General features: G+C 40.2%; 2 protein-coding genes across 5 annotated transcripts; one reads left to right on the top strand and one right to left on the bottom strand.

Annotated features, from left to right (window-relative positions):
- The first annotated feature begins 45,548 nt into the window (after positions 1–45,548).
- VRK2 (VRK serine/threonine kinase 2) lies at positions 45,549–82,978 on the top strand. 4 transcript variants are annotated; one of them, XM_042049264.1, is made up of 15 exons: positions 45,549–45,736; positions 45,872–46,012; positions 55,035–55,132; positions 55,620–55,689; positions 56,055–56,142; positions 56,282–56,390; positions 57,607–57,699; positions 64,286–64,418; positions 73,712–73,832; positions 75,646–75,704; positions 76,884–77,068; positions 80,007–80,180; positions 80,485–80,661; positions 81,344–81,435; positions 82,479–82,537. In XM_042049264.1, exons 2-14 carry the CDS (start codon positions 45,877–45,879, stop codon positions 81,413–81,415), a joined length of 1,515 nt encoding a protein of 504 aa, XP_041905198.1. In that variant the 5' UTR covers positions 45,549–45,736; positions 45,872–45,876; the 3' UTR covers positions 81,416–81,435; positions 82,479–82,537. The 4 variants fall into 4 exon arrangements, with proteins under 4 accessions (XP_041905198.1, XP_041905197.1, XP_041905195.1 ...); XM_042049263.1 differs by having other exon boundaries at positions 81,341–81,435; XM_042049261.1 differs by lacking the exon at positions 81,344–81,435 and having other exon boundaries at positions 45,551–45,736; positions 82,479–82,978.
- On the bottom strand, positions 82,151–103,914 carry FANCL (FA complementation group L). Its single transcript, XM_042049265.1, has 14 exons — positions 103,780–103,914; positions 101,988–102,046; positions 100,933–100,993; positions 100,117–100,173; positions 98,420–98,517; positions 94,854–94,950; positions 92,169–92,237; positions 86,585–86,735; positions 84,777–84,860; positions 84,615–84,660; positions 84,444–84,525; positions 83,551–83,667; positions 83,202–83,273; positions 82,151–82,814 (listed from the first exon to the last, which is right to left on the bottom strand). Exons 1-14 carry the CDS (start codon positions 103,870–103,872, stop codon positions 82,779–82,781), a joined length of 1,122 nt encoding a protein of 373 aa, XP_041905199.1. The 5' UTR covers positions 103,873–103,914; the 3' UTR covers positions 82,151–82,778.
- Between the last annotated feature and the right edge of the window lie 40,265 nt (positions 103,915–144,179).

The following is a 144,179-nucleotide window of genomic DNA, read 5'->3' as shown; positions in this document are numbered from 1 at the left end:
GAAAACTGGCAGCCTACACCGACTGAAAATTGGCTGAAGGGCAAGAAACAAACAGTGGAAGTAAATGGGATTATTTCAAGGTGGAAAGAGGTTACCAGTAGGGTACAGCCCAGCTTTCTAATTATTCACAGTAATGACTTGGATGATAGTACGGAAAGGATCATTTCCAAGATTCTAGTAACTGGGAAGCACAGCGGTAATAAATACCAATGTAATCCAATAGCCATTTCATTAATAGTTAATTTGAGAACCAGAGAAGTTGCTTAGGGAAGTGTTTGCATGTATCATGAGGCAGGATTGGGACACACAACAGCACAAAAACTGAATGACCTTCCCTTGTAAATGGTCATTCTAGAAGAGGCTTAAGCAACAGCCGTTGAGCAGCTCCTTGTGCTCTATTGATTGATGTCAATCTGTCCAGTTCCAGAGCGTTAACTCCACTTTAAAATGTGCCCTTTTCTGTCATTCTTTTCCTGTAACCCCCTAAACATGCCTCATTTCCTACACCAAAAAAATTACGTGGTCACGTATTGATTTGTGACTCCCCGGCTGACATCTGAATAGTGAGAAAATGAATTGACTTAAAGACATGGGTGGGTAAATAAGTAAAGCAAGTAAAGGAAAGTAAAGGAAATAAGTAAAGAAAGCAAAAAACCCCACCCTGAAATTTCTGCTAAACTGAATTGACACAACCTAGTGACTAGGAGACCGGTAGGATCATTCTCTTCCATCATACTATGGAAAAATGTTCTAAAATAAGAAGACTGTTCCCAAATTTCCCAAAAGAGGAGGAAGGCTCATATTCCATAAGAGACTGTGGACAAACCCTTGGTCCTGAACAAAATGACATCATCATGATTTTTTCTGACTCATGAAAGAATTCATGTCTAGGTGATTTCACCTCCCAGACCCTGTAAGGAACACACAGCCAATCAAAGGAAGGGGAAAACCCCAAAACTACAGTGCTTCCTCTGTTCAGAATTCACTGGGCAACCCTCACAACCAAACGCACACACAAAAATGACCTTGTTTGCCAGCACTGGGATAAGGAAAAAGGCAATCCATGGCCAAGTACAGAAGTCCCACACAAGTCTCCCTGTCCTGGAAATTTAGGGTTGCAAACAGGCACCTTGCCTTCTTTCTGCTCTTCACTTCTGAGAGGCGTACCAAAGACTGACTCTGCATGTTTGCTCAAGTTGGTGAACTAAGAAATAAGCAAATCTGAGTATTTTTAATTTTCTCTCAAAATGTACTTGGGAACTGGTGACCTAGCTTTAACCTCTCACTAAAATGAAATATTTCAGCTATTACCACTCAAAGCCACTCAAAGAATTTTAAACTTGGCAGTTCAAAAGAGTGCCAAGATTTTAAGCTACAGTATCACATCATGCCAGGGAAGGAGCAAGAGAAGAGAAGGATATAGAAGGGGCAAGAAAAAAGAATGTGCAAAACTAGGAGTGATAAGAAGCAGAAATAAAGATATAAGGGCAGAAAATACGACAGTTTTTTCTCCTATATCCCTTTCATGAACCCTGCAGTCCTTATCTTACTTCTGCTTTCTACATTTTTACATGCTTTTTTTTTTTAACTCTGGCTGCTTCTTTATTTCTAGGCATGATCACAGTACTCCTCAGTTTAGAAGAGTAGACTCTTATCCTCAAACTGCCTACCTGAGGACACCTTCTAGGAGTCTGCATCCCATAGACTTGATGGAGGCAGGTTCAATGCTTTTTGTGCAACAGACGCACTGGTCCCTGCTGCTCTCAGCACTGCAGGCATAGGGTATGGAGGGGCCACTGCTCTGTCTCAGTAAGGAATTTCTTAGGAACTTATTAGTAATTCCAAAGCCCTGTCCCTGCAGCAGGTGACAGTAAAAGTGCTGTTAGCACAGGTAAGGATTCCCAGCACCAAAGGATCTGAGTGCCAGGGAGAAGCAAGGGCGGGCTGCTCCTCAAAGGCACAGCGTCTCAGCACCCAAAAAAGGGCCTGCGACAGTGACCAGCTCAGTGATTGAGACAAACGCCTAGAGAAACACTCAGGTGCATCCAGAAGTGAAGCCAGCAGGTCAGGGAGCCAGACCAGGATCAGCCACACACAGGCTCACCTGCAAGGCCTGAGCTTAAAGCAGCTCCTGAGCCCAGAGCAGGCAGCCCCCACAGCGCTTTTCACGTGGCTCCTTTCAGAGCAGTCATGTCTAAGGTTACGCAGCTGTGCCGTGGCACAGCCAGCAGTGCTCAGCACAGGCAGCTGAAGTTTGACAAGGTTCCTGACACTAGGAGGGAAAATGTTAGCTTAATCAAAAGGATTGCTGCAAATCTCACTTTAATGTCATCCTTAAATAGTCAAACACAATTTTTTGTCCTCCATTCAAGTATCTCATATAATCCAAAGTCACAGGCCAGTTCTGGCAATAGCAAATGGCAGAATGCCTGGCTGTGTGGTCCTTCTGCCCTCAATTTTCTTCACCCTCTTTCTCTCTTTGCAATTCAGAAGGTTCTACATTTTTTTCTATGAGTTATCTTTCAAATTCTGATCAGCTTTTTGGAGCAAAGAATAGTATGCTCACGTAAAAGTATTTGATCACGTAAGTATGGAACTCTTACTTACTTTGAATAAATTCTTTACCATAAACTTATGTTCTGCAAATATTTACAGACCATATCCCAAAGCATCAGAGCGGATAAAAAAGCAAATTAAGAAAAAAGATTTCTCTCAAACTTCTTGTGATACTCTAAATAGTGAGGAGGGAGCAGAGATGGCCTCTTTTTGTCACATGCAGCTTTTAGACTGTTTGAAAGAGGTATTTTGGCCAATGCTACTCCCCTGCACTGGCAGAGAAGCCGGGCAGATATCAACTAATGGGTATGTCCTGCCTACTGTACGGAGAATCCTTATCATGAGCCACCTGAGAGCCACTCCAGACATCTCCTTTTCTCTGGAATCTGGGCTTTGTGGGCTGTGGAGCTTTCAGCCTCACAGAGCTTTAAGTGCTCCGTTTGCGGAGTGGCATTGCTTGGCCACTCCCAGAATAAAGTCACCAGCTCAGCTGTAGGATTCCATAAACCCCCTGCAGACCTGCTGGGGGACCCAGATTTTAGAGGCTCCCTGCTTGTTTTCTTTGCAAATATAGCCTTCCCCCCGTCTGACTGCAGACACCACTGCCTGTTTCGGCACAGCCTTGTCTCACAGAGACCAACATTTAATGTCTTGACCTCACTGCTTAGAAAGGCTGAGACCAACACCTTAGCAGGACCAACCACCTACCTTCTGGGCCAGATTCACCACCATTAAATTCAGAGCAAAGCTGTAAAACCAGAAGTTCTGTCAGTTGATCCTAATTTATCACTAATCAGTTACAGTCCTTTGAATTAAAGCACTCAGATTCTACTCCTATTAGCAGGGAAAAAAACAACCAAAATGAAACCAATCAAACTCTTGCTGAACTGCACCAGCCAGAGCTCAAGTTGTTAAACCTGGAGACCATTTAGAGCTGTAAATACATTTATCTGTACCACCCATCCACTCCCAATTCCAGAAACATGACTGCCCATTCCCAGGGCCAGCAGAGCTCAGCTGTGCCCTATGTCACACATGCAATGTCCCCACAGCTCCCTGCATGGGAGGGACATCACTCCACCGCAGGCCAGACTAAGGACAAGATGCATGTCACTAATGGCCAGAATGAATTAATTCTTCTGAAGTCCAGAGGTGCATCAGGTAACAACATCAGGCCTATGTGTGAAACTGGTTTAGCTAATGAGCAGGAGGAAAGTCCAGCAGATTTATGCAGGATCTGTCCTAGGGTGATTTGATCTGACAAGTTGGTCTTTTCTGACACGCAGGTTTTTCATTGTTTTGCACCTCATTTAGTCATCAGTAACAGCAGAAAAGGTGTGGAAAATGACTGTCAGTTTTCCTTCACGTTTTACATCCACTCTGTGGAAGTGTGAATGACTGTACAGGGTAGACAGGAATGGGAAGCCGAATGCCAAAGTCCAGAATGTCGACTTTTGCAAAACAGGGTGCTAAGGAGACTGGCTCCTATGTGTGGTCTTGCTTTATTTCCAGGGGGAATCTGACTGGGATCTCCACTGCACTAGGGATAACAAAGCTTTTGCTACAGCTTCTGTGGCCAAATGCTGCATTCAGGCACTAAGCTAGCCCCCTCTTGAAATCAGAGGGGGTTTTGTTCCTTTAGTGGCCTGCAGAGTTTCTTCCTAGGCAGATATTTAAAAGAAAATCTGCTGAATTAAATACAGGTAAATAGCATGATCCTTCTGAGCTGGAGGAGAGGCAGCCAGTCCCATTCACACCAGGCAAATGCCCTCTCTGTTCATCTGCTTATCCCGGGGGTTTGGAGGCACTGACAAAGTGAACCCACCAAGAAATGAAAATAAGTGGAGGTAAATGAAATTCAATGGAACTAAGGAATAAGATGTTTAGTCTCAGCTCCCCACCTCACATCTCACATCCCAGAAAGGGACAGCTACACCAATATAGTCAGGAAAACACCAAATTGTAAAAAAAAAGAGAAAGACTATGTTAAAGATAACTGCTCCATGATGAAACAAAAGGGAGGAAGTGCCACTACCTGCTTTTTAATTTGAGTTTCTCTAAGTGCTGCCACATTAATTATTCACTAGCTGAGATCTCTTTTTTTAACCTAGTTAACAGGCAGTCGCGTTAGATAATGGAGGTAGTTACCACTTAGAGTGGGATTTTATAAAGCCCTAAGGGAGCTGTTCAAGGGTTCCAGGTTACCGGGCTGTGGCTGGAGCTCAGGTCTGAGGGGTCCCAGCCCCACAGCCACTCTCTAAGGGCGCCCTGGTTACAATCTTTCCTCCTGCCACTAGTCTATGCTGTTGTATAAAGTTCGAGCAGGCTGGGGAAACTCGCTCCAAATGCTAGGATGATCACTTTTGTCCCAGACTCTTCTGAATTCAATTGCAGAACGGTTTGCTCTATTGTTCTGTTCTGTAAAGTATATTTAGCTTGCTTAATTAACCTATATTTCAGACAAGTCATGCAGGCATTCACCTAACTCTGTATATGCCTTTGTGATTAAACTTTAATGAAAGGGAGTCTAAAGTAAATTCCTCCATGCTGTGGTTCTGAAACAGACACACAAAAAAATCAAAACATAATACTTCTGTCAGATGAAATATTATTATTATTATTATTCTGAATTTTATCTGCAAAAAATAAAAGAATATGGATCAGAATGAACACAGGGCTGAGAGGAAAAGGTGTTCCTGATTATGCTTAATAAAGGCTACTTCAACTGAAGATAGGGACAGAGACATAAAACTGTTCAATGTGAAATCTGGATGGGGTACAGAGCACAAGGGCTGCTACATAGCTGTCAGAAGGAAGTTTATATTTCTCTGTGATAAGTGTGAAAACCCACATAATTCTATATATGTGCATTTTCTCCTAAACAAATACACAGTAGTGCTATTTCTAAACAAAAAAAAAAATCAATGCCAGGCAGACAAGCGCTCATAAGCAGCCTTACAATGGCAAAGCAATATATGTCCATGAAGGAAGAAAAAGGGAATAGATAAAAAAAAATAGATTTCACTTTCAAGCCTCTAGTGGATTCTTAAAAACAACTGAAGGAAAAGATCATTTTATCCACTGTTGGGAGAAAAATGCTTTGCCCTTTAAACTTTCAATTAGAGCAACTTGAGGGTCACAAAATAGACATTTGTATGCTCCTCTGTTTTATGTTAAAAGATATTTTTAAAAGACATTTATTACTAGAATGTGATGAAGGTTGGTCTGATGAAACACTGGCATTATTATGATCTTAGTACATATTAATGAACTTTTAAAATGCAAATCATTGACCCACTAGGTGGTCTCATGGTCTCATAAATAGCAATCTTTTGCATTCCAGCATCCAAATACCTAGTTAGGAGCTTTCCAGAATGCACATTATAGGTGATACAGACCATAACAAGTACTTTGGCAAGGGAAAAAAAGCCATTCCAGCCTATTGTGTCAATTAAAATGAAGGGATTTTTATGTTATGAACCATATGTTCAAAGAACATTACATGTAAAATTACATACAATCCTTCTGACTCTGAAGAACACAATAATCCTGGGACATTAGTGGATGGCTTCTGGTGAAATTTGATACTGGTGTTTTTTCCACTTATCTTGTGTCAAACAATCCTTTGGATGGCAGCCATTCCTTCCCCTGTGCTGTGATGCCACCAAAACTCCAAAGCAAGATTAGGGTAATTAGATGGGAAGGCAGGGCAGGGGTGAGATCCTTCTGGAAGGGATGGAAGTGATGGTGTGACCACTCCCTTTTAGCCATGAATAAACAATTCCATTGGTGCTTCAGAGATGGAGTTTAATGACAGGAGAGGGACCCAGGTGGGCACACACAGCCTGGGCCTGACACTGAGCAGAGGTGTTCAACTCCAGGGTAGCTGCTGCAGTGGGAGCAGCCACAGTTTTAAGGAAACATTTCAACACAATTAATATTAAACTCCAGAAAATGTTTACTAGTTTGTAAAATTATTAATTCAGTTTTTACTGATCTACTTACGAAATTAAGCCAATATATCAAAACTAATGTCTTCCCTCTCTAATTATTATTAATAAAGACTGCTTATTTCCCCTTAACAAGAATTCATTTTCTCTCTTCAAATTAATAACGTCTGAGGTAACTCAGGCACCACGGGGCCTGATTTCGGGCTTATTTTCAGCCAAGTTAACCTGGAGTAGCTCCAGAGCTTTCATGTAGCAAGAATTACAACTCAGAGGGGAGCAGGATCCCTTCACCTATAGGCTCTTTCTTGAAAGTTCTTCTGGTCTAAACTCCAAGTCAAAGTCTCCCACAGTACTGAGCAAATTAAAACCATCAGGAGCACTATCTTAGCTTGTGCTTCTGAAGCCCATGGAGCTACATATGCTGATTTTCACCACGTAAGCATCTGCTTTGACCACAACCATTAGAAAATTATTCCATGCACTTAAGTAGACGAAGAATTATCTAGAAAGGGCAGAAACAAAGCCCTGGGAACTCCATCTAGATTTCATTGGATCTCAGGATGTTCCTCCTGGAGGTTTGTGTGAATGCCCTGGATCCCACTTCCCTTGCCATGGGGCTGGCCTGGGATCACTGCAGCCCTGGTGGGCACTGGCACAGCACAGCTTGTAGAGCACAGCAAGGAGAAATCACAACCTCTAGGGAAGGGGAGCTGCCATCAGCACCTCTGCCTGAAACCACAGGTTCCACGGGCACAGAGCAGGGGAGACTGAAGGCTCCCAGCCTGGACCCTTCCTTCACTGCTGTCACCAGCACAGGGTGCCTGGGGAACTGGGCACTGCTGGTGGGGGCCCAGAGGAGTCTTGATTCCCACCAGTCTTTTCACAACTTTTTGCCCCAGTTTCACACAATTGTTTGGCTTCTGTTTGGCCCATGCCTTTGAGTGGAAGAGAGCCTAAGATAAACTGCAAAGGAACGGGTGCTTGCCATTTTGTTTGGTTGTTTTTCCCTTCACAAAGCCCTGGCTGTTGCTTTATAAATGCCCCTCTGACACACACTTGTGCTCAAGGAGGTCAAAGAACTTTTGCCTCTCAAAAATGATGTCCTCAGTTTATCCACAACCTCTGTATAGCAAAAGCAACTGCAAATACCCTCCTGTTACCCAGCATTTAGCATAGCCCTGACCTGACAGTGCCATCCTCTCTAGGGAGGAGAGGTAATTTAGACTCCCTGATAGCTTTCTTCTGTCCAACTCCATAGTACTGGATGTTGCCTAATTATACGTGGGCTGTGCTTTGCTTTGTGCCTTTTACCAAATTAAACCTCCCCTCATCATTTTAGCACAGCTTTTGTACTCCTGCTTTAGCATCCCAAAGCTGCATCTGTACAGCATCTTCACCCGAGCATCATAAAAAATGCTAAATGACTTATGTAGGTCTTCTCACTTAAGGTCATTTCAATTATGGCAACATCAACAGATGTATATGTTCATTAATAAAAGTGTGATATGTGTTTGTGTCCCTCTGAAAGTTCAGTCAGAAAATTATAGATTATACTGAGACACTCCAGGAATTGCTACTCTGTAAGTCAAATGCTCTATTATTAAAAATGTCATCCCATATGAATTTCATAAATAGCAAAGCCAAGAACAGAGTAACCATTTTAAAAAGTCTAGAGGGGATTCCATAACAACATTTAAATGCATTACTACTCAAACAATTTGATTGGATTATAAAATATTTAAAACTGCAGCTGTACTTGTGGTGTTTAATGTTGACTATTTTGATTTCTGGAATATCTTACCTAAGAAGTACAAGTTTACAAAACTAGTTATATAATTAGACTATAAATATATAAGAAAATCTATAACCCATGAAAATACAGAGTTTCAAGAGTACTGTGTATAGCTGGATTATTCTACATACACAAATAGAAGAAAACTGAAAAAACATCAAGCATTAAAGTTCATTTAAGACTTGCCCCTGGAATAAAGCAGGAGCTTATTTTGCCAGAGGTATCCTAATGACTAAAAATAAATATCACAAGAGATGTAGGACAGTGTGTGCTAAATAGATACTATTGGCCAGATTCTCAGGTGGTGTAAGCTGGCACTGATCCATTGTAGTTAATGATTACACTGACAAGTTTTGGCTTTAATTTCTTTCTGTGTCCTCTAACATTTTTTTCCCAGGATCTCTCTTACATATGTATTAGGTATGTTTGGGTTTATAATTAAATCTTCATTGACATTTTAAGCAGAAAGGACAATTTTAAAACCTATTTTTCAGGAGAATAGCTATATATTAATCCACAAATATATACTGATGCCCATATGTTATAGATATCCTTTCATATGCTAACTGTACCCCTTCTGCCAAACTATCTGTCATCTGCGCTGCTTTACCTGGACCAGTGTCAAGACATAATTCATCCACCAAAGTCATGTTATTGGTCACTGCAGTTCCACAAAAAGCAGCCTTATTTCAGGAGCACGGTGACTATCCTGCCTCCCTTTAGTAATGGCTGCTCTTTTAACTGCGACTTCCTGGATTAGGCTGGGGCTGAAAGCCCAAAGCTTTGCAGCTCCAGCTCTGGGATCCGTTCTGTAAGCAAGTGTTAAAACACACCCACATTCTTTGTGCATGTACAGGACATAGCGGGGGGTACGTTGGTTTGCCACAGCTGTCCAAGGAATGCTCTCACGTGGAAGTTGCCACAGGGACCTTGTTGCTGGTATCCACTTGCCTCCTGCAGGATAGACCAGCTAAGGACCTCCAGCAGTGTCCACTCCTGTCTGTCCTTGCAGCAGGGGACAGCGGACGGGGTCTTCCCTGCTTGACATTGCTGCAGAGGGAACAGCTGGAGGGGCACATGTGCCTGCAGGGGATGTGCTACAGGGAATGTCAAAGCTGTAGGTGCATCTGAGGGACCACTCAGTAGGCTCATCCCAAAACACACTCCTACACGTGTATGGTTTAAACAGCAGCCTGTTTTTGGCCATAAGAGCACAGCTATGATATTTCACTTCAGCCTGAGGAGGCACAAGGACATCATCCCACACTCTCCATTCCTTTATATGACTCTCATTTCTCAAGACATTTTGGTTTAGGGTATCTGATCTGCACAGATACAAATTCCAAATGCCCTTCTGAAACTTCTCTAATTGTGCCCACCATTTAGGCTTGGCACAAAAACATCCACACGGCTCAGCAAGCCAAATGACCTTGCAGACCCTGTTTTCCTGAGGGAGAGTCACCTGTATTTATTTCTATTAAACAGAAATTAACTTGGGCCTCCATATGCAACCTCATTTGGCACAGTTAATTCCAGATTCCAGAGTTATCATTAAAACAAAAAGCACTTCTTACTCCTTGAAATCAGCGGGAATTAGGCTTCAGTAACGTGCACAAGGCTATAACAAAGATAATCAAATGGCATAAGGATAATCCACTAATTGTTGAAATGAGGCGGAACATCTCCATGGCTTCTCAACAGCTTGCCCTGGGCTGAGTCGTGTTTGGAGTTCAGGAAGTTTTTATCATTTTAAAGTATGTCAAGACTGTGCACTTGAGGGCGCAGAGGGGAGCGGAGGGAGGGCTTTGCCTGCCCTGAGGAAGGCAGTTCTACTCAAGGAAATGAAGATCACCCAGTTCCAGGCGAGCAAGGGACTGCTCCTCGTTCCAGATGAGGGCATGCAAATCCACCAGGCCTTCAAAACCAGGCCAGTGCCTAACTGGTACAGATTCTGCCTCCTCACATGGCCTCTAAAAAACCATCCAGTCTTTAAAAGGACCACAAACATGAAGCTTCTGTAATTTCCTGGGTTTCTGTGTGATTCAGAGGCCAAAGGCTGCTGAACCAAATTAGGATCATGCTCTTGGTATATCTTTAAAATTATTTTGTTTTCAGCCTGAAAGCAGAATTTGACATTCAGTAACCTCTGTAAGTCCAAAGAAATGCTATTGACTTCACTGCAACTGCTATAAATTTACACTCAATATAAGTGACAGTGGAGCTGTGCCACAGTTTGGTCACTACTCTGTGAATTCATATGATACAGAACAAGCCCAGCAATTATTGGTGGTGTTTTTATTTTAAATGCCTGCTTCTTGGCACATGCTTATTTTCATGAGTGGTCCCTGCCCTTGATCATTTGGAATGGTGTTTGAAGCATTTGGATCTTAAAATTTTCACTGACTTCTAGGAATATCACCTTTCCTCTGGCTCATTCTGAAGTTAGAGCTGTGCCATTCAAAAGAGAAGTTCAGAAAAAGGTGTGCTGGAAATTTGTGCATGGAACTATGTACATAGGCAAAAACATCACAAAATTCAAGAAAATGTAATGCCAACAGAGGTCTTAACTTTTGGCTGCCTTTATTCTTCTCATTCTACCTATGTGTGGTCTTCCTGGAAAAAATAACTAGATATTTGAAAAATATATGAGCAAATATTTACTTTCAGGTGCAGCATGAAGGAACCTGCAATACCCTTCTCCCTTACTACAACTTGTTAGGATGATTTGCCAGCTTGCGACCACAGGGTAGGCAGTTACACCTGGAATAAGGTCAGTGCCTTCCTGCATTCATGTAATAACTTGGATATAATGGACAGACAGCTCTCAACATTATGTACTTAAAAGTCTACTATACTTTTGCAGGTGATCCTGTAAGTCTAAATTAGTCCAAAGACTATTTGAGAGACAAAGTGCTTGTGGAAAGGATCAGCTATAAACAGGCACCCAGCTTCACTCCTCACCATTAAAGCAGGGTTTAGGACTCAAGTGTTAGAGTGGAAGGGCTCTATAACTCAGTGGAGTTATTCTTCATTTGCACCAGTTTAGAATTAGTCCTCACAACTGGAAAAATCTATTCTACCAGGCTGGTGATGGAGGCATTGATCCCAAACAAATAAAATGACCTTCTCCTTCAATTACTTTGGTCTTCACTAATTAAAATAATTTTGCTAATGAAAGCTGCAAAAATATTCACACAATCTCATGCAGTCAGTCTGACCTTCTGCTGATGGCAAATACTTTACTCACCAGAAAATGTAAAACCTGTAGAGCCTCCTCTACAATGTAAGAAGCCAGAAAACCTGAAAATAATTGTTCAGGAGATACTTCAGTACCAGTGGCAGGTCCTGGGGACCTGTGCATGGTGACTTCAAGGTGCCAACACATCCCATGACCTCACGGCTTCATTATTTCTTATGACCTATGGACCCAATCCATCAGTACGATTTGCAAACCGCACCTGCAGATCGTCTGCAAATAGAGGCTATTTTTGTTGACATCCTAGGGATAAAATTACTGACTCAAACAGGCAGCCAGAATATAGGCAGAATCTCTTTTAAAATCAGAATATTAAAATCAAAGTATTGAATGAAAACTGGTTTTTTGAGAGATATATTAATATAAGTATCTGTAATATATGGCTTAATGCCGGAAAATAATGCCAGTCACATGCTTGTTCACTTTATACTGATAAACTGTAGGAGTTTTCACACATTCTTAGAGTTACAACTGTTAAGCTCTCTTTTATCAGCACTAGCACAGATCGCAATGATGTTCTGAACAAAAAAAAGCATTTTGGTTGGGTGGACTTCACCATTCCCTGCTGGTGAGCAAGAGAAGCACAGAGATCATTACTGAATTCTCACACTGGTCATTTCAACATCTGTATTCTACAGGTATCTCATTCCAAGTCCTGAGAAAACACTGTCATACTAAAGAAATTTTGTCAATGAAGCAGCTGCTTCCAATACACAGTTCCCATCATGACTTTTCCAGTGTTCTGACACACATATGTGCCACTTTATTTGTGGTACAGCCTGTGGTCCAAAACATCCTTAGGGTTCTTCCTAGACAAACCCAACCAAATGCTGGTTGAGCCTTGCACAAGGTAGCTCTTCCCAAAGTAAAAGGAAGGAAGACACAATGGAGTGGAATGGAAGTCAGGAAGCCTTTGCCGACACAGAAAAATGCCAATTCCCAAAACATTTTAGATGTTAGAAGCAACAATTAAAGTTCTTCAAAAAACAGTTGATGTTAAGGAGAGGATAACTGAAGGGGTCAGCACTGACTCCAAAATTATCTATAACCTCCCTACAGTTTTCGTTACATTTCACATTAATCTATACCTTCCACAGATTTAGCTGTATGTTTATCATTATCCTGAAAGAAAAATGTGTGCTAAATACCCTGCTCCACTTTGAGAACTTCAACCTTTTATTTTGTGCAAATTCAGCAATCACAACATTGTATTTTAACAAACTTCTTCTCAGGAAAGTTCAGATTCCCCTCAAACATGGCACCACTTGCCTTGCAATCACGAGCAAGGATCACAGCCTACAAAGACCCAGGATTTTTTATATAATGGATAGAAATACATGCATAAAATTCTTGTGGTCAAGAAACAATGGAACATGGTCTAGTTGACAAGGTGGTGATCAGTCAAAGGTTGGACTTGGTGATCTCAGAGGTCTTTTCCAACCTAATTCATTCTATGATTCTGTAATTTTTTCCTTTCCATTTACCAAAGTGAAGAAAAATGAAAAAATATGTATGTAGGGCTGGGCAGACCAAGGGTTCTGGTGTATTTAGTATTTCCTAATCTGTTGCTGATCAAGGTTATCACCAATTGCTGCAGGCAGAGCAGCAGTCAGACCCCTCCCAGGGTGAGCATGCACAGTTTCTCTCCAGCCCACGTTAGGTAATGTCTGGCATATGCTTTGAAGCAGGATGGTTTATTTCCCTACAAAATTTTTTCCTCCTGTCTTTAAATATTTGCCATTAGAAATCTGGATAGTCTTGTTATATTTATATAAATGCCAGTCCTTAGACTTCACGGATATCTTCTGGCAATGAATTATTTATTCTACGAGCGCACTGTATACTCGTTTTTAATGTACAACCCTTCAATTCCATTGCAAGTTCCTTTTGCTCATATTATAAACACTGCGTGGTTGAAAATCAGCAGGGAAGAATCCCAGAAACCCAAATCCTAATAGATGCAATATTAACTAGACATCCCTGAACAAGCGTGTGATTTCATACAGTGGTGTGTGTATTTTATCCCTATTTACTATTTGTACAGCTGCAGCATGCAGAGAACCACACAACTGTGGATCGGGGCTACGTTGTTCCAGGTACTCTGCAAAGAGGCTGTCACCTTCCTAAGGGCCTTGGTGCAGTACAGGACAACGGGAAATACAAGAGGTTGGCCAGATGTGTTGTCATTTACAGCTCCCCTTCCAATGGCCTTATGCTTCCGTTGGTGTGTGAATTTATATCCTGAGTCTCACTTCTCTCCCTGCAGATGCTGAACTGCTTTGATTCAGTGAGGCAACAAGGCAGCTGTTACTTGGCTAAATTTGGCTTGCACTGGTGTGCAAGGAAGCCTGAAGGCAGAGGAGTGCAGGATGAGCTTCCAGCAAGGCTCCTCTGGTCCCTCCCACTTTCGCAGGAGCCCACTGGGAGTACAAAAGCTGAGGCTTCACCCTCATTTTCCACAGGCGGGGCTCTCACCCATTCACAGTCAGGTGTAGGGGCTGAGGAGAAGAAAGGGGGCTTTGTTTGGAATACCTTTCCATGTTTTAAATAGCAAAGCACAGGAATTGCTACCTACCTCCAACTGGCTCTGCATAACTCCACTGTTTTCTGGCCTTCTGGCATTTACAAAGGATTGCGTGAGGCTACATCCTTGCTAAGCAAAGCCTTAATCTGTTTTCAGTCAGTCACTTTTTTTCCTCCTGGCAGCAGATATAAGGCCACACAGTCAAATAATGAACTTGTCTTTCATTTGGATATAGTTTATTAATGACAAAAACACTAATCCATTAATCAATTTAAAACAAGTTGGTAAATGAAAAAAATTCTCAGTCTCCTTTAGTAAGAGGATCACATGCATCTTAAAAGGGGGCCATTATCTCCATGGGTTTCTCAGCTGAAGTTAAAAATCTAAAAATGATTTTCATTCATGTCTCATTAATATGCAAAATTATTCAAATTAGATAGTAATTAACCATCTACTCAGTAGAAAACCTTTTCATGATAATTTATGATAAACTCAGTAGCAGCTTTGATTGAGATTGATTTTTGGTGTTGAGAAGCTATCATGAATACAAAAAAGCACCTGAAAAAATATTTTTAAACACCTAACTTACAGCTCAGCTAATTATATGGGAGCCATGTTCACAGATTATTTCAAAGGAAGGCCTATAGGCAAGATACTAATGCTGAATGAAACAGGCAAAACATCCTTTTGAGTTTGTCCTACATTTCATCTTAAAGCTCAGCTTTCTTCACATCTCCCAGCCTAATTCATTTAGAATGTTAAATGTTTAGCGCTGTTTAATTCAGCAAACGGCTATAGTGGAACCAGGGCTTTGCTTGATAAGGCTTACAGGATTGCTTTCGAGATAAAACTGGTTTGAAAATCAAAATGCATTCAAGACAAACTGTTGTTTTACAACACAGTGTTCCTGGGAATACCACTATGATTTGTAGACAGACTCCAGGTCTGGTTTTGCAGATGGTGACAGGAGGTCAGTGGGTTATGGGGAGAATATGGTTTTGTTCTCAGTAGCAAAGATGAGCTTCAGGACGGGGGACTTGGTAGCTCTAAACACTGGGGACTGGTGTTCAGTAATGTGATTCTCCTGAGGTGGGAAAACCAGAGGGAAAGCAGCACTGACCTTGTGCTGCTGAATCGGCATTAAGGGACGGAAAAAACCCCACTCAATACCTACTGCTCCTAGTGGGAATTGCTGCGAGCACCCATGCCAAAGAGGCAGGACTACAGAGGGAAGGAAAAACTGATATTCCTAAAGGCTTTTCCTCTGAACTTGATCACAGACCTAACGCAACCAACAACTGACAATCTCATAATTCACATTCGGGGGATTTTGTGTTATTTAAATAATTACCAACAGTAACAGGAGAAATGGGAACCTTGATGCCAAACCTCTTGAACTCTGTCATCAGGAGGAAGGAGAAGAGAAGAGGACGGGAAGGATCAGGTTTCAGTTATGAACTGTGGGACTGTCCCCGAGGTTTAGCTCCAGCCCAGATCCAGGCTGAAGGTCTGTTCTCCAGGGTAAAATCAAAGCCATGCATAAGCTGCACCTCACCACAGGTGAATCTTTTCAGTCCTTAAACCAAGACTCGGAACTGAGTGAACAGGTAACTAGCAGCAAAAAGAAAAAGAAAGCTTTGAGCAAATCTCCACTCCTTTAAGTCCAATGGCACCAGCATCCACACACATTAGGTCTTGACTGAGTTTTATTTACTGCCCCACTGCAACCCTCAAAATCCTTTTCCTCATCAGCGCACTCTACAAAAGTCCTGGTTAGTCAATAATCCCCAACTGGACTTCTCAGCCCTGCGCTATTTTTTACACTGCAATGTATTTGCTATCTCTTGACCTGGTACCTACACAAGCCAGAGCACACCGCATCTGACTGCATTGTTCCTCATTATTTCCCCTGCCTGCGATTGCTTCCAGATGGTCCCGTGCTACAATGGCTCCATTCATTCCTCCCTGGAAGGCCCAGAGGGTGGCAATGGACAACCTTTCCCAAGAGCCCTCCTTTCTGCAGGCATGGAAGGGACCACATTCATCCTGATCACATTCATCCACTGTCCTGACGTGAGAATGTTTTCAAAGGGTAATAAAAAACTCTGTCAAGAAGTTACTGATGACACCCAAGTTAGTATTTCCTCTTTCAGGGACACGGTGAGAGTCAGCTCAGATGTGGAACAATACTTTCAGGATGTTGAAACCAAAATTCCTGCTCAGGAGACATGTCACAGATGGGCCTCAAAAAGAAAAGCCATTCTGGGGAAGAAAACATCATCTCTCAGCTGACACATTTAAATACCGGATCAAAGAGAGGGGAGTAGGGAAAGATGATAAAGAAGAATTTCAGAGGGCCTGATGCAGTTAACAGTGCTTTCTGAGACAGCAGAGAATAAAAGGAACAAGAAAGTGCTTCCAAACTTTCACATCCATTGCTTTTCAATGATCTATTTTTCCTACATTTTGAGATTCGAATAAATTGAAGGCAGCCATACTTTTGATAAAAGCAGAAATAATAACAATCCTCTAAGCACTTATAAACCTTTTATTTTATTCCTTCCATTGAAATATCTCAGGGGATTTCGTAAGTATGAACTTCTCAAGTGCTGAAGTACAATTCAGCTGATTTTACTGGTGGGGAAATTGCAGCAAAGGACAGGTTTGGTGATGTGTCCAATAGGTCACTCAGGAAGTTTGTGTCAAAAGAAGAAACAGTTACTTAACATTAACCTGGAGCCCTCTGCATTAACCACAAATGTTGTTTGTGGTTAGGAGAGAACAGATGCCAGTAGAAGTTTAGCCAAGGGAGTCTAGAATTAAACAAGCCCTGATAAGCACATGCTGATAGGCCATGGTGAACCACAGGAGCAACATCATCACACTTCAATGGGATGTGCACTTTTTTAATCTGGCAGACAAAAGCTTCACAACATCCAGTGGATGGCAGTCAACTCCTCAGGTCCAACTGGAAAATGAGTGACATCTCTCTGACCACTTTCCACCACTTGAACAAGAACAAAGCTACCCAAGCCAACAAGACAAAGCCATCAGACCAAAAAGAATCCAGCTCAGAAAGGTTCTGCCTCCTTAGGAGTGCTGGAACAGCTGTTTTCCACAAAAATGCTACACAGATCCTGGTGCTCAGTTTACCCAATCAAAGAGGATTCAAAATGAGGTGGGATTGTGCATGGCCCAGCTGTGAAATTGGGCAGCAGGGACTCCCCAGTAGCTACATTGGGCAAAATCCCTCCGGTGTCAGCCTATTTACTCCTTGTCAGTGGGTGAAGCTGTAGCTTTGTCCTTGTGGGTTTTTAGTTTCATTTCTTTCTGCTGCTTGTGGAAATGTGAAACAGTTAACAACCTTGTTTCAATAATATGCAATTCTGAGGGAGGAAAAATTGGGACCTAAGGAACCTGGCTTTTTTTCCTTCCCTTATTATAAAGTCATTTTTCAAATCACCTTTCTGACACATTTGTCCATATTGATTAGCTGCTTTTAGAATGACATTGTCTGACCTGTCTAAATCCATCAATTGCTCTCCTGCTGATGCTTCATTCCCAGGCTACTTTAGCTTCTAATGGTATGGTATGAATATTATTCATAAAGTCTTTTTGCTGAAAAGATCAATAATCACATACATCTTACATTTGCATTCTGGGTGTTGTTCAAGAAGCCCTTTAACTGGCCACAGACTCCTCTATTTCCTTTTTATCGTTGTAGACTGTAAATGTTTCATTAGTAGCATTTAGAGAGTACATACTTGATACTATATCCCCAGGAGTTTCAAGTGAGTTATTAGGAACTTGTTCAGCATTAGGATTAATGCATATTCCCAGTAGTTTTCACTGCATTTCCATTCTGTGTGCCACAAACTCTACAGTTAAATATGTTTTGTCCACTTAGAAACTGTTTGGTAGGGAAGGCATGCCTTAATTGTTCCCAAGACATTGGGTAATGCTCTACTGATGGGCCTAAGGTTGAACTAATAGGCAAGTAAGATGCAGTTTAGCTTCAGCAGGTTTTAAAGTACTAATGAGGCACAATATAATGAAGTTAAGAACTTGTCAAGACAGGCAGCTCATATAAAAAGTTGAAACAACCTTTACTTTTTTTTCTTTTTTAAAAAAAAAATCCAAGCTTACCCAAGATTACTGAGAGGATTTATTCAAGTTAAATATTTTATGGATTAATAGAATTTTTAGGAAAGACTTTTTAAAACTAGATGCCCTGATTGAGCAAGGGGCAATATGTTTCTGCCTGAATATCAGTAGGTCAAATATATTTGCAAAATACAGAGTTTTTAGTCTGAAGAGTGAGTGAGTTGGATATCCTGTATTCCAAGCTGCATTTTATGCAACTGCTTGTCTATATTTAGCAGCTTTGCAGGCTGGGAAATTCTAGAGCTTTAAAAGAACAAATACTGACTAGTCACCATTTTAACTTTATGACATTTTCCTGGAAGCCCTCTCAGAACAAAAATGCAACATTCTAGGTATTTTAGTAACTACAGGACTGATTGGAACTTCATTGGATTTTAACTACTGCATACCAGGCTGTTGTGCTCAGTGACATAAAATATTTCATTTTCATTTTCTGGCATAAAAGTCTAAGTGTCCTGCTGCTGAGATGTATCAATCAAATCAGAGGTTCAAATAGAATATTATCTTTATGCTGGTATGAGAGAGAAAACGATGCTTTAGTTCCCAGTCAATTGGTTCCAAATGTCTTCACAGTCACTAACAGACTTCTGCACACACTTGTGCAGAGCCATTACTTCAGGGTTCATAAAGTGGAACACAGCACTTCTGACAAAGCTGCAGCTTTTTTTTTTAATTATTTTTAGAACATAAAAATGTTGCTTGCATTGAAAAGGGAAATCCAAACTCATTTTTAGAAGGTTCATTTCATGACAGGCATTGCAAACAATTAAAGGCCAAGTGTTTTGTGAATAGTGATATTTCAGATATGTTTGAAGAATGGTTATAATCTGCCCAAATCCATTTTTTTATGAAGACCACTGGATAGTTGCAATAATGGGTAGGAGCACTGTAAGTTACACAACAGGAATTTTTATTTTGTTTAATGTGACTACCTCTCTGGCCATGAAGCACGTGATTGTTGTGGATAGGTGGAATGAAGTATTCTCTGCACTCCAAAAGCCTGAAGTATTTTAATGCAAAAGGATGAACAAAAAATTTTAATTAGTAAGTATTTTGGCTTATATTACATTTATACCTTAAGTGGGGTTTTTCTTTCTAACTTAGCACAGGCTTTACAAATTTAATGCAAGCCTGTACCAAGTGTACATCCCCCAAATACCCCTTCTAGTGGCTCACTGGACAGTGGCTCACAGACACTTTTCTTCCATAGGAGCAATTCAGCACCATGTTAAATTTCCTCAGTCAGTTGGAATATTAAAATGAAAGCTGCTGCTGCAATTAGAGAAAAACAGGAGTTTGGAGTTGGTTGGGGGGTTTTTGTGTCTTTCTTGTAGTAAAAGAATAAAAAGATGACTTAAGTGCTTAAATGTTAGAAAAAGAAAGTATGACCTGCAGGTAGAAACCCAGTCTGGGGAAAAGAGAAAGAAAAGAACAAGTCCAAAAGATGAAGTGCTCAGCCTCCAGGCTAGGCTGCCTGCTGATTTCCCATGACTTGGTGTGGGAATAAGCACACAACAAAAGGCCTCAATCAGACAACCAACCCAAATTTGACTTTTTGCACCTCTCAGTACCAGAATTCTTCAGTTCCACGCTGTAGACAAGCAAGTGCTCAATTTCATAGGAATGCAAGGTCTTCTTGAGTGACTCTTCCAATACAGGGGGAAAGGACACAGGCTCAGCACTCTGTGCTCCTGAATAAAACCAGTCTGGTTTAGCCACTGTCCTGGAGCACAGTGGGGCACAGGCAGCCTTTTCCATTTGGAAGCCACAGAGATCCTTTCTGCACATCCTTCTGCTGCTTCTCCAGGCACAATGCCAGCTCTTCTTCCTCCCTGCATACAGCCAGGCTGGGTAGGATGCCTCAATTTTCATGGACCAGACATCTGAGACTGCCCTGCAGAAAGGCATCAGGGAACAAAACCTAACCAGAGAAAATGTGCAAACTTTTGATGGTATCAATTGCTTCTTATTGTTCCTTAACAGGCTGTCCTTTTCTAAGGCAGATGTGAATCAGAAACTTAAAGAGGCACAAATGAACCTCCCCAGGACTGGACCCTGAATGTTCCTCTGCAGAATACTTCCCTTGGTACCAGCATGAAACATTTCCCTCCCACACACAGATAACAGTAACACTTTACTTTTGCTAACCCTTCTTCACAAGATCATCTTCTTTGCAGCTTCTCCTATCACAAGTCAGTTTGAGAGTGCTGCTGTCCTGTGCTTAACCCTGACCCAAAGGACAAAAATCACTGAACTGCAAGAAAGCTGCAGCACTTGTGCTCACTTCCTCCTTATTCCTTACTTCTGCCTACCACATCATGGAGCTTTTCTGTGAAGTACCAAAGAAGAGAGGGAGAAACCCAAGTAAAGGAATTGTTCTGAAGGTTTGCTGCAATAGAATTTGTGATGCCTCCTTAGCAAATAACTGAGTAAGGCTTCATTAAATGTTATTGTCGAGATTTTCACAGTAATATCCTTTTTCATCTGAGGCAGATAATATTGACAGTGTTGCCAAGTAATTACACCAACAAAGAAAATGTATGGCATTGTGCCCTTACAATTCCTCTTCTGGCTGCCCAGCATGCAGCTCAGCAAGCAAGGCTACAGGCCACTGACAGTAGAAGAAATGGTTTTATTTCTTAATTGTGAAGCTCCAGGTTACAGAAATGCCACTCAGACTTGCTAAGCTTCCCAAATAAATAATTGATCATTTCATAGCTCAGCACAGCTACTGTACAAGCCCTAACGCAGAGAGGAACTGGCATTTGTTGGCACTTAAGTGCAGTTTGCTGGCAATCCAGTGGAAGCCAGATGAAATTTGTTCCCGTGGTTCCTTTCCCAAACAACCATTTGTTCAGAGCACAGGCTCAGTGCGGTTGTGGGAACTGCCAGTTCAATCAAAACCCACCTTGGAAGTCTTTTGAACTCAGTGAATGTCCCTTCGAATGATGAACACCTTGTCTCACCTTGATTCTATCCAATGTCACATGGTCAATCCAACCCATGAATTTCTGTTTTCATATTGGAAGAACAATGTTCCTCAACATGAGACACACTTGGATTTATATTTTAAGATTCTCCATCTCAACCAACATGAGAATTTACTATGGTTAAAAAAGGGAAGGATTTTTTACTGTTTACTCTGGTTAAAAAAAAAAAAAAGAAAAATAGTTACAGTTACCAGCCCAGTGGATCAACTTGGGGTTTGTCTCCTACCCGTGAAAACTGCCAAGCTGACAGCATGGAAGTCTGAATCCCATACAAGACACACTTGTACAGTAAATGGAACAGCAAGTTATGTCACAGTGTTTCAAGGCTCCTTTGGAAGGACAAGCACAAAGAACTAGGATATAAATCCCCTGCAATGCCCATTCCATGCCTGGTCTATGGCTCTCACTGCTAAGCAGTGTCCATTAGTGTCAGTTGTAATGGTGGATTCTGCACTCTGAACATTCTTCAGCCGGGAATTGGACTGCAAACCCATCCTCTCATTTCACACTGCAAACCAAAACACTCATCATGCAGTAATAACTTCTGGTCACTGCTGACCCAGACCCCATCAAAGCAGCGACCTTGAAATGAAAAGGTCTCATCTCACTCCCCTTCCTTCCATTTCTCAAGTAGAACAGCAACAAGAGTTCTTAGGATTGGAAGGAATCCAGATGTAATGGGTATGTCATTGAACCTTGAGCTCTAAACAGGAAGCCAATGGGAACTATTCCCTACCACTCTTCTAAAGGAAGATTAAAAACAACCAACTGTCCCAAAAAAATCAAAACTCCAAGGATTTCATTTTCAGCAACAGGTCAGGAGCTGAGCAATACCTATGAAACTCATCATCACTGACCTCAGGGCATCTCTCACCACCAGCTGATAACATCCAACATTTTCCTATGGCAACCACCTTTGCTACATTCTGATTTATATGTAGAACATTGCAGATTTTGGAATTGGTCCACTGTAACTGACCACCTAAATGATTGGGTCCTTATTTATTTGAATTATTAGTTCAAATTAATTGAAAAGGTTTGTTCCTGAGCCAATGCTGCTCTGTTAGCCCTGTACAACTTGAGTCAAGTGGTAAGGTTGTTTGGAATCGCAGAGATGACATTTTAGTTTGGTTTTTTTTAATGTCTTCTATTTTTTCTTTTAAAAGCTATAAATGTTGCATTAACTGGATTATAATATAGATAGTGATCTCTTTAATTTCCACTCCTTATGGTCTGGTTTTGGTTGGTTTTTTGGTACAACACTTGCTGCCTTGTCACTTTCAGAAAATCAAGCCCCAGAATTTAAAGTGAGATCTGTGTATAACTATATATACATATATGTATAGATGTGCTATAAAAATTACAGCACAAATATCTACATATGCTGTGTGTTTTAAACACATTAATCTGAGGCTCTGAAAATATCCAGTATGTGAGCATTCTACTTTTAGGTCTGTGGTACATAAAATGGCCAAGGCTGGTTTTTGCACTGCACATAAGGCTTTTTTCTGTTAAAAAAATAATAACTATAAATCTGTTTTCTCATGCCCAAGTAGTCCTTGATGAGACATGTGAGGAAACGCAGTGTGGATTGTCATGAACGGAGCAATAATCATAAAATTAGAAACAAAAGAATGAGACAGAACAAAGCTTTTTTTTTTTTTTTTTTAAAAAAGATTCTAAATCACACACAAAACATTTGTTCTGCTCCAGCTCTTTGTGAACTAATTGGCTCTCCTGGAGGGACAGGTAATTGTACTTGACTACACAAGCTGTCCTGAAGCTCCCTTGGAAAGCTCCAGTAAGCTTCCAGTGTTAGCAGCCATCAAGGATTTCACAGGTCAGGCATCGGATCGATACAGCTAAAAGCAGCAGGGACTGTAATGTCGACAGCAGGTTTCAGAAAACGCTGCAAGTGCCAGTTTGTTCCCCTTCATGCAGAAGCTCAAGACAGCTTAATTAACCCTTGGAAAATACAATTTATCCAGAGGCTCTGCGGGTCTGTACTGGGCCTTATTGGTGAGCTGCTAGCGGAGATACCGTAGCTGGCAGCTCTGAATTCCCATTTCCCCCTTTAATGCTATTCAGTTAGAATGCAAACAAGCCATGGTTTTAGGAGGAAGTGTTCGCCCTGTCCTGAGGAGCTGCTGCAGGAGGCCACGGAAGCAGCTGCTTTGTTAGAACTCGCTTGTGATTGCAGCAGGAGCCTGGCCCAGCAGGAGCATTGATCGCTCACGTCTTGGGTTGTGTGTGGCCGTGTGTGTGCAAGAAAAAAAGAGAGAGGGGGAAAGAGTCATCTCCCACAGGTCTAAATGCTTCTCTGCCCTCTTGTAAAGATGTTCCCTTGTTAGTTGTCTACTTTTACTGTCTTTTAATACCACATGGCCATGAAAAGTACAGACAAGGTAATTTTCCACATCCCAAAACACCTACATTTTAGAAGACAAAGAACTTGCCAGGGGTGACAGACCAGTAAGAAGTTAGCTTGTCTGATGTGATATTCAAATTTGTGTCTCCAATGTCAAGCCAAAAGCTGAAGGGATTTCCTTCCACAGTTCTTTTCACGCTAAGGAAATCTTCTAAGACATGCTTAGAACAACTATGAAAAAATACTCAAGTTACTGAAGCTGGGCAAGTTTAACACAGAAATCTGCCTTGTGAATTCAGTTAAATTATTTATAATATTAACTACTTTTCAACATGAACTATGCTTTGATTATTTGTGGGTTTAATGTGTATAATTTCAATTAAATAATGTAAATGTATCTTGTTCAGTTTATATTTACTTCCTTTAATGAATGAAAACCTGCTGCTTTTGTTCTGGAACAGTGAACTCTCACTGGAGAAAACAAGGTAGACATCACTTTCTTTCTACTGGTTTGTTCCTGTTTCTGATGGTAAAACACTACATGAATTGAGTAGGATGAAGGAGATAAAATCATATTAGAAATTTGAGGTTTTTTACATGAGTGCACATGGATCATCACATACACTCGCACAGAGACTTGTGGCATTAACAATGCAATTTGGAATCCATATTTTCATCTTCAATAACCATTAAAGACATGGGAATTTATGATGAAACAAAAAAATGATGAACAACAAGCAACAAGGATTCTAAAAAAAACAAAAGCAACCCAGACTGTATCTGTGATGGTTGTATTAACACACCCACAAAAATGGCACACTGATAGAAAAGCACTTGATAGAATTATTTAATACATCTATGTCACAGTCCCCCTGTCCAAGAAACCAGATACTAATTTTTCAGGATAGCTTGTAGGAAACACTCTGCCAGAGGCCTGCAAGCAAAGGGGAATGACAGCTACTTGACACACTTCAACCTGGCATATTGCTACCTACTGGGGAGCCAGAAGGTTCTGAGGTGGGCCCACACTCATCCACATTTGTATTAATGACAAGCAAGAAAAAATAAACCAGTGCTGGAATGACAAATGCAGGAGTAAGAAAGGGCTGGGCTGCACCCAACATAAGTGCACAAAAGCAGGAGATCCATTGCAGGGGAAGAACTTGTGCTCACTCATGCAAAGGGTAGTTTCACATGAGCATCTTAAATACAGGCACATTGAATTCTCCACAAGAAGAGGGCTTTGCAGATGAATTGGCAACGAAAAAAGACAGAAGTAGGTGACGGAAAAGAAGTTCTATGGTCGCTTACACCAACTGTGAGTCTGTCTCCAGAACTGGAAAAAACAACCTCCTGTTTAAAAGTCTTACAGTTTGGACTACAACCAGCACATTCTTGAAAAGACCACAGAATCCAGCTGGCTATCTCTGATTTGTGAGATCGAGCAGGATAAAAGAAGCATTGCTAAATACCTTGTCCCAATTCTCAGGAAGGCTTGAAACTGGACTAAAAATGTTCAAGATACTAGATGGTAATAAGGGAAGGAGTTGTGATTACTGCTAGAATATCAGTTAAATAAGTCAACCTTTCTGACTCTAGAGCACTCGTGCATATCCATGGAAATATGTTGAGGTACACAGGTATGAAAACCAGAGCTGAATTCTTCTACCACTGTCACCAATTCTCTTGCTGTTTCTGTTTTTCCTGTCACTATATATTTTTATTTTTATCTGCACTTATACTTTTGTTCTTACTGGTTTGGGGTTGAGGTTTTTTTTGCAATATTACCACTGTAAGGACCTGACATCTACTGGAACTCCTTGGTGCCACCATAACACACAGCAACATCTGACCAGATGGGGTGTGTGGGAGAACAAAGCAACAAAACCAACATGTTGGAAACACTTCCTTCAGGAAATACAAATGATTTCTGAGGAAACACCATGAAGTGCATCTTAGCAATTTCTGACAGTTCCAGAATATAGGAGGTAAAGATCCTTAAGGAGAGCTCTGCTCTGATATATTCTAAGCAGTGTTACTCATTAGGATCTGTAAGAGCAAAATTTAAATCTCACATAACTCAAGAATTCAATTTTAATAATATCAACAAAGAGCTTTTACATTCCCACAATACAATTTAAAAACTAAATCCTCCTGTTAATTATCAGGGAGTGCAGGCTCTCCAAGGTTGAGTACCTATTTCTGTTTAAAGGTCGACACTTTAAGTGCTCTAAAATCCACATACTTGCTCAAATTGCCTTGAAATTTGGTGTGTCTCATGGGGACTCAAGGGAAGGTGAGAGTCATATGCTGAGGGTCACGTTTGCCTGGGCTTTTCAAGATATGCTTGAAAAAGCAGCTTTTTCTAAGTGATAAAATTCTGATAAACTGGTTTTTTTCCTATTCTTCCATATCCTTAGTGGATCAAACCACAGTTCTATACAATGTTTAAATGCTCTTAACATTCAACATTTATCACCCTGAACAGGGAAGTGTCTAACTTCTTGATCCTAACAGACTATAGAACATCAGGATTCTGAAATCAATGGCTCCCACCTCACTGGCCAACTCTAAAATAAGTTGGAGAGTACAAGAGGATGTCTGATATTAACCTACTCTGTGCCTGGTGGCAGTTTGCATTAGGTCCTCCAAAGGAATTCCAGAAACCAACTGAGCTGATATTATTAGTGATGGAAAAACCTCTGCAAAGACATATTTTATCATGTGGGGTAAATACAACTAAAATACTGTTTTTAAAAAGCAAGTTACATATATGAATTCTTGGCTTAATGAGACGGGAGAAAAGGCCTGGAAATGGTGACTGGGGAGACTCAGTGTTCTTAAGAAAGTTACAGAAGACAGACTCACTCATTAGTTTTATATGACACATTTAAAATTCCTGCAGCCATCCCATAATAAAAAAAAAAAAAAGCAAAAAAAAAGCCCAAATGTTGGGCAATGTGTCATATTTGTGATTTCTCTGTTAGTAAGCAGGAATTTCTGATTACATAAAGCATCTGCTTGCTGATGGTGTTGTGAGGAAAATATGGTAGGAGCTGATGACCATACGCTTCGTTATTCCCCGCAACAATTTGGTGAGGGGTTGTCTCAGCTCAGGGCATGTGGTGTCAGCCTTATCAGGAGACAGCAAACTTGAGCCTTAGTGCTGTTTAAGCTCAAAGTGTTAGATTATATATAAAAGGCAGGCTTTTTTCATGCTCCATGCACTGGGATCTGTTTGTTTTTACTGAGAGCTTTGGAATTGGCAGTTTGAAAGAGTCATTTACAGTCCAGTACCTCGGCTCCTCTTTTTCCACTTTAACATGCCTGTGATTTCTGGGGGGGCAATGCTACCACAAAAAATCCTCTTTAAAAATAAAGACCTTGTACAGTCTTATCTATGTAGAATAGGACATCTATTTATTGTGTATTAATCAGTAAAATGTTCTGAACAGTAATTGTCTCAATAATAAATGTGGTTTAAAAGATCTCCAACCTGTCAGTGCAGTCAGGGTGAAATAACTTAGAAGTTCAGATGAAAAGAGTACTTGAAGAGAAAATTCCTACTGCGATACTTTCCAAGAGGAAACTTGGCTAGCACCAAAAATGGGTCATTTGAGGCTGTTCTTGCACAAAACTTAAGTCTAAGAAAGTGTTGATAGGGATATCACTTATTTTAAGTGTGACTTTTTCAGATACCCTTTTAGGGAACAAACTTTGAAAATCTTTGTATAACCTTTTGGATTTGATCTAATTAGATTTTTAGTATTTCATTAATTTATTTCCCTGATGTATCACATAAAAATCATGCAAAATACAAGCTTATCAAGTCACAAATTCACTCCCTTTAAGTTTTGTCTTTTTTAGGTTTAGTGATTTAACTCTTCTCACCTCTCACCACTATCATCCACATAAGGCCAAATGATTTTGGAAAGCCAAAAGGAAGATCACCAGAGCCATGGAAACTGACAGCCATTGCTCTATCCCAAAATGGGGAGACATAGAGGAATGGTACAGAATTAGCACAAATTCAGGTCAGGAAAATTCACCCTAGTGCTCCTTTTGCTGCCAGAGAGAGAGAGAGAGAGAGGAGAGTTTTGGTACTTTTGAAAGGAACAACTGCCCTTTGTAGCAGTTTAGGAGATCTGGCGTAAACAATCCAGGAGAACTAATCTGCTTTTCAAATTTCACCAAGGTATACCAAGATATTCCTGAGAAGTGGAATGGCATAACATAAAGTTGTCTTTAGGCATCCCTTCATTGCAACTGGCTGGCTCAGGCAGCCTCCGACAGAAGAGTGAAGGAAGAAAAAATAATGAGAATGAGATTACCAACACTCAGCTGGAGAAGCCACCAACACATTTCTGTGTGGACAGAACAGCTCACAAAGCCAGAAGTCTCTGCTAACCACAGAAATTTGTTGCTCTAGGTAACCACCCACAGGTGAAGTTAGTCCCAGTTTTCTCTTTAGAGGTGTTGTGGCTCTGTTCTCTGAGATTTTTCAAGGCTGCCCCTGTGAAAGCCATCCTGGGAAACAAGCGTATGTAAGAGGGGGGTTTTGCCTTGCTAGAAAGAGCATAAGGACCATATGGTTAGAAAGGGACAGGCTTCAGATTCTTTGTCAGCATGAGGACTGTGCACACTCCAGTACAGAATAAAGCTTCTGAAAGCTGTGGGAGAAAATGGTTACTGTTAGCTATTAACTCTGTAATTTTCTACATGTGCTGGGCAAGGATCCTGTGAAATAGCAGGACTCTCTCTGCGGTTACAGGGACTATAAAGCAACCCTCAACAACTGTTTAGAGAGGAACCTGTTTTAAATCTTGAAAGCCTGGAATCACTTTATTTAGTCAGCAGTGGGGCAAAAGATGATTTAGAAATAGCTTCCTGGTGTGTCTGGAAAAACATCTGTATTTCATCATATAATGGAACAAACATGGCGTAGTTCAAATACAGGAATGGGTTATATAGATGATGTGTTCATTACAGGTACAAATTAGGAAGCTCCTTTGGGAAGATCAGTCTATTCTGAAGGTCACTGTCAGGTCAGATTTATTCCAAAGCAGCTTCTTTTTTACAGAACCTGGAACTAACACACTTCTTTAATACACTGAGCTTTTGTTCAGCTGAGTTTTTATTTGTGTTTTGCTTTCTAAGTTCAGAAAAGCCCTAAACTTCAGCATATTATTGGTGTCTTTACACCACGTAAAGCCTTCATGCTGCAGTGTTACACCTGGCGAGAGCCAACATGTGCCAGCACTGTCACTCTGCTCCTGCTGCTGCTCCAACACTCCCAAGCCTGAATCCTATTTCCCTGCAGCTCTACTCCAGTCACAGGGGACAATGCTCTGCATTTGGAAACAGAGGAGAAGCAGCACAGCTGTCCCCAGCTGGATCTCACAGCACAACAAAGCAGCACTGCAACTTACAGAAGAACTAAAGCTCAGCACGAGATGGAACTGAAGAGCTTTCCTGCAAAGAAATGAAGAGTGTGGAGTGGTCTAAAAATGAATAACTGAGGGGCAAGGTGGGGCTTTTCCAAGAAGAGGGGAGTGCAATGGGAAGGGAAAAGCAAGGGAAGCAGAGGGTGAAAATACTGGCAGAAAAACACCCAGGGAAGGGAAGGTCCATACATTTATGACTGTCCACACACATCTGTTCTGGTCTTTGATACTGGTTTCCTGTGGGACTCTGGAAGAACAGGACTCCATGTGCACATGGAAAGTGAAGACAGAGATACTTCTGCCCCACAAGGCACTGGCAGGAATTTCATCTCCTTTGACGGAAACATGGCTGCTTACATGGGCACAAACCCCAATGTTTCTGTGCTAAAAGCAGGTAGTGAAAGTAATCAATGCAGAAGTTTAAATAGGTAATTGTGGCAAGCCAGGCTGAGGAAAAATACACAAAATCCTGTCTTTTCTTCTCTGAGCAGTTACCCAAAAGCTCAAGAGTCTTAAGAGTTTATTCTGGTTAGAAGGCAGAACTGGCAATGGAGCTGTGTTCCCTCTCCAAGAAATTCTGTTCATCTGCAAAGAGCACAGGATGCTCCATGTCCATGAAGACGGCAGGACTCAACACGAAGCACCATTTTTCCTCAAATTCCGTAGGTCCATAAAATAGGCAGTAAGTTCTATGACATGGTCACAGAAGACCTTTAGACTAACAAATATACTAAGACATTTGAACATAGCAAGAAGCTATGGATACCTTCAGCCTGTGCTTCTGTTAGGATTAGAATTTGCAAATTCTAATTTTCAAACATGCAGTTGTGGGTAACTGCCTATCATGTGAATGTATAATAAAAGGTCTTGTTGGCATAAATGCTTGGAAGAATCTTTGAAATCTTTCACAAGAGTAAGCTGTGCAGGAAAGATTCCCTTTGTTTAATAAACTAAGCTTTCATTATACTAGAATGAACAGATTCTTTAGCTGTTACACAAACCTTAACTAAACTCAAATTATTCTAGATGTTCTGTTCTATATGTTACAATTTACTCAGTGGGTTTGTTCAGAATTATACAGAAATGACAAATCATTAATAATTATAATCCTTACACGACAATTTAACAAGGGGTAAAAACCAGAGGAGAAAGCAAAATAGTTGAAAGAACCTTCACTTGAATTAAAAAAAAAAAACCAACAACTCTATCTGTGAAAAGCTGTTTTTGTAGTGGATTGGAATATTACATATCTGTCACAGAAGATACACTTCCATGAATTAAGATATAAAAATATAATATTTAAATATGTTTTAAACACTTTCTTTCTTATCTAGAAATCATGTGATTTGTCACTACTTTCTTGAGCTACCGACAGCACTGACTATTTCAAAAACACAAAGCAAATGCACTTTAAGACAGGCTTCTGGTTTGCTGCCTTTCTTGAAGATCAATGGTTTAATTTAAACAAAACAAAACAAAAATGCAACTACAACAACAAAACCCCACACATACAGATGTCCTGTGAAAAAAAACACATTCTTAGGAATGGTTATTATATATCTTGGACAGGCATCTGTGAAACAGATGGAAATCTAAATACTAGTAAAGGTGAGTTTGTTTGGTTCCCTTTGCTACCTCACACTGCCAAACATTAATTAATTATGTCATGAGAGTAATTGTCTCTGGTACCTCAACAAAGCAGAGACCTGAGATTTGTTTGAATTACGCTTAAACCCTGGGAGTAACTTCAAGACTGTGATCATACCAGGAAAAGCACATGCTTGTACTCTCCTTTTAACTGCTTCCCCTTGCAAAAGTCCTTTACCAGGTTTTTTCCCCTCCTTTTTATGATAATCCATAATCTTCAGCCTGCTGCAGACAAAGACTTGCACCTCAGTAGTTTGATGCATAAACTACAAAGCTTTTGCAAAGCTGCAAAACCTTCAAATGACTTCATAGATGAGCATCGTGTGTCACTTGGGACAGTCCATCCCATGCCAGTTCATAGCACATTGTAACACAGGAGTTGTTTTTTAAAAATAAAAACCCCCAAACTTGGAAGTCTTGTTGTGCATTTTAACAGAAGAATAAAACTCTGAAGAGCAGCAGAAGAATAATGCACTGAGCTTCGACTTTTCAATACTTTGCCTGCATTTCTGTTTCATCTGCTTGTGTTCCTTGACTCATTCAAATATCAGCATGAAAACCACACTTTTAAACACAGCCCTTTCTTTAAGCATTTATGGGTTTTACTGTGCATTTTGAACAAGCTTTTTGATATTTTCATTTTACAACCAATTAATGAAAGCCCACTCTGAGCTATAAAGAGGAAATAATGCCAGTTTCTGACAGATGTTTTGCATGCATTCTGCATTTATGACAATGTTTTCACTTTAAAGCTGGAAAGAGAAACTGCAAGTAAGATTTTGTTTATCCATTGCACCTTAAAAACACATCTTGGGGAGCCCTCAGGAAAATAAACAAAAAATCATCCCAAGACATTGAAAATAAAGCTCCTTGAAGTTACAGAACTCTCAAACATTCCTGCCCCAAAACATATAAGCAGGTAGGTTCTTTCCTGATTCTCTTTTATTTCTCTTTTTACAATCTCTCTAAACCTGGGATGTAAAATATCTATTACCCTTTTTCCACTTACTACACTTGGATGTCCTTTGCCTTTTGTTCCCTGGATTTCACTGCAGGAATCAGGAAGTGGATGATTGTCACCAGAACCTTCTCCAGAGGCTCAGCCTGTGTCTTTATCCCCATGATTATTGCTTGTAATAGTCTCATTAAGCTGTTTTGTCCCCAACTACAGAGTTCAGTTGGAAGGTGGCTTTTATGCTTTCTCTCTTTAGAAATGACCTCTTGTCTAATCCATAAGACTCCTCCTTCCCTTAAAAGTTCTTTTTTTTTTAAAGGCTATTATTATGCCAGTAATTTTTCTTTTTCCATCAGGAAAAAGATCTCTCCTTGCTGTAACAACAAAACTTTAAAAATTGAGTTACCCTTGAACTTTCCCAAATGGCCTTGTACAAAACATCCCGGGCTGGCTGATGAAAAGAACATAAATCTTTTAACACTCAGACACTTGAGTTGTGCCTTTCCCAACTGGAAATGATAATGACTTTCCCACCATTCTGCCTCGGAGAGCTGCATTACAGCGCCACACACCCGCTGTCTCATGTCTCATGCTCCAGAAGGACAGAGCTCAGCTGAGGAAGCCAATTCCTTGGAGAGCTGCAGTGCAGTCCCTGGTGAGGCTCATCAGGAATCCCAGGCACAGCTCCATTAAGGCTCTCTGCACTGACAGCAACTGCTTGCTAAAGGAGATGAGCACAGCCACGGGAGCAGGAGGGTTTCCACAGGTCAAGGCAACTTTTCTGCCACAGGCTGACACCAAGTTTTTGCTCAGCACTGCCAAGACCCTCCAGAGAGGCCGTTCTCAAAACAGATCAAAGGTGATCTGGGCACTTACCAAGCACTCACTCTTATTTCATCAGGAAGGATGCACAGGAACACTGATGAAATTAAAGCCTTGCATTAGACAAATACAAAAGCATCACAGTATTGAGGAGTCAACAAATACAGGAGTGCTCAGAAAGAGTGCTTGGAACTATCTTACTCTTCCTTTTGCCGAAAAAATAAGCCAGTACCAGTACAGGATAACTGGGGACAATAAATACCTTGCAAGAACTAGGAATGAACCTCACTCCCTTGTGCATTTAGCTATTAAAAAAGAGATTTAAAAGCCACAGTGAAACTCCACCACAGAGTCAAGGAACAAAGCACATGAGAGCTAGAGAATGACAAGATCATTGATAGCTTGAGGGAAACCTTGAAAACTTAGAAACAGAAAGAAAGTGCTGTGAAAATTAAGCAATTCCAATTCATCTAATCGTATGGAACAAGTACCTTCTGCAGGGCAGCAATACAGACTGAACCATTTCTTTTTGGATTACAAAACTATGTTAAACTACTGAGCAGAACTGCTGTGAAACCAAAAACAATGCATATTTCTGATTAACAATACAGTGTGTACAGTTGAAAGGTCTAGAAATTCCAGAGAGATGTGTGAAGGTTGTGACAGCCACTGTGATCATCCATTCTAATAATCACAAGCTACAAAACCCTCTAATTTCCACACCCAACCTACTTAATGGGGCCAAATTTGTGGCCTGTCAAAACTTGGTAGGATGGAAGAACTGATAGGAATTGACTTGAAACAAAGATTACTTTTATAGCCCCTAGGAAAGACATTCCTTTCACAAGATCCCTGCAAATCTTCTATAATTCATATTTCACAGTCAGTACACAAAGCAAACCAAATGATTTCTAGACATTTTAAAGTCACCCCAGTTTTGGAATGCTGAGGTATAGATTTGCTTCCTCTCTCCCTATCCTGGGACTTGCAATTCATCTGGAATGGCCTTCTTTTGGTTGTGGTGCTCCGTATCCATATGTTCTCAGCATGCTGCACAGTACACATAGTCCTTCCCTAATGTTAGTACACTGCAGGCTCCTCTGCTGTGCGGGTAACATTTACCTTGGCTGCATTATTGCTCCTTTACTTGCCTTGGGAACACATTTACAAAGAGCTCCTTTATAGATTTTCTGCCACCTATTAGAATAGGGAATGTAACTCCCTTTTCTTTATGCACATTGTCTCTCTCATTTGGATTCAGGTGCCCTTCACTCTGAAAGAGTAGGGTCAGCTCTTTAACACAGAAAAAGTGCAAGACTCTACTTCTCAATCCAGACTGGATAAGATCTAGGCTGCACCAGGAGAGATTTCAATTGGATGTTAGGAAAAATTTCATCACTGAAAGGATTGTCAAGCACTGAACAGGCTGCCCAGGGAAGGGGTGGATTCACCATCCCTGGAGGAATTTGAAAGACCCTGTAAATGTGGAGCTCAGAGACATGGTTTAGTGGTGGACATGGCAGTACTGGGGGAATGGTTGGACTTTATGATCTTCAGGGTCTTCTCCAACCTAAATGATTCTGTGATTCTATTCTTTGTGAACAAGGGAATGGACTGGGATAGATTATTAGAGCTTAATGACCCTTTGATTAATTTGTTGTTGACATTTACTCAGAGGAAGTAGCAGAACAGAGAAGAGAGCCATAATCAAGGGGAAGGATGTCTCTGGAGACTCTCTGGGGTTTGGTGTGCATAAACAAAGCTAGTACAAGCTTTCAATGGTTGCGCTAAACAGCTGTTTCATTATTTATGTAAAAAGTAGTAGCATATGACGACTCGGATTCTTGGAAGGAAATCTTTTTTCTTTTCCTAAAGACATGCCTCTGGATTCCTGCAAGTGATATTTATATCCTTAAGGGATTTCCTCAAATGCCTTCCCATGGCAATCTACTTTCCATAAAGGCTCGATCTGATGAACCACTCAGTTACAGTAGGTCATTGTAGTGATGTAATGACAATGTCAGGGACAGACACTTACATGAGGCAGTTTCATCTCAGACAAGTAGAAAAATCATAGTCATCTCAGCTGAATTTCTAGTTATTTCAGTTACAGGGCTTTATTTGGAGTTGCTTGTATCCTCTCAGTGAAGTTTTCTAGGTGGAGCATGACACTGTTGCAAACAGGGCAGTCAGCACCATGGTCTGTGCACCACTGGTAGTGCTTCAGGAAAGTTCCCTGCATCGCTAAAGAATTCCAAGATGATCTAAACAACATCTGCTTCCCAAACCTGTCTGTTCCCATTGTCAACAGCAAGCCCCTTCCTACCCAACCCACTCTGGGTACGCCCCAGAGGCCACTCTGTAACCCTGGCTGCAAGGTGAACAACACAAAGCCTTGAACATCTGCTCTCTCTCTCTCAGCCCCAGCCCAGGAGAAAGTTGTGTAATCCACACACTCATGATGATGCCTCTTGTGATTTGTGCATAGTCTGTACAAATTACAAGCTCTCCTTTGCTCCCTTGCTGCCAACTCTCTCCATTCTCATCTAATCTTCTCATCTCTGGGAATGTTGCTGCCACATGGACTCTCTTCTGAGTATTTGACTGCTCAAGCCCCCTTTGGCCTCACACATCAAACATCTCTACTTTATTCCAGCACTTCAGAAGGTAAGGGAGACCTCAAAGAAATGTCCAGAGCTGCCAGAATTATGGCCAGAGAGCATGAGAATGGCTACTGCACAGCTCCTTACTGACCCTCAAACATGTGGCAGTGTCTAAGGAAACATTCAGCCCAACTTTCTCCTACTCAGCAATTCCATGACAAGCTGGCTTCACAGGTAATAACTGCTTTGCTTTTCTGTGGGAGCAAAATTTATTAGCACAAAAAAAAGACTGTCAGACAAACAGCCCCTCAATACTTACTGCCTCTGGCACTAAATTTTGTAGCCCATTCATTAGCACATACAGATGAGTCATGAATCCAGAATGCAGAGATTGTCTATGAGGCACTACACCAAAAAAGTATCAGAAAGATGGCTTCTACCACCACGAAACATCCCTACCTTGTGGTCATAAAATACATCTCCAAAAGCTGACGCTTCCACCTCCCTGTTTCTGCCATGTTTGCTCTAGGAAAGATCCAGCCCTAGCAAAGACCTGTGGATGCCACTGTAACATATGTCTGTTGTTAGTGCAGATGAAAGCAATCAGGAAAAATGTAAATTGTTATAAAACTGCCAGACATTCAATAACAAACTGTTACAGCTTTCAAATGACAGGAAAGCTCTGACCTTGAGCAATCTGATTTAGCTTTGAAGACTAATAACGCTTCAGAACTGGTCCTGCTTTGTGTACTGGTGTTGGACCAGATGACCTCAAGAGATTTGTTTTGGCTTAACTTTTATGATTTTGTGAAATTGTACCAAATGTTACCAAAGTGAAATATAAATAGTCTTGAACTTTAATGCAATATTAATTTACTCCTTAGAACTCTTACTTGTATGTATGATACAATTAATTCCATGAGCGATGTAAAAGCCTTCATTAGATGTGTCACAAAAATTTATGCATCATCTAAGGAATCAAATCCCCAATAAAGACACTAACATAGAACATTACACCCTAATGCACAAAGAAATCAGATATTTCATCCAAAATCTTTATAACCACAGTCCTTTTACCATCATGTGCAACTCACAGACTCTACTGTCTGGAGACGGTGGTTTAATAGTAATTCTTGTGTCTGGACTTGTTCTTGCTTCCTCTTTCCTTCTAAACTAGAGATGCATCTCCACCAGTATTTGGGTTCTACTTTCAAAGCAAAGCTCCTGATTGTCTCCCCTTATCATGCCTTGGTTTGTGGTACAAACAAGGTGTGGAGTAGTAGATGTAATTCCACTTGGAGTGAATGAAGCCACGTGAATTTTGGAGTGAATGTATCTAGAAAGGTATTTCCTGGTGAGTTCTAGAACACTGATGCTGTAAAGCTGAGTTGCCTTTTTCAACTCTGCACATCAAGCATTACTGAAAAATAATCCTGTGATTTACCTAAAGGTGAGTAACTCTGGTCCATACATTGCTGATGATAGGAGGAGAAGCTGAATGTGATGGCCCACCCAGGTAACAGCAGAGCATTGGCAGAGCGGCTGATAGCCCAACTCCCTTCTCCCCTCCCTCCTTAGGCATCGAGATGGAACTGGAATGTCAGTAAATGAGAACTATTGTGAGCTCCTGCTCAGGGGACCATAAGTCCTTTGAATGCCCCAGCACAGAAGGAACAGTTTATGGCTTTCCTACAACCTCTGACATCCTATTTGCAACTTTGAGAGATGACTGCTGTAACTTGTCCTAATGCCCACCCCCTGGCTTGCTCAGGAATTCACAGTTTCACTGCTGGGTCTATATAATACCTTAAATATTGGCAATCCAGTCTCCATCCAGCAGTTAAAGCAAGTCTGGAGTGTACTGTAGTAAACCAAACAGCTGCACCCTACACAGAACAGTTCAGGCCTCCAAATGAAGCACTGAAATGAATCTCCACAGTGCATCTTTATTGCACAGGGAGATGGCTCCAGGAAGACTCTATACACAGAAGCATTACTTTTTGATGGAAGGATAGTACTCAGCTTTTAGAAAAGCAGTGCTGACTGGTTTTCCTGGGCTCCACTTGTAAGCACCATAGACCCAGCTGTCCCTCTTACACAGCTCTAAGTATCGTTCTATGTATTATTTATTCTTGGAAAAGGCAGAGCCACACAGGAGTCAGAGCTCGGTTACATTTCAGTTATGGAGTAAGCTATTGACTCTATTGCATCAAAAGTATTTCTGTTTATTCAACAGTCCTATGAGCCACACACAGCGAAAATAAATTTAAAAAAATATAAAAAATGAAGTTCCAATTAAAATAGAGTTGTGATAGTTCCCCCAAAATATACTATAGTTCAACATCGATTTAATGGCCTGTTACTTTTAAAGTGACTACTTTTAAAAGTGTTGCACACAGTTGCCTTTATCGTTACAAAAGCACTGCCAAGTACAGAAGTATGGAATTAGTCTACTTATGTTAAAGAAAATTAAGGCAGAATGCCCATCTTCTTAACTTTATGTTTCTTTAATAGATACTCGTTCTTCATCTTTTTCCTTTCAAATGTAAGAAAGCTTGAAAGACTTAAACCAGGTTGCATTTAATAAGAGAAAATAAGAAGCCTGCCACACAGAAAATTACTAAATTATGCTCAGTTTAGGGGTTCCACTCTTCTCTTTTGCCTCAGGCTTTTGGGACATTAAGGCCATGTTATAAATCCTGGTCAGTGCTTTTTTCTAAGGAGCAGAAATGAGAGTTTATTAGCATCACAGTGGTTGCCTCAATAATGACAAAACAGTTGCTCATTACTGCTCATTAGATTCATATTAGATTCATTTGCAATAGCAATACATCTTCTATTCATACTCGATTGCAAAACAACAGATATGATTTGACACCTGCTGTAGTACAGAATTCATTAGAAAGTAATAATACAAATAGGATTTCAAAGGATGGACTTAGTCTTCTGTCTCTGATAGGTCTAAAATTTGCCATTTAATGTAGAATTTATATCGGATAAACACCACAGCAGGCAGTCAGCTTCTTCAAATCATGTGCTCCAATAAAATATCACACACAGAAGCAGACAAGCAAAGAGCAGACAGACACACAAACAAGCAAATTAACAGTACCATATGCAGGAACAGACATTAACTGTTTCTTTTGATATCCCTAATAGATAAATGTAGTTACTAATTCCTGAAGTCACAGAAAAGTGCAGAAAGATGCATTTTCATCCAACAGATTAAGTCAACAAGTAAACAAATTCGATTTTCCCTTGAAAACTTCTGGGACAAACAGCCCAGGATGCTCCTAAAACACTTGTTAAATGCCATTGTCTTAATTTACTTGAATAGTACAAAACCATTATTGCGTCTCTATGCTTTGGAAGCACCAAACTAATAACAGTGTTTAAATGAGCTGAAATCTCTCCTTTTCCTAGAAAATCCTATGGGGAAAAGACAAAATTATCTCCAAACGCATCAGTTCTTGCCTCCCTTTTTTCCTGCGCAAGGGATGAAAGTATAGGGAAGCAATAGGTCTTCAAAACACGAAGCAGAGAGAGATAGGTTGATTGCAAAATGTAGCCCTGCATATCATAAAATAATTCGCATTACAATAAATTCAGCCTCGTGGTTACCTTTCACGGTATTTCTGAAGGTACAAAACAAATATCCTGTTTCTGTCCTCTGCTCAGCTCTTAATTCAACTATCAAGTTAATTAATTCCCTACTATTTACCGTTTATGCAAAGGAGCATGTTCCTATCCCTAGCACACCTAACACCTGAAAACACATAATTTTGCTTACTCTGCCTCTGGCAAGAAATTTCTTCACAACTTCTTACCAAATCTGTTTCTTAAAAGAACTGCTTCCCAGCAGATGGGTTCCTCTTCCACTCAGTTCAGTCATAATCTAGCTCTGCTTCCCACAGAAAAACTGGATATGAGCATTGCCCTCTGCATTGTTTGAGGTAACTTCCATGATTAACACTCAAGGACTGTAAAGATGAATACTCAATGAAAGACTACCACACAAGTATTCTGAATTTCATAATAAAACCACTTGATTTGATACAACCTAGAATCAAACCTGACTTTTCCTCACTTCTAAAGTCACATTACCAGCCCATGGTCCTTCTGCGCTTCTCCTCTTTTTCCTTCAAACCAGCAGTTTCCAAAAGCACAGACTTATATTTTGTATCATGAAATTCTGGGGTTTTTTTCTCTTACATCAATACTTTAGTGCCTCACAACTTTACATTCTTCAGCAAATTGTTTAAGGGCACTTCTATTTTGGTTTTGTTGCTCATGAAATTAGTAATGAATTAAACAGGACACTGTTTTCTCAGGACCTACAGAAACTATACAGTATTATTTAAAGGTTATTTCAATGTGCAACCTTTTATCTCTGTCCTTATAAATCAAAATGTATGGAAAATTCACATACGATTACTCTGTGAGGAGTATTAAAAACCAACAGACTGTCTTGGTTCAGCCAACCATTAGAACAGCAGTTCCAAGCCTGGATTTACAAGAGTCACTACAAATACAGAAGAGAAGGGGGGAAAAAAAAAAAAGAAGTCACATAAGCAGGGCAAAACCTCACTTGAATAAGACAACAGCTTTTAAAAACAAGCTGTTAAGAAAATTACTGGCCTGATTATTGAAATCAGAGCCCCAAAGCACCAAACTATCCCATTTCTCCTCCCAGAACTGCAGTTCTGCACTAGGAATTGACTGCGTGGCAGTGGAAAGCGGAGCACTGTCAGGTTAGGACAGTGCCTTGCTTTCCTGGGCATGCTGCAAACACATCCCATCCCTATTTTATTATATTTATTATACAAACTATCTGCCACTTCATCACTGGTCTTAATTTTTTAATTAAAAAACTCCCGAAACACACCTCAAACCAAAAAACCAAAACACAACAACAAATAGAAAGGAGTCTCAACAATCAGGAAAGTCAATGGCTCCCTGATTTCTCCTGGGAAAGAAGGCATTGGCATCCTGCCTCTTTTTTTCTGGATGGGATCTGAGAAATAACAATGCAAATATATTAATATTGCATGGTCAGGGCTACTTTCTGTTCATATGCCATTAATATAACAACCTTTGCACTACATTTAAAGATCATGAAGATCAATATTTATTCTGAGGCCAGGGAAAAAAAAAATCAATCTTGCAGTAAAATGAGTCATATTTAATACATCCTATCAACATAATTAAGTTTATACATAAAAAGTAGCATTGATATGTGAATAATGAATGCCACGACAGACGAGCTTCCCTTCTTCAACAACTTCACGTGGACAATCTCAGAAATGGAAAGACTGGAGTGATGTATATGCACCTTCTCATCAGGTAACAGCCGTGGCAAAAATACACACACCTGAGAATGTCAGTGCCTCAAACCAAGCCACCCAGACTGCTCCACATGGATAAAATGAAACAATATGAAATTATTCCTACAAGGTCAGGCAGTAGCAGAACCGGGATTAGGATTCCAGGAATTACTCCCATAAAGGGAATCCTCCTGATCCCCTTCTCTGCTCTGAGCACTAGACATGCTGCTCTCCCTGCAAATACAATCCATTCCCACAACAGCAATAAACTTACATTACCTCTTCACACATTTCTGAAAGGAAATAAAAATGGATAAGAAAACACTTTTTCTTCAGTGCTCAGCAATAATTGCTTTCTAAAGGCAGGAGCAATAAAACCTCTGACATCCAAGAGATGAGGAACACACCCAGGGTCTGACCATCTTTGCAGTTACAGCGATAGGACCAGGGAGTAACATCTCATCCCAACAGCCATGAAAATGATGAGAGAGCAGCATTTTAAAATTAAAATAATTCCTCAGTGAGAAGAATCCTGACCCTGACTGGGCAGATTCTGTAGCTCATTCAAAAGCCAGACATCCCTTCTTACCTTTTTCAGGGTTTTTGGTGCTTTTGCTGCCAGGAAGTTTGCCTTCCTTGTATTCACTTCCTATTCTGGTGAGTTCAGGGTGTAGAACTGGCTGCACAATTCCATGGGATCGGTAGCAAGGTGAGTGTTAAAAGTTTCAGAGGCTAAAGCAGCCCCTCTGGAAGTGTGAGTCATTCATTCAGGCTACTTTACACTAAAGCAAATGTCACCTATTGCCACTGTCATCTCCCATACCTTAACAGCACTTTTCAAATAATCTATTTCAAATGGAAGTTCCCAGATCTCCAATCTTTCACATTTCCTTTAGAGAGAGGACTAATTTCTTACCTGCCTTTTACAAGTCTCAGCTGCTTTCCTCTGTTCTGTTTAACATGTAAACACCTTTAATAGGTTGAACTCACTGTGAGATGCAAAATACAAGAACTGCCTATATGAAAAACCTTAATCAGTCATGAATTTGGTAAATGATGTCTCCATGCCATCCGTATTGAGTGTCCATTACTCCTGGACATAGCACATTAACTGACTCATTAGCTATTTCAAACCATATGGACTTAGGTTTGGGTGGGTTGCTCTGATAATATCCTGAGGTGAGCTTCCTAATTATTGTAATTACGTGATCTCAATCACGGGGCCAGTCACACAAAATAGTCAGGAGGCTCTGAAATGGGTGTCAGTGCACCCAGACAATGACTGAGCTGAGCAACATGGCCCCTGGATGTTGGAGCTCCCTGGATACTGCAAGAAGTAATTACTCCCAAAGTTCTGAGGAACCAGCAGTGAGCACAGCGACAATGGAATGAGCACGGCAGGAGCACAGGAGCTGCACAGATGCAGGGACACAAATAGATTTCTCAGCACAAACTGGGAAGCAGTCTGAAACTTGATGCCTTGTTGTCAATGCTCTTAATACAGAGATGTTACATCTCCGGAGTAAATTTAGCCATGATATTTTAAGCATCAGTGAGATCTGGAGCAAAGCATGAGAATTGAATGTGGAAGTGCTAAAATGTCAGCGTTAAATACCACAAAAGCATCACAATGCAGTGGTGAGAGAAGCTACAAGTGCTCACCTACTGTAGCAAATTTAAGGGGCTTTGTGCATGTGACACTGCAAGATTTCACATAATTGACTGCAATCTTTTATATTCAAGCTGAGGTTTGAGCAAGGAGAAGAAAAAAATTAAAATAAATGGAAGATGGACCAAACGTTTAATGTACAGTGCTTTAAGACAAAGACACAAACAAATACAGCCTCAGGACAGGTTTGCTGTCTTATTAAACACTTAAAAGAAAGCACTGACTCCATGAGAATCTCACCACACTCTTTAAATGCAGCCCATGGTAAACCAGCACAGCTGATTGTTACTCTCCAGAACATATCCTAGAAAGAGGGTGATAATGGCAGGATTTGTACATTTTCACTCTTATGAGCATACTCACCTTTCTCCTACTAGGATTTTTTAATTTGGCAGTAGCAGTATCACCTTGAAGGGAAATTGCTTGTCATAATTAGGCTTTCCTGGAAAAACCCAAACCCAAACCACAAAACCACCCTCACACGTGTAGTTATTTTGGCCATTCATCCCTTTATCACCTCCCCAAACTGCTAATTTGTAGAACTGTGAAGAGGCCACTAGGCTTTATTTAACCTGCCTAAATGAAGCTCAGTTTTTTGGGAGGGTTGCTAACTGGGTGATGATAGGCCGGGAAAAAGAAAAAAAGCCCCATCTCCAGTTCAGCCCAACAGGAAAAGAGCATTTCTTAGTCCCACCCACAAAACACGTGAATGTGCTATTTATAGGGCCAAAGGCTCTAGAATCAAGTTCTAATCTGCTTAGAGTTTTTCTTAGGTAAAGCTCTTGGTCTTCATTAATTTTTAAAAATATGTGTGTGTGAATTTTGTGTTTTAAAGTGTCTGGAACCAAGTGATAAAAAAATTGCTGGTGACATTTACACACTTTTTTTGTGGGCCTACTACTTATGGTTGTTTATTAATATTTATCAAGATCTGGATTTAAAGTATAAACTTATTCTTCAGGAATGGCCTGGTGTGTGCAGGAACTTCTCTTTTTAGTAGGGGTTTTTTTTTTTTTTTTGTATGAGTCATATGACTAGTTTCTCTTACCTTCCTGAGTGGTTGTCTTTGAGGGTTTTAACTCTTTTAATGATTGATAAAAGCTTGAAAATCTTTAACTTTGCATCTATTCTCTCATAAAAAAAAAAAAAATCCAAACAAAACAGCCACACAAACCCACAGGTATTTTCCATGACTTGTAGGAGATAAGCCTTAAACCCTCCCATAACACAGGATAATATTGAATTGCAAAAGTTGTGATAGAGCTGCAAGATATTAAGGATGGCTCAGACTTGGGATACTCTTGGACCTGGATGAAGTTAAAGCGGTAGAGTTGCTTGTTTTGGTTTTGGGTTTTTTTTTTTTTTATTAGCAAAAGGAAATTTTCATTTAAAAACTGAGGATCTTAAACCCCAGTTACCTCTGCAGGTGTCTGTGTTGTAGGAGTCAAAGGGATAGGTCACATAGCCCAATTTATTTTCAAAACCAGTAACTGATTGCATTTTGTGGCTGTATTCATTAACAGGTGCTTGTGCATCTATTTTCACTTTTAGTTTGGCTATTAGCTTGTAATGGCTATTTTTGAAATAGCATTTTCCTGATTACTTCATTATTCCTCAGAACTCCGTGAACTTGTTCTCTTTTTTGTGATCTTATCTTTGCTCATGAATAAAATGTGTGAAATGAGGTCAAAACAACTCATATTTATGAGCTGCAAAGTTTTGTATTGAACCCCAGCCTTTAATGAGATCAATGTATCCCACTAACTTCCTGATGTTAAAGTGTTCTCAGTGGTTTTGTGGGGACAAAAGGAGCTCCAGTTCTTACATAATTGAAAACAAAACAAAAATAGGCATATCTAATCCGTTTTGCTCCTTCAGGATCATGTCTTTTACTATTTATTCATACTTAACCTGTTTGGTTTCTTTTTCCCTGCACAAATCATCTGATTTGTTTCACTTCCTTATTCTGGTGAAACTTTGTGGGCAGGGAAAGAGCTTGGAAGCAGGAAGCCCTTTGATCATGCTTTCATTTCAGTTTAATCATGTGGATACTTCTTTGCAACAGCTGAGCAAAAAAGTTTTCTCCTTAAATAGATGCCTCTGATTCCCAGGCAACTGTTTAGAGGTAACTTTCTCCTGGAAAGATCCTTTACCCAGGTAACACATAACACTGATAATGGTGATGGTTTCTTTGATGCTGAACTGGGCATCTGTGGTTGCTTTCTTAAATAAACCAAACAACCCCAACACCACCCTCCTAGAGTCTGTTTTGACAACTGTTGCAAAGGGGAAAAACTCTACAAAATGCTTTATGGAAATTTTGACTTTGTTCCCTTTATGGGTGAGCTTTCTGCTGGCAATTCTTCAGCTGGTCTTTTCAGTAATGATAAAACCACAGAGCCTGCAAGGCTGACGAAGCAGAAAGGGTTCTTACATAAAGACTTCATTTACTGATGGCAATACATAAGCTTTGCAGTCGTAATCCGTGTTACTACTTTTAAGTTCACTTGCAAATTATGTGGTTGCTGATGTTTTGGGTTTTGATTTTCTTTTAAAAAAGAGATGAGTACTTTTTTTAAAAAATGGGCTTAAACTTTTAAGTTTTATACCCCCTTTTTCGGAAAAGGGCTTGTGGCCATGGTGTGGTGGTCCCCCGGGAGCTCTGCCTAGGTGTTTCGTACCTGGGTGAACGGACCCTATTGATAAAGCAAAGCTTGCATAAAATGGTGGCTTGTGATCAAAGCTGTGCCCTGGGATCCTGGGGAATTAAAACTCACCTCACAGTGTCCTTCACTGCCAATTTATAAGGTGATGAGGCTGATTAGCTCTTGGGTCAGCTGCATCTCTCGTCTGTCCCTGCCTGGAACCAGCCTGAGGTGGCCATAGCCTCTTCCGCTGTGCTGTTTTGGAGTGAGTACCTGTGTTTCTTGGTGCAGATTGTTACCTTTGACTTCTGCCAGGAAGATCCTGAGGGAAAACTGAAGTGGCCTGACTGAGGCGTGGCACCATGACAGCTCTGTGACTTTGCTGCACCTCCTGAAAGTGCCTGCTGCACCCCAAATCCTGTCAGCTGAGATTTTGTTCTCTTTTTTACCTCAGGCAGGAGACCGCCTGATCTCCTACTTCTCTATGCACTAGATAATTTTAAAAAGTTCCTCCCTTGCAAAGCGCAGCCTCAGAAGCGGGAGAGCGGGAACACCTGGGGCTGAGGCAGCTTCGCGGACGCCATCTCCCCCTGCTCTTCCGTCCCTCATGATCTCCCTGCTCCATCTCCCTCCTCCTCCTCCGTTCTCCGTAATCGCCCTGCTGCTCCGTCTCCCCTCTCCCTGCCCCCGAAGCGAGGAGCCGGAGCGCCCGAGACACAGCCACTCTCCGGGTGCCATCTTCCCGCTACGCGCCTCTGAGGGGGGGCGGTGCCGGCGGCGCCTCAGGGCGGGGCTGAGGGGAGGCGGGAGAGGGCGCGCGCCCCGCCCCCCCCGCGCTGAGGGCCGTGAGGAGGCGGCCGCCGCGGGACTCCCTTGTCCCGGCCCTGCCCCGGTCCCCGCCCCGGGTTTCCCCGCGGGAAGACGGCGTCCAGCCACGTTCTCCTCCTCCTCCTCCTGCTGCTGCGGAAGTGCCCGGCTGGGAAGTTTGCGGCCGGCGGCGGGGGGAGGCCGAGGGGGCTCTGTGGAGGTGGGTGAGGGGGAGCGGGCTGAGGGGCATCGCCCCGTCCCTGTTCCGTGCCTGTGGGCAAAGCACATAGAGGGGTATTGTACCTGCCGGTAACTATTTTCCAACAAACTCTCTTTCGTTTTCTGCTCGCTCAAGGTACGATGCCGCCCAAAGGTCCCGGCAGAGGCAAGCTGCCAGTCCCGCTCCCTAAAGACATGATCCTGAAAGACACCGAAGGAAAAACCTGGAGGCTGGGCAGTCAGATCGGCCAGGGAGGATTTGGCTTGATCTATTTAGGTAAAATACCACTGATAATTAAGACGGTGACTTGCAAATTGCTTTGTAACTTTCTGAGCTGGATAAGGCAGTAACTTTAAAAAAAGTTACTCTTGTTTACATGCCGGTGGTGATCCTTGTCCAGGAGTGGTTTTCTGAGCTGGTGTTCCCGTTCCATTCCTGCTCACGATGCAGCGTGTTCTCCATGGCCTGTCCAGCTCATTTTGCTGGATACTAATGCACTTTTCTGTGGATCTTGAGTGGGGGGGCAACCAAGGTGCCACTGTGTCAAAGACCACCGAAGAGCACTGCCAGGCGATGCTTTTCAAAGGAAAAGTGCTTTTCTTAGCCACGGTTTTGGCCTTATGCCAGCCTAATGCTCTGTAGCCCTCTTTCAGTTTCTGGTTATTGTAAGTATTATTTTCTGGCCAAGAGTAAATCAGTTTTCATCCAGGAAACAAAACAGTAACAGTACTTAGCTGGGTGCTGCCTCTGAATTCACATCTTTTCAGCAGAGGTGGAAGTGGTGTTTGGTATTTGCTCTGGCCTAGATAAGTTTCTGTGTTTCCTTCAAAAGAAGCTGCTGCATTTCAGTCAGTCTGTGCTCTGTGAGGAGTGAATAGTTCTGAAAGGCAGTTTGTAAAGCATTCTGGGTCACTGCAGAGGGTGTAATGTATGTTAGTGTTGCTGGGCTCTGTGAAAGAGCAAATCCTGTGTTCAAGGCAATATGAGCTCGGGTGCTTTGGTTTTTCTTTTTTTCATGGCACAAAGTGTCTGGTTGGAACTAAACTGAGCTTGTATTGAGGAGTAAAGAATTATCTAGAAGCAGTTTACTACATTGTTTCTGGAGCCTAACATGATCTTTTTAAGTTAGAGTAGTATTAACTCTGGAATATTAAGGCATAAAACTTAAGCAAGTCGTTCCTATACACAGACCAGCTTCCTTTGATGCAGAAATCAGCTATACATCCAGTAGCAGTACATCCAAGAGCTTCCTGTAGTGAAGTTTCTGGTTTGGTTTTCTCTGGAATTTCAGTAGTTCACACTATTCCTCACTGCTCTGCAGACAGAACCAGTGGCAATGATAGGGGTTTCAGCTAACTGCAGATACAGAGGAGTGGAAGGGTAGGACACGTATTGGAGTATTTACCTTCTTTTTCCTTTTGATATATCTTAGTATTATGATACATCCTTTTGATATATCTTATTACCTTATTATGAACCATTAGTTGGTTACATTTGAGAGATGCTGTGTGTTGGGCACATGAGAGATGTTACCATGAGAAAACAGACCTTAGCATGAGCTAAAAAGTGAAGGTGTCTCTGGGTACTGCCATTCAAAGGTAAAGGACAGGAAGATGGGAACCTGCAGAAGTCTCCCACAGACAGAAGGGTGTGAGGGAGCTGGGGATGGAGTGCAGAAAGCAAGGCTGTAGTGGGTGTAGCTCTCCAAGTGTAAGACAAGTAATGTTGTGTTCCTGAATCACTCAGAATACAGCTCTGTCATTTCCTGCTGCAGCCAAATTCCTGCTGCAGCCAAATCACACTGGACCTTGAGGGTGGTTTAGGATGTGGGATTCAGACAGTTCCATGCAGATTTGAGTTTTCTGCCTGATCACAGAGACCACCAAGGTGGTTTCTTATATTGAGGTGTTTGTTGCAGTTTGGCTCCCACTGAACTGAGGTGGAGAGCAGTCAGTGGATTAGAATGAGAATACAATCAGGGACTGTTGGTGTTGCTATTCTCTGTTTTTTTTGTAAGTGACAGCATGGCTGAGGAAAGGCAGCTGCCACTTTTGTAGTGGTATTTGTGTGTTCATTTAATCCCTTCTTTCAGGAGGAACAGTGAATGCTACCTGCAGCACTGAACTGAAGGCTCAATTCCCCTTGTAGCTCATCAATTAAAGAGAAAAGGGACATTTATCCCTGAGTATTGACACTGAAGCTTGCTTTTTTTTTTTGTCCACCTCTTGATCTCTGATGTTTTTATATTCAGCAACTTTTTGGGGGCTTGATGCTACAAAATTCAGCTGTCTTTGAGAACCAAGGGGAGTGAAGTAGATGACAAGTTTTTGAGATTAAGGTACAGGTGCTTGTAGACACCTGTTTTCTCTGAGCTGTTCAGACTTGGGTTTAGAGCATCTAGAAAAAGGTGTGAGAGGACCACTGACTTTCAGAGAGGAGCTCGCCCAGAAGGAGCTGTAGAGAGGTGGGAGACTGGAGAGTGGAGACAGGTTCGATTGCCTGCCAGGTATGAAGAGCACAGCCCTTTTATGAAAGTAAAGGTTAACTTTGCCAGCTATATCTTTTAATAAGTATTTTTACAGTAGCAGTGTAAAGATTTTGATGTGGTTGTTATAGCTTAATTTCCCATTAAGGGTATTCCATACTCCATTAATCTATAACAATGTTCTTGAGAAATTTTACGGCATCTCTGCAAAATATATTTACTAGGGGTGCATTTTGTGGAAGAAGGTTCTGTTCACTAAATCCAAGCTGCTGAAAGCCATTTACTGACCCTGAGTCCTGGGATGCAAATATAGGGCTTCTGAACTTCTAATTATGTGCATGAAAGTTACCACCATCTTCATGTTCTGTCCTGCCTCACAAATGCTTTCCCTTGTTTTCTGGTTAGTCTTACTTTTTCCAATCTGTGCCAACTTATTTACTTCTTTGTTGACTTGTTCCTTCCCTTGCCTTTTCACTTTGGTCTCAGCCAGAGCAAATCCAGCAGCAGAAGGCTTGCAAACACTGATTCCTCCCAGCTAAGGAAAAAGTCACAGAAGCCCTATAGAGATGTCCTCTCAAGCACTGTTTTTGCCATAGCAAGAGCAACGTGGCTCATAAATAGGAATTAACTATGCTATTGTACATTGGAAGTTTTATTTTTGTGTTACTGGTGCTGATTTGCTCTCAGGCACCTCAGGTAGAGCTGTTATCCCTTTGATAAGGGGAGCAGAGTGAAGAGTAGCTGAGGAAGGCTGTAACATTGGTGCTCTCACAACTGGTTTGTAGCCCTGTGGAGAACAGTGGAAAATGAACCGAGTTGAGGAGCCTTATGTTCTCTCATTTATCTCTCTGATCACAGCCAGTAATTAACACCAGTCTTTGTATAAATCATTCTCTAGTCCTGCTGCAAGCACTCTATTAATGTACAATTTGGACTGAAAATTTAAATGCAGAAAGGTCACACAATGTTTTGTTAAGATTCCTCTGTCACAGTGAGAACTGCTACATACAGCACTATCCACTTGCTGGCTTCTTTCTCATGGAAAGGGATGGTTCTGAAAAACAAATTTTTTTTACATTTACGTACAAATGTTTGTTAGATGGTGTCTTTTACAGTAGAACTTAGCACATTGTAAATGTGTTTTAATTTTATGAAGCTCAGGAAAATAAGTATCGATAAAGTCGTCATTGAATTCTGCCCTGCTTGGGGATCAGCATAGCCAGTGCACTATCCTTTTGAATTTTTCCTCACATTTTCAAGGAAGAGGGAAAGAATTTCTTCCTGAGCAGTAAATAGTGATTAAATGGGTGAATATTGTCTTTTAGTACTAGCAGTACAGTGAGCCCTGCTACTGGTGGAGGTAAGGACAAAGTCTGGCGTGGCCTGTTCTTTTAAGCTTGGATCATAGTGCAATCTAACTGTTGGTATTCAGGGAATCAGGCTGAGGTGTGAAAGAGTTTGTTTCTGTTTCAGACTAATTTTCATAGATAATTTGTGTAGTTGTGAGCGGGGGGGTACCTGTGTCAAGAGAAGAGAAGCACTGATGGAAGTGCACTTGGTCCTACTGTTCATTCCTTGGTTTGCTTAGGAATCTGCTTTAGCAATTGGTTCTGGAGAAACAAAGTCCTCCAGGAGTTGCTTAAATTAAAATAATGCAGCAAATGAATTAAAAATGCAGTAAAATGATACTGAAATATAAATACAGCATGATTTTTATTAGTTCAATGGAAAGAAGAATTTTAATTAAGGAAGCCCTATAACTAAAAGCTCTAGCAGGTAACTCAGGATAGGGATGGATTTTCCTTAACTTCAAGATGTTAAAATGCGTTGTACTTGCAGGTGTGAGTGAACCTTAGCGTGAAAATAAATTTGTTGGTAGACAAACACCCCTTCAGGAAGGGTCTTTTTGTCTAGTCACTGACATTAAACTGTACAAATAGAGATACTGCAAGCACCCTGTTTGTAGGCAAACTAAATTACATGTTTAGCCTGATTTTGCTACTCAGAGGTTACTTAGGGCTGACTGCATGGTACAGGATCTGCACCATCAGTCAAAGAGAAAATACTCCTTACCTTTGCTAGTTCTTGCTGATGAGTGTTTCCTTTGCAATCCTCCCTCTTTCTTTTTTGGTCCTCTGTAAGCTGAAAGTCTTAACTTGGAAAGTGTAATTCATTTTGCACAGTAGTCTAAAGCCTGTTAAAAAGCCTGCAGAGATCATTACTGTTACACTGTAGAGTTCTGCCACATCATGTGTTGGGGATTCTCTTTCCATATATTCTGAGTAATGCTGGGGGTCGGGAGAGCAAAAAACTTTATTTTTTATTTATTTTCAGTGGGGGATGTAGGAGGAGCTTTGGAGGACGGCTAAGGTACCTGTTGCCTTGCAGAGGGCACTCCTTCAGTTGTCTTTGGCACCTGTACCCTACTGAAACTGGCATTGTATCTTCTAAGTGGGCACCATGTCAGACCAGCAGATGGGCTGCAGCAGAATCTTGCCAGAAAACAGTCTGTGCATCAAGTTTTAAATATTAGAGGCCTGGGCTCCCATCTGAGAGTGCTGTAAGAGCAGGCCATGCAAAGCTTTTCTGCCTGGGGTTAAAGGATGTGTCATCCTTATTCCAGCTTAGCGTAATTAACTTTGAAAGTCAAACAATTGGCTTCCATTGCTGTGGAATACAACAACTTTGGCTCTGGTGAGCCACGATTAAGGTTTCACGGAAACATGAGTAAGAAATGTAGTGAAATTTCCTACCTGTTCTTAAGTTGGAGGCATTTGGAGTTACCTGCGAAGCAGTGGAGCAGTTGAACACTATTTTGTCCCAAAATCAGTTTGGTTTGGTCTGGTGGAAGATGGGCCTTATGGAGGGTTATGTACCTGTTATCTGTATAAAACCCCTCTACATTCTTAGAGCTACTTGGAAGAAGAATCTAGAATAAAACTTGTTCAAATATACTGCTCAGAAAAGTCTGTCCAGGAAATGATGCTGCATCTATAAAGTAATAGAAGCAGATTGTCCTTTGGCTGCATCAAAAGTGGAGTGTGAACACCCTTCAAACACTGAATGTTTCAGTTTTTGGGAAATAATTGGATATTGCAGTGGGAGGGGGAGGCAATGTGCTTCGTTTGCCTGTAAACATTTGCCTTAGCACCTTCCTGATGTAGGAAATGGTTGAAGTTGTGTTTAATAGCAAATGCTACTTTTTATTTACTTGTGTACATTTTGTTTTCAGTAGTTCTATTGCTGCAACTTGGATCCTTTTTTTATTGCTAGATGCTCTGAGCAACATTTCTCCCATTTGTTACCCATTGTATTTAACAGGTCTTGCCTTGACTTAAACAGGGTCAGAACTTTTCCAGCTTTTTTTATAGGTAGCCTGTGACCTCAAAAATGTGATATTTTTGAGATTAGTTTTGATTTCTGCAAAAACTAAGTTGATATATCACTTTTCAGGATTAGCTAATGAGTGGAACAAAGCAAAAATAAAATAGTAGCAGCTAAAGAACTTCTGAAAATACTTTTATTCATGTTTCCCCAACAAATATATCCTCAAAATATCCAGCAGTGGCAAAGACACCAGCTGTGGACAGGAACAGGGATGTTCTTCCAAACTGCCAAATTAATGCTGTTTTCTTTTCCACTGTGTAAACTTTGTCAACAAAACTGGTTCTGTGAGAGCCATTGAAAATATTTCACCATATTCCAAATGTGGCTGCCACAAATTAACTGCTAAAACTACAACAAGCACGTTTGAACTGGCAAAGGGAATTGGCACGTTCCTCTGTCAGGCTGCAGTTGTGCTGTGTGGTTGTAGGAAATGGCAGTTCAGCCACAAACACCCTTTTGTTACCATGGCTTGTTAACATTTAGAGAGCTCCTTTAATTAAAGTGGTGGCACTCAGCAACAAAAGGGATGAAATTCATGGTTAAAGTGGATGATGAGGCCTTAACTGCTGTGCTGGGTGAAACCAGGGAATTCTGGACATGGTAAGGTAAGTTACTTGTGCAGGCACTGCACTTGGAAATTATGGCCTAGGATGTGAATCTTACTGCGCTGCTTCATTTCAGAGGGCATTTTGAAGCTGTGTGCTCCTCACTGGTATGGTAGCTGTGACTGTGGGATGAAGGGGAGGAAGGGAAAGCAGAGCTGTGCCCTTTGCCCTCTGCAAATGTTTTGTGAGACTCCTCTTGGCACGAGGTGAAAACTGCCACAGCCTGCTCCACAGCTTCATCCTGCACCAGCGCTCCCAGTTATGCAGCCAATGGTTTTGGTTGTGTGCCTGCATCAACACCCCCCTCCCCAAATATCAGGAGTTGTGCATCTCTAGTTGGTAAAAGCAGCATAACCTGGGAACTCATACCCTTGTTATGCTATTTTAAGGTTTTTTTGCAAACATAATCTCACCATATAGTGCTCCTGGTACTCTCTGTGAGTACTTATCTGCCATCAGAGACCTCCTGCCTATCAGCAGTGCTCTCCTGCAGAGTCTCTGCTCACTGTCCTGCAGTCTAGCATTTAACTGATTGTAATATTATAAATAGCCATGTGCTACCACACAGAACGAGGCTAGCACATGGCTAATTACGAGTATACAGTAATTAACTATGAGCTAAACTCGCAGGAGAGTATGTGGTGGTGGTCTATGAGGTATGTAATCAGACTGTTTGTTAAACCTTGGGAGCCTTTCCAGTCTGTTAAGTAGCTATACATAGTAATGAGACAATTTTTAAAAAACCATTTATGTTTATTTATGGACAAAAAAATTGTCTGTCTTTTTTCTGAGCTGCGACTGGAGTATTGCTGGTAGAGATCTGAATGGTAATTAAAGTGATGTAACAAAAGGTGCACATAAAACTTCTGCTTATCTGTATGGATGACACTGATTGTCCCAGCATTACCTGTGTAAGAAGTTCGTGTTATTCACTGGGACTGATGTGCCTTGTTCCATGTATGTGCCATAAAACGAATACCTTTTCTTCTTTTGTAGTCTTGATTGTAACTCGTTTTGTGGGGCACCTGTTTCAGTATCTTGTTGAGCTTTGATTTTTCTCCCTTTTCACTTTGTAACCATTGCCAGTTACGTTTGGGTTTATTTTCCTTCAGGATGTTCTTTCGGTGTGACTCCAAAAGCATCCAAGCCAGCACAGTGTAAGAGCCACGGGGGCGAAGCCCTTTCGCTGGGCTACCTCCTGTTAATTGCTCTTCATTACCCTGACAGCTGTTACTGTGTTCCAGATTATCATGAATGAGGCCTCTCTTTATAAAATGTCAAGAAGTCTACAGGGAAGTTAGATCAGACTCTTTCAAATACATTTAAATTTGATACTTCTCTACACCTATCAACCCCCTCTATTCGGTAACTTGGTATTGAATTACATTTTCTTATCCAGAGGTTCTTTTCTGATCTCTGCTAGTAAAGGGAGCACATAAAATGCTGTTTGGGTAATGTTGTTGAATGCAGTGAAAACATATGGGATGTTCTCCTTTCAACTAATGTCTTCTATTAACACATATTCTATATGTGGCAGAGAAAAATAAAAGACATAAACGCCTGTGCCTTAATTCCCACTTCAGTACAACAATATGGTAAGAATCTCGAAGTGTACCAAAATTTCCCTTCTAGTAGTTTTGTGTTCTGAATGTGACTGTTACTTGTGTGAGTTTATGGATAGTTCTTCACACCTTCCAGAGCTACTGTTTTAATATTTAAATTTTATTTTAATGTGTTATTGGCACAGCAGCATTTACATGGGGAAGTGTCAGTGGGGAGCCTGTGGGTGTTTGGGGTATGTACACTGCCAGATTCAACCCACATGCTGAACAGAATTGAAGGAAGATGGCAGCTGAAGGAGTCTGTTCATTGTAAAAGTATTTTTATGCCCTGACCATCAAAAAAAGTAAGCTTGGATGGTTTGATTAGATCCAAGTTTACTTGATTTTTATTATGTGGATAAAAGTGGTCTATTTTTGTGTGTGCTGATGGTTGAAGTGTTTCACACCTGGACTGTTGTTGGTATTTGATCATTATCAGAAGTTTGAAAGGGACACTTATTTCCTAGGAACTGTATTCTTTTTACCTTTTTTCAGTGATGATTCTGAAAGATGATTTAGTCTCATTAAATTTTAATCCCAGTGTAGCTCCATGTAGCTTCAGTAGTATCAGAGAGAGCTGATAGTTCTCTCAGGGTCAGAAGAAAATAGGATTGCATTGTCTGTGCACAGAGGTTCTGTCTCCTGGGCTGTAATTGGCACATGTGGTCAATTATTGTTTTGAAATCTCTACTTGCACTGAGAGGCACAATCCCTCAGCTCCCCTTTAGGCAGGTGGTGGCTGTGCTATCCCTAACTTAGGCCAGTGTCTAAATAGTGCCAGAATAGAAATCAAGTTCTAGGGCCAAATTAATTGTAATAGAGGAAAGCAGACAATCCTGTCTAGAGGCATAATGTAGGTCAGAACTTTTAAGTGGTGTCTTTGTCACGACAGTAGATTGACAGCAACCAAATACAGTGGTTTTCCAATTGGCTGGAATGACTTAAACAGCATCTGTCCTAATGGAATAGCTCATTGTGGTGCAAACGTGCACTGAGGACATCCTGCTTACTCCTTAATGAACATGCAGGGGGAGGCTTCTGAAAACGTGGCTTAAAATTGCTTCTCTACTTGTTGATTAAAACTTCTGTGTGTGTTGCTTTTGTTTTATATTTCTTTGAGCTTGGCGAAGCTCTGACCTTTAAAAGCAGGAATTCAGACTATCTTTTGTTGTGTATTTTTTGGTTGCCTGACTCAGTGTTAACACAGTCTTTATTTGCAGTTGCATTTTGCTGCATACAGCTTGATCTCCATCTCTTTGCAGCATCCTCTCAAACACAGGTTCCTGTAGAAGATGATGCAGTGCACGTCATTAAAGTGGTAATGTGTAGATCTCATTTCTAAATTATTGACTTGCATGCAGTTCTTCCTCTAAATTATCTATCCTTATTTTCAGCATTGGGTCTCTATTGCATGCTTGTGGCTTTTGGTTCTTTGGGTTTTTTATATCCTTTCCCTGCTTGGGGATATATTTGGCATTTCCATGACACACATTTTTCCCTTGATTACAGCCCCTCAATGGTTTAGTAAGGAAAATTAGACTATGACCTGAAACACACCTGATCTATGATATTTCTGAAAAGAGTGTCTTAAATAGTATCTGAAAGAATCTGTGTTGTTTATGAAAATGCATTGCCAAGCAACTTTTCTTTTTAGCTACCTACTAAAATTAAATTTCAGGTGACATGGAATATATGAGATGGGGAAAAAAGGGTTTAATTCTCTTGGTATTTCTTACATGCTTTTCTTAAGAAACTGTTGTCTTTCAATGCCTTTTATGGTACCAGTTTTATTTCTTTCTCAACAGGAATATCTTGAAAATGGCCCCTTATTTTCTGAGCTGAAGTTTTACCAGAGGGCTGCAAAACAAGAGCATAGTAAGTAATGTCTCAACTCTGATTCAGGTAGATGTAAGGACAAGTTTGGGTTTAACTACTTCTGTTAAGAACTGTTGCTTTAGAGCTTGAAAGCCAGCTCATTTATATACCCTGAACCAGTCCCAGTTGGTGCTGTGGTAATTCTGGATAGCTGTAGGATAGGTTTTGTTACTTGGGTGTTGTCCTTGTCCTTCCTGATCAGGAGGGAGACCAGAAGCCAAACAGCCAGAACAGGGCCCCATTTATTGTGTGCACAGCAATGACTGGACTCCAGAGACAGGCCAGCCTTAGGACAGAGAAAACACCCCAGACCTGGAGTTCTCAGCTGCCTTTAACCCAATGTTATGTTCTTCTTACTATTACAGTAAGAAAATGGATGAATCTCAAAAAAATAAGGTGTTTAGGAATTCCAGTGTTTTGGGGATCAGGCCTGGCTGAGTACAAGGGAAAAAGGTAATAAGATGAATGGTAATTAAGCCTCAATTTGACTGATGACCCATTTTCAAAAATGGAGATGAAGTCTTTTCAATCTGACACAAACTTGCAGTCGTCATGTCTCAAAGGATTCCTCCCTTTTCCATATTCCTGATAGCTACAGGTTCATGGTCATGGAGAGACTGGGGCAAGACCTTCAAAGAATCTTTGAAGATTGTGGAAGCAGATTTAAGAAGGAGATTGTTCTGCAACTTGGGGCACGAATGGTACGCACAGAGAGAGGAAATTACTGTGGCTCAAATTTGCAGAGTTCAGCTAGAGAATTATCTTGCTAATACATCCTTTAGGTGGCTGCTGAGCTTAGAATTAAACGTGTAAATGCTATGTATTTTCTTACTTCTCTGGGTTTTTTTAGAAAAAAACAGTGTTGAGACCCCCTATAGACTGAAATTTGGTCAAACCAATTCTTTTCCTAATAGGTTAAAACACAGACCATCCACTTCAACGTGTGTGTCTAGACTGAGATGCGTAAGCCTATTCTCATGTTTCAACATGTATTGATTTTTTTTTTCCAGTGTCTGAAGGGTATTGTATTAGACATCCATATTTGTCAAAGTTCACAACTGCATGCCTGAATGCCAAATTTTCAGTGTGTTTGCTGAACACACTGATCATACAGGCCAGGATTTGGCCAGTCTGCAAATACCAGTTTTGTTTTCAAATGGGTGTAGACTGGCACATTCCAACAGAAGATTACATATGTGCTCCTTTGTAACATGGTTTGTGTTGTGAAATACTGCTATTGCTGAGCAGAGGTACACAGAAAATGGAGTAGAGGCAATGGTCTTTAAGTTCTTCTAATGGTCTTCTTTAAGAGAAGAGGAACTCGTAGACTGGATGCATCCAAAGCATCCTTTTAATCTAAACAATAATATATTTTAAAAAATGAAGGGCTTTCATAGTCACGTAATTGATAAACTTGTAATACTCTTTGTGCTCTCCCACGGTCAGGATTGGGTTGTTGTTTATATGAGTTGCCAAGTGCAAATGTGTTTTTTACTAATAATTAGAGCTATTTGTGCCTCAGTAAGGAGCTGGAGGTGTTGATGCAGGGGGGTTGTGACATGAAATGCATGCCATGTAATAACTGGCTGGATTAAATTTATGCCAGACCTTTAGAACTGATTGAATCTGATGTTTCTAAGTGTTTCTTGGTGTTCTCATCATCTCCTCTGGTGTTTATAAAGTCCTGGTTTCATTTTTGCTCTGTGATTTAGAAGCTGGTACTCACAGGCAGATGGGATATCTCATGCAAAGTATGGCTTGTTCATGCTCTGCCATCATTAGTCCAAGCCAAATGTGTCAGCTCAGTCTGTGTAGCCCTTGATTCCCCTGTCCAACTGAGAAATATTTGGTAGCAGGGTTAGGGGCAGAATGGAGAAGATGATGATGTTTTCTGCTCTGTTCTAAACTCTTTCCTAGTTGGATACTTTGGAATACATACATGAAAATGAATATGTCCATGGTGACATTAAAGCAGCAAATCTTCTTCTGGGCTACAGCAATCCACACGAGGTAAGTGTGTTTACTTATCTGCACTTCTACTCTACTGTGTTTATAACCATTGGAAAGTTTTAAGTTAATATGTTCTGCTGCAATAATTCATATATTAAAAGGAGTTTATGCATGAACATTCGCATCCCCTCACAACCGATCTGAGAGTGGCTCTGTGGAGCTTAAGGGCTGAGAAAGAAGCAGGACACAGCTATGCTTTGCTGGCTCTCCCTGAGAGATGGAGACTGCTGACTGGGATACCAGTATGGATGGGTAAACTAATGAAGAGGACCTAATTGCTGCTCTAGGTTATGCCAGTTAAAGGGTATCAGTAAAGATTAAGGATGTGCCCCATTGTATTTTCATTCTTGGAAGTTCTAGATTTCTAGTATTGCCTTGAATTGTTTCCATGCCCTTACTCTCCTGTCCTGCTCATTGTAGTGGATATAACAGGTAAGTAGGATTAAGGTTGCTGTTCTCTAAGGCCAGCCTTGAAATGGAAGTGCTTGGGTGAAATATTTTGAAACAAATCTTTTGGTCCTGCCACATTCCACATGCTCTTCTGATGTCTTTTTTTTCTTTCTTCAGGTAATAAAATCTAAGTATGCTTTTTTAATTGGAAAAAAATCCTTTAGGAGAAAAGGACATCTCCAACTTCACTTAAATATAATTAGCTGTAAGCAATACTTCCTTCAATTGTGGTTTCTCTGCTGCAGTGATAAACAGATCTTGCAAAGCAGCTCACTGCCATTGGAGGTGAACCATTCAAGTATATCTGCTCTTTTTAAAAGCTTCAAGTTAAATGGCTGAGTCAAATTTAACTTGTCAGCTTTCTGAAAGACATCATTTAAAAAGCAGCATGGCTGTTTAGGACAACCCTGGGTTTATACAGTGGTAGCAGCTAGTGCTGCACAGTTTATGGTGTTCTGCCGAATCCAGAGGAGGAGGCTCTTTAGAGCCAAGACAATCTGCAACCATTAGCACAACTCAAATGACTTTGCTTTTGTCTTGGCTGTTGTGTATTTTTATGACAGCAAGAAATGCTGCAGTTTTTCACATTGCAATCACTTTGGAAGTGTCCACTTAGAGTAATCATAAAATGTTCATACTTGTAGCTGACTTGGCATTGGGCAGATAGCTGGGTGATTTTCTGATTTGTTTCCGGTGTTATTTGTATGAAGATTGTGCTGTACTTGTAATTTGCTTTAATGATAGTAAACTCATTGATGGGTTAGAAGTAAGGTACTTGTGAGTTACTGGGTAGATGTTTTAGGGTTTATTAAATAAAAGAAATCAATAGGTAGTCCAGTAGCTCCTAACTCAACAGTACAAAGTGTATGTCACTGCTGGGAGATTTTCTGTAGAATTTTGTTTCAGCAAAACTTGTCTTCCACTGCAATTATTCTATAAAACATTTTAAAAAGTTCACATTCTAGTTCAGAAGTGCTAATGGGGAGAATTTCTAATATTTGCTTGCATTTCTATGGTATGAGTTAAACTTTCATTCCTGTAAGTGTGAAGTGTTTGTGCCACCTTTCTCTCTGCCAACACAGTGAATAACTTGATTGTCTTGGTTGTTTTTGTTTTCTTAAAAAAGGTAAAATGATCAACCTAATCTCATATATAGGGAGTGAGAGCATCTAGCCTGTGGCAAACTCCAACTCAGGAATACAAGCCCAGGGCTTCTGTAGCTCCAGGGGGAGTTGGCATAATAAAACTGCCTGACCTAACAAATTCTGTGGTGAGGTTTTTCAAGAATTTTATGCCGGTGGGTTCTTTCTGTTTAGGGTCTAGGATTTTAAGAGAAAATAAATTGTAAGCATTCTAGAATTAAAGAAATTGTTTTTAAAAGAAACCAAAACTCATCTCTTAAAAATAATCTATATCTCTACTCAAAATATAATTCCATATTCTGTTGTGATGAAGAGGCATAAACCTCTGTTCAGAAAAGCATGTGTACTTTATACTAAACTTTATGGTTTTTGCAACTGCAGAAAGCTAGAGACAAATTTGCACGTAAGAATACACATCAAAAATTACTAAATGACAGAAAAAATGCAATTTTTGCTGCTGGTCTCTCTCTCTCCTGTAAATTAACCTGGTGAATTTACACCACAGCCAATAAATAACAGTCCCCTTTCTGAAAGGGCGTGTGGAATCCATACTGCTATCCCCTACTTCCTGTGGCACAGCAGAGACACAAATAAAGTAAAGGTTCTATCACTGTGTGACCTCCAAATGATGGTTAGAAATGGGGAGAAGCTCCCAATCGAGTGACCTCAAAGAGCTGCAGATGTGCTCAGCAGGAGGCAGCGAGGCCATTCCCTGAGTTACAGGTCACAGGATCAATTCTGCAGTCAATGTTTCTGAACACGGACCTGCACAGGGACTGACAAAGCAGCAGTGATGGACTGAGGGGAGTGCACAGCCCATGAATCTCACAGAGGCCTCAAAGGAAACTTGAAGTGATCAGACCTATAAATTACAGGTGAAGCACAGTCTCAGGGCTGTGGAGAGTTAAAGATAATTCGGTGCATGGTTCTAACTGTTTGTATCATAAAGCAGAACAAGCAGCATTGATAGAGACTCTGAAAGAAATTCAAATCTATTAATCTCATTTAAATGGTGATACTATTAAGAGGGACAAGTGGTCACGAGACAAGAGCTTAAAATCTGTATTTTAAATAAATTATGTTTGGGGGAGCACCTCTTCCACACAACCACCTTGTAGTAGTTTTTCCCCATGGATTCTATGGGCAGACTTGCTGCAGTGTTGCAGACTCAAGTCTGTTTGGGTCTTAAAGCTGTAAATTTTAATTGCATTTACACCTCAGTCCTGGTGTTTCTTAGACAAGGTAGTTACACAATAGAACTCTGACTTGATTATCGGAGATCGAAAAATACAAAATTGTTTCAAAAGATACAGAAATCATGCATTGATCTTATGGGAAAAAGTTGTGTGAAAGCAATTCTGACTTCAAGCTGTTTTTCATTGTGAGATGAATCATTGTGATTCCTGCTTTTTAGCCCACTGGGACAGACTTGCTGAAGTGCAGATGAATTGAGAAAAATTCAAATATTTTCTGTTCTCCTTCAGGTGTTTTTAGGAAGGCTCCAGTAGGCAGAGATGCCCTGTGCCCCTTCCCCTCTCTCTGTTGGTAACCTGCTTCCCTCCTTCCTTGGCTTTTGTTTGTGAAAGATGCTCTTTCTGTCCCAATTACAAACTTCACACTTCCTGTCCTGAAATGGACCTGAGTCTGCCCTTATCCTTTTTGTAGTCCAGTGTCCAAGCAAACCTGGCAGCACTCTGGCCATTGGCAACCAATCTGCCTCTTATTAGTAGGTATCAACTTACTTATTTACAGGCATGACATAAGCCTAGGAATGGAAACACAAAGAAAATCACTGTACAGTCATCCTTCCAGCAAGGAATCTCCTGCTCTGTCCTTCAAAGATAAAGGAAATACCACAAGAATCCAAAGGGCCAGGCTGATAACTACCCAGCTCAGTGCAATTAAATATCATCATGTGTACAAGTTGTAAGAATTACATGTTTAGGAGATATTTAGCACTTCAGACACCGAGCACTGTGAGGGAGTCATGCACAAAAAGGGAAGAGGATGGCTGAAACTGTGGCTGGCTGCCTGTGCTCACAGGTAATTATTTGTGCCTGTGATAATTCACTTGGCCAAGATGGGCACATTCACATGTGCATGAAATTAAAGGTGAAGACTTCAGAAATCTGGCTCATGGTCTAAACCAAAAGTCTATTAAAAACAGACCATGCCTAGCATTGCAGAGTCTGTGCAGACTGGGATGTGTAAAGAAGAGAAACCTGAACAAAAACACGAGTTAAAATAAGTAGGTGAGTGGGAAGGAGTGCACAGTGTACCACAGCCAAGCCCAGCTGTTCTGGGCTTATGTCCCTGCTGCTCCTTCATCACCCATGGCACCATTTCTTATTCCAGTGTCTTGTTTGTCTTTATTGCTCTGCTCTGTTTTGTTCTTTTTTTTTGTTCTTATTTGTTTTGTTGCTCCTAATAAAAGAACATGTAGATGAAAACTGCCTTAATTTTTCTCAGTATTCTTTAATATTCGTCTGCTTTTCCCCTTCCCTATACCCTTAAAAAATCCACAACAACTATAAACTCTAAATTAACTACCTCTACCATATTCTGAGCAAATTTGGAAGGGCATGCAGTGTTACATTATCAAAAAGTGACAACTAGCTATAAAGAACTATATATCTTTTTAATGATGAAAGGGTTATAATGAGAATTGATGAAATGAAATTAATGGTAATTTAAAATAACACAGTCATTCTGATAATGGTTGTGGCAAGGTTGTAACAGTGCATTGCTGGTTTTGTACAAGCTGAAGGGGATTGATTGTTGTTGGTGGCCAAGAGGCTGCCATGTTTATGAAAAAAATGTGGTGTGAAAATTAGGGAAGTGATAAATGGCCCAGCTAGAAACAAGCTGAACTGGGACACTCATGGCCAGCTTTTGAGGAAGAGTGCTGTGATCAGATGTTAGGATCACCCTTCATGAGTGGCTTTAGAAACAGTTGCCTCTTTATTTCCAGGTCTTTCCATCATCAGTCAGTGCAGGATAACTTAAAGCTGCTTCTCACTTCTAGGGGGTTTTCCATATAAATTGAAAACTGCTCTGCTGATGCGGCTACTGGAGATATTGTAAGCAAATCCATTGGTTAAAAATGGACTGCATTAATGGAGCTGCTTAAAACTTAAAAAGAACATAGTTACTGTGATAGGATATGTGGTTTTGGGGGTTTTTTTTAACTTACTTCAAGTTTGACTAACAAATATTCCTGGCTACTTTGTAGGTGGCCTGTTGTTGATGTAGTTTGAAAGGGGCTGGGCTGTCACATCAGAGTCTCTATCACATACACTGGTATGGCCAGCCCAAACCAGAGAGCTGCCAGAGGTGCTGCAGGTCTATCTTTTTTCCTAACAGTTAAAACCTCATTTTAATGTAAGGCATTGCCTTAATTTTTAAAGGTATTTTATCTTCCTGTCCATGTCAGAGACCTGTAGTCAAGCAAAATCCAAAGTGCACCACTGAGTCTGGGAAGAATGCACCTTCTGGGGTCCTCCCTCCTTCCCAGCCCACAAAGGATCCAGAAGACTCACAAAACTTGGTGTTTAGGGTAGTTTGAGTGAGTTCTCTGACTGACTATGGGCTCAGTTCGGGCAGCACCAGAGCATCAGGAATACGCTGCAGAACAGATGCAGGAGGAAATCCAAGTGGTCAGCCCAAGCTAGCTGATGCCCTGTCTCAGCTTTTGTAGCCATCCATGCCTCTGGTCTTTAATCTTGTATCCCAGTTTGGCTGGTCTGTCAGGTGAGAAACACCGTCGATAATGTTAACAGCCACCCCTGTGCAGGAAGCGAGTGCTGCAGCCCTGCTTACACGCTCCAGATAGGCTCAGATCCTGCAGCAGAAATGGCAAAACCAAGAGACCAGCAATCCCAGGATCTGAAGTTGCCTGGAGCACAAACAGGAATCAGTAGTTCAACAGAATGTGCTCCACAGTAATGCATTAAGTTTTCTTGAGGGTTTTTTGTTTGTTTTTGCCTTTACCAGCAGTGACATAATTAAATTGCAAGTGAGTGCCAAAAAAGTTCATTTTAGACTTTTTCAGTATAAACTGTTTTGTAGCTAAAGAGGAAACTAAACTAAGGTTCGAATAAGATGTTTTTCTTTATCATATAATAAGGTTTAGTAGAAGTGATCTCTGTGCCTTCAGATGATTGAGGTTTTGCCCCAAAAATCTGTGGCTGGAATGGTGAATGTGGCACTATTGCAGTATATGCAATTTAGGCCCAATTTTTTTTCTCTTACGTTGATGTAACTCAGTGTATTTGCTTCAGAGTAGCTGAGAGTGAGTTTGGTTCTGCGTCTTTTAAAAAATGTATTATAAATTCAGGAGTGGTTTATTAGATGGTTTCCTGGGTTGGGAAGAGCTGGTTTGTTTCACTTTGTTTTATCCTACACTTTCAATAGTTTATGTAGGACATTAGTGACAGTGGCATTCCACAGCGTGGGATTATGGTTGGGCCGGTGCCCAGCAGTCCTGTGGCCACTGTCCCTGGGGCCCTGGAGCCCTGTGTCCAGTCCAGCTGGGGGAAGCTGCTGCCTCTTCCTCTGGTTTTGAAGCTGCACAGTAGAATTGAATTTGAAGAGTCTCAGCTGCTGGAAAATCCAAACAGGGGGATGTGTGTGTGCCTGCTTAAGTTGGGGGAGGAAGGGGTCCCATAAGCAACGTGGGACTGCATAAAAGGCGTATTGCAGTTTATGATGTCTGGATGCCCACCTGGAGAGCAGAGAGCTCGGGAACAAAATAAAATGACTGAAATTCTGCTCAACTCTGAAATAAGATAAGAGTATAGTAGTGGAAGGATTTAAATGGGGAGGGCAGCTGTTATAGCCCCCAGTTGTACATATTTTATCCTGAGGCACCATTTGGTTTAATAAAATTTAGATCTAAGGCTGTCCTTAACCTATCAGTTTCTTAAGACTTAATTATAAAGGTTATACTTTCAAAGGACAAAAGCATTATTCATTTGTCTGTTCATGTCTTCCAGGTTTATCTTGCAGATTATGGACTTTCCTACAGATATTGTCCCAATGGGAACCACAAACAGTATCAGGAAAATCCTAGGAAGGGCCATAATGGGACAATAGAGTTTACCAGCATAGATGCCCACAAGGGAGTAGGTAGGTTTCTTTTTTTTATTTCAGATGAGTGATTACAGAATGAGTAATCAGGCTGTGAGAGCTGCTGTACACAGGAGAAGCAGTGTTGGGGATTGCTCAGCCCCTCGTGGGGTGACCTCCTTGTGTGCCTGGGAATGCTTCCCCAGGGCTGGAGGAAGGGGCAGCATGAGGAACCCTGAGAGGCTCTGCACGCACAGCACTGCAGCCCAGGACACCCTGAGAAGAGCTCAACATCAACTTAATTGGTTCATGTTGGGAGGACTGGTTTGTGCCTACTGTACCCTGCAGAGGCAGGATTTGCTAATGCTGCATTGTCAAGGAAAAGGGTTTGGAGTCTGCACTGTCCTTTAGGGAGAGCTGTGTCTGAGTGTCACCATCTGTGTTATGGGAGGATATTTCAAGATGACATTCCTTCTGCAAGGAGAAAAACCTTTTTTGAAGTCATAAAGTGTTAACTTTTTGAAATCTTTTTCCAGTAGCCTTTCATATATCTTACTTATTTAAACTCACTTTGATGGTATTGGAAACACATTTGCAGGTAAATTACATACATAGTCCTTTTATTGGATATTGATTGTACTGCCTTGCATTCCAAGGCAGACTTAATTCAACAATTCCCTAATTAGTTAAAGTCATAACCTATGTCTTGTATTCATTTACCATTAATTAAACCTTAGCTGTTTATTACACTGCAGTCCAAATCCAATAGCAGACCCAGAGAGCCATGGAAAAGGGACTGGGAGGTCAATATTGAAAATATATGGTGTAAAGTCCCACTGATGGCTGCATTGTTCACAATCAATATGGTCAATGCAACACAACTTTCTTAGTTGCTATGTCAGCAAGACAAAAAGTCAATTCTAATGTTATGCTAGTGAAAAAAATGGCGATTATTGAAAAACTTTGACTCTTGCTACAAAAGAGTGTTTTTGTTAACTTTTCCTTCCCCTTTCCCCTCCTTCACCCCCAAGATCATCTCAAACAGGAGGGATGGTTTGCTGCTGCCAGCTTGGTGAGGATCAGTGTCATGAGTGATAACTGCAGGAATTTGTGCTTGTTAATAGCTGCTGAACTGTTACCTTAAACTAATACTTTCTAACGAGTTTTAGTTGGCACAAACAACTGTATATTATTGCTTTTTCTATTAAAAGGACCATTGACCATGTAATGTAGAGGGTCTTGATAATTTGCTGGAGCTGTTAAAACCTGCAGTCGTTTAACTCTGGTCATTAGGAAAAATGAAATAAGACCAGCAAGTATTTCCTGCTAAGACAACTGCACCACTTCACCTGCTAGAAAATATTTTGTGGTGAGGCGAGCATCTGTTTTGGAGGCTTCTGGCCCTCCCAAGCATGCCGAGTGTTTTCTGGAGACCTGACTCTGCCTGCTTTGCCTGGTGGTGTGAGCGGTGTGGCTGTGCAGTAGTATTTGATGTGGATGCTCTTTGAAGGGTGGGTGGAAGCTGGAGTATTTGGGATTTGGCAGTTGGGTAGTTATAGCAGCCAGTTTGGTAGTGTTTGTGGATGGGTATGTGATTACAGGACAGATATTTCCTTTTATTTGAAAGTGCAGGGAAATTTTACAGGCTTGGGTGGCAAAAGGTGTGCAGAGGAAGTGTGAGGTAAGTTTTGTAATCTGTGTCTTGGATAACCTCCTCAAGTAGCTAAAGTCATGATAGAATTGGTTAAAAGCAGAGGACACCACAAAACAAAATATTCAGAAAGATAGTTTAAGGGAGCTTACCCCCCCTTTTACACTTGAAAAGTGTTTGCTTAGTAGCTGCAAACAGAAAATCCACAGATTTTTCTGGTGCTTCTTCTAGAAGAGCCTACAGAACATGATGTGGGATCTGGTATGTTGCAGAGCATCCAAACTCTTCACATGGAATGCCAGCTCTGACATTGTGTGATGATGTCCTGGTTTCAGCTGGGACAGAGTTAATTTTCATGCCAGTGGCTGGTGCAGTGCTGTGGTTTGGATTTAGGATGAGAATAACACTGATAACACAGGGATGTTTTCGTTGTTGCTGAGCAGTGCTTACCTTGAGTCAAGGACTGTTGAGTTTCCCGTGCTCTGGCAGTGAGGAGCTGCACAAGGAGCTGTGGGGGAGCGTGGCCAGCACAGCTGACCTGGCCAAAGGGATGTTCCATATCCCAGGATAACAGGGGCAGTGGATAAACTGGGGGGGTTGGCTGGGAGGGGCCGATCACTGCTCAGGTGGTGCTGAGCAGCTCTATTGTGCATCACTTAGTGCCAGGGGGTTTGTTCCTTCTGTTCCTTTCTTTTACCTTCCTTTTCATTATTAGTATTTTTAAAATTTTATTGAGAGTATTAAACTGTTGTTATCTCAACCCATGGGTTTTAATTTTTTTCCCTTATTCTCCTTCTTGTCCCTCCAGGGAGGGGCAGGGGATGAGTGGCTGTGTGGTACTTTATTTGCTGGCTGGGGTTAAACCATGACAGACAACCTGAGTCCATTAAGGTCAAATTGCCTGAGTTTCCCACTTGCCAGCAGAGCTCTCAAGGTCCCAGGGAAAATCTGCATGTGCAGCTGGACTGCACGGGTCCAGCTGGCAGAACACAGCGATGGGTTTCCCTGCTCTCTTGGTGTGAGGTTGAGTCACAGAGATGTCTCAGGGTGCTGAAAGACTTCCAGTAGCTGGGGCAAAAGGCTTCTGTGTTCAGCAGTCTCCTGGATTCCCCACTTGTGGTGGAGTCTCAGCACAGTCTCATGTATAAAGTGAGGTGGGGTGTTGTGAAAAGTCTTAATGTTGGCAAATGGAAGGTGCAGAGACAATCTTTATTCTGGTGTCACATTCCAGCTTTTTAGAGTGGAGTATTTTGTTATTTCAATGCTCTAGGAATATAATTCTAATTTTTAAATGCTATTTTATATAAATGAGATCCTTTCCAGAGGGCATTTGCTGCATGTGTGTAGCATCGTAAATATCTCAGCCCCCTGAACAGCATCAGTGGCTATGCTGAGCTGGACAGATGAGAACATTTTGACTTGCTCATGAAGCAGCTACTGAATACATGCAGTGATTCGAGGGACGTGCTGAAGCTTTAACCAAATTAGGAATTTGTAGCTTTCAAAAGTGCCTCTTGGCAATGCTTGGAGCTGATACCCTCCTTGCACAGAGCCAGTCAAATGCATTCCCTTCCCAGTAATTTAAGTCAACGCCAGAGTTTCCGTAGTTGAATGCAGAGCTTAACCCAGCTGCGTGCTGGCTTATTCCCCAAGCTCTCTGTGGAGCTCACCAGGTGTAGAGTTGTGCAGTCCACTGAGATCCAGAAAGGTTCCTACCAACCAGTGGCCACTATGGGGAAACACTTTTGGGTGGTGGGATAAGTCCGTGTTCTTCTGACAGTCTCTGGTAAGGCAGAGTGGGATGTGCTGTTCCTATGAGCTGTGTTTGGAGTTCACCTGGAACCAACTTGGCCTCTGCCACAGGATCCAACCCGTACCACTGGCATTCCTGGGTTTGTGGCAGGATCCCATCCCAACCAGCATGTGGGTATTTGAAATTGAAACCCTTTTTATTTTGATGCAAATTTCACAGGGCACAACTGCGTCATTGGTTTTAGTGTTGCATTGGAGTGTGCTCACTGTGTTCATTTTTAAAGACCAGCCTGCATAAACAGTACTGCATTTTGGTTTGTTGATTGATAATTAAAGAGAATTATATCTGTACTCAGTGTACATTTAAAAAATTGTTACATAGTTAGTGTTAAAAAGTAATATTTGGATCAGTGCCTCCTATGGATTTTTGTAGATTTTCTCCTCAGTGAGGCATGCAGTCAATACCTAATTTCTCTGGAGATTTACTGCACTTAACATATTGAGGTTCTTTTAAATACTCCAGTCCTGTGCACTGAGTGCGTTAGCCCAGTTTTAATTTGCTATCATTGATGAGCATAAGAGTATGAACTGTCTATGCTGAATTCCCTCCAGCATATATTTGTGTTTGCCATCGATTCCAAGATGAGTCCTGTCCCTTCTCCCAGCGTTCCACAGTAACTCCGAGCAGTGTTGCCATCTCTTGCATCAGTGGAGGCCCCACTGAAGTCCGTGCAGGACTGATATCTACACCTGGAGTAGTAAATGCTGCTTTCCACAGGAGTGGGGACTTTGGACAGGCATCTCTGTGCCCCTCACACGGGGTTAGTGCACGTGTGTGCTCCGTGAGCTCTGTCAGAACGCTGGGACACTGGGTTTGTCCAGGGCAACGCCAGCCTTGGGCTGACGGCAGGGAAAGCCCCGCAGCCCTTGTGCTGGTTTTCCCCACTGCTCTGACAGCTGGTCTGTGGTATTAAAAACACAGCTCAGTGCTTGGCCATTTTTCCTGTTCTGTTGAGTAAAATATGTGCAGGGTTCATTTTGTGAGGAAGGATGTGCAGGAATATAAACACCTATGCCTGGAAACACATTCTTTGGGAGCCTGCTTCCAGAGAACAGAGCTCTGAGTGCCTCTGGATCAAGAGGTTGATTTGGCATCTGCCCATGCATAGTTAGGATTCAGAGGGAGCCTGCAGGATTTTTTTTCTCTTTTTTGTCGGTCAAATGAATTATTGATCTGCTGTAGTTTGATATGTGTTTCCCAAAGACTGTGTACAGGACAAACTGTAAATCCTAAATAATAAAAGGAAAATATAACTAGTGTGGCAAAAAATGGGTGGAACTTTGTAATGGGACATAAATAAAAAGATGGTTTAGTTCCTGAGAGTTGGATTAGAAATGTGTGCCCAGCAGAAGAGGGAGCAGGAAGTGGTTATAAGTGAAAGAAGAGTCACTAGCAAGGAAAAGATTGGATAGGCTCCTACAGCCACCTCTGGAAGCTTATTCTGTCCTGCCAGGTATGTCCAGAAGCAGCAAGAATAAGATGAGGAGCATTTACAACTTTGTCACAACTGAGGACTGTGCCTGGGAATGGGCTGTTTAATTTTGGCTGTTGTTCTCTACACCAGGCGTTCAGAAAGGCAGTGAATCTCAGCTGCTTGCCCACCCCTACTTATTATAAGGCCCTTACCTTTTTGATTCTTTTTTTCTGCCACACAGATATGAAAGAAGAGTAAAACTTCCTGTCCCCACTCTCCTGCCACATGTTCTCCTTACTGCAAGCTTGGAACCTTTTGCTTCCCACCAGGTACCAGCATCTCCTGTCACCACCATTTTATCTCCCACCCACATCTCGTGGTGAAGTTCCCTTGCACCTTCCAACCTTCCCACTGCATAAACTTGTCCCCACCAGATCAGGACCCCAGCCCTCTTCCTTTCAGCACATGCCATTCCACCAGTCCTGATTGTTCCCTCCTGGCAGCTCTGCTGTGTGTTCCATGCCCATGAGCTGTTCAACCCATCAAGTGTGTATCTGTAGGATCCCAGTTTGGAGAGAGACCGTGGCTGGCACAGGAAGTGTCCCTCTCTGCCATGTCACAGACTGAGTTCTCTGGAAGAGCTGTACTCCAGCTGTGGTGGTGCCATGGATTTTTCTTTCCAGCATTCCGAGTTGGTGGTTATTGTCAGGGAGTACTTGAGCAATGTGCCAAGCTGATGGTGCAGGGCTGGGCATGAGAGGAGGTGGTTCCTGGCTGGAATTTGCCCTGTCTGAGGCTGGATAACTCTGTGGAATGACCTCCAAGCACTAAACTGTATCATAAATTTAATGTACTTCTCTTACCTTTTCCCTGGAGCCTCACTCTATTCCGTTGGTCGTTGTCCTGCTGCAGGGAGCTCCTCAGACTGACGGGGACCTGGGGAAAGCAATACTTCATTATCTGCTTGTTTCGGTTTGGGTTTTCCTTTTTTTGTCTTTTCACTTCTCCTACCCCTAATAGAAGCACTGATTGTTGGCAAGTCTTGTATTTGTCTGGTTTTTAATCATCTCAGCCTTGAATTAAGTTATATCACTTTGTGATGATACATTTTTGTCATAATTGTACTTCCCCATGGTCATGTTAACCCTCCTTTCCTTTATGGGCTTTTGGATTACTGCTGTGGTGTGAGTTCTATTTGTGAGTTACTGGGAATTCGTGTTCTGTAATGCCAGCAAGAGTTGGAGGTGCCACTGCATGTCCATGCAATATGAGCAACCAAAATGCTCCTGTTTGTGAAAAGCTTCTAATCCAAAAAATCACCAATAGTGAAATTATCATGTAACAGTGCTAATTAAAAATAAGAGAATATTTAATCTGTCACTTGTTAGATCTTTACAAAAGGCTGGAGAAAATCAGCTCAACAGAGGCCATAGAGAAAACTCCTATTTTTACTTCAGTTTCAGAGGAGTTCTTGGGAGCAGTGGAGTTTTGAGAGTATATTGTGGCTGTTGTGATATCACTGATCTATTTGGAAATAATAATCTGAATATAAATTAGAGTTGAGATAGCTGCCAAATCCAGTGTACGGAGATACATCACCTATTTTCTCCTCAGGTGAATTGCTTCGGTTATTCTGAGTTATTGGACCCTGTGCCTGCATGTTGAGTATGTTTGTGGTATATTTAAAACTCTGATTTCATTGACGTGCTTGTGAGTTCATCAATTTCAGTGGAGTTGTTCCTGATTTATCTTGGCAGGACTGAGAACAGACTCAGGCCTTAAATCTCCAAATTAAAAAAATTAAAGATATTGTGAAATAAAACATCACCAATGTGTTCCCATTAAATACTACTTCATATGAGACTAAAATAATAGTAAAAAAATCCTGTGAGTTGAAAAGCAGAAATCAAACATCTATTAAAAAAGAAAAATAAGAACCAGAAAGATTTTTAGGAGAGAAGTAAGGATTTGATTTAAATAAGTACTGGTTGGAGTGTGCACTCTTGTAACTGTGACAAGTTATCAAGCAGAATTGTTTTATTTTCACCCGGCTGTCGTATTTAAAGTGAAAGCAGATTGATTTCTCGCCGTTGATGTTTATCAAGAATTCCTGTAATCTTCAATTGTGTGAGCAGATTTATTTTTGCAAGTAAACATATCATTGAAATGTTTCTATTAGTGCTCTATTTGGCATGAAAATCTAATAATTCCATTGTCCATGGACAATACTAACTCATTAAAGATTAATCAAATACTTTTTAACAAGAATCTAAAGGATTTAAAAAGTTGAGGGATTTAGCTTACATGGAGCAGAGAGAAATAAGCAAGTACAGCCAAAGGATCAAACACTGAGATTTTTGTGTGGTTCTACAGAAACCCAGGTAAAAGTCTGTATTTAGCAGCACTTGTGGTGACCTGGGAGATGAAGGGATAGGGGAGTTACTGTGTCCTGTGAAACATTTCCTGTTACTGCTGGGCAGGGGTGCTTTAGCTCCATGTACCTTTTTGTCCCTGTGCCCGCTGTGGCTTTGGGCAGGTGTCAGCCAAGGCTCCTGGTTTGTCATGGCTTTGTCCCAGGATTAGTCAGGAAGTGGCTGCAAGAGCTGCAGGTGAGAGGGAAGGTCATTAGTCATGGCCAAACTGTGAAAAACCTTTGATCTCTGGGTCTGTTTTGTCAGAAAATGACTTATCTTGGGGTAACTTCTGAAATCTGATTGGTTTGCTGTTACTTATAGATGCACATCAATGAATCCCCCCCGGAAAAAAGCTGTCCATTGGAATTCTGACAATTTTCCTCAAAAGGCCACTTTCTGTAGCCTCTCTCACACAAACAGGTGCCAGGAAGGTGTTGTGAAAATTGGAGGATCTGCAGTCAAAAACGCTGGTTTACATGGATCTAATCTGGAATTGCCATAATGGAAAAAGGAGTTGTGAACACATGTGTGTGAATGGAATTGTTCCACAGTTACCGGGAGATTTATGGCCAGAGAAATCACTACAGAACAGCAAGTGGTGGAGATTGTGTTTTTATTTTAATATGGGAGCCAAGTCTTGCATTAGGACGTTGCTGAATCCAGGGCGGAAAATAAACGACGCCCGAGGGACAGCGCAGCGGTGTTGGATCCAGGGGCCTTTAATAATCCCGAGCCTAAGAGCAGTTAAGATAGGGAATGTATAAAAACTAATCGGCTGCTTTTACAGTAATGTGTGTACAGGAACAAGCAACAGTTATGATGTGTTGGCACCGTGGCTTTTAGCAGATGACTTCTTAAATTAAAAGATAAGTTTGCTGAGTGACTTTCTGGAATTTATTTAATGAGGGCCCATAAAATAGGATATCTGTTTACAGCGGGATTAACAGCACAGTGCTCAGCTACTGGTCTTTATGCTGGATAAAAAGTGCCAAGCAAGTCTGAACTCTTCTTTCCTTCCTGGAAAGCAAAAATTAATTTTGGAAAAGCATAAATTTAACTTCTACGTCTGTCTGTCTTTAATCACAACAAACAGTTTCTGGTTTTGCAGATTCCATGTGGTTTTGACGTGCAAACTTGTAGGCTGGAAGTCAAAGAAATCCTGCAGTGCTCCTGCTTATTCAGTTTTAGCAAGTGTGGTTTCCTCTGGGTAGCAGCAAGCAATAGCAATCCTGTTGGTATTGCACTTTTCCCCTCCCTCTTTCTCTAGGAAAAGCCAATCTATAGGTTAACTTCAGTTTCTCTGTGTAGATGATGCTCGGGGATGGGGTTAATTTTTGATTTAATTTTGTCTCCTGTATTTGTGTTCTGCCTGCAGTGTGCAGAGCAAGAGTAAGTTGTTCCTGAAATAACTTCCTTTTTGCAGTGGGCAGTTTACCCGGGACTTTGCTAAAGAGCGAGTGTATTTTGGGTTGTGCACAGCTCCACAGAAACGGCTGGAGCCGGGAGCAGGCTCTGGTGAGGCAGTGCACACTAGATGGCAGTTTTGTCCCAGCATCCGAGTTCAAACGGCTCTGCGGGAGAACAGGAAAGGCCATCAGTGTTTAGTCTGCTCTCACAGAGTCCCTGCATGACCAATGTGGACCCCATGGACTTCCTGGAACATGTGTTAGCAATTTAGCAGCAGACATTTATTTCTTTGTTTTACTGCTTGGCTCTTTGAGAAAGTGTTGGTACTCAGTTATGGGCTGTCTGGATCATGTCAGAGGCCATGGGGATCAAGTCCATGTGACAGGCCAGACTGAGGAAGGATGGAGTTGGAGGAGGTGAGGAAGCTGACCCTCACTTGAGCAGGAACAAGTCACTGCCTGTCTGTGGCCTGTGGCCAAATGCCGGGGCGGTTCAGGTCTAATACAGCTGAACAAACAAAACACTTTGCCCATTTGGCTTCTTCATATTTCATCAGCACCAGTTCAATCAAAGTCTTTTCTATTTCCTAAGAAGAGGTTCCTATTCTTAATTGTATTTTTTTTTCTTTCCCCCTCCCCCTTTCCCACATTTTAGCCCCATCCAGACGAGGTGACCTTGAGATCCTTGGCTACTGCATGCTGCAGTGGTTGTGTGGGAAGCTGCCCTGGGAGCAGAACCTCAAGGACCCTGTAGCTGTCCAGACTGCGAAAACAAAGTAAGGACAAACCCCCCCCCCCCCACATGGACACACCAGCCTGGAACCCTGCAGCATCCTCACCATTTCCCAGCTCTGGGAAACAGAGCTTTCCATGCTATAGAACAGCACCTTAGGAGAAAGCTAAAACAATTTTCCTTAATTAAGAGAGATGTTGGAAGCAGTTAAAATGGGAACTTTATGTGCACGTCTACCCTCCTTTGCATGTTCATGTCTGTGCTGCTGTGGAGAGGAGGAATTCCAGTGCACAGTACACAGGCATTTTGTCTGCTGTGTATTTTTCCAATACTCTTTTTTTTCAAAGAAAACATTTGTAAATTAGCACAGGCCTTAGTGTACATACAGAAGGTTGTTGTGTGGTTCCGTTAAACTGCACGGGCGCTTTGTAGCGACCGTAGTACAAACATCTCGTGGAGGTTTTTCCACATGTGCACTCAATTTATTTAACTTTCTATACGATACTGTTTTTCAGATGTTTTTCTGTAGGTTTTTAATGTTACATAAGCCTACTGCCATTACAAACAATTAAATACCAAAACACTAAGGAGCTTGGTGAAAATCTTTCCTTTTTCTCAGCATGACTTACTTGGAGCTCACTAAAGCAACAGTGGATCAGTGTTTGCTTCCTCTGCCCTCACAGCTGAGACTGGGGGATTTAATTGCACGTGGTACTTGTAGCAGGCTGCACAGCAGAGGAGTTACCCAGGAGTAACCTCACAAGTGCAGGAGGCAGCAAACTTTTTAGTAGGGCAAGTCACACCAGAGGTACCCACTGGGGCTGGCTGATCCCTGGAAATCAATGCTCAGGTTCCGTGGGGCAGCGGCTCCCGGCACCGGGAAGGATGGCTGCAGCCTGTGCACGGGGCCGAGTGCAGCTGGAAATATTGACACCCTCTGCTACATTTAATATTTCTCCTTTAGAAGTTCTGATCATTACACAGCCCCCTGCAAGGTAACACTTACACAATTCAATGGGAAATCAATTTAATCAATCAAGCTGCTCCGCTGATTCCTCCCTTGCCATTAACCCTTGGATGGCTCGTGTTTCCAGGATGCTGAGCAAACAGAGGCTTCAAGGTAATGCACAGAAAATTACACAGATTCCACTCATCAGAAATATCCTCTTACTCTAATAAATTACTTTCCTGGAATTAGGTATCTTGTCCAGGTTGTTCCTCTTAACTGTCTTAATTTTCAGATTCCTGTGGGTGCTGGACTGCCCAAGATGAGGGCTGGTGTTTTTCCTGTTTTTAGGAATTGATCCTGAGCTTCTTTGCTGTTCCTGTTTCTGGATGGACAGGAATTACACCTGTGGCCCTGCTGCTAATGAAGCGTGTGGGACTCTAGGTGATGTGACCTCCCTGTTCCCTTGTGGCCCTGCCATGCCTGGTGTAATTTTGACAGCCCTGTGCTCCATGGCAGAGAGGACTTCATGCTAAATGATGGGAAGGCAAAGCAGAACTGCTGCTTAAATTCCAAATTAGAAATGGGAATCATCAATCTGAAATCAGAACAAACCATTTTGCTTAAAGGGCTTTTGTTTTTCCTTGTAGAAAGCTTAAAATAGCTGTGAAGAAAAACTTAAAGTGCAGTTTTAGGTATCAGCCTGGTCTTGATGAAACCAGCAGCATGCAAAGAGTTAAAAATGGAGCTGGTGAGGGGAGATCTGGGTTCAAAAGCAGTCCTGTGAATCATTAGCTATCCTGGAGGTCTACTCCCTTTGGAACTGAGACTTGCTGTCTTCCTAAATCCCAAATGAGGAATCACCTGCTCCAAAGCTGCATTAAATTGTTGCACTCTGGTGTTGTTTCAGACTTATGGATGAGCTCCCAGATTCAGTGCTGAGGTGGGATTCTCCTGGAAGCAGCTGCAGTAAGTGTACTTGCACTTGTACCCCATGGCTCTTCAGCCTGTTCCTAAACACAGTTCAATGTCTGACTCGGGGTGGGGGGAGCAGAAGAGAAGTGGAAGTAACACAAATTTAACAAAGTCTTCAAAAAGAAAAAGAATCTTGCTCAGTCTGTGATGTATCCCATGGAGTGACAGAAGGGATCTTGGCCATATGTAATCCAAGGTGTTGGGAAGCAGTGACTATCTTGGAAACAGAAGTAGCTGTTAGTATGGAAATAGTAAGCAACTGTCTACCAAAGGTTTATTGCTCGGTGCTCAGAGTTTAAAAAAGCAAATGGAGGGACACTTTGTCTTGTCTTGTTTCTTCCTTCCCTGAAATACAAAAGTAACCCAGGGAAAACACCAAAGGTCAGTATCTATTTTTGGTTTATTCCCTTATTTTCCTAGTGCTTTTGTATTGGAATTATTGGAATGCATTGTGTATTAGGCAAAATTTATTCATGATGTGTATACATATTTAATAAATCTTTCCTGCTGGGATTTGACCAGATGCTAATATCTGGTGTAGCACTCCAGTTTTAGGATACACTTGGGTCTTCAACTGAAAGAAAAGTTTGAACCCCCCATATGTTTTTCCTACTAGCATTATTCCTGCCCATTGAGTGGTTTCCCTGTTTTTTGAACCGCTTGATGGAAAAATGTTGCTGCTGTTGGACTGTTTTGGGATGCAATCAGAAAAACAATAGTAGCATTTGAAGTTAAAAAAAAAAAAAAAGTGTTTTTCCAAAGCATTCCCAGTATAGTATTTATGCAGATTAAAATAATACTGTTCAGAGTAATTAATATTTAAAGGGATATTGTAATCTATCAAAGACTTTTCTCTTTTACACAGAACTATCAATACTTGTCAATAAAATATTTTAATTTTTATCCTTGGATAGCTGTCAGTGCTGTGGGAATTAGGGCATGAGCATAACGAGATGGAGCACTTAAGGTCTGGCTTGTTTATCCAAGTCGGTCTTTTCCTTTTCTCCTCCCAAAAAGACAAGACATTGTCAGTTCTGTGTTTTGAGTGTGTCTTCAGCTGAAATTGTGTTGTCTCGTTTGGCAGCGGAGGATTGGCATCCGTGTTGGAATGAAATCCTTTCTGAACTTCTGGGGTTACATTCAGTGAAATTCACAGTCAAATCTGCTCTACAGGTGAAATAGCCAAGTTTCTGGCCTCTGTTTCTGGCTTAGCTTATGATGAGAAGCCGAAGTATCAAGTGCTGAAGAAAATCCTGCTGGATGGCCTGGAGTCAAGTGGGATGCGCTACGACGGCCCGCTGGAATTTTCCGCAGGAGCAGCGTGCACACGGAATCACTGCGCTGCTAAGGTGTCCAAAGTGAGTGGGACAGCTCTGGGATTATTTCTAATAGCTCCTGCCTGTTGCCTTTCCTTTTGTAGAGGAGGAAATAGTTAAAGCTCTCAAGATGAGACTGACACAGCAGTTCTTCTGCCTTAAATACACCATGTTTGTTAATTCCTGTTTCCCCTGGCTTTGCTAAAAAGTGGAATGTCAACCCTCAAGGAGGAAGAACTGCCATGAGTCCTTTTGACCTACAGGCTCTCACTTCAAAGCAGTAGGTCTGTGGAGAATGATTTACTTTCAGGATAATGGGGAAGTCAAGGACTTTGTTCACTAACATCTTGAAGACAAGCCTGAATGCCAGGTTTTTCCTTCGTCCCAGATTAAAAGCAAAGTTACCTTTATTAGTGACAGCATTTAATTCATTTTCTTGCTTTCAGGCTGTTCTTTGTCATTTGCCTTTATCCTCCCGCAGCCCCAGTGTGGAGGAGATGTTCCTGTGGCTTTAGCTGTGCTGCTGGTGTGCACTGGCACAGGATTTTCCAAGTGACAGCTCTCCTGTGCTATTTTCCTCCAGTGCTCTGAGTTAATAAAGCCCAGCTTCCCTAAGCAGAGAGGGAGGTAATTAGCAGTTTTCCTGAGAAATGTCAGTCCCGTTGTTCCTATGAAAGTCCCCATGTGCACCAGCCCCGTGCGGTGCTCTGGGGTGTGTGCAATAAGGCAGGGTCAGGGTCCCATCCATTTTTAATATTCCTGGTGAACTTTGGACCATCACAAGTGTACGTGAGCCAAGAATGCAGGATGCAAACTAATGTGACTGATAGGCTGCGAGATGAATGGTGATTCAAGTATCAGTGCACAGATGGTTCTGATTTGCTGAGTTTTGTAGCTGCTGCAACTGAAGACATAAAATATCCTTCTAGTCATAAATTAGCTCTTTGGAAGCAAAACCTTGGCACCAGAGCTTTACAACCTTCAATTAGTAGGGAAAGAAGTATTTGAATGACTGTGGTATTGACATCTGTAGGCCTGCACAGTAATCATTCCTAATAGAAGAGAATATCTGTTTGAGGGGGTTTTGCATGGCTAATTAACCACCAGTGAGAATATGTAATTTTTTCATGATCTCCTGATTGTCACCTTTCTCTCATGATACAATTAGATTTTATTGTAGCAAGTGCCTCACAAACCAATTGTCAGCACTATTTACGTATTGTGGAAGGCAGAACAAAAGTTCACATTTAATGAAAAGGCACTGGGTTTTGATCTTGGTAATTACAGATACTTAGTTTAGCACTTTATTGACTTTTCTGGTTTTACCCCTTTTTTTTTCTAATTTTAACAAAACCAAAAGCTATTTCGGTGACAGGACTTCTGTGGCTGTGATGGTGACTACTGTGTCCTCACTTATTTGAGAAGTTTTTTTAAGTTTGCACTGTTTTGTGAACTGACTCAGAGCATCAGGTAGCTGTTAACTGATCTCCAGCTGATCTTGCTGGATCTCTGTTTCACAGGAATCTTTGATTTCTCAGAGTCAGACACTAAATAGTAATTCTGTTTCCTTCTTAAGCCTGGCCTAAGACTCGACAGTCTGTGGCATAAAAGATGATCCCAACCTTGCAGGCTGCAGGAACTGCTGCAGCATTGGCTATTTGCAACTCACACCCCCCTGGAAAATCCCTGGCTGAGGAGTGTCAGTTATCACCATTCCTGTGCCGCAGGACTCAGTGGGATTGGGTTTGATGGCCAGGAACAGGATCAGAGGGAATGCCTGTGTGTTACTAAATCTTGGCACCTGTCAGCACTTTTTCAGCGAAGTCTGTAATGCCGAGTGTCTCACTTCTTGGAACAGTGAGAGCACCAGGATCACCTGTGTATTACTGCAGCCTGTTCCTTCAGCCAGTTCTGCTGCTGACATGAGCCAGTTTCCTCTAAACACTCGCTGCAAAACAGCTGCAGAAAGGCAATGTTAGGGTTATTCAAAGGATGTAAGGAGTACTTAAATACAAGTAGAGAGGGCAGCTAACTGAACTCTCTCGAAATTTATTGCTGTTTTCAGAAAATGCAATGTTTCAGTGGCCTGGTGCTCCTGGTGCTGCAGCCCTGACAGTGCTGGATGACAGGTAGGCTCTTCCTACTGCCTGTCTTCGTGGCAATGCCTCTAGTGATCCTAGGCCTGACTTTTCATCTCAGCGTTCCCTTTCTCACTCTTCTTTTCTTCACCAAACACTTCTCCCATTGAAGAGACAACCTAGGAATAGTGGGAGCCACTGCATACAAGCCACTGTTTGCTCACTTGTTGCTTGTGAGCAGGATCTGACTCCAGCTGATCTGTCTGGTTGCGCCTGTACCAGTTTGGTACACAGGAAATGAGGGGATCTGGGGTTAATTCCCTTCTGAAGAGCAGCAGACACCTGTAACAGAGGATCCTGTAGCACCAGCTCCTTGATGAGGTGGATTGCTACAGAGCAAGGATTTTAGGATATTACTCCCTGTATAGTATCATAATCTAATCTTGAGGTGGTTCTTGGTTCCAATTGCACACCAGAGATAGGTGATAAAAGATTAATTGCATTAATTCTGAAATTTATTTACCACAGTTTTTGGCCCTGAATAAATATTTTCAGCTTTTCCCCCTACAGTGGAAGTGCTGATGTTGTGGCAAAGGGAAAGTGGGGTGAGGCCAGCTCCCTGCTTACTTGATCTTGTAGAAATCAGACTAAAAATAATTGCATCAATACCGAGCTGTAATCTCGTTAGGATGAAATATGGTAATTTTTAGGTGTAAAACCACTTATTTTCACTTCTAGTCCTGTTGGAACTTTTAAGTGAAATCTTAAAAGTTTTGCTTTAAGTCCTCTTTGGAAAATGATGCTGTTGTTTAAGGTGTGTATGTACAGTGAAGATCATTATTTTTCTGTGTGAATTCTGGGCTTTTTTCACTGTACAAAATGCTCACTGTTGTTCATCCCAGGTTCGCCTCCCAAAGCCTCCAGCAAAACCAGCTCAGAAGAAGGGAAAAAAGCTGGAAGGTGAAGAACCTGCCTGTCAAAACAAAGTGTGTGTGGGAGGGTCAGGCACACAGCTCCTGGGAGAAGAAAAGCCAAGTAAACTGAACAGGAGGCCTCCCAAGGCAGAGCTGCAGCAGGTGAGGATTTGGGCCCTGCAGTAGCACCAGATCTCCCTGTTCATTAGCTCCATGTCCAGCTTTTGGGGAGGGCAAGGAAAAATAGGGCTGGAAAAGAGCCAAGGGCTCTGTCACAAACTCCAGGAGCTGGCAGATGCTTGCTGGTTTCCAGTATTCCAAACAGGAACTTGAGGGCCCAGGGGATAAGTGCCAGGAGGGCCTGATCTGCCCCAAACCTGGCGCCTCCAAGTGCCAGATCAGGATCTGGAATAAGTTGAACGTACTGGATTCCTTTCAGCACACAGTTACTGTCTTACCTCAACAGGCTCCCTTGCCCAGGCCTTCCCCAAAACCAGTGCAGCAGAAGGCAAACAGGGGCCACGAGGAGCATTCCAGCTGCCTGAGCAGGCCCCACACTCGGGGAACACACCAACAATTCCAGGTGGAAGAGAAGCCACTTAGATTTTACACTACTCGTCAGGAGCCTGAGCACCCAAAAAAGGTGAGGGGTTTGGTGTTACCACAGAACAGTCACAAGTGCCTTGAGAAGGAAAGATCAGCTTTTCTAAGAAGAGTTCCAAAAACCCCTCCAAGAAAGCCTCAACGATGTGTATGCAAACTCGGTGTTCGCCGCGAACACTAAAGGTTTGTGGGTAATTGCCTGTACTGTTGGCCTGCTGCCACTGCAGTGTGCAGTGCAGCTGCAGAGCAAAGCCCTGCACTTGGATGCAGATTGTGATTTCCCAACTCATATCCCTTTGTGGACCCTGCTGTTTGCATGGTACAAAGTAAGTTCAGGAGTTTCCTTCTCTGTGTAGTGGAAAACTTCAGAGTTTTACATCAGAGGATTTTAGCAGTTAACAAACTCATCTTGACTATTATTGGTAATTTAGTGCATAAAGGGCTGAATGAATAGTTTCAGTCTTACTCTTCAACTGTACAGGAAAAAAAAATGAAAAAATGAATCAGCTTTAGTACAAGTAATGCAGCACCACATCCCTGGCGGTGATCACCCTGTGCTCCTGTTCTCTGGAGCTTTGGTGTATTTTAGTGAGGAGATTGCACCCTGGTTTTCTTTCATAGAAACAAATAACTTGGTTAAATGAGGACAGTTTCTAATGAGCACAAAAATGCAACTTTTAAGGTAGCTTTATGATTAATCCAAAATTCTTTGCTTCAAGCAGTCTGATCATCACTGCCTGGAGACTCCGGTACAAGCTGGGAGAGGGAAGCAGCAAAAGCACAGCTGTACCTGAGAGCACCAGGCAGGACAGTGGTGAGCAGAACCATCCTGGGAGATGTTTTGGCTGCCAGCAGGGGAGATGGAGTCTGACAAGTCAAACACAACTTTTGAACAGGAAAACACTCCAGTGTTACTTCCTAGTCCTCAAATGGTGGAGTTTTTGCAGAAAAGGGACCAATCACTGGGCTGGTGTTTAGATCATATTTGTGTTTGGATTTAGTTTTTCTAATGGAAAAGCTGCTATTCCAGTAGGATTAAACATGCTGTCTCTATGTAGAACCATTCTGTGGTACTCACTGAATATTCTGCACAATAGGAGGGACTTTAAATGGGTGTCAGGCAACATTTAAGCCATTCAAATGAGAAACTGGAGAAGGAAAAAAGGCAGGGTTCTCTTAGCTTCATTTTGCAGAATTCCTCTCACATAATTTAGGAGCTTGGTAGTGGAAAGCTCTGTAGGAAACCAAAGCTGTCCCTGGTTCTAAGGGACAGTGGAAAAGATTCTTAAGTCTTGGCTAAGTGAGAAGTGGGATGGTGGTGTTTGGGGATCCTTTCAGAGGTGGAGGCTGGCCAAGGACAGCATTGCTGCTGGAGATGTAAAACAGCCCAGGTGCCCCTGGCCAGCCAGAACAAGCCCCACTCTATCAGTTTATGTTCCCTGTGATGGGCAGGAGAAGTTCAGCTTCACTGAAAAAAAAGGCAGAACTTACAGAAATCAAACCAGCAAATTCACACTTAAAATCATGTCTTGAGTTTCCAGGACAAACCTTTATTAGCAGGAACATGGGAAAGACTGAATATATTCAACTTTGTTGGAAACAAGTCAAAGATAAGAATTTTAGCTGTAGACTTCAATAGTAAATATAGGTAGGTCTCTTTAGGAGGCGTTTAACTGTGTCTTATGTTACACACTTACCATACAATAGCCATATGCATGCATATTCCAGAGGTAAGCCTCCATAAGAATTGTATTGCTTTCTCTAGGATAACTTAAATACCTCAATGGCATCTTCATTTTTTTGATTCACATCTCACTTAATACTAGCTTTATAATTACAGCTTTTTTTCCTCTGCAGGAAGACACTGCAAGAGAGCTGCCACCATTTGACCCCTACAGAATACTCTCAGAATGCAGGAAGAAACACAATCACCTTGTAACTGCAGTTCCTCCAGCAGCATCCCCGGCTGGTGCTGACACCACTCGTCCCTCTCTCGCTGTTGTGTTTAGGCTGGCATTTGCTGATGAAACCTACCCCTACACTGCAGCTGTTCTGGTGCTTCTGCTGCTCATTGTACTGTCCTTGTATTGGCTTTGATGTTGCTGCTCCCGTGTCTTCAGTGGGAGTGCACTGGTGTTCCCACTATGCAGTTTTTTCCTAGAGCTTCTTCATTGAAGATTTCAGTGTCAGGGGCTTGAAAAAGAAGTTTTAAATAATCCTGTCAGTACATACCTTGTACAGACAAGTTCTCATCTGCACTCTATAGTTACGGATTCTCTTTTGGATTATTTTTGTTGGAGTTTTTTTTAGCCGAACCTTTTGTTACAGCACCATTAAAAAAGTATCGTTAAATACAATGGAGTGTGATCTTTATTTACTCTGGCACGAGTGTGGGGCTGTCTTTATATTGTGTCAGAAAACCTTTAGTTAAACACTGATGCATTAAATGCAGAGGAATTTACAGTTTACTCCAGCAGGTTAATGAGAAGATAGTAGCCACCAATTCTACTTTGGAAAAGGCATTGTTACCAGCTTTGCCTTCTTCACTCTAATTTAATCCTACTCATTGGATTTCCTTACCTTATTACAATAGGGACATTCACCAAAGATGACATTAAAACTCTGTCTGCTGGTAGGAAGGCCTTGTAGCCACTGCAACACAAGGAAATGGGTTAAAAGTCACATTGGTTTCATATCCAATTCAAGAACCACCTATCAGAGTTCAGCTGATGAACACCTGACAGGTAAGAGGGTGGATCCGTTTCCCAGAGAGCTCATGTAGGAATTGGGGGTGTCAGGACAAGCTGAAGCAGAGTGACTGCCATAATGTTCCTTACAGGTGCTTGCTTCTTTCCAGAATTTAAGTGGACAGTGCTTGTTTTCCAGAATGTGCCAGCTAATGAGCAGTTTGTCCTGCTGGTCACTTTACCTCATAGAGACAGGCCTGGTGGAAGGGCTGCCCGCAGCGAGGATCGTCGCACACTTGGTCGGGTGTGCTGCCGTCAAGCCGATAAGCGTAGCAGATGCCACAGTCCTTGGCAAAGTCCTGGAACACAACAGCACAGCTGAAAGGAAGGGATGGGCTGCTAACACACAAACAGGTTCACCTGTGTCTTTGCTTTTGCAGTTTTTGTTAGCTGGAATTACTATTTTTTGCCTTTAATACCTATCTGTTTAGGCCATAATGGCATAGAGTGACACTGGGTTCCAGGTGTGCAAGACTTGACTGGGTTATATTTCACCCCCTCACTGAACTACATCTCATTCAACAAACATTTTCATACTTCTGGCAACTTTTTGTTAATGACAAATCATAGTGGTTAATAATGATTTGACATTAAACACAAACCCTCAGTCAGATCTTAATTTAGAAGCTTCACGAGTGAAAGCAAAGCTTGTAATCCAGTGTTATAGCATTGTCAAAAATTAATTCCCAGTTTGTTTGAAATGCACCAGTATTGGGATGGCCTCTTGTCCCCTCCAAGCAGCTCTACCTAATTAGAACTGAAGTCATCAACATCCATAACAGAATGTTTGGAGTTTCCACATCTCATTAGCTACTCTGGAACTTCCTCTTTTCCTTTTAAAGTGGAGCCTGTTATTAATGGCCTCACTGCTATGAAGGCCACAGGGAAGTGTGCACCTCTAAGCAAAGGTTAACAAGCTCTGACAACTGTTGCTTGAAGTTCAGAAGTCCTTGTGACAATGTATTAATCCAATCACCTCTCTTCTAAGTCTAATTGTCCCTGGCTCTTAGAAAGTGACCATTTAAATGTTCCTTGTTCAGCAATAACAACTGATCATTAACCAAAACTAACTTACGCTTTTTTCCAACACAGCACGAGATGGAAAATCAATTTCTAGGAGCTCTCTCAAGTTTCGTAACAAACTGATTTCCGGATCCCTGCGGATGGGAGAGGGGGAGAGAAAAGTCCACAGCGGGAATGGCAAACACCATTTGGGTTTCCAGCCTGCTTTACTGGAGACACTCACCACAAGTGCATGTTGTTGTTGAGTTTAGTTCTCAACGGGTTCACTGCTGCAAACAACAGACAGGAATCATGGCATCACCCCAGTCAACCTCCCAGGTTTCAGGTAGGGATTGGATGGGAGATCTGAGTCCAGATGAGAGACAAGTGGAATTTGCTGCCTTACCGTGATCTGCTCCAAGGAAATAACACTCTGGAAGCATGTTTGGATGGCGAGGATCTACCTCTACGTTCACTGAGACATTGTTCCCTGCAAGGAGAAAGCAAGGCCATGGGGAAGCTTTGCAGTCAAGGATTTGGAAAAGGAACCATTTTTAAAAGCAGTTTTAAATTGGCTAATTCTGGCTGGGTTTCAGTAGGATAAATAATAACAAAGTTTGGAGGTATCCAAATGATTGTACAAAATATCAGTATATATTAAATATTTACATTTCCACAGACTGTAATTAAAAATAGCAACTGATTAAAAAAACCTGCCAGGCTTGCATTTCTTTTAGACTTGTCTTAAGGTTAACACTTATTCAGAAATAAACCTAATCAACTCAAGCTAGATGACAAAATCCATCCAAAATCTTGGTGAAACTTTAAAGGTAGTAGACGTGTAGCTTACTAATTCATCTTTATCTTTATAGTCAAAAAGAGAAGCCCAAACCCAATACTAAGCAGCAGAAGTCAGTCCCCTCCCCAGCAAACTGCAGGCCTGAGACGACAATGCTGTATTTTTGAAACAGCAAACATTTGGTTTTGCAAGACACCCCACCATCCCTGGAAGGGCTCAGTTCCTCAGGGGGAAGCAGCTCAGTGGTGCTCTGGATCCAGCTCCAAGAGCTCACAGCAAAGTCTCTTCTGAACAAGCCCAGGCGAAGCCCAACCTTTTCTGTAGCTAAAGCTTGTGTTAGGCTTTCCCTCCTGGAAGAGGTGGGAATGAATGAAATCAAAGTTCAGTGGTAGCTGAAGGTCCTCTGTGCCCGACAACAAAGGGCTCAAAGCCCTATCCTGCCTCTGCTCAGCTGCTCCAAGGCTCATTGGGAGGCTTTTCTTCCCTTTTCCTTGGCCTGTGACAAAGGGCAGCAGGACCAGGACAAAGCCCCCCTGACAGCACACTAAGTGGTGTCTCACCCACCTCATTCCAGCCACTTGCTGAACTTTTCCTGTCCTTCCCTCCACTCCCATGGAGCAGCTCCCCTCCAGCTCCTTCCTCCCTTTCTCCTTCCCTCCCTCCCTCCACAGCTGTCATGGACAACGTGGGTTCACTCTGTGTGCTCACATTTCTACAATTTGCTATTGGTGATGTGGACTTCAGCTAAAAATCAGCACATTTCTGACAAAGATAACATCCCCCCACCATTTCCAGCTTCTGACAGTGGCAATTCCAACTTCTTATCTTATACATACCATTACAAAATTCCTTATCCTATGTATATTAAGACCTTAAAATGCCAGACATGAGCATATAAACTGAGGTACATTTTCAGGTGGTTAACAGGGAGGCCTCATTTCCTCTCTTTTATTTCTTTGTCCTTCCCACTTGCCTTCTTTAACCCCCTCTTCTCCCTTTGGACTGCACTGTAATATTCCTTCCCCTCCAGGATAGGATGAATCTAAAGTTTAAAAATCTGGATTTTGTGACTGAGGTAAGGGCTTCACCTAAGCTGATTTTTTACAAATACTGATTTTTCCAGTTACCATGCAAGTGCTCAGCTGTTGACAGTTCCATGTTCATAATTTACAAACACACAAGGTTTTCCTGCAGAAATTTTCATTTATCTGACACCAGAAAGTTGTAATGAATTTCCCAAACAGGATCAGTATTCTGTGGAAAGTTGTTTTTTTACAACACAAGAGTTGTGTCTTTAAGTGCTGCCTTTCCTTTCCCAAACTCAAAGAAGCATCATCTGATGAGACAAGGAAAACGAAACAGCTCCTGGAGTTTTACTTCTCAAATCCACTGTATCCCTTTAAAGCTTTTCCTACCTATTGCAATTCTTCTGGTTGTAGCACTCCGTGTGGGATTTTCTGGCTCAAGCACCCATGTCTTCCCATCAATTTCATCCAGGGCATCCCAGAATTCCTTCAGCGACTCCAGTGCTGCCAGGAACTGATTGTAAATGTCTATTAAGGAGTTCTAAAAAGAAGAAGTTTAAACAGATTATATAAGAGTTTCCACCAATGGCCCGAGAGAATAATTAAAAAACAATTTTTCATTTAAGGAGTGTTAAAATCCATGTGTGTGTCCCAGTGTATCATGATAGCAAAAACCATGAAATAGCACCTAACATCATCATCATTATCTCAAAATTAAGCAGTACAAAAACAGGTGCTTAAGATCAGTGTTCAAGCCCTGTAAATAAGGCAAGAGAAGGAGAAACCATCTAATAAGCAGAGGATTACACGTGGGGGATTTCAATATTTGAGAGTGGATTACACGGAATCAGAAATATCTTTCATTGGACAGGACAATATACAGGACAGCAATGCAAAAGAAATCTTTTGAAATCATCAGTGGGCAAAAAGAAGTCACTATTTCCCCAGGGAAAGACTTCTGCAAGAGGAGAAAACACTTGGTGGTCAAGGGAACTCTTTGCAGGTGCAGATGCCCAGAGAGGGACAGATTTCGGATCTCCTGAGGTCCAAAAGAAGCAGCAAATTAAATGTTCTGTTCTCAGACAGGTATTCTTCTATGAATTAAACAAAATACAGAAGGAATAGTTTCCTTTAATCCACAGTAATTATATTCTTCCTTTCTCACCTGGACAAAGAGCAACAAATTATCTGAGCATTCTCAGATGAAGAAATAGAATTTTTCTATGTAATCACTTTTTATATTTTGTGCATGTGTATTTTAGGAAGAAACGGCGTAGCTTGGAAATAAAATGCTACATTTTTTCCTGCTGTTGTTAAATTATATTAAAGTAGGAAAGCACCTAAGCAGAGAAGTGTGAATTCTGCCAATCTCAAAATGTAACGCTTATTATCTTTAAAAGCATTTTGTTACTTTTATAATACCTGAAGTGATATAATAGTGTCAGTCACTTAACCACATCTTAGAGTATAGTATCTTCATCTTAAGTACTATTATTTCCAGTATTTTAATAATTTTCACACAGTCCTGAAATGTGATCTTTTGTGCTCTGATGACACTTAAATTAATAGCATAATTTTCTGGTACTTGCAACAGTTGCTTTCCATTTTGATTTTTTTACATTTTTCTGTATCACATACAGATAAATCCTCTAATAATCATTTTTATCTTTATCTTCTGGGAATTCAAAGGGTTTCACTAGAAAAAAGAAACATCAAGGGATTATAACCCACAGATAAGTTTTAAAATCCAATTAATTTTAATACTAATTGTAATTTTTCAATGATGTTCCTTAAAAAGGTAGTTAAATCTTTTTTTTTATACACTGTTCATTTGATCTTATTTGCATGCTTCACTGATGTTGCCAGCTGTCTCCTGCTATATACATAAATGCATCTATAGCGATTTAAATACATCACCTGCTTGTCATGCAAACCATGAAAACTTCAAGATTCCTTTTTATTAGATTGACCAACTAATTTTTGGTCACTGCCCAGCACTTTTAGAACAGCCTGAGATCACACTTTTCTTTGGTCTAAATCAGACCAAGACCATTGTTGATTATGTCAAACAGCACAAACTCTTTTTCATGGTTCCCCTTGCACAAAGGAGTTAGAATTTGTGTGCAATATGTCAAAAGTCTTTGGAAAATAAGAATTTCATCTTTCAGACTATCAGTGCTGCTCACCCCAACTCTAAAAGCACTCACAAAGCCAAACTGGTTCCTCCATCCTCTAGAAAGACACTGGCTCTGATGGGTCCCCAGAAACGGTGGCCCCGATGTCAACTCTGTGTTAACGGACTCCATGGATCCCTCATCCATTTACACCACTGGCTTTGTCCCAGGAAAATCAGATACTCTGGACCTCCCTGTCTCCAAGGGGAACACGCCTTCTCTTCTGCCAGGGAAGTCTCATGTGGTTTCTCAACCTTTTTATTTCCATTTCTATCCCCTGCACTCTCATCTCCACCTCATCATCGGGACCTCCTCATGCCAATACCTTTCTTCCTTCAATTCAAACATTCTCCCAAGTCCAGCCTTATTGCCCATACACCATTTCCTCCAATCAAAGGAATAAGAAGGAATGGGAAAAAATGTCACTCTACTCTTGATTCTTATTTCTAGAGCCACAGAGGCCGGGAAGAATAAAGAGAAAATCTCAAGCCTGTGCCTGCCAAAAAACCAATGAAGCCTTTCAGGAACTTCTAAGAAGTGCTGTAACCTATATGGCTGTTCTGCCAAATTTCAAGCATCTGCTCCAAATCCTGGATGAACTAAATAGTGATCAAATGGCAGTAAACATTCTAATTAAGGTAAATACAGAAAAATTTACTGCAAATCATTTTTCAAACCAAGATAAAAATAAAATCTTTATTCTGAGATTTTTTGGCTAAAATTCTTCCTAACACAAAATTTGCTTATCCAAAATTAAAACACCTGCAAAGCCCCCAGTAGGAAAGGTGAAATAGCCTAAACTAGAGATGCCATTACCTTCTTGCCCTTCATGAATTCATAAATAAAATACAATTTAATAAAGCAAACACTCATCAAACAGAAAAGGGGTCACCTAAAGAATTTATGATTCCTCAGATTTGTTTGGAAACAGTTTCTCATCAGCAGTAGTTTAACGATTCCCCTCTCCTTAACAGAAATTAAGCCAAGACACAAGACTGAAATCTTTATAAAGTGTCTTGCCAACCATCTCCATTTTCTGTATTTACAGCTGGTGTCTGTGAAGTTCCTTTGCCAAGAAAGAAGCACAATTACGATGCTTTTTATTGTGTTTTCATCTAAATAACTGAAAAATAATCTCATTCCCACCACTCCACCTTCTGCACCTTGCATTCCTGTTTCCTTGCCGGCTGCTGCACGACCTCATTAGTCATTAATTTCCACTCTCATGACCTTCATGTAGCCAGCCAGGTGGGCAGTGGTCAGTATGGAAACCTTACCCTGACGTGAGACACCCTGATTCTGCAGAACTGCACTTACAGCGTGTGCTAAAATTGGAGACAGCACATTTATCTGGTTCTTTAGAAAAAGGCTATAACAGAAATAAGTAGATGTTCTTGCACTTGTCATTGAGAAGCACTCTGCATTTATTTGGCACTTAGAACAGGAGCAGCAGCAGCAGCATTGCCCTTGGTGCTGATTTCTTACTACTCTAAAACGTCTCCTCTGAGCCAGAATCCACTGGCTGTTGCTGCTCATGCTGTGAGACACCTGCACTGGCTACTGGGCTTGTCATGACGCACAAAACCCCACCATCTTCAGCTTGACATTGTGCAAGTTATAATTATTCATCCAAATGAATATGTCAGAGCAGCAGCAGCAGACCTCTCATCAGAGCAAAAGAAAAATACATCAAAACATTATCAACCCAGCAGGAAGACAGGGACCATAAGGAAAATTACCCATTTTTAATATGGATGCCATAAAGCCATGTCTATTATTATACGGAAGGGGAAAAAAAAAAAAAAAAGAAGGAAAAAAAACCCAACAACCCCTCAAGTTTAAAATCCATGAGCCTGAAATAGGCAGCAGCACACACGGGGTGGGAAAGAAAAATCAATTACCTGCAATCTATTTATGTTTTCTCTCATAGGAGTTTATATTCTAATGGTGCCATTGCACCAATTTAGTTAAGCCTTGTCAATTTATACTTTAAAGAGGTAATATTAAAAGTTTAAGACCAATTGGTACCAAAACATCATGTTGTTTCACTAGAGAAGAGGTCTAGCATGCTCTTTTTCGCTTTTAGGAACCAAAATTTTCATGCACTTGAGTACCTGCTGAATTCTGCTACCAGTGGTGCTGCAGCATTATTTAAGTTTAATCCATATTTTATCACGGTGTGAGGGCTGCTCGCCGCAGTGATTTCCACACATTTGGAAAATAAACACAATTTACACAAGTACCAAAGCCATTTGTCCCCACAAGTGTTGGGTTCATGTCACCCACACACACAAGGTCAATTTGCAAAAGCTACTGTATGGCTAAAGCATTTCTGTCTGCTGGTATTTGGTTCAGGATTAGAGCAGGCTCTCTGCAGCTGGAGTTAGTGTCTCACGATTTCAAACGCGGCTCTTCAGTTACACGCAAACACCTTTTGTTCATGTTTTCAAACAGGCCCCAGGTAATTCTAACTGTAAAAAGATTTTAAGCATCAGAGTGTTGTATTTTTAACAGTGGATTTTTCCTTGGATGTAGTGCCAGTATCAGTATATCCACCCCCATTTTTAACTTGTTGAAGGCTGCTCCATGTCTTGTTTTTCCAGAACATTTTATTAAAACACAAGTCCATCTTTAAAATTACTATCAGTAAACACAGAGAAGCAGTCACTGTCAGGGATGTTTGAAATGTTGTTAATTTGAGGCAACAAAAATTGCAAGGCTGTAAAACTAATAAAACACTGTTGAAAGTATGTATTAAGTTTGAGGTTGGAAACAGCACTTGAAATCCCGGCCAGAGTGTAGGGACTCCAGCAGAATTTAAGGGAAAAACATTTATTTAAACTGTTCCAAACCACACCAGAAAATCAAAACCTAAAAATTACATAAATAAATACATTTTTCATTTGCAGTGGTTGATTCTTGCAGTTATTCCCTCTCAATATTAGAGTATCTGAGGTGACACACAGAACCTTGAGCTCTGCAGAAAAATTATATGCCCAGCTTAAACTCATCCTGCTGCAACCTCCCAGCCACGTTCCCTATGTAAATTTAGTATTTATTGCTGGGTAGAAACCTTAATGAGAGAAATACCAAGACGCAATCATTTATGCAAAATCTATTTTCCTGATTCAAAAGAAATTAAATATCAATTATTTGCTACATATACTTCAAATTAACTTGTATCTAAGTGGTCATATTTAAATTCATTTTAAAAAGCACACACGCTGTATTCGGGAAGAAAGGTATATGAAATAATGTGAGAGACCAACAAGAGACAATGTGGTTCTTTACAGTAGCAATATCAGTTAAACTAAGAAATCTGAATTTCATTAAATACTTTCCTGTATGGATTATAACTGGAAAAGTTTTATTAAGTTATGAATACTCTATAGGATAAGAAACTGGGGGAAACTCTATAGGATAACCAACTCCTTTTTTCAGTGTCTGTCAACTTCAAAGGGTGTTTCTTTTCTAGAAGACAATAATTTTTTATACATTTCGTTTCATTTTCACTTTTCCACCATAACTCCTAGAGAATTTTCAGTCATATAAACAACTTAGAAAAAACTCAACCAGTACAAGCACAGCATGCAAGGAACATCTCATGGCAAGGAAGATATTTAAGGTACTATAATAAGGAATATGGAGTTCAGTGTTATTACATTTTCATGAGCACATACAGAAATAAAATGCACACAGGGAGAAAAGCTGGAGTTAAAAAGCAAACCAAACCCCTTGTTTCCACCCCTCCACTGCATATGTATTTTTTATTAAAAAAAGCTGCCTAGTCCAGCAGTTACCTGTGGCATCCAGGAAACAGCAAAAGGAACAGGAAAATCCACAAGGCAATCTGGTGGTTCTGTAGGATACTGAGGGAGGGAAAGGAAATACAGTTTTTCTGGGTTTTTTTTCTTAGTGATTTAAAGTCAGACTGATACTCAGCTGCCAAATTTGATAACAAAATATGAGCACTTCAAGCATCTTGAGAACTTGGCTCTGAGAGGAAACAGTATGTAAAGCATTTTCAGGAATAGTTATGAGTGTTAATTATCATTTAAAGAAGAAAGCTACATGTAAATGTTTTCTATATCAGTATTTAGTAAAGGCAGGAGAATCACAATTTTCTGTGTTCAGTGGTCACAGAGGCACATTAAAGAAACCTTAAGACACAAAGCATGAAATATTTTTTAAAAATTTCTCCTCAATTACACATACTGGATAGCAAAGTTTAAAAATCAAACAACCCTTCCATGAGTCAAGAGGTAATTTTCATTTAAGTGAAACTATTTGTTTTGATTGGCAACATTTTGTGCTTTGAAACTGAAAGTAATCTAGAGTACAGAACTATTTAGAAAGAGATGAGTGAACATAGACCCAAAATTAAAACAAACCCTCATTCCAAATTAAGAGACATCAATAAGAAAAATTTTTAAAAGGGCTGTATTAAAAAAAAATGAAGCTATAAAAGGTTTTCTAACTCCATGACACCTTCAGTTATTACAGTTACAATCAAAACTGTATGTCAGAAATCATCCTATTATTCTTGAGGACCATTTAAGCAATTATTAAATACAACATTTATGTTGGTTTTCTGAGCATGCAGCTAACTTTATCTAGAGAAAGCATTTTCACACCCCTTGCCAGATCATTCAGATAATTACCAAAGTGTCTTAATTACTACACAACAGGCAAATCCTTGCAGTGGCCTATTTGAAGCCTTGGGGTCTGAAATGCTCCTGCACTGATCTCAATCAAAGAAACAGCATAACAAAAATAAACACACTTTTATTAAAGCAGGTTATCAAAAGAAATGCCTTCCCAAAAAATACTTCAGCCAAGTCTTTCCAAACGTAGTGGCTGTGTGTATGAAGGCAAATCAAATCCCCATGTCACCAAAACAATGTTTCACACACAAATTTTGTCTGGCAAGTTTAAATGCCAGACATGGCTTAAAAAGGACAAGCAATTGATCCTTCATCATAACAAACAGTTGAAAACAAAATGAAAAAAAAGAAAAAAAGATGATTACTTGTTAAATCAGACAAGACTGATAATCTCATCTTTTAATTTTGTACATCCTTTGTTGTTAGATGGTGCTTTCTCCTGCTATGAGGAATATTCAGCTATTTTATTGCTTTAAGAAAACCACACAAGTTTGTACAAGGACAGAAAATTGGAATCTCCATTCCCTCAGGACAATGCAACGTTAAGGCTGAACAGAACCAGCCAATGCACAAGCGTCATTGTTTGACCATGGGAGCTGCTTGGGAAAAATGAATATTGCACTGTAATTTTTTCTGCATTTTTATACTTTCAAACAGTTAAAATGCTTTACTTCTGTTGTCCTAAGAGCAAGAAAACCTTAGGGCAACAGGCTGCACGTAATTTCTGGTGTCACACAAAGTATTGTATTTATCCCTTATAAACAACACAACCTGGTTCCTCTCCTTGCACATTAAATAGACCATAATTGTACTTCCTGATGGATTTTTTCCATCAGTGTATTTAATAATGGACTGACTAGCAAATTAATTATGCACTCATTACTCGCTGCACATAGAACAGTTTTACTCTTTTTAAAATCCACTTGAGCAACTCATTCCCAAACAGTATTCTTCCCCTCCTTTTCCCCCTCAAAGGTAAAGCTTGTTCATGTTATGTAAGACTAGAAAGCTCCTGGTTTCTAAAGGAATATAGGATGCCTGTGAAGGTGGGATTTAATCTTACAATACTGTGCCAACGCCTCATGATTTCAAGATTATAACTCCAAATGATGGACTACAGATAGTCCCAAACAACAACACTCAGACACTTTTAGATCCCTTTCTCCCCCGACTGATTTTCTGAAGACAACAGTTATTGCCATGCAATTGTCACCACACAGCCTGGATATTCACAGTCTCTGATGAGAGATTTATGCCTTGAAACGAGACATTCTATGAAGAAACATTGCAATTTGAGTTCAGTGATAAGTACCAGGAAGAATTAAAATTTTTCTGTTTCTGCAAATGCCATGGGTTTGATTTGCACGTACTGTCAAAATTAGACATTTATTTAGACTAAAAAGAAATAATTTTTCTGACTGACTTCAGTTTTTCATAAATCTCTACATCTCTGACTTTAACAGTAAGACTTGTTAATAACCAACCCAACATCCTCTAATTCTTGTTCTATGCACAGTCTCTGGACGGAGTGATAATGAAGGAAAGTCTCCCAGATGGCTTTGTCTGTAATCCAGTAAAATGAGTGCAATATCAAAGTGTTTTTCATGTGGTGCAGAGTTGCATCTTACAGATAACCATAATCCAGTATTAATTTTAAATATAGTTAGTCTGAAAACTCTCCAAAAAATTTTTTTAACTGCCCTATTACCTTGCAGAACAGACATAGCAGCAAACAAAACAACACTCTAAAATCCTAACGAATTAAGAAAATTTGTTTTATTTCAAGGAAGCCTCAAGGTATTTTGTCCCACATCAATTTACCTTTGCATTTAACTTGAGAGTGATGAGATGCTGTCGACCACACGAGTCTTCAGCTTTTAACCTGACTGTGGTCAGCCCAGTGTCCACATAGGCCACTCTGGAAGAGAAAAGAAAACTCTTAGAGCCCTGCAAGAAGTGCAGATTGAAAGGTTTGCAATACTCTGATTAGTCTGTTACAAATATTAATCAGAGGAAGTCCTATATGCCAAGCATTTCTGCTGCTCCAGATTTACTGCTGTTAATACACCAGCCTAGTGCTTAATGCAGTCATATATCTCTGGGTTATTTACAACGTGTGTCAGGGCTCACGCTGTGGTCAGTGAGCACCGTGTTGCAGTTTTCCATCACTGGAACCTTTGACACACACAGCATGTTCCTGTCAGCCTCTACTTATGTACACATTAAACTTCCTGTCAAATCTTTGATCCATTTCTGCACTTTCTTACTCTATGAGACTTTTATGCTCTTGATTTGCTTTTCTCTTCAATGAAGTTCTCTTTTATTATCAATACTATTATTGTGGGAAATTCAGTGCATATTGGTTCATATTCTGAAATTGATTTTCTGCAGAAAATAGTACCCAAACAGGTAAAAAATGAGTTATTTATGATGATTTGCCTCCATTTCATGACAGTTTTACACCGTATTCATGCACCTGAGCAAGCAGAAAGCACATACTAAATGTGAATAAGTTTTAAAACTTCTGACATAATCACTGACTCTTAGCTTAAGATGGCACCGGTGCATGCCTCCCACCACAATGAAGATGGATACAATTGTAAAATATACTGTTCTCTAAAGATGGATTTTGCTTAGTAGCTTCAACAATCGCCAAAAAGGTTCAAACTTTCGCATATATTTACCAGTAAACTGGGCATGTGGATATTTTGGCATTTTTACTATGTCATTCCTGTGTAAAGATAAAAAGCAGTCCAAGATAATTGCACGACTTATCACCCAGACTGATGGAAAGGCCTAACAGAGTTCAGAGAGAGCATCTGCTTGCTGGCCTAAGTAACATTTATTTTTTTAAACCATTACATACTAGAAAAAGTCACGTGGTTCTCTCAAGTGAAACTGGCAACAGAGTTGTAGAGGCTTTTGGAAGAAAAAGTAGATGTACACCAAAGGGTGGCACATCTCTAGGAAGGAAGTGAAAAGAAGAAAATTACCTACATAAATGAAATAGCCTCAATATGAGGGAACTGAAAAATACAGACAGGGGTAGTAAGAAGGGAGAGAGAGAGAGATTATTTCATGTTTAATGCTGATTAATGCAACATTAAAGAGACCTGCAGATTTCTGGGAGTATTTCTCCACAACAGCTGAAAGAAAGACAAGTCTTGATGAAAGTATAATTCAACTGAAGTCCATTAAACTTGATATACTTAGAAAGAATTAGAGCATTCCTCCTCTAATTGGGGGAAAAAAAAATCATTACTCCTGCTTTGCTCCAACTTTACCTCAAAAATGTGTCAGAGTTTTGTAAAGGTGAGAAACTACCTCTATACCACCCCTCCATCTACTGCTTCCTGGGCTGGGGAATTCCTAGAGCAGAAGCTAAGGCACAGCATGGATACTGCAGTGAAACATGCAGCAGTGTCCACACCAAAGCACAACTGGTGCCTGCAGCACTATGCTGGGAGGTTCCATACCAAAGGAGAACAGAAAAACTAAAGGAATGCTGCCAAGGTGTCTGGGATCTTAAATTACCTGTTCTGACATTCACCTTGTTTGGACCACTTCAATCTTGATTTATAAGAAAAGTATGGATTATTTTAGTTTAAAATCACATATTTGTATAAACACATAAGGAATTGTAGGTGATATTTCACTTCTACAGACTTTTATTCCTCTGTAGGCTCCATCATTTTATCACCACAACAAAAAAATGGAATCAGCATAAAGATGGAAAGCCTTAGGAAAATCTCTGAAGTCCAGCATGACACACAAATGACTGAGAGCACAGGCCCAGGCAGGATTCTCTGGAAATGGAGAAGGCAAGAGGAGAAGATACTTTCTATGAAAAAAATGGGAAAATATCAAGCAGAAGAGCTTTGAGATTTGAAAGACCACGGACTTAAGAGATACTGGCAGCCTTTATGAATCCTCATGAGGGTGATAAGAGTCCTACATGTGTTTTATAGATGATAATTTGCCTTCCCAAGACACTGTCACTGAATCAACCAGCTTGATTAAGGGATAGTATTAGAAGAGCCTTTCCTGTAACTTGACTCCTGCAGGTGTATCTCTCTTTCCCACCCATATCCTTCCATTTTTCAGTAGGATTTGGGTGCAGTCAGCTTCCAGCATGACCCCAAACCTGCTAGAAACGAGTAAATCTGGGGTACACAACAAACAAGGGGTTTTCCTAAGAAAAATCCTGCTAAATAAAGCTGGAGACTGCTCAAGGCGTGAGCAGTGATGGCTCCTCACTGCCAGCACCAAACCAAGGGAGTTCTGCCTTTCAGCATCATTGCAGGAGGTTCTTCACTGACATGCAAAGAAGCATCACCTACAACTCAAAATCAGTCTCAGTTAAGAGGCTTTCTTAGAGAGTCCCTTTAGTGTTAAAAGCACTCTAAAATCAGAGGTGCGACTCGCTAAGGGACTTCAAATTGCCTATCTAGGTTATTCTCCTTCCAAGTCAGAGTAAACCCGATGTGATTTTTCCTATGTGCAGCATAGTCCTTTGATTAATGAATGACTTCCCCAAACCTTTTTCAAGATTTTGGGGGTTTGGAGTTTTTTTGTTTGTTTTGTTTGGTTGGTGTTTTGTTTTTTATCCATTTTGGGAGAGCAAGCATAATTGGAAATTTGTTTCCCACGTGTTTAAGAAATTTTAACTAATATTCTGAGATGTGAGCCTGTGAAATTTAAATAGAGTATGGCCCAATTACATATTAACAACGGTAACCACTGACAAAAACTTCAGCTGGTTTCACAAGGGTGTTTTAAATCTTAAAATAAAAGTGGGCCTTCAAAGCAAATTCCCACTTAATGTTAATCACATGTTGTTCATATATATAGAAATCAGGTGGAAAACTCAAAACTGTTCTTACACCTAAGGCTTCTATATTTCATTTAACAAAATACACATTTGCTAAAGGTTTGGATTGAGAGTTTTCCAAATCTCCCCTCCACTCATGCATTTTTTTTGGGTAGATTTACTTTTCTGTGGACTAAATATTAAATTCCTGTAAGAAGATCCTTGTGCTGTAAACAGCAGGTTCTTTAAAAATTATTATTCTAATTCTGAAAAAGTATGAAATGTTTTTTGAAAGCATAAAGGTACACAATGATCAACCATAATCTATAGCAATAGTCACAACCAGCTGTACAAAGCTTAGTAGTGTATCACCTTTCAGCTCAGTTATTTGAGACAGAAAATATCCCTTCAGTTGACACAGGTTTGTTGGGTTCTTTTAATTTAAAAACAAAGCAAAATCAGTTTCTGAATAGGGTAAATGAACAGAACAAGTACATTTGATATGTTCAACTCACAAATACAAAAGAGGAACAGATATTCTAAAGACGATGTTTGTTAAGAACTAAAATAATCATACTTATTCCAGCCCAGTATTTCTAGATCTCTGACAAGACAGGAGTAGTATTCTGGAGGCCGTGGTATGTGCAGGTCTTGTGTGTTCTTTAAAGCAATTTCCTGTTTAAAAGAACATTAAAAACATCGTTAAGAGCAATTTCAATATTTTTGCATCTATTTAGCCATGTGATTTTTTGCAATTCATTTGAAAATATTAAGCTTATGTAAAATTAACTGTACACTGCATTTGTTTTGTTATAGCCTCCAGCTAAAGCAGACAAAGAAGCTGTTTGGTAAATTACTTCAGATACTGGTAATGAAAACATCTGCAATTTAAAAAAACCCCACAGATGTTGACAACGGAGTCTTCAGATGCAAATATCAAATGTGCCTCTTTTTCAGCTAATAAATTTGAAGTCAAGCATCTTGACTGAAAGAACATTTCAAAAGAAGGTTCTATTAAGCCCACAGCTGTCTCCTGGGCTCCACTGCCACAAAGACAACACATCTATGAAATCTCCCATATTTTATATATATATAAACTTTATATAGCAATCAAAAAACAAAATCCATTTCTCAGTTGTAACATCACATGATCCCTTAGAGCAAGTTTTGGTACAGACACTCATCAAGCATGTAGTAACGTCTCAAAAAGAAGTTTTTATCAAGAAGTTAATGTTACTGTGAAAAATAAGCCCAAACCATGTGTTTCAGTTGCGTTGTGCTACATGTTCTTTAAAAGTGCATTTAAGCTAAAATTATGCTTACAGAACACATAAATTTATGACATTTAGAATAAAAGTATTAATAATTTAAAATAAAATATAAATTTATGGGAAAATATAATCTATAATAAGACAAGTTTAACGATCATTTCTGCCCAGTTCTCCCACACCACCTTCTGTGTTTTCACTCTCTGCACTAACTGAGGATCACTATTTTGCTATTTTGAATGAATTAGACACTCACTGCATTCTCATTTTCTGAGTGCCTGTGTATGTAGGCAAATAGATTGAAATAACTACTGTGCAATATTCCAAAACAGATATTCTTATTCAGGCCTATTCCAAGCATAGCAGAGCAGCAGTGTAATACCAGGAGGAACTTCTGCTGTTGTTCTGAAGAATACTTCCTGTGTTTTATTCCTAGAATTAAGTAGGTTGGGTGAAGTATTCATCAGCAAGAATGCTCATAGAACAATGTCTTACTAAGAGATAAGAATTGCCAGTTTCAAGTTTTTTAAAGGGTTTGCTACTCTTCAACCCCAGACTTGAAAAACTTTTAAAAGAAGAATAAACAGCAGCCTCTGAACTATTAGGGAAAAAAAAGCTTTCTGCATTTATTTGTCAAATTGTCAGACAGGTGAAAGCACCTTCAGCAATCCACTGACTCTGCAACCCTTTGTATGATTACAAGCCTGCTTTAGCATCTGGACAATAACAGGAATTCCAAGAAAATCACTGTAAAGAGGATGGCTCTACACTGAGATTCCTTGCTGGGATTTTAAATTTTTGCAGCACTCCAACTTCCAGAGAAACAGTCACTTAAAATCCTAAAGAATATTTATGCAGCTATTACATGAACAGCATACATTCAAAATCAGCTTTTCTTAAAAAACCCCAGCCATAAATCTATGGAACAGTAACCTGTAAAAAACTGAAAGTGAAACCCAAAGCTCTAAGAACATCCCATGTGCCACACATATATTCTGCCACTCACCAAAACAGTTTTCAGCTCCACCATAAAGCTGACAAGATCTGGGCAGCTGTGGAGCCTCTGGAGGAAAGACAGGATTAGTTAATCTTCTGTAACTCATAACTTCTGGTGGTTCAGTCCAAGTGTTTTTCTGTTATTGTATTGTCAAACCAAACATTAAAAAGACCAAGTGTATATACTTTTCAATTACAGAAGAGAACTCCCAGGAAACTTTACTGATCAGGAACCATCCCCTCGGTCACACCACATGACATCACTCATTTATATATTTATGAATCCGGTCCATGAGATACAGTGTCTCAACCAACACATGTGGCAAAGACCCCTCCTTAGAAACAAAGTATTCTAAGGCTGCTGTATCCTCACTCCAAAGCTTCCTTTGGATACTGAGATACAATTTAGATCCCAAGAATGAACTAAGTCTCTCAAGAATTAATGTGAATTCTCTTCTTTGCATTATGAACAACTTTTAAAAAAGTAAATATGCTAAAAGAAAAGGCAAAATCTGTTTCCAATTGAGAGAGTAAAGAAAAATTCCAGTAAAATGTCATCAGTCATTTATTAAAAATTGTTCTAGCCTGATCTCCAAAAAAAGAATAAAGGCTGAATAAAAATAATTATTTACTAAATTCTATCCATTTCTCATTATATTTACTTGTAAAACCTCAGGCATTTAAAAATAAATCTTGGCTACAATGAAAGGAGGGTTCTTTAACCCTTTAAGAACAGGTGTATGAGCACAAGCTTTTCAGAATCATGAACAAAGATTTAAGAATGTTTAGTAACAATATTAAAATAAGTGGTTTTAAACTTGTATACCTGCTTTAAAATGTGCCGATATCCATGCAGGATCTTCTTCAGATGCCAGCTGCACTCTATCCTAGACAGTGTTTTGTACAAGTTTTAAATGCCCAGTACATGATTTTTAAAAGACAGCAGAAAGCCTTCTACAGCAAAAGCACAACAGCTTTTCTTGGAAAAAAACAAAGGAAGGAAACAGTACTTCAAAACTTCTTTGAGTTCCATGTTCAAAGTTACTTAAAACTTCCAAATGTCACTATGCTGAAGCCCATTAAAAATTAAGCATTTACCTGCAAAAAGCCTGCTCTGTGCTGAAAACAACAACATAACTCTTGCGAGCAAGCGTGACTTCATAAAATTCACTAATATTTAAAAGTGATAACCTGAAAATGTCAAAGTTACCTGTAATGCAGTTTTAATTACCCAACCCAGAATGTAATAAAGCTATGGAATATCACATCTGCTCCCAGTTTGGGGTGGGCTGGCCTAGGCAGAATTATGGAACACAAAGTTAAAGGCTCATCCACATATGTGGATTAGCCCCTTTCACCCCACTTCCCACAGATTGCTGGGATAAACACAGGAATAAGAAAAGAGCTTTCAAAGAAAAGTTGGGTAATACAAATTACTACACAGAAACAGCAAACAGAAAATGAAGTTAAAAAGCTCGGTTAACCATCAAGTACATAATTGCCTAAATTTACAACTTTGCACTGAATGTTCTGTTTCCCAAATGGTGACATATAAATGATCTATAAATTATATAAAAAATATAATATTTTCCCAAGTACATTGCTTCATATATATAAATACAACCAATTAATTACAACATGTTTCAAAGTTAATTAACAACAAAATATTTTGATATAGGCAATGCTTATTGTCAGCATTTATTAACACTGATGCTGTGCAATTTTGTTGCAAGGTTAAGCTAAAACCAGTGAGAATTAATTAGTAACACTGATATTGAAAAAAAAAAACCCCAATAATTCATTTTCATATCCATTATTGCTTTTATCAAAACAAACTTTGCTACATCAGACTCAGAAATTGCTGTCATAAAACTCTCTTACCTTGCATTTTTCAGTTGAAAATCCACCGGTAGCAGTATCCTGATGTGGAAGTCTCTACCCTTGAAAAGAAGTATTTAGTTAATAGGCGAATCAGAAAATAAAAATATTAAGACACTTGTGGGAATGGTTCCCCATCAGATCGGCTACTAAGAAAGAAACTTTGTCTTTTCTGTCTTTCAGGAATATTATTCAGAATCTCTTTCCTTAGGGATAAAAAGCAGCATGAGTGACAGGTACAAATAATGTTGATCTTAATTCTGAAGTTGAAATACTCTTGACCTTTAATTCACAATATTCAGTAAAAACTCTTCCATACATCACATTTCATAAAGAAAACATAACACCTTTCAGGAGAAAAATAAACATTATCCAAATCTGGACAAGACTAAAACACATAATTTAATCCAAGTCATGCTACTGCACAAGAAAGTCTGTCTTTAACTCCAGTAGAAGTCAAAACAGACACTTATCATCAAAGTAACTACACTAAAAAGAACCTTGGGCACTAATCCACAGCACATTTCAGCAGAGTTTTACCAACTGTAAACAAAAACAGTCCCAAGTATATAAATTGAATTTTTTTTCCTGTTAGTGCAATCCACATGGGGCAGCTTCAAAATCCCACCTACTTGTATTTTCAGTCCTTACTGAGGTCCTCCTTCTACTTTCTTATGAGATGATCAAAATAGAACTGAAATGAAGAAAGTCTGTGAAGCCGTGAAGCAAACGGGGCAGATAACTTATCTTAAAGCTTTTATTCCAGACCCCATCCCAGCTCAGCACACCTTGAAGTAGGCAGCACTGGTCCCCAGCACAAGCAAGGCATGGACATACTGGAGTTAGTCCAGGGAGGAGCTCTGAAGGTGATCAAGAGCTCAAAGCATCTCTCATGCCAGGAGAGTCTGAGGAAGCTGGGACTGTTTAGTCTAGAGAAAAGGATCAGGGAAGGACTAAAAAAAGTACAGCCCGATCTGACAGAAATACAGGAAATACCACCTAAACGGAATGAAAAAACCCCTCATTAATAGTGAAGGGGGGATCAGAGAATGGAACAGGCCATCTAAGAGGTTGCACACTCTCCATGCATGGAGATATTCACAACCCGATCGCAAATGGTCTAAAGCAACCTAGTCCCTTTCAATCTCAATGTCAACTACATTTTTGACAAAGCTAGTGGACACAGCCCATGTCTTTCGCCTTCTACTTAGCAGAATAAAGTCCCACGCTATTTCTAGATTAAAATACACCCGTTCAGAGCTCTATGTATGTGATATTTTAAAGAGCCACAGCTGCACAGTGTCAGCGATGGCAAAGCTGGGTTGGGAGCATCGCCTCAGGCGATGTTCTGCCCCCTGCACCGCGCCTTCCTCATCCCGAGGGACGATGCAGCCGCTTCAGCTGAAGCTTCACAACTAAATGGAAGGACACACCCACCATCAGTCATTTATGTCAACTTTTACCACAGGCCACGAACGCGGGCACATTCAACCTTGCCCCCAAACCACTTTTGCCAGCACAACTAACCCAGCCCAGAAGTTAGCAGGAAGCCATTCCTTGGGCAAACCCGCGGGACGGCGGCGGGATCCCTCAGAGCAGGGAAACGGCATTCCCTAATTCACATTCCCGGTGGCTGAGTCAGGAACCCCGGCAAGGCGGGAAGCGCTTCCCCCTCAGACCCAGCCGCGGCACAGCGGGAAGCGGTCCCTCCCCAGACCCTGCAGGGCGGGAAGCATCCCCCCCCCTCCGCCTCGGAGTAAGGTCCGCCGGCCAAACGACGCCCGGGCCGCGGTACCTGGGCGGTGACAAAGCCCTCGTAGGCGGTGCCGTGGCGGTCCTGAGGCAGCAGCAGCGGGCAGTGCCGCAGCAGACCCCGCGCTCCCGCCATGTTCCCGCCCGGCGCCGCCGCCGCAGTTCGAACGCGAAGCCCCGCCCCCGCCGGCGGGCGGCGCACGCGCCTGAGGGGAAGGGCGGGAGAGGCGGGCTCGTGAGGGGCGGTGCGCACCTGAGGGGAGAAGCGCGCCCGAGGGAAGCGCACTCGAGGAGAGGACCACACCTGAGGGGAGAGTACACCTGAGAGGAGGGTTGTGTCGCTGAGGGGAGCGCACCCAAGCAGAGGAGCACACGTGAGGGGGGAGCACACGTGAGGGGGGAGGGTTGTGTCGTTGAGGGGAGCACACCTGAGGGGGGAACACACCTGAGGTGAGGGTTGTGTCGATGAGGGGAGCACACCTGAGGTGAGGGTTGTGTCGCTGAAGGGAGTACACTCGAGGAGGGGGAAGCTCACCTGAGGGGAGGAACGCACCTGAGGGGTGAGGTGCGTCCCACTGAGGGAAGCGCACCTATGGAGAGGAGAACACCTGAGGGGAGGAGCGCACCGCGCTGAGGGATGCGCACCCTCGGGGGAGGCGCGCGCGTCTCGAAGGCGGGAAACTCTGAGGGAGACGCCCCGCGGCTTCCAGAGCTCTGGAGGAGCAGCTTCCAGAATCCCAAGGAGCAGCCCTGGCTTCTCCACAGCAAGGAGGGGCTCCCTCTACTTTGGGGAGCGGCTTTTCCAGAGCGCTGAAGGAGCACGGCTTCTCTAGAGCGGAAACGGGGTTTCCTTGCTCTTCAGCACGTCGTGAGGGGACTGGATTGAGTAAGGACTAGCTATTAAGTAAGGATAACTATTAAGTAAGGCTCAGCTGACTGTGTCATGGAGATTTTCTTGCCACCCGGGCCCAGGGTTACTCGATTTATGCATTCTTTTCTAGGAGTCACTAGAAAAGTTCCTGCTATAACACTTTTAGGGTCATGAAAGCCCTCCTGCCCTCTCACACAGGTGTTGGGATAAAACCTTCCTCTCTTTTCTGGGTGGGTTGCTGCCAGAACCTGACAGCCGCAGTATGTGGGAAAGCAGCAGGAGAGAAACTTCAAGCTTAGGGGCTTTTTGCATATGTTTCAGAAGGCATTAAAACTTTGCATATCACTGAGGCTGAGCATCATGCAAGACTCAATTTCTACCCAAATAGGCATGTTTAAGAAAGAAAACACAGCTTTTTGCCTAATTAGATATATTTGAGGAAGAAAATACAGTTTTATGAAGAGATAGGTGACTCACTGCAGTCACCTTGGAGGTGTGTGGCACAAGCAACTATACCTGTGAGACAGGAGGTGGGTTGAAAGAAATGAAGAAAACAGTACAAATGTTTACACCTGCAGCTAAATCCTGTTCCCTTAGCTTGGGAGAGCTGTACACGGGGATTGTGTGGAAATAGAAGAGTCAAAAGCAGTCAAACCCTTTGCAGATTTATATTGTTGTAGAGGCTATTGGAAATATAATGTACAATGCACTAGGAGGCAATAGATAGGTGAGAATCCCAAGATTTGACATGTAAACTCATCATAGTAAGATTTTCAGGAATATGTGCTACTCAGTATATATTCTCACCACTGTTAAACGTTTTTTTATACCTTGGAATGTCACTAGTGATTCCCAGACTTCCAGCAAACTATCAATGTACCTGAGAAAGACAGATTCGGTTCTCTGCAAGAATGTTGCTTCGCTCACCCTTTTCTGCTCCAGAAAACCTTGGACAATGCAAGATTGTTAGCAATGCAAGACACATTTTCGAAATATATGGAGGAACAGGTTTTAAATAACACCATGTTCAGCCCCTCCATAGCTTGCCCCCCTGAAGCTGTTCCTGTGCCTTTCACTACCCAGCATGGCTCACCACAAGCAGTTAATCCAAAGCTTCATAGTAATTTGTATCCCTCATGTTATCTATTAATTTAATTTTGACCAAACATTTCTCCTCTCGAGCTGTTTTCTCTCAGTATGTATTGCACTAGAAATTACCTTATTTAATTGTGAAGTAGCTCTGTACTTTACCAGGTCCACTGATTATTTCTTAATTGCATCAAGTGCAAAACTGAAGGCAGCGGGTTTTTTCTTCTTTTTTTGGCCATGTTTATCTGAGTCTCTGGCATTAAAAAAAAGTCAAGTCACTTTAGCCAAGTGCAGTTATGAAGTAATGTATCTAATAAAAATACTGTAAGACCAGAAGCATAAAATATTCTGCTACTGGGGCCCAGAAAACATTAATCATTATCTTATACTGTATATACTGCACACTTTTAAACTTTGTAAAAAACCACAGTTACTTGAAGCATCATGTTACTTTGATCTGGCACCAGACCATCACTTTTAAAGCAGAAAAATTAAAAAACAAAATCAGTCAGAAGTTGGACGGAGCTGCTCCTCAAGGGAAAGGAGTACTGATCTGATCTTTCAGGCACAGGCCACATATACCAATTTAATTACAATTATTGTTTGCCAGAAGAATCATAATGGAGTATGTTATTAATTACTTGTCCATTCAAATATCATATTCAGCCAGTTAAGTCATCAATAAAATCATGACTCTGCTGGCAAAACAAGCAGTGTACAGAGCAAACACTTGAAAGCATCAATTTCTGGTCTAAATTTTGTTAGTTAAGTAATCCCAAAAACAGTCAGAAAGAAAGTACATTCATCACTCAGAATGCACATGGAACCAAACTGAAATAATGTGGATTTTCTAAGAGCTGATTTTTTTATTTATTTAAGGATGTTATGAAAGGCAAGAAAATAACAGGGCATTGTTCTCCAGCATTGGTGTCTCCAACATAAAACAATCCATTTAAACCCATGCAAAATGGCTAATACTGTTATTGCTGTCCTTTTTCATAACTCAGTGTCATTTCATTCATCTCACCCCTAAGAAATGACCTTTTCTGTGCACATCCCCACCTTTTTCCACAAATCCCCTGAGTGACAGAATCTCATCCTAATCCCATTTCCATTTAGATGTTACAGGAAAGTATTGTAGACCTTGGAGGCAATAAGTAATCATAATGGAAAGATAATAATATGTTTATGAAATCTGGATTTTAGAATAGCAAATTGAAAAATTACAGCAGTATCTCAAGCCACTGAAGGTCAATGTTACTAAGAGCAAAAAGCCATCAATCAAGTGTTCTCAAACTTTTCTAGTTTAGATTATTTTTTGATACAAAGCATCTCTATTTCAGAGAGCAGCACCTCTCTCCTGAGGTGATTCCTCATCTACCTAGCAGTCACACAATCTGGTGTTATAAACAGTGTTTAGTATATTTTTCCTACAAACAACTATTTTCCTAGTCTGGCTTTATCTTTTAAGTAGACCTAAAAACCAGGGAACAACATCACAGGCCTCTCCAAAATGCACTATAGACCACAGTTTAAAATTTCCAGCCCTTATTAATTCTTAAAGGTAAAACAGTATGTAAGAACTCATAACTAAATATATCAAAATGCTACTTTGAGTACTGTGCGGTTGTAGGTTTCTTTAATAAAGGTAAATTTGCTTCCTCATGCCTAAAAGCTACAAAGTTGTATGTATAGAAAACCACTGAAACTTAACTGAGGCCCTAGGCAAAAAAAAAAAAAAAAAAAAAACAACCCAAAAAATCACTCCAGCCTTGTCCTCAGCCAGTTACAGAGTTTTCCTCTCTTGAGCTTCAGTTTTCCACTGTTTTAAAGTACACCTCAGACTCACCAATAGCCATTTTTGGGACTAGCTGAAGTTTTCTGTGTGTAAAGCAGGAGGCCATGGTTGTTACCTGGAAAGGCTTTTACTGGACTGCTGCTCCCCCGAAAGGCTCCCTGCTGCTGTCAAGGACAGTTGTGCTCTCCCCTTCCCCATGTTCCTGGCATTCCTGTCCCTGCAGCCTCTTCTCCCTTCTGCCAGCTCTGGTTCCCAATCAATGCCCTTGTACAATGGGCCAGTTTGTTCACTGACCAAAAGCTAATGTGTTTTTTTTAATTCTTTTTAGGCTGGCTTGGCTTGCTGAAGCTGTGACAGAAGCATTAGAGATGACATGAAGACAGCATCAGGATGGCACATCCACAAGCCAAACCTCCCTTTTTGGAAGCAAGATGTTAGATCAGACAGTGGAAGAGCACACAGGTGAGAACCACCAGGCTTTCCTTTTTACCACCATCCTCCTAGGCCACAACCTGTTACTGGCACAGTTTTTACAGACACTGCTTGCTTTGTTTATCCAAGCAATTCTTGCTACAAAATACTTCTTGATGAGGTCATGTGGAGACCCCATAGTAGCCTTCCAGTATCTGAAGGGGCCTACAAGGACTCTTCATCAGGAATTGTAGTGATAGCACAAAGGAGAATGGCTTCAAAGTGGGACAGAGGAGGTTTAGATTAGGTGTTAGGAAGAAATGCTTCCCTGTGAGTGTAATGAGGCCTGGACACAGGTTACCCAGAGAATCTGTGGCTGCCCCATCCCCAGAATTGTTCAAGGCCAGGTTGGACAAGGCTTGGAACAACCTGGGATAGTAGAAGGTGTCCCTAGCCATGACAGGTTTTGAAACTAGATGGTATTTAAGGTCCTTTTGAACCCAAGCCGTTCTGTGATCCTATTTGCATAGAGCTGTCTTACACTCTACTTTTATTTCTGGCTATATTAAAACATTTTTCATTGTTAACAGCTCACAAACTCAGACAGAGACTCTGGACACCTCCCTCATAACACCTCAGTGCAAAGCAGTGCAGCTGTTCACACAAGTGTCTAAGCAGCAAACACCTCTGTTCTGATGATTTTGAATGCAATTATTCTTGTGTATTTAAAGAACTTTAATATCATACCCAAACCAAGAGCAGTGATTGATCTAGTAACAGTATAAAATGATTAAGTACGCATGGGCTATTTTAAAAATGTCTTGGGACTAGAGGACTCTCAAAGCTCATGTTCATCTTTGTATATATAGGCAAAGTCTTGGCACTCTTTTTGGCAGATGACCCAGCAAAATGACTGATGTATGAACATTAATGCATTCACATAAATTAACTCTGCACATAAAAAACACAGAGCCTTTAAGCCCGATTACATCTTCCCCAATTGTACAAATACTCCCTTTGCAGTCAGTGGCAGCCCAGGAAGATGAGGCCAATCCATATGTTATATTGATTCTAAAGGCACAAGAGTATGCAGTTAATCCCTTTCAAACCTTGCAGAGCACAAGCTCTTGGAGATCTTCCAAGCAGCCAGATGAAAGTTGCCTTTCAGAACCAGGGGCTGTGTGCTGTTAGAGATTCCAAAACATGCTGGGCCAAAATCTGGCCTTGCTTTTACCTGTGTAAAATGGGACTATTTCAGGAGCTGTATATGTCCACCAGTATAGAACTGATCATTATCTTACAAAAAAGTGTATAATGCTAGCATGCTTTCCTCTTAATGTCCAAGAAAAGCAAAGATCAACAAATGAAAATGTTTTCTTCCAGCTAGAGGTTTTAGAACATCTAAAACATGTCAGACGCTTTATGATAGGTTTTAGGATCTTTTGTGCTGCTAATAGGTTTTACCTGAGGATAATTCAGATACCAGAGTGATGATTGACGTGTAAATTGTCTCAGGTAGGTCAAAAAAGGTAGGTTAGAAATTGCAAACCCACCCATGAACCTCCTGTAGACACATGGCTTGAAGCATCCAGAAGAGCCACTACAGATGAGAAACACCTTTCTGTAAAGCTAAAGGTTGAGCACCTTTAGATGCATTCACACTGCATTTTTGTCCATCAGAAGCTACCAAATCTGAGTATTTTGAACTTCTGGTGTTTCACCTGGGTGTTGGCACTGCCTGTGATGCCTCCAAGTGGCTACCTGGAAACAGAGGCTAGATAAGATTAAGAGAATAAAAGCAGGTATTTATTTGAAGGGCCTTCAAAGGTACACCTTGGGCAGTCAAAAGCCTCTAAGGGACTCTACCCAAGATGGACCCTGGGTCACAGATTTTTTTCATACTTTTATAAGTTTGGTCCATTTGCATATCAGGGTTAATTTTCCAATTATAATTTCAGGTAGTGATGTAATCACCCCAAGTTTGCTCCTCCTATCAGAGACTTTAGTTTACATATTTTGGGGCCTGGGGAAACAAGGTGTCCTTGAGTTCAGGCCCAGAGAGGGTTTGTTATGTCTAACCATCATGAGAGAACAGTAGCTAACAGGCTGTATGAAGTTTCAGAGTTACATACTAAGCAGTACAGGATTTGAAAAATATGAAAGTTAAAACCTAAGGCATCACCTGTTTGTGGGATTTTCTAACTACAAGACACAAAATACAAACCCATCTCTGCAGCATAGCTCAGAATCCAGTCTGACACCCAGAATCCAGTGCAGAATCCTCAGATTTTACAGTGTAGCTGGATCATGCAAGTAACACCAAGGTTGAAATGAGGTCATTTCCAAAATAAATGTATCTGTATGGTGTTACATTGTTACGGCTGAGTTACAACCCTAGTGCCCATTTTAAAGCAGTGTTGTCTAGCAAAATAAAATGAAATTCGTATTATCCAAAATGAGGGAAGTCATTAAGACAGAACTGTATCACCAACCACCAGTTTCAAGGTTTCTTCAGCACACTTTAGAAAAGTTGCATAATAAAAACAAATTTTGAAGCAAAACTAAGTATGTTCTTTTATAAATGTCACAGTGAAATAAGCATGCAAACCAAAAAGGACCTAACAAATCACAGAAAAAACCCAGCTATTATCCACAAGTAGCAGTCAATAAATTGGGGCAAATCCATTATTTGTCTTAGAAACAAAGGAGATAAAATTTTAAATTTAGACAGAACAGTAAGTATTATGTGATCAGTGGCTTAAAAATTCATTGTAGATGTACCTTACGAAGAAAGTTGCTGTTTGTCTAGATTAGTTTTCAAGACAGAAGATGCAACTCCAGGGATTTTGCACAAAGCAAAAAGTTTACATTATAGCACTTTATTCCATTTAACTTTATATCAGTTTTAAGTAAATGCCTAAGAGGAGCACAGACTATAAGAGTCGAGAATGCTGTGCAGAAATTAGAAAGAAAAGAGGAAAATACATAATGTATGATGTAAAAAGAAACAGATAACGAAAATTAAAAGGATTTTACTAGAGGAAAACAATTTCATTTTATTGTAAAGCTCTAAATGAATAAAATAAAGTCTTTGAATGTGAAGATGATTAAAAAGACAAAATCATTAGCTAAAGATATTTACAAGTTTAGACTTTCATTTTGATTGTAATTTTAATTAGCTGGACACTGGGGGGGATGAAAATGAAAGCCTACATCATCTACTTACTCTTTAAATTGCATTCCACCTTAATTTTCTGCTCTTCAGTTCTTAATTTTCTCTATTTTTGTTCTAACTAATCCGGTTATCAGAATAAAGTGATTTTCTCTCAGCCAGGTTTAACATTCAGTATTTGAGTCTGTGAACCAAAAGTTCATCCCACTGCTTCAATTTTTATTCTTTCAATAGCAGAAACTCTCCAGGAAACTTTTCCAGTCTTTTGTCTGTACAGCAGGGTGCTTTATGTACACACGACAGTTATACAGCTAATAACAAAGGATTCTATTTTAAAAATAATTATGTTCCATTTACACAGTTTCCCATGAAATTTAGTCATAAAATGCAGGATGCACCAAAAGATTAAACGCCATTTTCCTGTTCATTAAAGCCATTTTTCTAACTGTAACCCAGTTATTTGCCTTTTTGTCTTGAAGGAACCACATGCCCAAGCAGCAGTCAGAGTCAGTTTATTCTTAAACAAAAGAACTAATTCCCATTGGGCTGTCTCTGCAGTGCACAGTTAACTCCCAGATTTGTGCCCCTCTCTCAGGCCATGGACAGACAGACAGACACCCTGCTCATGAAAAGCTGCACTGAAAGCAGATCACATTGTCTTTTGCAGAAAAGCTCTGGAAGCACAAATCCAGAGCTGAGGTGGCTGCTGCAGGTGCATAAGCAAGGCAGTCTATCACTGTGTGAGCATCCTCACACTACCAAACCTTATCTGTTTGAAGGATTCCTCAGTTCCTGCCTTGCCCTGAAGATGCTCTGTTATCAAGTAATGTGGGATTCTTCTGCAAGTTGACTTGTAAGACACCTTGTTGTGGAAAGGATATAAAGGCAGCATCAACACGTTAGGGATTTCATCTGCACTGAGCATGGAAGATGTTCTGTAAAACGGAGCAAAAGCTGTATTTCAGCCCTTAGCCTTGCCAGGTTAACTGGTTTGGGCTAAAAGCATCTACCCTGCAATTGATGTTTTCTCTTAAAGGTCAGCAGGAAAGTTGATGTTATCTCAGTACATCCTTGTTCCTTGCTGAATAATTTCATTTAGGAGAAATTCAGTCCTAAAAGTTGTCTTATATACCATTCTTATATTAGCTGGATAAAACTCAGCAAGGATAGTTTGATCTTGACAAGATAATTTTATCTCTTTGTTTAAAGCAGTTGATTCACAGGCCTTCTTGCCATGTCTTCTTCTTCTAAAGAACATTGAAAATTCACTCAGGGCCTTTTTGTAAGAGAGTTTCCACTGAGAGTATAAACAATCTTCAGCAAAGCCTACAAATCACTCTCTGTACCTGGGAGCACTTCTTATTTTAGTGCCATTTTAGTTCAGATCAGCATTTGTGCTTTTGAAGTGAATCTCCGATTGTCCTGATGTTCTGTGCTTTGATTCACATCGTGATGTGGTATTGAAGCACATGAACCGAATTCCTTTTGGATTAAACTCAAGTGGAAAATGCTGAAATGCATCTAATGCACTCCAGCTGTAAATGCCCATTCAGTCATTTAAACCCAGCTATAGAAAAAAGTAGAAAGTGCCACGGATATCATACCCTCACGACCAATATTTTACTTTAAATTCACATTTCTCCTGGTCTGCTAATGCAGATGGAAGTTTAAGGATAATCTACTTCAAATTCAGCGCTTTCCTATTTGCAGTTTTACTTCTCTCTCTTTTATGGAATTTGATGTTCATCATCTAGTCACTCTCTCCCAACTAATTCTAATAGGTTCAGAACTCTGTCAAGATACAGTTGTCTGTTCCCTGGGCAGAATAGCCAATTGCAAATGTTTTATTTAAAACCAAAGGTCCAATTACAAGACCAATTTATGATCTCAGTCGAGCCAATATAAATCTGATCTAGTTCATTGCCTTTAACCTGACTGCAGTAACTTTATTCCAGATTTGCTCATGTGTAATGAAATTGAGTTCAGACAATGGCTCTGATTATTACATTTTAAAGAATTAACTAGTAATATAAGTTGCAATACAGAGTCCTTCCACTTTTGGAACAAGGCTTCATAATTATCACCTGTGGGTCAAAAGCATACATCCAGTCCAACACGGATTCAAGGACCAAAGTGCTTTAAAGATTTTGCTTAAGAAAGCACAAGGTGGGCATAGCAAGACATGAGGATTTCAGCAGCACCACCTGAAAATAAGGAAAAAATTGTGATTTCCGCCCTGCCCCCTGTTCATTCCCTTATGGAAACATAGTAGTTTTCTGGTGCATCATTAAATATCTGGCTGAAATCTGTGTACAGTTTGGGCTGGGTTTTTTTAAACACAGAGGAAAAAATACTCTCATTTTTTGGCCACTCTGCAGCATGTGGTTTAAAACCCAAGTAGGCGCATATGGCTTCCATAATGCACAGTACTGCATAGTCATTTTCCAAATCAGAACTCAAAGTATGTCTTCAAGTTTTAGGTCTAGACTCTCCATCATATATTTAGCATCTACACCTTTTTTCCTCTCTGGTTTTTCAAGTTATTTATCTTTCTGGAATTTCTGTAACAATCACCGACAACTTAAAGTTTTTTATTCTGTTCAGGGTTTTGATTTTGGGATAGTTTTGGGGTTTTTTTAACACTTTATGCAGGGGAGTAGTTCATATCTCCCTATTTCCTAGGGGGGAAAAAAAGCCAAAAAATTTGAAGACAAGACAAACTCTGTCAAAGGAAGAATATGACTGATACTCTTCTGGGCTTTCTCAGTCAGTCTGGTACCCTGGTTTCTGTGGTAGCTATTTACAAATTGAAAATAAAAGAATAAGTATTCCCAATTTTAGACTTACTGGCTTAGACTAGGAAGGAACAAAGACAGAAACTCTTGACTGTAAGAGCTGTGGATAAAGCACTTATGAACTAAACACAGGGTTAAACCAGGATTTAGTTACCTACACTCAAATGACACTACATACCACACACTAGATATATAATATTAAATATACATTATAAATACACATTTAGCTTACATACAATAGAGCTAAAAGTGAAATAGTTGACACTGAAAAAATTGTCCTACCTGAGAATCAGAACACACAGACCTGGTATAGCTCTATCAACTTCTGAGCTTATGCTGGCCCTGGGCTGTGTTTGAGTGCTTGAAATTAGTTTCAGGTGCAGTAATCACAGAAAAAAAACATGTGCAGAGACATAACTTTTTAAAGAAACAACAAAACTGAAACAGGTTTAGAGAATTATTCATCAAATTACATTTTTAAGAGTGGCTATTAAAATGTTGATGGAAGAATATAAGATGATGAGTCAGGGACACTAAAAGACCAAACACATGGTTCTACAAGATATTACACTGAGTAGTAAGAATTTCACTTTATAACCCAGTGTGATTAAACAGCATACTGCTGAAAATGCAGATGTTATACTACTACAGTAAAAAAAAAGGTTTTTTTAAAGATTTTTCTAATTAAATCATGAAAGATTACAAAGAAAATAGGGAGGAACTTTGCTAAGAGTGCAGTCATACAGAAGGACTAGGATTTAGGGCTGATCTTTGAAGTTTTCTTCTTCAAACTACATGGCCTCGAAGCTATTGAAAGCTTGAAAGATTTTTCTGGTGAAACTGCAATATTACAGTTATGTTGTACTATTCAGTAATATGTGGGAACTGTTTGTAAGGAAGGATTATTTTTAAGGAAAATCTGTTTTCATATTGACCTTGGATTCGTATTTCTAAGGCAGCTAAAGCAAAGGCAACATTCCCAGCAGTGAAAATTCCTGCCAGGAATGTAACATTCAAATCTCTGTTAACATGTTTTAAAATGGCAGTGATAGTGATAGAGAGAAAAAGCACAATAATTCACCAGTTTTTCAAAACAGAGGAGTTAATATACAATAAATTTTCAGCAAGGACAGCAGGATTTATCAAAACATCATTTGTATATGGGATATTTTTATTTTAAAGTAATACTGATTTCTTAGGCATTAGGCAAGAGACTTTCTGAACTAAAAGAAGTGTGATCATTCTGTTACATTTTTAGGGTTAGAAGCACATGTCAGTAAATATTCAAATAGTCCATAACGCAGTTGAGATTGCAGACCATGCTTAATCTCAAAGCATTGCAGTACCTCCAGAATCATGTCTTCTGTATTCCAAAGATTTTTCCTTCTGCCATTCAACCTGCTGTCATTATGTATTGTTTGAAGGAAGTACCGAACCATAAGAAGTCATGGATGAATATGTTCAAGTATGGGGTATTCCATGCACACACTTAGACCCATTTATACAGGGTCAACTCTAGCTTTCTGTCACTATTTTCTTCTGTATAACCAAATTCTTCCAGGCTGAAGAAAAAGTGCATTTCTGTTGAGTCTAATGTTCTTTCTCCTTTACAGAAATTCCACATTCCAATTTGGGAGCAGAACTACCTCACTGCCCAGCAGGTGAGTAGTAATTACTTGATTCCATGCTGTCCATACCCTTCAAAATCTGCAACAAGATATTCCTAAAGATTAGATGTGGATGGAATTGTGAAAAATATTAATTCTTGCAAACCTCTTCTGAAAAGAGCTGAAGGAATAAATTCTTTATAGAGTTAGACTTGCCAGGCTCCTTGGCTGATAGCCCAAACTGAAAGCTGTCTTGTGTTCTGGAGTCTAAACGTGATCCCTTCACCTCCTGTTCTAGGGAACCACTGTAGCTTGTTTGCTTTATTCCTGTCTTTCTTATCTCTAAAGTTCTTACAAGTTTGTTTGTTATTTTAGCACAGTGACCATACTATTAACCCAGTCAGAAGTGTCTGAATTAACTCCAAATGATTGGGCCATCTGGAGAAGTTGTTTGTATTTAACTCTGAGAGTTAATTGGGTTTTATGTGGCAGAGCTGCTTCAGAAAGCTCATTGGGACCTATAGCAATGTGATACAGATTTAATGCACCCCTATCCATTAAAGCCTTCATCAGACTCATTAACTGTAGTTTGTACATCCATTTTGGTAGATAAATTTGTTTAATCATATGCATTTGCAGTGGGTTGTTACATCTAAGTGTGCTTCCTTTTCCACTGCCTGTAACTTTAGCCAGTGGCATCTCCTCCAAGAAAGAACACTTATGCTTCATCCCCATAACATTTTAATTGCTCACTAATGAATCATGTTTGGTATCTGAGCACTGGGTGGCTGTTAGTTTTTCTGCACATATTTACCACTGTGGCATTTCACACGACTTGCAAAACTATTGCTTCTTCCAATATCATAAACTATTTCTGAATTCCTTACTTAATGATCTTTTAGAGATTGCAAGTATTATGCAGTCTTTCCCTATAGCTTTTCATTCTGGAATTTTTTTTTAAACGTTTAGCCTTAAATTTTGTCTTAATTGAGGGAAACTGTTTTGGGTTTTTTTTTACTGAGATATATTTCAGTTATTTTCCAAAGCTTGCTATTTCATTTTAGAAACATTTTTGTTATCAATGTAAATATTCACTGTTTTTGTAATATCCAAATTACTTGATACAATAATCCTTAAAATTTATAGCAAGATAATCACCCTCCAAACAATTATATGGAACCCAAAATGTCACAGATTTAAAAAAATATATTTTAAGAGAATATTTGTTTTATACTTATCTAGATTGTATTTATTTAAAATTTTGTTGTAATCGTTTTTTATAGTAATTTTAAGAGAAAAATATCAGCAATTATTCTTACAAACCTCCTCTAGATTTTTTTATAAAGAAAGAATGACATTTTTATAGAAAAACAGACAAATCAGAAAAGGATTTAGTCTTCCTCACAATACTTATAAGCTTCAATTAAAAAACAAACCCTGAATTAAATTGTTTTAGGCCTGCCTTTGGAATGTTTCATGAATAGGATATTCACATCTTGGACATTCTGCATTGTCACATGTATGTTTAAAATATCCCTTAGTGTTCTTTCCATGCTACTACTTTAAAAAGGAAATATTACTACTCCAATAAATTTGGGGGGAAGATAAATATTTATTTGACTGGTTTTTTCCCCTAACTGTCCAGCAATTTCCAGCAATTTCTGGTTGCAGGGAAATATGCAATAGATTTGAAATCCTCTGAGTTTATGACATGCAACAGTGTACATGATTTCTCTTTCTTTTCTCTTATTGCTTTAAAGTTCTTCTTCCTGGAAAATTTGGAAGTGCTTCAACTGCTCCTGGGGTTACAGGATTATTTCCAGCATGAGGAACAATGGTAAGTTCATATTCTCTACTTTTGTCAAGATCCCATTTACTTATGACACTTTATGATTAGAACAAGTGGGTTTGAGAAAGTTCTCCCCAAAACCAATTTCCTGCTCCCATTCAAAAGCAGAGATCAAGGTCCTGACAGCCTATGCTCCTCTCACATCTCAGCATGTTCTGACTCACATGGATCCTCAACAAAATTCTGGAGCTTATACACCTAAAGAAGGCATTTCTTCCCTTTTTGAGACAACCCAAACCAGAAACCTCAAGCATTTAAATGGAAATTCGGTGGAAAAATTAAATGTGTTCAACATAACATCATCCTAAAACACCTGATATTTTAAATCTATGGCAAATTTCAAGAACACTTTTACTGTTCTCCCTACATTACCTCACTTGGATCACTTGTCTTTCAGAGGACTAGTAAACCTTAATTTGCTTTAGCAGCTTTGAATGGATTTTTATTGTTTCTTACCACAGCCTTTCAACTCTAGTAATTTGAAAACTAAATATGAACTGCAAAACTCAATCAATCCTGTAGTATTCTTTTAATATCAATTTCTATATAATTAGCCCCCAAACTGTGTTCAATTACTGACAATTATTCTTATGCACTTTGAGGGACAACACTAATTTCACAGTTAGCAGCATTTTAAAAGGAAGGCGATTCAAATACTACATAAAAAAGTCCCTCTCTCAAGAGCTGCAGAACACTGTTGCAGACTTTGTGAGATAAAAAGGATTCCACTGGTACAATACCAGAACTCAGATTTTACATCCCCACACATGTATGTGTGATTCTGTCTGGCAGATAGTTTGCATCAGTATTCTTTAAATGCTAACTAGGCCTATTATAAGCTTGGCTGTGTCCTTTTAAAAACCAGTAAAATTATGGAAAAACCCATAGGAATTGGTGCACAAGATTAAGACTAATGATTAAAGTGATGTAATCAGGATCTCTTACAGCCAGATTTTTTTCTCTTAGGTTGCCTTACAGATATTAGAAGCATCTCTCTTATAACTGTTACAAGGTGCGTTCCCTCACATTATAAAATCGTGTTTTATCACCTTCAGCCCATTTTGAGTCCCTATCCTATAAGAATACAGGTGGAAGGGATTGGTGAAGTCATTATGGTTCTATGGTAATGATGTACAGCTCCTGTTCCAGTGAGGTCACCAGAACTATCAGTCACTTTGTAGGGACAAATTATTTTTGTTATATACATTTTGTTGTTGGGCTCTGATGGATCTTGTGACAACTGGAAATTGTATTTATTTATGTGTGTATTTAAAAGGTTGTCAGTAGAGCCCAGAGCACTGTCTGGGTACTCTTATTATAGAGTAGTAAATATCCAAATAAAGAAATAAATCAAATGACACCTTCCTCAAATGAGAATTACAAAATGGAGCTAACAAATATTGATAAGCAGCAGTCTTCAGAAGAACTTCTAAATTATCTAGTAAGTGCTATGAAGTTTAAGCAGAGGAGACAAGGAAACAGAAGAGTTATTGTCAAAACAGCACACAGACGCTTAACAACAAAAATAACAACCTTTTGTTGGTAAACGACAGCCAATCTTGGCTCTAGTGCATATCTCAATGATCCAAAGGAAAGTTATATGATAAATAAAATTGTATGCATTGTAATTTCTGAACGCACTGAATAGCTGAGGAATAAAGACCAGTAACTAAATTCATGCAAAGGACAGATAAAAAGTTTTTATGGTTTAAAAGAAAATTTTTTGGTAGAATCCTGCAAACACCAAGAAGTGTATTGGCTTGTTGTTAAGATTTAATTCTTTATAGAAGGCTCTAATTTCAAGTGAAATGCTGATTTAAACCTTTAGATTCATGATTTTAAGGTGAATCAAAACCAGCCCACAGTACTAAAGTACTTGCAGCTTTTTGCAGTATCTTTTGTTGAGTTAGTTCAATTTTTTTCAGAAAGCTGAGCAATAACTTCCTTCACCTTTATGGTATAGCAATGCCATCGTAAGTCACCAGGAAAAGGTCAAAATTTTATGCAACCATAAGAGTAATCTACAGATCATGCCAGTGACTACTTGAGTAAACATGAGAGATAAGATGAGAAAGTAACAATAAAAGAAAACTCCATATCATGCTCAGACAGCAGCACTGGAAAAAAACAAGACCTAACTTGGGAGGAAAAGGTGACCAAAATGCAATGGAGTCCCTGAAGGACAGAAGTAAATGATGACTCCTGTGCTGAGTAGGAGCTGTCTTTGGGGAAAAAGGGGAGCTGTGTATGTGTGAACCCAGCTGGGAAAGGTGTGTTAAAATGTAGAATAATCCAAAGCCCTGCCAAGGCTATACATTTTTTTTCTGGCGACTTGGGAGACTTTGGGTAATGATCCCACAGGTGACAGGAGCAGCCTCAGAAGCTTTTGTGGACTAAGGAAAGGTAAGATTTCTCCAGGATTGCACCATTTGTACAGCTGCCGCACAAGAAAAGGTAAGATTTCTACAGGATTCCAGTGTTTGTACAGCTACAGGATTGAAAATCTCAATGCTGGTAATAACACTGAACAGTCCACAACTTCTCAGCAGTAGTTATCCTCTCTAAAGTGAATAACAGCTGTGAGAATTAGGGGCAAAAAGTATTTATAACAAACACTGCAATGTTTCTGATAAGATCTTGGACAGTGTATCAAGTAAGGAATAAGCATTTTAAAATTGGGTTGCTCTAATCTAGCTAATTTCAATGATTTTTTTTTTAGCATCGTAGATCTAAAGAATTATGTGAATAATGTTATTTAAAACATTTTAAAAATATTTAACGCAGTTGCAGAGGAGATCACTAAGGATATTTTATACTGGGTCATGTATAGCCTCGACAAAAATTTTAAAGTTGAACAACTGAAATAGCAGAAGATACAATTCATGTTTCCAAAATTCAGCAAAAAACAAAACGAGGTCTGGTTAAAACAATGAGGCACAGAATCTCATAGGGAAGACTGGAGTTGTATTGTAAGTTCACCTGCTTTTGATTACCTATTGCAGTGATCCTGGAATGTACCAAACAATATGTACAGCAATATCCAGGCACAATATAGTGAGTTAATAATGGAGCTTCAGTCTTAACTGTGAATTCACTTGCATTACTTGGTATATTGCTGATACAGATAGGGTTTTGTGGCTTAATTTGTGGCAGCACATAGGGTGTCAGCTGGAAATCCATTTTGTAGTTGTAGAACAATATACAGAATATTATAAACCCATTCCCACCTTCCCATTCTTTCCTTACAGTAGGAAGCCAACATTTAGAAACCCATAGCAAACAAACACCTGCTAAGCATAAATCACAAACACAAACACAGCGCTGGACAAGTTCAGGGAGATATGATGGGAGAAAAATCCATGGAAAATCTTAATAGTCATTAGGAAAATCTAACATTTGTTTCACAAACTGACAGGTGGCTAGTGAATCGACTTCAGAACAACCATAAAGAGAGAGCTGGTTATTATGTCAGTAAAACTTAAACAGCAGAGCTTTTTAATAAGCTGCACTCTGTTAGGAGTACACTGAGGGAGCCCAAGCAGGAAAAAGCAATAATCACTTCTAGCAATAACAAGAGGATCAACTAATATCCATCATAATTTCTCCCTGTTTTGCTTCTCCCTATTAGTATGACATATAGTAGAAGTAGAAGCAGCCTAACAAGATACTGAGCAAAACAGGTGCAGACACTAAAGCATCTTCCATTTAGAGAGTCAGCATTTTTCTTTGAAAAAACCTCTGTGCACTGTGCAGGTTGGAGCCTGGGTTGCCCATTGCTTATACCCATTGTGTGATGTGTGCACTATTTTATCTCTTCCTGCAGAGTTTGGTTGTGACATACATAACACATGTGCCCATAAAGTTACCCAGAAAGGCACTGAAAAGGTTCAATATATGTCATGGCAAGCATATTTCTTTGTTAATTCCATAAAGACAGTTTGGAGAAGCCAAGTCTCCTACAATTTTTGTGTCCACAGTGGGAAGAAACCAGCACATTGCATGCTATCATTATCACAGAATTATGGTGCACTATGTAATACTTTTACTCTTGCCAGAGAATGATAGTGGAAATGGCATTGCCCCATTACTAATACTTAATGTATGACCAATCAGAAGCTGAAAATCATATGACCAGTGGCAGCTTATGCCATCCCATCAGTTCGTAAATTGGATGCAGTTTGTCAGATGGACACAATATCCCTCCACTGTAGGTGGTCTCTGTTTCATTAGGTTTCAGATTGATGGTAGTGAACAATAATCCAAAAGTGTGCAATAGGTACATCAACCTCATTTTTCATTAACAGTGCTTCCCAGATGTATTGGGAGCAGGTACAAAACATAGATTTTGTTTGGCTTACTTTGATCCGTGCAGAGACTATTGGGTATCTGACTTCGCTGTTGGAGGCTTATGGTTTCGGTTAGCAGAACCTGGTACAGCAACTGGATGAGGTGTTTTTGATATAATTTATTCATTTAGGTGTGATGCAGAAATAGTGGGTGGCAAAGCTGCTAATTTTTTTTTTATGAAGTAATGAGCAACCAACAATTTATTTACATACAAGGCACTGCAGTTACTAGGGGACCTTTCTAAATTATGGTAGATACAAGAGTGGGAGTGATTTTTTTTTATTTCCCAAGAGATTAATGGAAATGTTGGTGCATTTTTGCGGCTTCTAAAAGAAATTAAAAGACTGAAAGTCTTTGCCAGGGTCACTGAAATGACAAACCAACTACTGCTGTATCTTACACAGTTTTGACTTAGAGGGATATGTTTTACTTCACAGTGAAATAAAGTAGAATGCAATGTTGTTCAAATAGTGAGTAATTGAAAAGCCATTTTTAAAGCAGAGACTTTGAATCTCTGCAGATGATACAATATTTATAAAGCTGGCAGAAAACTGATATTAGACTCTGCAGCAGATGAGTAAGAACTGCTATCATCAGGACTGATTGGGTACCACATGCTTTCACTATCTTCAATACAGTTTTCCTAATTTGTATGTTAACAAAGTGCATGTACATAATTAGCAAGTTAAACATACTTATTTTAAAGATAAAATCAAAGCTCTAAGTAATATATTATGAGGGAAAAATCATGTTTTAATGTTCAGATGAATGGATTTTATTATGCAGAAGCACATATGCTGTAAATCATGTAACATCAAGCTATACATGTAGTCAAGATAGACAATATGGTTTACTCTTCAGATGCATTTCTTATCTCAGTTGTATGAAAAGTTTCCATTGACAATATTTCATTGTCTCATTCTGAGAAATGGGCCTCTAGGCCCTGAAGATTTAAAGAAACCTCCTCATTTGCACAGCACGAACACGTGCCCTGTTCTGTGTGGGGCTCGGGGGGGGAGTTCTGTGTGTGCGTGTATTTGGCATGAATTTCTATGGAATATATGGATGCAGGCTCTCACATCATGCCACTTTTCTAACAGCATCTCTTATCATTGTTTAAGAATATCTTTTCACTTTCATGCTTTTCTCTAGTTATTTAACATAACTGGGCAACTTTTCTTCTGAAGTTCTAAAACATGTGTCCATTGCCCTAGTTTTCCAGCCTTGAGCAAATCTCTTTAATAGATCACTTTCAAGATGATGATACATTGATATTCTGCTTTAATTAGTGTCATGAAAGAGAAAAAGCCCTTCAAATGTCAATGGCTTGCAAAAGTTGTTGGAGCATCTTCTTAAAGCAAATCTGAAGGCCTGGCCCTCACTGTTTTTTTCTTTCTTTCACATGATCCTATTACAGGAGTTTTTTTGTAAACTGGTGTTATAAACGATTATTTTTAGTTAAGAGAAGCACCAGGAAAGATTAAAAAATGGATATAAAGACATTCTGGTTCTTGATCTTCTTTCTTCTCATCTCAACCTTTAGAAAGTCTTGCTGGAAGAACACAAGGAACAGCGGGAAGGTTTCTAACAGATCTTTGAGACCTCCTTGCAGTCAGATCCCAGGGGAGCTAGAACAGTATACCTCTGTGGTTCAAAAACTCTTTGGGCCAGAAAAAGGGGCCTTTATCTGCTGACATTTCAAACATATTCAATCAAATATTGATCTAGAAAATCAGCCACTTTTTCTCTAGCAAAGAAATTAAATTAGTGCTACCTACTGAAGATCTACAAATGGTTCTCCTGAAGATAATGATAGTACCCTAGGCTGTTCCTAGGATCAAAAGTTTTATGGACACCAAACTGATTTAATATTTTCTGTAATGCATGGAGAAAAAAGGGTGAAAGATCTGCTTGCCAATAGTAATGTGCTGGAGATTATCTCATGTGGCGAATCCTTGCATCAAGGAGCCAGGTAGGTTTTTCAAATCCATCTCATCTTTGGAATAAAAGAAACAGAATGTAGCCCATTTCACCTTAGACAAAGAAGATTTTCATCACCAGAAATATCTGACACCTCTTAAAATTGGTGCTGGTAGCACATGCTCCTCTTGGTCATAAACATTTCCTTTCTCTGTTGTGTTCTGTTTCAAGATGTCCCTTCTGTTGCTTTGGAAGAAGTGAGAAGTCTCTTCTTCATACTCTAAACACTAACAGACCACAAAACATGTCTAACGTGCAACAATGGGAGAAAGATTCCTTAAAATGTATTTCAAGTCCCATTGTTGAAACATTTTCATCATTTGTATTATGAAAAAAGGTAGTCTGTACAAAAGAGCACAAGGGTTTAATGATTTAATTAGTACTTCATTCTGCGAATTTACTGGAAAAAATAATGAGGCATTAGTTCCTATTAAAGCATTTCTCACATTCTCACCCACAAAATCATGTCTTGGGGATTTAACTACACTGACACAAAGAACTGAATTGTTTCAGGTCAAATCAGTTAAGGGTGGATTTATCACTTCTCTCACTTCTTCATGAAGTGCATTCAGTTCATGATGTTTTGAAATTCTCACAGTTTACATTTATCACTGGACATATATGACTGGACTAAATCTATGCACGAAGAAGAGGCACTTGGTATACATTTTGTAAATGTACCAAAGCATCTCAGAGGTTTTGAAAGATTGTTTTCAAATGGAGTTAGTTCAGTGATTTGGAAATTCAGAGCTTCACCAAAGATGCAGCCACTCCCATCTGTTGTTTGGTTTGTCTGGTTTTGGATTCTGTTTGACTTGTTAATTAATTCCTGTGTTTAGGCTATTACTAGTCATGGGTAACATTAAATAATTTCAAATAATGATAATTAAATATTCTGTATGCATTCAGACAGAATCGTTATGGTTGGAAGGGACCTCTTGAATCATCTAGTCCAACCCCCTCGCTCCAGCAGAGTCAGGAGGACCTGGTTGCCCAGGACTGTTCCCATCAAGTTCATCTCCACAAAGGGCCTCCACAGCCTCTCTGGGCATCCTGTTCTAGTGTTTCACCATCCTCACAGTAAAAGAGTTCTCTTGTGTTCAGACTCTATTTTACATTTTCTAATTTGTGACCATTGTCTTATGTGCTGTCAGTGGCACTACCAAGAGAAGTCTGGCTCCTTAATTCTTCATTCCCTCTCCTGAGATATTGATGCACATTGAGATTCTCCCATCAGCCTTCTCTCCTGTCTGCAGCCCCAGCTCTCTCAGCCTGTCCTCATATGAATGGATGATTTTAAATCATCAGATCACCCAAAAAAAAAAAAAAAAAAAAAAAAAAAAATCACTGCACATATTTGCACATATTGTGAAACCATTGGATAATGCAATATACATTTTCAAGGAATTTAGAACCAAAAAAATGGCATGTGCTGCCGTTTCATAAGAATTTTTCTGACAGTATTTTATACACAGCAGATAATCCAGCAAGGAGGTAGAAACAAGGACTCCTTCGTGTAAAAATATTTCCATTCTTCATATTGAGCTCTCGGGTGTTCAAAGAGCTCTACTTTTAAATGAACCTGGTCTGGTAAATAAAAATTGTCTTTCTGATTTTCCATATGCACCAAGACATTCCTGTACCACTTTATCTATTAGAACTCATTGAAAATGCCATAAAAATATGGATAAAAGTAAACTGCCTGATCATTTAAGTCTAACCTTTCAAACCCCCAGGAAATTTGAAGAAATTAAGCAGTCAGAAAGCTGGAAACAAAACCAGAAATTTCATGTCCAACAAACTTCCTGTATCAATCACAAAAGATTTCACTTAATTTTTGTCATGGATTAATCCAAGTAGGAGCTATAAAAAGGAGGAAGGAATGAATTCTCAGTTTTCACCATAGTAGAATTTGACATCAAGTCTGTGCTATTCTGCATCAAGAGTGGCATAGTTTAATATATTTTTTAATGAACTGGAAAAAGGGATGAGCATTGAGGTGATAAAATTTGCAGGTGACACAAAATTATTCAGGTTAATCAAATCTGGAGAGGGTAATAAGAAACTTCAGAAGAAAATAAACAAGTTAGGTGAATGATCAATTTGATGGCAGATTAAGTTCCATGTTGATATTACAAATTAAGGTAATTTACAAGGTTGGGGTTTTTAAAATCTATTTTTACACCTTAGCAAGTTCTAAATTAATTGTATCAAAGGAAAAGGACCTAGAGAGCATTGTCAAGAATGCAGTAAACTCCTCCACTTGGCATGCAGCTATAGTAGAAAATTTTGGTACAGGAAGGAAGAACAGTATGAAAAACTCATTTTTAATGTCATTAGATTGGTTGTCCTCTGCATTTCAAATATTGTGTGCAATCATGGTCACCAGCTGCAAACACAAGGTTTGCAGAAATAGAAGCAGCTCAGTTCTCTCTGGCAAGAATACAAAGGATAAGGAGGAAAGACTGGCACAATTGGCATCACCAGCTTCACAGAAGGGCTTCATGGTAGATATGATAAAAAGTCGTGAAATATTACTTTGATAAGGAGAGTTAGGATCTTGTCATATGATAAGAACACTCAGGGAAATTTAAGGCAGAAGACATACTCCTCAAACAATGTGGAGCTTGTTGCTGTGGGATGTTAGTTTGGCAAAAGTAAAAAAAGAGATTGGACATTTATATGAACTCAAAGGTCCTAAACTCTGGAGATAAACTTTTCAGTTTGCTTCTTTGCTTTGTGTTACAAAGACAGTTCTGCGGGAATTGCTTTTATCTAGTACATTGAGATTCTTTAATCATAATTTTCCTCAAAGTATTCCTTCAGGATAATTCCTGATTAAGGAATTCATGATTAAGAACATCTGTAGTAAGACAGAGAAGACTAAACTGAGAGCGAGAGTGATAGAGAGGAGAACTGCTAGGTAAATAGAGTCTAAACGCAGGTAATGGACTTCTAGTATGGGTCAGCTGTGCTTTAATTGTGAGCTAAATACAGCTGAATTCGTAGCCTGCAAGCAGCAACACAGGTGGCTAAAGAGCTGTCCTTGAGGTAATTCAGCAGCATGCCAGCCCTCCTGAAGAATGCTCACAGCATTTCTTTAAGGAGAGTTTTCACTGCTCTGTTTAAGGTTGATTGCTATTGAAATGGAATCCGCAGAAGCAATTAAGAGTCAGCAGTGCTGCACTGTAACCAGGGAAGAAGCCCTACACTGTACAGAGTGGTGAACATGAGGTTTAATAAATAGAAATTCCAAGGGATTTTCACAGGTTTAGTGGAGTGGTGACATATGTTATCATCTTGCTCACCATAGACTGCAATATGATTTTACAGTGTCATGTCACATCGGCCCACGATAACCAGAAGTCATTTATTTCCTAACAAAATAGTAACTGGATATGACAACCTGTGCTGCCTCATGGTGAGGTTATGGTAGTATCTACTGATAATGTGAAGTATAAATTGTGTCATCCATTATATTTTTCAGTAGAAATTCAGAGTATTTCTAACATTAAAAGAACATCCCAGCTTTTTTTGTGTCTTTTCTTTTTGCTTGGTACTATAATAAGAACTTCAATCACTTGCATATAGCTTACACTAAAAATTATATAGCAGTTCTCAATTAAGAATTAATACATCTTCAAAGTACAGTAAGTAATTAGACCACTCTGTAATTATACAATTCCTCACTGTTTAGCTCAATTTTTTGCAGAAGTAGGGTATTTGTCTGTCTGTTTTTCTGCCTGTTTGGTCCTTTCTGCTTTTATTTTTCTAGATAGGATATACTGGTTATATTTTAATGCTGCAGAATCTAAAATGAGCCCTCCATTAAACTAAGAATGCATAGTTACCATTCTGCTTTTATTTTCCTCAGAAAACATAAATAATTAAACTTGACTTCAAATAAAAAGATGAAGTTAGCCTTCCTACTGTACCACAATCATTTTTCCTTTATGGTTTGTCTAGCAGGATGGTAATCCTGTACTCTTGCTAGAAATTATCACATAAGAGTTCTCTTCATTTTAGTCCTTTTGCAAGGTGGATGCAGTGGATGTCTACACCACAATTTAAAAGGCTTTTCATCAGGCTTCATTCTTGATTTCTACTGTAAATTCCACAAGCTACAGTAGTTTAATGCAGAAGCGTAGATGTCCATAAAAAGCTGGAGGGAATGGTGTAAGTTATAATGCTGTTATAAAACTGTCTGTGATATTAACACACACTGTATATTAAATACACAAAACTGTTACAATAACTTGAAGGTTGAGACAAACTCATGAAAACAAATAAATTCTTTAGGACAGTAGGCAAAAGGTTGTTCTTTGCAAAAAGATTTAAATACAGTTGTACTGCAGTCCAAATTAACCCCCCCAAATGAAAAGCTTTCTTCCACTACTCATGTAGTCTATGCACAAAAATCCATCCACAAAATAGATTTTCCAGGGAGGTCATTCCCTCCATGCAAATTTAGGCACCTGATGTATAGGGGGGGAAGGCACTCTTCCTATACATGAGCAGAGTGAAAGGACCCTTCACTGAGCAGCTCAGAGCAGAAGCCTAATTCAGGTGCTCTCTGACACTCTCCACAGGAGCCTGTCTTTCCACATGGATTTTACAGGAAGCTTTGGGAGAATGACCTCCTCACTGGGACAACATTCTCAGCTATCGCCAAATATCAGGAGGATGAGTATTTCCCTGTTGGCCTGCCACATTCATACCACTGGCCCTCCCAATGTAGCAAATCATGTGAAAACAAAACTTTGAAAACCGCATGTAAAAAGTGGAGTAAGACACAAATTCATGCTCATACTCTGCTCATAGAGTATTACATTATTGTAAATCCAGAATAACTCTAGTTTAAAGAAGAATTATCCTATGCTATGGGAGGTGAGAGTAGAATCTTCTGTGACCATAAGTAAGAACTTCTCTGAATGGAGCAGCTCAAGTCAAATAGACTGGTTATCCCATAAACTTGATGGGGTTTGCAACCCTTGCAAATGTTTTAGTTTTTATAAGCAGAAACAACCTTGTTACTGAGTTTTTGTTAGGTACCATAAAGAACCAAAGAAGGGAAGAAATCCAGTTGGTTCTGTTTTGGTTGGTTGGTTTTTTATAGATTACACCAGTGTAAGCAATATAAGCACTTCTCTCCTCTGCTCTGCAGTTCTGGTCAGTGCCATCAGGAAAACTGAGATGATTTGCTGTGCTGAGCTGGTTGGTAATGTTAGAGCAGATACCAATGCAGCATTAAAGGATGTACAAAACCTCACTGTTTTAACATTGATTTCTCAGGCACACACTACAGGTCTTTAATGTGCAGCGCTGAGACAGACTTAGTTCAGGGTAGGACAGAGCACTCAAACTTAATTTACTGAATTATGTATTTTTTTCTCCTCAATTTATAGCATTACCAGATGAGTGTAAGACTATTTTACATGGTAGGGTCTCTCATTTTTGGCCTAGCATAGTGCCTGGCTTTTAAAATGCCTTCTAAACCCACTCAACATTAATCTTTTTATGGGTTTTTTGTCTCTTGAAACATCAATAGAGGAAAAGTACGGATGTGCTTAGGCACGATTGCATTGAATTAAAGGTGGCAGCCATTTTAGGTAGTCCCAAGGTCATGAGTAGCAAAATATGAAAATTTCATCTCTTTACTGTTGGTCAAAACCTTAATATGTTCCATGGCCCTACACTAGATTCAACATAGAAAATGAGAGCAGCTTAATAAATCTCTCTGTAATAAGTATTACACATTATGAGAAGGAAAACTAGATCAAGCTTCTCCTTTGAAGTTTTAATGGACACTCCAATTGGATGACAGCAACTCACCTATGCTTGTAATAAGTTTGCAAAGCCTGGAGCAGCTCCAGTCATCTTGGACTGTAGCTGTGGATGACAATGAACTCAGGCAACTGCAAGCTTCAAAGGGCTTATTCAAACAGTCCAGCTCTGGCCTTACCAGGCATGGCAGGCAAACTTTTAAATACTTTTCCCCCTATCAAAGAGTATTTCCAGTTTCAGCTGTTCATAATAATTTTGTCCTGTAATAGAACTGCAAAGCCTTCCAGTCTGAAAAGGATTAATCAGTTTAAGTTCCTTTGTCCCACCCTTGCACAAGCCAGAAGAAGGGGAAGGGGGATGAAGGAAAAAAAAAGAGAGAATACAGCAGGGCAAAGGAGAAGGAAAACTGGCTCTTGGAGCTGTGTGTTTCTCACTGCTCTGTGTAACTACATCAGGTCCCACCTCGGAAGTCCACCAGACTGGATGGGTTTTTTTCTGTGAAGAAAACTCTTCTGTATGAAATGAGGCTGTTTTATTCAAAACAATACTTAAGTGTGAGTTTGCTATTATGACCCAGATCTTGCAAAGATTTACGCAAATATTTACCTCCCTGCATTGCAACTCTCTTGATTTTGGTGGAACTGCCAGCCATGTGTATAGACAATAATATGTTTAAGTCTATCTGATAATGAGCATCTAAAGGCTCAGAACTGAACTTGCTCTCTCTTTGCACAGGAATAATTCTGTTTGTCTGGCACCACGTGTTGTAACCACAGTGTTACGTACCCTGTAGACATGAGTCTCTAGTGATTAAAAGTGCTTTAAAAGGCAGGGAAAGTCACTCAACATCTGTAAGATTAAAAGAGAAGGCAGCACTGTACATTTTCAAAAATCAATTATGTAATAAGGATGTAGTTTACCACCAGAAAACATGAGGCAATCATTTTAGCAAGGCTGTTCTTCCGGTTAAAACATGTGAATCTGCTCCTCTCCAGGCATAGATCTCCTTCTCTTATCCCGTGAGTCAAATATAACTTTGATTTCCTCAATGAGCCTTCTTCCTGGGTGAATGTGACATCACATTATCTTGGCTTATATTTTTCATTCCCAGTTTAACAGTTATAAACACCTTTCAACATCAAATAAGAGCAGCAGGGTAATCCAGATAAAAGAAAATTCTTCAGCCCTAACAGCGTGACTCAGATTTATATGCCTGTTTCAAATTTTTGTTCCTCATTCCAAGACTTGCAACATTTCACAAGTACCATATAATGTGCTACTTGATTGGCCTTTCCAAGGATACAATGTGCTGCAACACATTGTTCAGGAGTTTTATAGGTAGGCATCCCTACCACTTCTGGTATTCATTGAAAAAATACATCATGGGCTTCTCTTTCAGTGCTCTACAATCTTGACGTTTCTTAATATAAGGTTGTCTTCCAAGATGTCAAACTGGTTTTGAATTATTTGATGGTGTTCTCAGTTAAAACACTGTCATGTAAATCAATCACATCCTCAGTTCTCTGTCAGGGAAGTGCAATCTTGAAGTACAGCCTTCAAATGGAATCAGTACTGCTACTAGATTTAATTGTAGGAGAGCAACCATCACTCTGGGATTTACTTGTTACTGTCCCAGGTAAAACCTTTGCTAATAAATTACTGCCAAGGATATGAACGCTCCAAGTGAGGTTTCACTTGTTTAACCTTGATCCCAACTTCACCACTTATCACTGTTAACCAAGAAAATATCACTATTACTGTCCTGAGCAGCTTTCAACCCCCCTGTGAGGTCTCTTGTAGCTTTTTCTCCCACCTGAGCTCTTTTTCCAGCAGATTACGGAGCTGCACCATATCCAAGCTGACTCTGGACAAGGAGGGAAGTGGTGTAAAGCACCATCACTGATTATGTTCTTACCACTACAAAGTTTCTTTAAAGATTTTATAGAGACCCATGCTTTATAAATTACTTCCTATGTCCCAGAGCATTAATGTTTACAGCTGGTAGTTACACCGTCATTCCTGAAACATCTTTTGAAACATCACTCATATGTGTTCCTACATATTAAAACATGCCTACAATAACTTAGTTTTGAAGTATTCTGTTAATCTTGTAACATTGATGAAATATTTATAAATGCACCTTTAAGTGTCACCACTTTATTCTCAGAAGTCAATAACTGGTGACAAATTACTGGTGAACAATAATGTTGTATTAGAGTAATCCACAATTTTGGAGATTTCAAAGCTTCAATGCAGTTGTTTCTCCTTCCACAGTCAATATATATATGTAATTTTGGTACTTTTCCCTCTTTCAGATTCATAATGTATTTCCTGTTGTCTCTTTCAATGCCCTCAAATCCTGAGGGGGGCAATCTTGTAATTACATGCATTAACTCTACTATATTGTGAACTTGTATGATTCTGCACCCACAGAATGAGGAGCTGCTGTGTTCTTAAATGCCAGCTACTCTTTAACTGTAAAGGCACCTACTATTTTATTGGAACTATTCTTGTTTTATTACTGTAAACAACTTTGATCATAATGATGCCATTTGAAAGAGCTGATCAAGCTGAGAAAAATGACACCACAGTCATAAAGTCACACTAAATTTTACTATTAACATTTTATAGTGCATATAAGGAAGGCGTTCCAAGTTGCAACTACAGACAAAAGAGAAAATTAATTTTACATAGAAATGTAGATTTAAGCATTAGCAATATACTGGTATAATCATTTGCACCATATTCTTAACCACAACAGATGACCCTCTCTATAGATAAGAAAACCTGCTGGTTGTCACATCTTAGATGAATCTGTGCTTGCTCTGTGGCAAATATGAGAATATATTACAGCTCTTACCCCTGCAACAAAGATAGGATGATTGAGTTAGGAGAAAATACAGAAATGTCATATAGAACAATTTGAAAAGTTACCAGAAAGAAAACTCAGTTCACAGCAGAGCTCTGGATAGAAAGGAAGCCTTAGCTGAAGGCTGAAACAGTTTTTCCTGCAAAACTGATCATCTGACTCCTAGGATAAGTTTGCTTTCTGGGATATATGCAAAGCATGGAGTTTGGAGGCAACTGCTGAAGTACTATTCTTTGGTCACAATTGAGAAATAGAATAGACTGGCATCTGTACTGGGAAATATTGTTAAAAGTGGTTTAGTTTGGGCTGTAAGGTAAAACAAAGGAATTTTGGTACAACATGTGTTGTGAATTCACCAAGAAACTGCAAGTGACAGATCCAAGCAGTGAAGTAACTGCTAACTGTGCTGTAATACAGAGCAAACTGTAAGAGGATGAAAATTAATGGCAGTTTGTAGTAAAGAGGCAAATGTTTAAATGTCAGTTAATGAAGTTTGATGTGCAGAGCTGGAAGCTGCCTTTCATTAGGGTAATTTTCCTTTTCTCCAAACATGTCCTCAAGCAGCAATAAGTGGGAAGTCCTTGGATGAGGGTATCTTGGTGTTGCTTCACTAGAATAAATGGCAGGGGAAAAACAAGGTCACAAGAGCACTCCTTATTCTTTGTGGTTTCCATCTGCAGGAACAGCCATTTTTTTATATTTTAAGTTGCCCAAAGCTATGCCAGTGATTGCAGTTTCATGCAAAGGGAGCTCTTGTTGGCCTTCTGTCTTACTGCAGCAGTCTGAACTGGAGTAAGGGGGGCAAATATCCAGCAGTAGGAGAGTGGAGTGGAGGAGATCCAGGTTCAGTAACTCTTGGATCTCTCCTTGAAAGGCAAAAAGGGGGCCGGAAAGACGATGAGCTTCCAGAGATCAGCAAGCAATTTCAAGGGAGTCCAGGTTCTCAAAGCAGCTCGGGTGGACATCATGGTCCAAAGACATAACCCTGGAAGTGGAATAAAATCACCTCACTTCAACCTCTGACATGGGCTACTTGCCTTGCTGGCTTCTGAATACTATAAATTTGTTTCATATACTTATTTATATAAACTGTGAGCTTTCAAGCCAAAGGGCTACTTAGGTCTGTGTGTTCTTCTAGGTGCACTGCCTTTACTTGGCCAAGCCCAAGATTCAGCAGAAAGTCAGTGCATTTAACATTTAAGAATATCAGAATTTAAGAGTATCATTTTTTGGACATTTTACTTTTTTTTAATAATGTAGAAAGTTCCACTGTAGAAATGGACTGTAGAAGATCCACTGCTTTGAGAATACATTTTTGTTTTATTGTTAAGGCCTGGTAAAGGGAAAAGAGGCATTTTTAACAAATACTTGGTAAATTAATAAGCTTCCTAAGTTATGAAATCTCTGAACACCAGCTGTTGAAACTCTCTGACCTAAACCTATTAAGTGAATAAGTCTGCTGAAGAGAGAATCTACCAGTGCTATACATTAAAAATAGCTTATGTAAAAGAGTGCAAAGTATGTTTCCTAGAAACAGGACTTTTGTCCACTAATATTCATCCAACAGCATTGATCCTCTGCTATTTTGTAACTTTAATTGTTTTTTTGTATGTAATTTTCTAGAATTATGCAATTATCAGTAATTTGGTGATTTGGTTCCTGTATTTTGGATAGCTGTATTTTTCTACTGTTAAATGCAAATGTTGGTATCTGTGGCTTTGGGGTCTTCCTCTCCCTGATTGCATAAGATTTCTTTGTGTACTTAAGCAAGTGAAATAGCTGACAAATGAAACTGTGATGGATTTACTATTTATGTGGAGGAAGAACTCTGTGTTTGAAGACTGACTAATGGCACCCCAAAGAAACAGCAATTTTTGAAATATCAGACATCTTACATAGAGAAAAAGAAAAATAAAGAATGGGGGCTAAAAGAGAGGAAAAGAAATAATTTTTTTCTTAATTGGGATCTAGGAGACCTGAAGTCCTAAAGCAGGGAGCTTTGCAACATTCCTCTGACATTCAAGTTTGATAAATGGCAGCTTGGTTATTCCACATCCCAAATGTCCCCATTCTTTATGAAGAGAAAGATACACATAAGTGTGTGACAGACCTGAGTGTGTCTAAACTAACCAAACCAAACCAAACCAAACCCAACCCTAAGCAGGTCTCTCTAAAGCCATGGTAAGAAATGTGCTGATGCATGTGGAGAGACCACCTGATTTCTTACTGACACTTTTATTTCTGTAACAGGTTTTTGTTTATTCTTCAGGGCAGAAAGGGTGCATTTTCTCTTGCCTTGAGCTAAATTCTCTAAAACTGCTAGGCAGGAAATATAATATCCAATAGTCTACTATTTCTCACTTCATTATACTAATATAGTTTCACATACAATGAGGCAGAAATAATGAAGAAAATATGCTGTAGCAATGAGTCTTTATGGGACTACTTTTTTAATAGAATCTTATACAGTGCATTTTCAGGTTCCTTATATGAGATTTTCTTTCTATATCTATTCTAATACATTTAATTGTACTTTTTGGGGAAGAATCTAAAACCCAGCACCACACAATGGCCCTGATCCTCAGCTGTCACAGGAGAACTCTCAGGCCTGCATAAGTGGTGATCGGGGGTGGAACATCTTCCAAGAAAAATCTTTGCCAATGCCACAGAATCAGTAGCTTGGACTGGTGCAAGTGTGTATTAAAGAAGGGCCTGAACTTCTCTGAGGACTCATTTGAAGGATGAAATTTTAAAAACACTGTTCTGAAACTATACTAAAGTGACCTTCACTTACTTTACATCCTTGCTGTAAAAACAGTTTCAATGCAGCGTCATTTGTGCCCCATAACAGGCAGAGATCTGAGGCTTTCGCAGCAGAAACCCCTATGCGGGCTGTATTGAATTCAGCAATTGCAGCAAAGGCTGTTCAACAGTGTCACAAAGCCTTTTTCAAGGAAACAGGTATTAAGTGTTTTCTCATTCCGTACTGCCTGTATTTCTCTGGTACTTTGCTCCTATGAATACCTGAAGCCCTCCAACAGTCCATGGCTTTTAGGAGCCAGGAATCCCAGCTGTAAATGGGAAATCTAGGCTGAGAAAAGGCACTGATTGGCATCCTGGAGGCTGATGACTTCCATTTATCTCTAAGTGTAGAGCATAGGCAGGAACTCCGTTTGCTCACTTCTGCAGAGCCTCCAGCACAACCCAGAGGAGCCCACATGGGGCTGCCAACACTGCTCATTCCCTGTGCCCAGTCAGTCCATACGTGTGTGAGACTTCCAGCAAGGATGCTAACCCGGACCACTCCAGTGGTAATTCCTGCTGTGTGAACACTGGGGAGATAGGAATTGGATCAAACCCAGAAAACTCACTTAATCTGGGCCACAGACAGAGTTGTTGGATAGTAACTCCTTTTGGTCACTGCTAACTACAGCTGAATTCAACCCAGAGACTTAGAAAGTTTCTTGTAAAGTATTTGTTAACTCAGTCCAGCTGGTCTCCCTGGATATACTTTTCTAAAGCTATGCTTCCAACTTAGTTGTCATTATTCATGAGGCTTTCTGGAAGTGCTGATCCTTGCACTTAGCTTCATCATTCATTTTCTCCATTGTATTCCATCTGAAATTGCATCTGCTACTTGCAGATTGATAAACACTGGATATATCTCCTAAGGGCTCCTGAAGTTTCAAAATCAGATTGGTTACTATTATTATTTAAGGTAAATGTATCATTAAAACACACATACAAATAGTGCAGACTAATACATTGCATATGAGGAAAACATTTTTTGCTGTATGAAAACCTTATTCCAAATTTTCCAAACTCTAAGCAAGCTTATGAAACTTTAAACCATTATGTTGGGTTTAAAACATAAAAGCTATTTGACCATTACAAGTACTCTTTCTATCTGTTTTCCATAAACTGGATTTAAATATATTTACATGGTTCTTGTGTGGAACATAGTTGTATAATTGTGTGGTTTAAGGATGATTTTTATGCAGCATAATGAAACAATTACATGTTTTAAAGTTGTTTTTCTATTGACTTTAAGAATTTACTCCCTCAGATTAATCTACCTTGTTTTACTCTCTCCACTGTTGACTCCTTTCTCCACAAACAGTTTGTCTTTGAGGCATTTTTATCCTTTTGTTTTCAATATTGTCAGGTCGCAGTACCATAAAAACTTACAATGAGTCCTGACAATTACATATATTAAACAAGGCAGTTTAGATTGTATTTAGTGCTTATTTGACCCTACTGGATCTTATCAGCACTACCCATAGGTAAACATGTGTGTAGATGAGAGTTCCAGAGGTCGGTGGGTAAGTCCCAAATGTGAGAAAGGGATATTCCAGAACGATGACACTGGTTCTACATCATGTACACACATGGTTTAATGCAGAGGTTCCATCTTCATCTCACACTCTCTTTGTTGCAGCATTTTATGTAGTAAAATGGTACAGTAAAACTCGATAGTAAATAACAGTAATAGTAAAACTATATAGTAATAGTAAAATAGTAGATAGTAATTGTAGGAAAAAAAAGTGATAGTAAAAAGCCCCTAGATGGTAATAGTAAAATAGTAAAACTAGATAGTAATAGTAAAACTTGATCATAAGATGCAGTGAATGAATTAAAAACAGGGTAAATGGCAGAGAACAAACCATAAAGTGATAATAGATGCAAAAGTATCTCAATGGCATGTCATTTTTAATATATTACACAGTAGGAAAAATTGGCAGGTTTACTTGACTTCGCTACAGACAAAGCACCCCCAGGAAGTAACTTTGAGTATCTGACTGATTTTCCAGGATGGGTAAATTTAGGTTCCTTCCTTGGACAATCTAACCTGGATTGTTATAGGACTAGTGCAATAGGAGACTGGAGTACTGCTTCTTTAAAACATTGTTTCAGGGTGTATTTCCCACTTGTGGAGCAAGTGAAAAAAGGAAAAAAATCTGTCAAGTGAACTATCAAAAGGAACAAAATAAAAAACAAAATAGAGATAATAACACTTCAGTAGAATCACATGCTCTTTTGACTATCAGTGAATCTCACAAAAGGCTTTCCAGAACTTTGAAGGATAAAACGCTCTCACATGTTGGCGTCAGACAGCTCCGCGCAAGCCGGGCGTGATGCATTTCAAATGGAAAAGCTGTCCTCTCCCAGAGATGGAACTTGATCCTGGCCTCTCTGTGTCACAAATAAATACATAAGTAACTGCACGGTAATTGCCAGGCAGCAGGGAGGTCACGGAACAGAGGGAACCATCCCTTTTGGTGCAGAGATGGCTTTCCCAGCCTCACGGCAAACATACATGGCAATTTGGGAAATGTAAATTCCACACTGGATCATATCAGCGGTCCAGGACTCTGTCTCTACAGTGAGTGGCCAGGACCAGATGCTTCAGTGGAATTTGCAAGAAAGCCCATAATGGACAATTATTGAATAATTTACTCATAGGGGAAGTTTCTTCCTAATCCCAGACAGCTAATGATTGGTTTATGCCCTGAAGCATGAGGGTTCATACATCTCCACCCCCAACCATTTTTATCCTATCTAAGGTATCCCTGGGCGCTCTCATTATCCAAATAAGTGTATAATCCTTTTTGAATCCTACTAAGCTCTTGGGCATAATGATAGCTTGTTGCAGTGAGTTCAACAGGCTAATTATGCATTGTGTAAAAAAAGTATTTCTTTTTATCAGTTTTAAATTTGTTTCTTTTCAATTTAATGGATGTCACTTTGTTCTTTACATTATGAGGAAGAGTAAATAGGAGCATTCAACTGACCTTCTCCATACCATTAATTATTTTATATCTCTCTATCATGTCCCCACTTATTAATTTCCTCTTCCAACTAACCACTTCTCATCTTTTAAATCTCTCTTAATATAGAGGTTCCTCCTTGTCTCTGTTCCCTTCTGTTGCCTAACTTTGGGCTTCTTCTATTTCCTCTATGTATTTTAAGATGGCATGACCAGAAATGAATATTGTATTTGGGAAGAGTGTGCCAACAATGTGTATAATTGCACAATTATAATATTGTCATTGTTTTCCATCCCATTCTTTCTACATTCTCACATTTTGTTTGCTTTTTTAACCTCCACTGCTCATTGATCAGATGTTTAATTGAGCTGCCCGCAGTGACCCTCAGGTCTTTTTCCCAAGTTGTTACAGTTAATTTAGAACCCAGCAATGTGCATGAGCAATTCAATCTGTTCCTTCCAATATGTGTATTTTCATATTTGTCAATGCTGAATTTGGCTGCCATTGTGCAGCTTATTAGGTCTCATTGAACATCTCTGCAGTGCTCTGTAGTGCTGACTAACCTAAATAATTCTTTGCCATCCAGAAAGTTTTCCACCCACCCGAATGCTTTTTTGCAAGTGACTGAATGTATTTGTCAGATTCAACCACAAGACAGTGTTTCTGGTGTGCTACGTGTAGTCTGTGGCTGGAAATGTGACTACTTTTGATGAAGTATCTGATACGACACAGGGGTCAGAGTAACTAGAATTTCCAAACATTAAAGCTAAACCCTACCTGGAGTTATATGTGAAATTAACTCTGATTGCCTAATGAATCCCCATGTGGACACGCATCACAACCACAGTGAATTTCCACATGGTGTGCAATTTTTTGTGCAGGCATAACTATCTAATAGCATCTTGTGAACATTGCAAAGGGACAGAAGTTTGCTGAGAGCTGTGCGTGAGACTTCAAATAATATTTTGCATTTCAGACTGCAAAAGTCAGAGTTGTAGACTGTCCCTTCCCAGTTTATATTTCGCACTGGTTAATACATGCCCCCTCCCCAGTGGTAGATCAAGGCAGTCACAACCTGGAGGCCAGCAGGAAATTCTAGGTCTTTAGCTCTTGTATTTCTCTTGTGCAACAGAAATTCAAAAAATTGCTCTTTACATGCACGTTTTTTCAGTATTAATTAATCTTCATAAATAAGATTGGATTCGAGTTTTAAGAGTGACCTGAACTTAAGTTAAGGATTGGACAAATTTAAAACAAAAAGAAGTTTCTGCAAGTAAACCAGACTTACGTTCTCAATTCCAAACTCTACTGACAATTCAAGTGGAGCATTATCCAAAGGCAGCTTTTGTTGACAAAGAGTAAGAAGTTTCTTTGGAGAACTAATTTATTTTGCACATGTACTGCTTTTCCAAAAGAAATCAAGGTAATTGCAATGGTAAAGCTCGCTTTTATTCATGGCCTCTCGCAACCACCTCCCCAGCAGGTTTTTCTGTTTTGCTGCCTTTTCACACATCTCCAGTTAATTTACATTTTTAGAGAAGCCACATAGGGCACAATAAAACCTCTTCAAACACGATGTTGATTTGAGGGGTCACCATGTCATGTTTTTGTTGATCTCTCATTTTCATGAACAGCACATTGATACAAAATCTTAGCAGGCCCATATACTCCCATAGCGCTGATATGGGAGCTGAGGGAGACTGTGGGATGTAGCACACAGCCTTATCCACTTTTGGATATTCTTGCTTCTTAGCATCTCTATCCCTCTGAAATCTAAACCTCTTCTGTACCCTCTGGCAGACAAAACCAGCCAAAATAACACAAACCAGAGGGAAAATCGGGGAAATCTGGAAATATGGCTTGTCCATCCAGAACTCGTACCTCAGAAAATTTAAAGCAACAGACATGCAAAGCTGGTTTAAAGAAGAAACTGTTCATGATTAATTTAAATTATTCTAATTAATTAAAAGGCTCTTGATAACTAATATTATTTCAGACACAATTAAAAAAAAATCAGGCTATAAAAACATCTATGTGGAATAAGATACGTGAACTCCACTCCACTATTGTTTTCATTTAACATGCCTACAAGGAAATTTATTTACTCACCATAACAACACAGAACTTCTGGATATGCTCCCTGTTCTAATTTGCAATTTTCATGTGCACTAAAAATTAGTTGCCCTACTTCTTCCTAGTAAGTGATACAGATCGGTGCTGACAATTGCCAAGAAAGCAGTATATTAAAAACCTATCGATTACTAATTACTTCCAAATATTTTATTAAATGCATTATGAAAACTGAACATTGGACATTTTTTCTAATTACAATACACCTGTTATTTTGCATACTTTCAATTGAAAACTTAACACATTTTTTCAGTTGATATCAGATCTTTGATATCTGTATCTGCAGAAGTTTCTTGTGAGTAAATATGAAGAATAAAGAGAATATTTAGCAGTTACAATTAACTGGCACGTGACAACAGCTTGGTGAATGGCATTGAAGAGATAAATTCTACACTAAAATTTCCTTTCAGGTTTTTATATTAAGTGCATTCACAAATCAGTGTTAGGAATCTTCTAGTAAGACTCTTGATCCTTGAAGGTACTGAACAACACAGAAAGTAGCATTCAAATAAATCAGCCTTCATAGGACAAATCCTAAACCAAGTGACCAGCAGTACCAAGCAATACTGTCCTGTTCAGCTATGGACAGATTCTAACACAAATCGATGATTCTCCACTCAAAAATCCTTTAGTTTGAAAAAACTTTTCTGTTAAGTCATGTAAATAAACCCATTAAAAAAAGGCCACATAACCTGATTTCAGATGTGACGTGAATAATCATAATATATGACGATTGTCTCTTCAGAAAATGTGCCTGTAAGACCTGCTGCCCAAGAGCACCCGAGTGCTTTATTACAAAGCACAGTTTAAGAGATTACAAATATACAAGGTTAATGTGATTAAAATTAGCAATAAAACCATAAATAAAACAAATTGGTCTGCCAAGGCCTTGCTTAAAAATAAATACAACAGTCATACAGAGACACAGGAATGACATGCTACAAAAGGAATTAGCTACTTAGCCACAGAACAGTTGTAGTGCCAAAGGCCATCTGAAATGAAAGGCATTTTAAACGCAGGGGGACAAATAATTTGTGAGAATGTTAACTTACTGTGTATCTCCCTTATCCAACTTTTTCTCTCTGTTACCCTGGAGCAATACCTACCTGGGCAATTAAAACTCTACATGACCAGCTTTTACCATTCATCAGCCATTCTCCTAACTGGGGAAGTAAGGGGACACTGTCTTTTCTATAAGAAATTTTTACTTTCTTCACAAAAGGGGCTTTACATTGCCAGTTCCTAAATCTCCTTGTCTGCCTCAATTTTAATGTTGTCAGGTAGTTTAAGTTTTAACAGATTTCCATATCTAAGAAGTACGATCTGGTTGGGAAAATCACTTAAACTTTAGAATGAAGACAATTATTGCTGGGAATTATTGAAAAAAACCCCAAAACAATAAATAACAGGTCTTTGTCTTCTGCATTATGGCCCATTCTGAGAGTGAACAGAAATGCTGTTTAAAAAAAGAGCTCTGTGAAAACTGTGCTGAGATGATATAGAATGGGTGCCCAGAATAAAAGCCTGTTATTTATTCAGGTTTTACTTCTTGAATAAGTGTGTTTCCTAATTTGGTGAACTACAAAATATTTGTGAGTCTGTAAATTTATGAAAACTCAGTAACATAGTGTCCATTCAATATTGACTAATACAATTCCAGTATCACATCATAGAACTGTCCTGGGAACTTTGTCAGGACACCAGATGTTCCCAGAGTCCCTGGACGTCTACCCAGACCATCACTGGGTGAGGAGAGCCTGCTCAGGGCCTTGAATTTCCAGTCAAGATTTTGCCTGGCTTTTTACCCCAATATATTCCGTAGATTTCTGTCCTCCAAAAGAACTCCACAGTCTTGGAAAAGTTAAGAGTGAATATTTTTAACTTCCCATACCAACCTATTTCGGTGCCCTGATCACAGGTAATACTTCCAGTATTACCCCAGTCTGTTCTCTTCCATCTCCTAGGTCGGTATCTCTCCTCCCTGAATAAAGCAAGGCCCAGATACATCTTCTTCCCTCAGGGCAGGGTGGATTAGCTGGCCAAGATCACACTGACCTTGGATCTCCCCTGAGCTCTGTGCCATGTCCCCATGTCCACACAACAGAATTTTTCTTGTGTGAGTGTGTCTGTGCTCTCAGGAACTGAAACACTCTGAGGGTTTGTTGCTGTACCGTGGAGAGTGGCATCAGGGCATAGAAAATATTAAAGATGGGACAGTGCTGGAGGAGTGGTGGGAGGCAAGCTTAATGCAGTCCTGTTCACACAAACCATGTCCAAGTGTGGCCTCAGAACTGAGCCGGAGAGCAAGTTAGACATTGTGCAAGAAGATAATGTAATATAATATAATATAATATAATATAATATAATACCCACACAAAGAGAAGCCAGGCTTGCTTTCAGGCCCAGCACAGAGTCGGTGGCACACAGTCTGTGGCACCAGCCACACGGAAGGTGAACCTGTAACTGGCCCTGCAGATGACCTGCCTGCACATCTCTGGCTGTTGAGGAAAGTATTGTTAGGGAATGAGGGCAAGGAAGTCTGTATGGGCGGGTGCCACAACGCAGAGTGAGGAGGTGCAATTTCTGGGATAGATTTATCATGCTGCAGCTCCCACTTGCATTCATATGCATGCATCCTGTTAGAAATGTGATACCAGATGCTGTTTCCTGGCAACAGGCCCAACACCCCCTTTCTCTTAGGTGTGAATTTTGACAACTCCAATTCACTGGAGCCCTAGTTATGTTATCTTTTCTAAATGCTTAGAGACTAAAAAGACCTCTTGCTCTTTCTGCCATGGACTTACGTGCCACTCGGGCCAATTTCCAGTGCTGTATTACTCCAAAAATACCTTCTCTTATGAGTAGCACAATTACTAGCACTAAATAGGAAAGGATGGAAACATTCTGACTCGAGCATGGATAACACAAGTCCTTTTTTGCTGGGTTGTCAGTCAGAGCTGTTGTTATGCTTGGCATATGTCACATCAATGTATAAAAAATGCCCATGTCAGTCAAATGCATGTTACGTGTAGATTGGATGTCAATCTAATGTTTTGTATTAAAATCAGTGCCACAAAACATGCACAACTCTATAAACATCACTGGGGAGATTTTCATTTGGAAGTGTACAGCTGCTTGCAGCCATCACTTGCACAAACACCTTAGAGCTTAGAAATACTTGGAAAATTAAATTTCAGAAGAGGGACAGTAAAATACCAACTTTACTCATCTGTTGTTACTCACAGACCAAGGGGAGGTCACCTAAGCCACTTACTTCTCCCCATGGTTTATCTGCTGCTAGGAAAAACACAGAGAAAAGCTGAGCTTCCAATGAAGGGAACTGCAGAGCAGGGGGTCCTGGGGCTGGCACAGGCTGACACTGTGGCCCCTGTGTGAGCTGTGCTGTGCCTACGTGAGTTCTACACACAGGAGTGGGAAAGGTGGGAGAGGTGGGGACAGGGGCCAGGCCCAACTCCGAGCTGGGAGCTCAGCAGCACTTCCAACCCTACACAGACTTGCTGCCATGGGAGAAGCTGAGAGGCTTTCAGGGCAGATGGTCGCTGGGTATGGACTTGGGGTCACTGTAAAGTTGGTCCCAACATCACTGTGGATGTTTACTGAGGAACTTTTTTCAGCCAAGCGCAGCCCAGGTGTCACAGTTGCACATACTTTTGCTCACACAGATGCTGTGGCCTGGCTAATCCAACCACAGTTCTGAGAATAAAAGCTGTTTATAAGCATTAATTAATCTTTGCAATGAGGGCATTGTTATTAACCCTGCTGTGTGTGTGGGTCACATCTGTGGTTGGTGCAGGCTCGTTCAGTGCTCTGACTCCCCTAGGATGGTTCCAGCTTGTGGCAGTATGGATTTTGTCAAGAGACGCTTTGGCAAAAAACAGACCGAGGATTGTTAAGACAGATATTGGGAATTCTGGTCCTGATTGTGCTTCTAAATCTCAAAAATACTTTCACT

Source organism: Corvus kubaryi, unplaced genomic scaffold (genome assembly GCF_017639235.1).
Source record: "Corvus kubaryi isolate FWS band 111438036 unplaced genomic scaffold, C.kubaryi_AGA036_p1.0 70, whole genome shotgun sequence".
NCBI classification, from domain to species: domain Eukaryota; kingdom Metazoa; phylum Chordata; class Aves; order Passeriformes; family Corvidae; genus Corvus; species Corvus kubaryi.
This window is presented reverse-complemented; position numbering and strand designations above follow the sequence as displayed.

Bases quoted from the DNA above. Each gene is read 5' to 3' on its own strand.
- VRK2 (XM_042049261.1), top strand. From the start codon at position 45,877: ATGCCGCCCAAAGGTCCCGGCAGAGGCAAGCTGCCAGTCCCGCTCCCT. The intron at 46,013-55,034 runs GTAAAATACCAC...CTTTATTTGCAG, and splicing joins ATTTGGCTTGATCTATTTAG to TTGCATTTTGCTGCATACAG. The intron at 55,690-56,054 runs GTAAGTAATGTC...TTACTATTACAG, and splicing joins GGCTGCAAAACAAGAGCATA to TAAGAAAATGGATGAATCTC.
- FANCL (XM_042049265.1), bottom strand. From the start codon at position 103,872: ATGGCGGGAGCGCGGGGTCTGCTGCGGCACTGCCCGCTGCTGCTGCCT. The intron at 84,661-84,776 runs GTAAGGCAGCAA...TGTTGTTTGCAG, and splicing joins TTTCCTTGGAGCAGATCACG to CAGTGAACCCGTTGAGAACT. The intron at 83,668-84,443 runs GTAAGTTAGTTT...GTTGTGTTCCAG, and splicing joins GTGCTGTGTTGGAAAAAAGC to GACTTTGCCAAGGACTGTGG.